The sequence below is a fragment of the Echiichthys vipera genome, assembly GCF_963691815.1.
Source record: "Echiichthys vipera genome assembly, chromosome: 12".
NCBI lineage: Eukaryota > Metazoa > Chordata > Actinopteri > Perciformes > Trachinidae > Echiichthys > Echiichthys vipera.
Genome location: NC_139837.1, coordinates 29367455 through 29511633, shown reverse-complemented (window position 1 = coordinate 29511633; position 144179 = coordinate 29367455). Strand labels below are relative to the sequence as shown.

At 42.6% G+C, this 144179-nt stretch overlaps 1 protein-coding gene across 3 annotated transcripts; it reads left to right on the top strand.

Annotated features, from left to right (window-relative positions):
• The first annotated feature begins 53370 nt into the window (after window positions 1–53370).
• On the top strand, window positions 53371–127114 carry setd3 (SET domain containing 3, actin histidine methyltransferase). Of its 3 annotated transcripts, none has more exons than XM_083924080.1 (13): window positions 53371–53423; window positions 79640–79763; window positions 79935–80027; window positions 80457–80605; window positions 80957–81029; window positions 82168–82424; window positions 95784–95842; window positions 98515–98629; window positions 98788–98862; window positions 101925–102091; window positions 108116–108201; window positions 125004–125164; window positions 125879–127114. In XM_083924080.1, exons 2-13 carry the CDS (start codon window positions 79661–79663, stop codon window positions 126359–126361), a joined length of 1821 nt encoding a protein of 606 aa, XP_083780206.1. In that variant the 5' UTR covers window positions 53371–53423; window positions 79640–79660; the 3' UTR covers window positions 126362–127114. The 3 variants fall into 3 exon arrangements, with proteins under 3 accessions (XP_083780206.1, XP_083780204.1, XP_083780205.1); XM_083924078.1 differs by having other exon boundaries at window positions 79935–80033; XM_083924079.1 differs by lacking the exon at window positions 53371–53423 and adding an exon at window positions 72068–72152 and having other exon boundaries at window positions 79935–80033.
• Window positions 127115–144179: the final 17065 nt, after the last annotated feature.

Genomic DNA, 144179 nt, shown 5'->3' with positions numbered 1-144179 from the left:
CCTGAACGCCGGCAAGATAGCTACACAGCTGAGCTAATGTTTTTAGCGGGGCACTCAGCTAAGCTGCGTCGGACGGACTGGCAGGGAGTGTGGCTAATGTTATTAGCAGCAGACGTAGCGGGACGGTCACAGGTTGCCACAATCACCACCACAAACACACGACTTACTCACCCAGGTCCAGAGCAGGCGGTCCACACAGACAGAGAGACACAGGCAGACGAAGTGAAGGCGACACAGATAAATCCAGAGGCAGAGCTAGCTAGCCGGCTAGCACAGCTGATAGTCCGGGAGCGTAGGAGCGGGTGAGGGAAACGAGCGGAGCCAGGTCCAGGGTGAGCGAGCGAGCCGCACACTCGGAGACACGGGGAGATCCAGTGGAGGAGAAGCGGATAGGTCCAGTGGTGGAGGACGTTTAGCCGGCTGGCAGTTAGCTAGCTGGCTAACACAGCTGGTAATCCGGGAGTGGGGGGAAGCAAGCAGAACTGCGGGGAGGCGAGATGAGGTGAGAGACGCGGCGGTTGGACAGCTAAACTGACACTGAGACGAGGGGATAAAAATAAAACAAAGAAAGAAGAGACAGATAGACACGAAAAACGTTGGACGGAGACAGGGATAGAAGCGGCAGTCAACAAGCCAGACGCCAGCAGTGCTCTAACCCGGACGAAACATCTCGCGAGAAGTTTGTTTTGGCTTATGGTGTGGAAATTAATGACTTAATAGTCTTTCCACAGAATCCTATTTTATCAGACCATTATTTAATAACTTTTGAATTCATATTACAGGACTACTCACCTCTGGGTTAAAGTGTCTACACTAGATGTTTATCTGATAGTGCTATAACTAAATTTAAGGAAGCGATTCCATCTGCATTTACTTTAATGCCTTATCCTAATATTCAAGAATCCTGCACTAACGTTAGTTTCTCTGAAATTGATCACATTGTTGACAGTGTTGCAGGCTCTCTAAGAACAACACTCGACTCTGTTGCTCCTTTAAAAAAGAAGATAATAAAACAGAGGAAGTTAGCTCCGTGGTATAACTCACAAACCCGTGAATTAAAACAAATATCGCGAAAGTTGGAAAGTAAATGGCGCTCCACTAAACTGAAGGAATCTCACTTAGTTTGGCAAGAAAGTCTTATAACCTATAGGAAGGACCTCCGTAATGCCAGAGCAGCCTATTACTCATCTTTAATAGAGGAGAATAAGAACAACATGTCTTTATCAGCAGGTTATGTACCACAGTCTTTTAAAGTAGCTGTAATTAAACCTCTTCTTAAAAAGCCCAGTCTTGATCCTGAGGTACTAGCCAACTATAGACCTATATCTAACCTTCCTTTTCTCTCTAAGATCCTCGAGAAATTAGTTGCCAATCAGTTGTGTGACTTTTTATATAATAATGAGATATTTGAGGATTTCCAGTCAGGATTTAGAGCAAATCATAGCACTGAGACAGCACTGGTGAAAATGACTAACAATCTCTAATAGCTTCAGACAAAGGACTTGTCTCTGTGCTTGTTTTACTAGATCTTAGTGCGGCCTTCGACACTATTGACCATCACATCCTGCTACAGAGACTGGAGCATCTAATTGGCATTAAAGGCACGGCACCGAGCTGGTTTAAGTCATATTTATCAGATAGATCTCAGTTTGTACATGTTAATGACAAATCCTCCATGCACACTAAAGTTAGTCACAGAGTCCCACAGGGTTCTGTCCTTGGACCGATTCTTTTCACCTTATATATGCTTCCCTTAGGAAATATTATAAGGAAGCACTCCATAAATTTTCATTGTTATGCTGATGATACACAATTATATTTGTCGATCAAACCAGAAGAAACCCATCAGTTAGATAAACTTTAAATGTGCATTAAGGAAATAAAAAGCTGGATGACCTGCAATTTTCTGATGTAAACTCAGACAAAACTGAAGTTATTGTACTTGGCCCCAAAGGCCTCCGAAACTCAATAGCTAAAGACATTGTTACTCTGGATGATGTTGTGTTGTCCTCCAGCCCCACAGTAAGGAATCTGGGTGTTATCTTTGCTATTCTCACATAAAACTAACAACAAGGACTGCATATTTTCACCTGCGTAATATTGCAAAAATTAGGAACATTGTGTCTCAGAAAGATGCAGAGAAACTTGTCCATGCATTTGTTACTTCTAGGCTGGACTATTGCAACTCCTTATTATCAGGCTGCTGCAATAAGTCTGTTAAGAGTATCCAGTTGGTCCAAAATGCTGCAGCTCGTGTACTAACTAAAACAAATAGAAGAGAACATATTTCTCCTGTATTAGCTTCTCTGCACTGGCTACCTGTCAAATCTAGAATATAATTTAAAATCCTTCTCCTTACGTACAAAGCTCTTATTGGTCAGGCTCTGTCGTATCTATATTAAGAAAATATAACCTGGTGAGTTGGGACAATTTGATTAAATATGTAAATACTTGTCTTATGTACAAGATTATACATGGTTCCTCCGCTCAGACAGTTCGTCAACATAAGAACAACTGCATATGGGTTCATAAGAGGTGCAGCAAGAGGAGACTGTATTATTCCACTTAGGATAAGTTATTTTAGTCAGTCCACATTCTCTGTTAGAGCTGCACTACAATGGAATTCCATCCCAGCACCTATTAGAGACCTGAATAGCTATAGTATATTCAGAGCTCATTTGAAGAGATGGTTAATTGGTGCTCAGCTCTGTCAGCATTAACACTTGATTACACCTACCTGTCCTCGGTCCGTCTGTGCTGAACCTGTAGCCCTCTTCTCTTTCTTCTCTTTTACTGCGTGCTGTCTTATTGTGGTCTTGTTTTTATCGTGTTGCATGCATTTTGTATTTGAGCTTCTGCTTTGCATGCTGTGGTGCGATGTGTCTTGCGTCTTGAATGATGTTTTCTAAATGATGTTATATATGCTATTTTGTCATGTTTGTTAACTGCTGTGCATGTTTTGTAGATTGCCCTGGCTAGTTACTTTGTAATTTTGGGGGGGGGTCAGGGGGAGGGGCTGAATGGGTGAGGAGAGCGGACGGAGGGTGGGGGGGGGGGGTTCGGGGGGAGAGGCCAGGAGTGAATGTAGTTATGGGTAGGGGAGGTTGTAGGCTTGTGAGAAAAGGAAGGTTTTTAGACGGGATTTAAATGTTGTGAGTGATGGAGAGTCGCGGATGGGCTAGGGGAGAGAGTTCCAGAGTCGGGGTGCAGTTCTAGAGAAAGCTCTGTGTCCGAAGGTTTTGAGTTTGGAAGGTGGCATGGTCAGAGTTAGGGAGGAGGAGGATCGGAGGGCTCGGGAGGGGCGGTGGGGGGTAAGGAGGTCAGAGAGGTAGGGTGGTGTCAGATGGTGGAGAGCTTTGAAGGTTAGGAGGAGTATTTTGAAGTCGATGCGTTGTTTGATCGGGAGCCAGTGGAGGGTGTAGAGAATGGGGGGGATGTGTTCACGGGAGCGGGTGTGAGTGAGGAGGCGAGCAGCAGAGTTCTGGACCATTTGGAGTCTATGGAGGGAATGGGAGGTGATGCCAGTGAGGAGGGAATTGCAGTAGTCAAGACGTGAGGAGATGAAGGCGTGGATGAGGGATTCAGCGGCAGGGGGGGAGAGGCAGTGTCTGATTTTGGCGATGCGGCGGAGGTGGAAGTAGGAGGTCTTGACAATGGAGCGGACGTGGGGATCAAAGGAGAGCGTGGGGTCCAGGATAACACCAAGGTTGCGTGCAAGGGGGGAGGGAGAAATGATTGAGCTGTCAATGGTAAGTGAGATGGGTCCGGTTTTGTTTAAAGTGGATTTGGTGCCAATGAGGAGGAGTTCTGTTTTGTCACTGTTGAGTTTGAGGAAGTTCTGGGACAGCCATGTTTTTATTGCAGAAATGCAGGTTTCAATGTGGTTGAGTGGAAGATTTTGGGTGGGTTTGGAGCGGATGTAGATCTGGGTGTCGTCAGCATAGCAGTGGAAATCGAGGTTGAGTGAGCGGATGAGGTGACCAAGGGGGGATAGGTAGCAGATGAAGAGAAGGGGGCCAAGGACTGAGCCCTGAGGGACCCCCTGCGAAACAGGAGAGAGGGTGGATGTGTGGCCGGAGAGGGAGACAAACTGTTGCCTTTCGGTGAGGTAGGAGGTGAGCCAGTCGAGGGCAGTGCCCTCAACACCCTGCTGGCGCAGCCTTTCGAGGAGGATGGAATGATTGATAGTATCGAAGGCTGCGCTGAGGTCGAGTAGTAGCAGGATGTTGAGGGCACCGGAGTCTGCAGAGGTGAGGAGGTCATTGACAACTTTGACAAGGGCAGTTTCGGTGCTGTGAAGTGGGCGGAAACCGGATTGGAGGGGTTCGTAGAGGTTGTTTGACTGGAGGTGGGTGTGAAGTTGGGCGGTGACAATGCGTTCCAGAGTTTTGGAGAAGAACGGCAGGTTGGAGATAGGACGGTAGTTGGAGAGGTTAGCTGGATCAAGGGTGGGCTTTTTAAGGATGGGGGTGATGGAGGCAAGTTTGTAGGTGGAGGGAACAAGACCAAGGGACAGAGACTGGTTGAAGAGGGTGGTGAGGTGGGGGATGAGGACGGGGAGGCAGGCCTTGGTTAGAGCTGTTAGTAGGGGGTCAAGGGAGCAGGTGGTTGTTTTGGACGCAGAGATGATGTCTAAGATGTAGGAGGGGTCGATGGGGGAGAAGGCAGTGAGAGAAGGGGGGGGTGGGTGGTCAGGGAGGGGGGAGGGGACTGGGATGGTGTTGGTGGAGGAGTTGCCAACAGTGGCAGTCAGGGAGCTGTTGATTTGGGAGATTTTATTGTTAAAGGCGAGGAGGAAAGAGTTGCAGATGTCGGGTGACGAGGCAGGGTTATGGTCTGGCGGCCGGAGCAGTTTGTTGACGGTGGAGAACAGGATGCGGGGGTTCCTGTTGGTGCTGTTGATGAGGGTGGAGAAGTGGGCGGATTTGGCAGCTTGGAGAGCATCACGGTAGGAGGAGATGTGGTGTTTGTAGGCTTCAGCGTGAACGGTGAGGTGGGTTCGTTTGAGGAGTCGTTCGATTTGTCGGCCGGTCTGTTTCATGGTGCGGAGTTCGGGGGTGTACCAGGGGGCAGAGCGGGTGAATGAGACAGAGGATGTTTTCCAGGGGGCAAGGGAGTCAAGTGAGTCAGAAAGGATGGAGTTGAGCATGGTGGCGTAGTCATCAGGGGAAGAGGGGGCAGAGTCGGGGGGGAAGGCAGAGGATATGAGCTGGGAGAGGGAGAGTGGATTGACTGATTTGATGTTACGGTAGGAGATGGCACGCTTTTTGGGATTGTGGGGGGAGGGTAGAGGGGCGGAGAAGATGATGCAAAGGTGATCAGAGAGGGGAAAGGGGAGGGGATGTGGGCTAGAGACGGGGAGGGAGGCAGAGCAGACGATGTCGAGGATGTGGCCTTTGGTATGGGTGGGGAAGTCAATATGTTGGGTTAGGTGGAAACTGTCAAGAAGAGAGAGGAAGTCAGATGTCAGTGGGGCGTTGGGCTGATCAATGTGGATGTTCAGGTCACCGGTAAGTAGGAGGCGGGGAGAGAGGGAAGACGCAATAGTGAGGAGGTCGGACAGATCAGAGAGAAAAGATGGGTGTGGCTTCGGGGGACGGTAGATTAGAACAGCAGTGATAGAGTTGGGAAGGGAGAAGGCAAGGTGTTCGAAGGATGAGATAGATGGGAGGTTGAGATTGAGTTCAGTGATGGTCAGGGATTGTTTATGGAGAACGGCAACGCCTCCCCCTCTGCCGGAAAGGCGGGGTTTGGCGATGTAGCTGTAGTTGGGAGGAGTGGCTTGGTTGAGAGCGTAGTAGTCCAGCGGCTGTTGCCAGGTTTCACAGAGGAGGAGTAGATCGAGGTTATTGTCCAGTAACAGTTCAGATATAACAGGTGATTTGTTGGAGAGGGAGCGACAGTTCAGTAGCGCAAGGGAGATGGATGGAGGAGCGGGGGAGGGGGAGCGGAGGTTGTTGAGGTTGGCAGTTCGGGAAGTGGGAGCGGGGGGGGGGGGGGGGCGAGAGTTAATCCAGAATGAGGGGATAGGTGAGCCAGCGGGGAGGTGATGGTTGCGGGGGGGGGGCCAGGGCCTCGGTGGATGAAGCGGCGATTACCGTGGATCCTGGCTGCTGGCTGCAGTGGCAGCAGCAGCAGGAAGGCGATGGTTGTTGTTGAGGCGGTGGAGATCGGCAGCAGTGTAGGTGAGAGGGGGAGGAGTTGGTGGAGTGGAGGAAAGGGTCGAGAGAGTGTGAAGTAGCAGAAGTGAAGATCCAGGGTGTAGATGGGTCAGTATTGGTGAAAGGAGGCGAGGTAGGATGTTGGCAGTGGCTAGCATCTGGGTAGCTAGAAGCTGGTAGGCAGTGAGTTGTGTGGGCGCAGCAGTGAACCAGGGGTTGAAGTCGGTGGAATGGGTGGTGTTGGTTGGCCCGGACCGTTCCCGGGCGGTAGGCAGAGCCCACATTGCCGTGTCAGCAGTTAGCCAGGCGAGCTGATGGAGAATGGGGATTCCCCCCAGGTACGCCTGCTTGGTGGTGATAAGCTAGGCACACAGCTAGGCTACCGCTGACGAGCAGGAAGGGAGTGGGGGTTCCCCCCCTGAACGCCGGCAAGATAGCTACACAGCTGAGCTAATGTTTTTAGCGGGGCACTCAGCTAAGCTGCGTCGGACGGACTGGCAGGGAGTGTGGCTAATGTTATTAGCAGCAGACGTAGCGGGACGGTCACAGGTTGCCACAATCACCACCACAAACACACGACTTACTCACCCAGGTCCAGAGCAGGCGGTCCACACAGACAGAGAGACACAGGCAGACGAAGTGAAGGCGACACAGATAAATCCAGAGGCAGAGCTAGCTAGCCGGCTAGCACAGCTGATAGTCCGGGAGCGTAGGAGCGGGTGAGGGAAACGAGCGGAGCCAGGTCCAGGGTGAGCGAGCGAGCCGCACACTCGGAGACACGGGGAGATCCAGTGGAGGAGAAGCGGATAGGTCCAGTGGTGGAGGACGTTTAGCCGGCTGGCAGTTAGCTAGCTGGCTAACACAGCTGGTAATCCGGGAGTGGGGGGAAGCAAGCAGAACTGCGGGGAGGCGAGATGAGGTGAGAGACGCGGCGGTTGGACAGCTAAACTGACACTGAGACGAGGGGATAAAAATAAAACAAAGAAAGAAGAGACAGATAGACACGAAAAACGTTGGACGGAGACAGGGATAGAAGCGGCAGTCAACAAGCCAGACGCCAGCAGTACTCTAACCCGGACGAAACATCTCGCGAGAAGTTTGTTTTGGCTTATGGTGTGGAAATTAATGACTTAATAGTCTTTCCACAGAATCCTATTTTATCAGACCATTATTTAATAACTTTTGAATTCATATTACAGGACTACTCACCTCTGGGTTAAAGTGTCTACACTAGATGTTTATCTGATAGTGCTATAACTAAATTTAAGGAAGCGATTCCATCTGCATTTACTTTAATGCCTTATCCTAATATTCAAGACTCCTGCACTAACGTTAGTTTCTCTGAAATTGATCACATTGTTGACAGTGTTGCAGGCTCTCTAAGAACAACACTCGACTCTGTTGCTCCTTTAAAAAAGAAGATAATAAAACAGAGGAAGTTAGCTCCGTGGTATAACTCACAAACCCGTGAATTAAAACAAATATCGCGAAAGTTGGAAAGTAAATGGCGCTCCACTAAACTGAAGGAATCTCACTTAGTTTGGCAAGAAAGTCTTATAACCTATAGGAAGGACCTCCGTAATGCCAGAGCAGCCTATTACTCATCTTTAATAGAGGAGAATAAGAACAATCCTAGATTTCTTTTCAGCACTGTACCCAGGCTGACAGAGAGCCACAGCTCTATTGAGCCATGTATTCATATAACCCTCAGTAGTAACGACTTCATGACCTTCTTTAATGACAAAATTATAACTATTAGAGACAAAATCAACTCGCTTGGCACCAATTTTTCATCAAACCCAGGAACCTTAGAAACTGTACGACCTGATATATTCTTGGACTGCTTTTCTACAGTCGACCTTAACAAATTAACCTCTACTATTTTAGCATCAAAACCTTCTACTTGTCTCCTAGACTCTATTCCAACTAGGCTACTTAAAGAAGTGTTACCTTTAATTAGAACTCCTGTATTAGATATGATAAACATGTCTTTATCAGCAGGTTATGTACCACAGTCTTTTAAAGTAGCTGTAATTAAACCTCTTCTTAAAAAGCCCAGTCTTGATCCTGAGGTACTAGCCAACTATAGACCTATATCTAACCTTCCTTTTCTCTCTAAGATCCTCGAGAAATTAGTTGCCAATCAGTTGTGTGACTTTTTACATAATAATGAGATATTTGAGGATTTCCAGTCAGGATTTAGAGCAAATCATAGCACTGAGACAGCACTGGTGAAAATGACTAACAATCTCTAATAGCTTCAGACAAAGGACTTGTCTCTGTGCTTGTTTTACTAGATCTTAGTGCGGCCTTCGACACTATTGACCATCACATCCTGCTACAGAGACTGGAGCATCTAATTGGCATTAAAGGCACGGCACCGAGCTGGTTTAAGTCATATTTATCAGATAGATCTCAGTTTGTACATGTTAATGACAAATCCTCCATGCACACTAAAGTTAGTCACAGAGTCCCACAGGGTTCTGTCCTTGGACCGATTCTTTTCACCTTATATATGCTTCCCTTAGGAAATATTATAAGGAAGCACTCCATAAATTTTCATTGTTATGCTGATGATACACAATTATATTTGTCGATCAAACCAGAAGAAACCCATCAGTTAGATAAACTTTAAATGTGCATTAAGGAAATAAAAAGCTGGATGACCTGCAATTTTCTGATGTAAACTCAGACAAAACTGAAGTTATTGTACTTGGCCCCAAAGGCCTCCGAAACTCAATAGCTAAAGACATTGTTACTCTGGATGATGTTGTGTTGTCCTCCAGCCCCACAGTAAGGAATCTGGGTGTTATCTTTGCTATTCTCACATAAAACTAACAACAAGGACTGCATATTTTCACCTGCGTAATATTGCAAAAATTAGGAACATTGTGTCTCAGAAAGATGCAGAGAAACTTGTCCATGCATTTGTTACTTCTAGGCTGGACTATTGCAACTCCTTATTATCAGGCTGCTGCAATAAGTCTGTTAAGAGTATCCAGTTGGTCCAAAATGCTGCAGCTCGTGTACTAACTAAAACAAATAGAAGAGAACATATTTCTCCTGTATTAGCTTCTCTGCACTGGCTACCTGTCAAATCTAGAATATAATTTAAAATCCTTCTCCTTACGTACAAAGCTCTTATTGGTCAGGCTCTGTCGTATCTATATTAAGAAAATATAACCTGGTGAGTTGGGACAATTTGATTAAATATGTAAATACTTGTCTTATGTACAAGATTATACATGGTTCCTCCGCTCAGACAGTTCGTCAACATAAGAACAACTGCATATAGGTTCATAAGAGGTGCAGCAAGAGGAGACTGTATTATTCCACTTAGGAAAAGTTATTTTAGTCAGTCCACATTCTCTGTTAGAGCTGCACTACAATGGAATTCCATCCCAGCACCTATTAGAGACCTGAATAGCTATAGTTTATTCAGAGCTCATTTGAAGAGATGGTTAATTGGTGCTCAGCTCTGTCAGCATTAACACTTGATTACACCTACCTGTCCTCGGTCCGTCTGTGCTGAACCTGTAGCCCTCTTCTCTTTCTTCTCTTTTACTGCGTGCTGTCTTATTGTGGTCTTGTTTTTATCGTGTTGCATGCATTTTGTATTTGAGCTTCTGCTTTGCATGCTGTGGTGCGATGTGTCTTGCGTCTTGAATGATGTTTTCTAAATGATGTTATATATGCTATTTTGTCATGTTTGTTAACTGCTGTGCATGTTCTGTAGATTGCCCTGGCTAGTTACTTTGTAATTTTAATCTAATTGTTTCTATATTCTACATTCTGTTCTGTTTTTACGGTGACTTTGACATCTGTCTAGGGACTACAGATGAAAATTGCCTCTTGGCTAATTCTGGCGCATTTACAGTAATGTTATTAATGTACACTGTCCCTGTTTTCAAATAAACTAAACTTAAACTACCATCAGTGAACTCGAAGTGGTTGGGATCCGTTGGCTCCCCACGGAATACGGGGAAGACTTTAATGTTTCTAATCATTATTTGTTTCACAGAAAAAGCACTGGCTGAGATACCATATTTTTCAAGTTCAGTCCCAATCGGGACATGCGTTGTGTTGATGATGCCATTTTGCCTCACTTTGTCGTATTATTTAGTGCATATGACTGGTTGATATCGCTTTATTCTTATCCCCCAAGTCCTAGTAGTCCAAGGAATAGGCATAGTTCTATTCAATCAGTACCCTCACACCAGTGGCTGCTGCTGGTCTTTCAAGGAGGGGAAGCTAATTTTTACGGCCTACATCATAAATGTCTTTGTTTTTTTATATGTAAATTCTACCCTTCGTTCCTTTTCAAGAAAATGATCTGTGACCTTGTCGTACCAAAAAGGCCTCATTTCAAGGGACTTGACCAGTATCCTCTCAATGGCCAGCAGAGCTAGGCTGCTTAAACAGCCGATGGGTGGGAAAGATTTTTTTCCTCTTTCCTCCCTGTCCAAAAGGAGGTGCCTCAAGGTTCCACATTAGGGCCACTGTTGTTCACAATTGAATAATCTTTGCGATAATTTGTCTGATGCTGTGTCCCATCTTTACGCTGATGATACAGTTATTTATTTCATCTTCTTTAGCTTTAAAATCACTTGACTTGTTTCAGTCAGCCTTTGAAACTGTTCAGTTCAGTTTGACTCAGGTTAATACTGAATGCAGATAAATCATAGATCATGCTATTTAAGTGGAAAGCAGCTTCCCTCCCACCTTCCTCGGCTGTCAACTGTTTATGGGGTTGAAATTGAATTGGTCACATCTTATACATAATTAGGCATTTTAATTGATGAGAACCCGTTCCTTCAAACTGCACATCGAGCAACTCGTTTCTAAGATGAAATTGAAATTGGGTTTCTTTTTTAGAAATAAATCATAAATCATAACTTTTCATTGCAAGTCAGAAAACATTTGATCACCACAACTTTTTTACCCTTGCTGGACTATGGAGACTCCCGATCAGTTTTTAAAGAAATTTGATACTGTATATCACTGTGCTATGTGTTTTATTACTTGTTGCAGCTATCGTGTGCATCACTGCTCCTTATATGCCGTTGCACATTGTCCATCTTTGTGTGTCCGTAGACTCTCTCACTGGCTGACTTTTATTTATGACTCTATTCTTGGAATTCTGCCTACATATTTGTGTTTACACATGTGTAGAAACCTCAGTCAATATGGCCTGCATTCCTAGGACATCATACAGATGCAGGTCCAGAGAGTCAGAACTGAACTGGGCAAAAAGAATTGTAAATTTTCTGCCCCGTCTGCCTTGAACGGTGTGCAGAAGGACTTGAAATTGATACATCTCGTAACTCTGGGGGATTTCAAGACAATTCTAAAAAACAGAATTAAGCTCAATCGGACCTTGTCATTGCACTATGTAACCTTGTAATCGCACTGGCCCTCATTTATCAATCTTGCGTGAAAACGGGCGTAGATCTGAGCACAGAATTGGTCGTAGGACAGGACACACGTGTGATTTATGGAACATTCGTATCTGACGAATCTCAGCGTACGAATCTCAGCGTACGAATGAGCGGGCCTTGATAATTGCGGCGGCTGACTTCAATCGTCATTAACATGTTACGCCCTTAAATATTCCTGGTTCGGAGGCCTCGCCCACTGAGGTCAAACATGGAGAGAAGGAACACTGGTAAGAAAAGAAACTTTTCCGACAGAGAGATCGGCATCCTGACATCCGAGATGGAGCAAAATAAAGATGTGCTTTTTGGCAGTCTTAAGAGTGGAATAAAAGGGGCCCATAAAGACGCTGTATGGAAAAGAATAACGGAGGCAGTCACCCGAAGCAGCGCTCCACTGTGACCCGTGTGCGTGTGTGCGCACTGTTGAACCTGCACTCCTGCTCTGTAGCGGGGTTTGCCAGCGGGGTTATTAGGTATTCCGTTAGAGGATATCCTTTGTCACCTAGAAGAACCATACCAAAATGTTAATCATCTGAAACCTTGTTTGATTTAATGCAATTTATCGAGGGTAGCCACTTACCGAGGAGATGACTTTGGCTCTGCAGTGCGCCTTCCTGCAGCCGCGCGCAAACACAGCTGTTTTGAAATATAAAAGAATCGTGTGTGTCCCCTGGCCACCACGTTTAAAAGCGATAGCTTGGGATCACAAATCACCTGTACATTTATCGAGTCATAGGTTTTTTGCGATTGATGAATGCGTAATCATTCATGGATGGTGCCTTCAGATGCACATGAGTACAATCTATTGCTCCAACCACAATTTCATTTTTTTTAAATTTGTTTTAAGAATCCGTTTTGAGCTGTTCTTAATATGTGACTGCTTATGCTTAATGACAGCTGAGGTTTGTTAATTATTTTCAGCCAGATTTTGCTGTGCTGCACCGCAAATCCACAGGCTCAAATTTGCGTACACGATCTCAGACCAGACGTGAGATTTGATCGTAGCTCCCGCTCACGTCCAAATTGATAAATGCCAAAGTTTGCCTGGAAATGGTCGTACGCGCGTTTTTCTGCCGTACGTTAGTTTGATAAATGAGGGCCACTGTCTTTTTTGTAATCTTGGCCAGGTCACTCTTGAAAAAGAGGTTTTTAATCTCAATGAGTTTTTTTTAATTACCTGGTTAAATAAAGGATATTGATTGATTGATTAGAGTGTTTGGCGACTGAGGGAAAGGACAGAGGGCATTTGAGCTAGGTATATAGCAGTTTTTACTTTTAGGTGGGTAAGTAGAGATTTGTCTGTTTGTAGCTGCATGAAGAGATTGGGGAGTTAAGTTAGGGGGTCTATGTGTTTAGATAGCGGCTATTTTCTCGATTTTGCATACTTTTGTAAATTCCCCTTTTAAGGGTACTTGCAGCTTAATGTATAGTGAAGCCCAGATTTATCCTAGAGCAATGTGTAAAGAAAATACAATTTCCGCTTTTTCAGATTCTTCATATTCAAACATACCTTTACTCATGTGGACGAACTGTTTTTCTGCTTGAAATGAGTTCACCAAAGTCTTCGGTTCACAAAAGTAGTGAAATATATGAATAAAATAGTAGATAAATGTAAAATGAATGTCTGAAATGGACTTTTGTCAATATAGCTTGAAATGGGACTTCACAATACATATCTAGCTTCATGGGATGTGTGCAAATGAAGAAAAATAGCATTACTAATGTTTCTCTACCAAACCAGATATTTAATACAAAAAATACACAACTTACAATATTTACATAATGTGCATGTTTCTTCATATATTCAACTGTGCCATGTGCTGGTGAGGTGGTGGCACAGGACCAGGAACAGGTAAGGATGATGTGTTCCTGGTGGCAGACAGAAAAGCAACAGGATTTCAATGTTACATTCAGTATAAAAATCACAAACAAATAAAGAAATGCAATTCTATGAAATACAGTTTCATCTGCACAGAACAGTGTGCTGAACTAGTGGCCAAAACATATCCTTTCATCTAGACTATTAGTAAGTGAAGCTTACTAATCAATAATACAAAACTAAATATCTATTAACTTTACTAATGGATAGTCAATTTTGTCAAACAGTTCATTACTATTGATACACAGACTGATTTACGCATTGCGCACATAAGCACACTTTAGCCAATCTGGTCCCAATTACGCATCGTTTTTGTGAATTAAAACACTTACTCATCTTTAAAAGGATCTCTATTGTCCCTCTCTGGCCCAGAAGCACACTTTGGCCAATCTGGTCACAATTATGCATCATTTTTGTGAAGTAAAAACACTAATTCATCTTCAAATGGATCTCTATTGTTCCTCTCTGTCGGAGGAATCAGCCCTCTGGCCTGGATGCACTGTAATCCTCGTCGTGGCCAAATCAGTTCCAGAGCGGCACTTGTGTTTCCACTGTTTTGTTCTGCTGCCAGTGTCAGGATGCAGTAAAAGGATCAGACTAACTTTCTGACAATAGTGGGTGGGTCTTAAGTGATTTTCTAATGGTCTATTGATTAGTTTCACAGAAAATGGTGACGGACACCACGGTCCACCAACCACACACCATCGTCAACCTCAGACCATTAATCATCTTACTGCCCACAAGGAAGATTTGCTGTGTCTTTCTGGTCCTGTTTGAGAGGAAAGGTTGTATAGTGTTTTGTTTGTGAGTAATCATTGTTGTTTGAGGATGAAATGGCTGACATGTAGTCTAGTTTTAGTCGACTAAAAGTCTAAGCATTTTAGTCTAGTTTAAGTCGACTAAAAGTCTGAGCATTTTAGTCTAGTTTTAGTCGACTAAAAGTCTGAGCATTTTAGTCTAGTTTTAGTTGACTAAAAGTCTGAGCATTTTAGTCTAGTTTTAGTCAAAGAAAATTGTATATTAGTCTCTTTTCTAGTAGTTAAAGTATTTGGCCAACAAGGGGAAGTTTAGTGCACTTATAGAGTGAGTCAGTCAGGTAGGAACTAAAAACACACTTTACACTCTCTCTCATACACACACACACACACACACGCGCGCGCTAGTCACACACACACGCACGCACGCACGCACGTACGTACGCACGCACGCACACACGCACGTCTCTCTCGCGTGCGCACACACACACACACACACACACACACACACACACACACTCTTGTTCTCAGCTCCAGTGGCTAACCCTAAAGCTAGCGTTAGAACCCGAAACATTAACCGTAGCCTAGAACCGGAGCTTTCTTAAACAGAAAGTATCGTTACGTTATGTCTTGACTTACCTAAATGTCATTATGGGATGCCCTGAGGTGTCTCTTAAGATCTGTGTTTTTTTTTCCTGTGATTTTGTGGTCGCATTTTCCACAACACATTCCGTTTTGCTTTCCACGTCTATGTAATGAAAGTGTTTCTTATTTTTCTCTCAAACACGACCCCCGGCTAGTGTCACACTTTGTTCTCACGTTTCTTTAGTTGTCGCTAACCCTAACTCTAACGTTAACGGTGACCCACAGCAGCGGCAGCTTCAGAATCCAAATAATGCGTGTGTGGGGATTGAGGAAGTGACGTCGCCCTGACGTGAGACTGAGAAAAAAAATAAAATAATAACGTGACTAAACGAGACGAAACAACGTTATTTCGTCTTGTTTTCGTCAACGAAAATGAAGAGACATTTCGTCTCATTTTTATTAATCAACGAAATTGCATTATATATTTCGTCTTAGTCATCGTCACATGCCCAGCATTTTCGTTTCGTCTCGTCTAGTTTTTGTCACGTGATAAAGGTTCGTTGACAAAGATATTTCGTCATCATTTTCGTTGACGAAAGCAACACTACTGACATGACGCCCCATCTGAGGAGGCTTTAGAGAAATGCATAAAAGAACAGTTGCTTAAAAGTTGCAGAGCATTATTCTGTGTAGGGCTGGGCGAGAAAAACTATAATAATATGTATTGCAATAGACACGTTATCAATATCAATAAAAAATGTGTTCAATAAAACATTCGAGATACAGATAACAGAACTGGCGTGGAGTAAGAAGAAGAAAATGAATACCGCTGGGAGCGAAGAACTCGATAAAAAAGGAAAAGTCAGCTCTCCGGGATGGCAGTTTTCTGGATTTTAATAGTCTGACCATAGTTAGACCAATGTTGTCTGCAAATTATGCAAGACCGTCATCCCCACCAAAACTGGTAAAACAACAAACTTATTTTACCACCTTAGCCACTCTCACCCTTTGGAGTATAACCGTAGGCTATTCGCCAGCAACGTCCAACAACATTGGAAACCGCTGCAACACAGCACAAGGACTAGTCAGCCATGGAGAGGTACTCATGACAAAGCATCTAAACGATACAAAAATAAAGAATTTAGAGATTTTAAAGATTTTGTAACAAATGAGCAGTTGTATTCTTTATTTTTGCACCCTAATGTTGAGAGATAACTGTTCAATGTAAATTGTGATTTTCATTTTCCTTTGTTTATATTTTAGTGTTTCAATGGTTGTATCTGCATTGACCAGGTGGGCTCTGCCAAAGTTCCAGAGAGCTGGATAAGTTCAAGGGAGTGCCCTTCAGTGGCTGCCTTATCTTTAAGATCGATAAAATGTCCCTGAATTCTTGAATATGTAGGATATATTGCTATAGATATTCCTGTTGTTTCTTTGTAATGTCTGCTGTTGCTATTGACAAGCAGGAGCAGCTGCAAAACGGATAATCGCATTTATTACCTATAATTTCTTCACAATAAAAGTCCATTGTGATAATTTTATTGAAGAACTTTTATTATGAAGCAGTGAAATCAGGAAATGTTGGGGCTTCAGCAGCAGTAACTTAACACAAAACAGCTGAAAGCAAGCATGAAAAAGTGAAATAAGTTGCACAGAGCACCGCAAGTGGACATCATTATGTTCATATAAGTCCCATGAAAATCAAAACATATTAAAAACAAACCTACCGAAGCCCTGAAAGGCGAGGTGAATTTTTTTTCAGACATTGTTGGCCAAAACCTAAATTTATCTCCTATGTAGCAGGTAGTATCTTTTGTAAACGTTGAGGCTTAATTAGTCTGTTTTGAAAGCCTTGCCTGACCCACGATACAAAGGGAAGTAAAACATGTTATTTATGCTGCATTTTGCTGCAATCAATGCTTAACTTTAACTTCCCTTTGTATCATGTGGCAGGCACGGCTTTCAATCTACGGAAGCCCTGAAAGGCAAGATGAAATTTTTTAGGGTGGGGCATTGTTGGCTAAAACCGAAATTGATCTCATTTATCTCTCGTATGTACGAGATAGTATCTATTATGTAGGAGTAAAAAAAAAAAAAATCACCCTGCCTTTCAGGGCTTCTGTACAAACCACTGTTAGTCAGAGAGAAATTGACACACAGACAAACTGAAGTAAGCACTTCTTCATTACTTATCTCATGTTTATGTAATAATGATATATGTGGAGAAATTTCAACTGAAATTTACACACAACACAAAAGTAACAAAAACGTCTGTTCATTCAAATATGCAGGCAGTCTTTATGTAAACAGAAATTATATATGTATTTATTTGTATACAGGGTAGATAAAAGGGCAGATAAGTAAATTTAAGAATATGGGCACAAATCCTCAACCCCTCAGTCATTTAACTGTTCATTGATTTCATTCCAGTTTTAGGGCAGTTTTTAAAAAATGCATTGCCTTAAGGGCAGAAGACACTGACCTGTGTGTATGGAGACTGGAGGAGAAGGAGGAGGGGGTGGAGGAGGTTCTAAATTTGTGACCTCTGGAAACTAACAGACAAGACAAAGAAGGTCTTGAAAGGCATTGAAAAATACAGTCGCAAGCAGATTCTACTCGACAAGCAATTAACATCTGCACATATAATATACAGCAATACAGGCATGACTTATCACATTGTTATATTGTTGACAAGAAAGACTATCTGTGATTCAAACCCTGGACTTTTGTATCCCGAGAAAAGGTGATTTACTGACAATGACATGTGCAAAACTGGACTATTTCTGTTTGTTTAAACTTAAAGTTGGCCTGTGAATAGTCTTATTTGTCCAGGTCATTGTTATCCCCAAAGCAATTTCAGTCAAAAGGAACTGGACTTGGTTATTTGTCTAGGAAGACGTTGCACCTCAAACAGAGAAGGAGGTCTGAGACACCGCTTATCTCCAATTTACAATGCTGCCCTTTCATCCCTTCCCAGGAGATTCAACAATCTAACCTCAAAGAACAACTGTTCACAAAAACCTCCTGTGACTCCAACGACTGTCGTTAAGACTCAGTAGAGCACCAACAAAGTTGAAACCTACTTCCCACACACGACTGCCACTCTAACGACGGTTGTTGGCACTTGGAGCACAAAGGGTTCCAGTGACATCATCAATCTTGTGAAGGGTTAAATACCTGGATCTCCATACTAGATAGTTGGACCAGTCCAAGCCTGGTCAGATGCGTACATGAACAGATGAAGCCTCTTGGATGAGAGGTGAAACATCTTCCAGGACAAATAACCAAGTCCAGTTGCTTTTGACTGAAATTGCTTTGGGGAAAACTTAAAATTGGAATTCGTAAGATTTGAGATACCTTGTTTCTAGCAGCCGCTTTGGTGGGACAGTGTCACTGCAGGCGAGTATCTGGGACCTCATCTCCCACAGTTCTTTTGGAAAGTGAACAGTGTCGACTGTGTGACGTCAGTAGATTGGCAGCACTCACCTGCACAATGCAGTGTGATGCCTTCACATGCTCCATATATCTGTTGATCCTCGTTAGTGAGTCATCAGTAAATAAATGTACCTCCACCAGTCAGACTCGAATTTCAGACTTTAACATTCCATTTCATTGCACTTTTACTTGTCTGAAGTTGGAAGTTCCCCATTTCAGAGTACAATGGAATGCAGCGCAATCAGCAGTGACGAGCTCCAGCTGGGCAGACCAACCGCTGCTGACTGACGTTAAAAGCTTCACTTATTGTGCGGCACATTTGATTTTATTTGATATCATTTCTCGGCAAAGAAGTTAACACAAGTGCTTTCATTATGAGTCAATCACCATTGTTTTAACTTACTCTTTGATGGATAGAAACTTAACAGACAATTAACTAGATGAAAATGTTACGGCTTATACATTTAAAATGCTTACAACAGTCAAAATGTCGTTGCTAAAATTCGGACAAAAAGTCACATCATTGCAACCATAGACTGTATAAAAAATGGACGTAGCCTCTCCGTCGGGTTCCATTCTCTCAACTTGATCAAATAATCCTCACCTACAGGAGTCTCCATCTTGTCAGACTTTGACCCCACCTGACTTCCTCTTACCAAAAAAGGGCATGTATGTGAGGTTGGGGGGAGGGAGATACATCCATCTGGCTGATGTTTACCTCCGAGGAGAAGTGAGGGCCAGAGGCTAGCTGTCACTCAATAGACCACGCCCCTAATTATTCATAAACCTTAACCTCCAATAAATCAAAACTAGCCTGGTACAAAAAAATTCGCCCCCCTCAGTGTTGTCATGGAGATATGACCTAAACATGCAGACTAGAATGTTTTTTTTGTACCAGGCCTTAAATAGGTTTAATTATGCTGTGAAAATGGCCTGTTTCACATGGGGATCAAGGAGAGCGTACTCACACTGTCCTCCCGGACCGCGACCCGGACTTTAGGGTACTTGTCCCCCCTCCCTCTCCCCCCCGCGCCCCAGCCCCGTTTGTACTCACACTGCCAGGGCCGGCCAATGCTTCTTGCTGTCCATACGCCATCACGCCGTAACACGTCACACACATTGATCGCGTGTGTGTGGCTTTGTTTACAAATCTTTTCATAGACCTCTGAGTTTTTGTGGGTCTTGTCGACTGTTTTTGAATATTTTCATCCGACCAAATCTGCAGTAAACACTCCACCTCCGCATCACACCAACGTGAACCTTTCACCGCCATTGTTGTTGTTGTTAAATGTCCGCGCATGGTCCGTCCTTCTATTTACATGTCCGAACAGGCGGATATAACGCTACTGCCGTAGGGCTCGTGCTCGTGCACGTGCTCGTACATGTGCAAACGGCTCCGCTAACGGCCCGCTGGCCGCAGTTGTGCGCGGAGCAGGTGCACTCTGACTGCTTAAAGGTACTACGCTTTAACTGAAAAACCGGTTTTGGCCGCGGCCAAAAGGACAGTGTGAGTAGGCTCTTAGAAACTGCTCTATTATGAAACCTGGACTCTCAGAGAACTGCAGTTTTTCACACTTCCTTATTGGATCAACCAGGAAGTCGCTTTGGTGGGGGTTTGATCTGAACACTATTTCAAACATGTGTATTTCAGCCACACTAGAAAAAACTATTTCTATCACATTGTAACATAAAAAAGGGCAAGCTGCCCGGCTCACCACCGAGTGCCTGCACACTGTCCAGCAGGATGCCTGTCAGAGAATATTTATGAATCGGAGCCTGTGTATAATTCCACCACGCCTGCCTGTCCCCCCTCTCATTCCTCAGAGGGGGTCTTCAATCAGAGTTTCAGTCATAGATGGACAATGCGTCTCCACTTCCTCCCACTGTACAAATGCACATACGGCACTGCCATCTTGTAATTTGCAACTAGAGTCTACACAGTAGTGAGACATCTAAGTCCCACCCATACACCTGACTGACCAATCACAAGTCGATCACAGATGTCAGTCATGACATTTTCACTCTGTTTTTAAAGTATCAACTTGCTAATCAAAACCAATTAGAAAAAAAAGATAAGTTATAAGAATCAGGTCGAACATTCTGTTATATTCTTTTATCATGTTATATAGGCTGAGTGAGTAAAAAAAAACCATGGCTAATTATGAAGTCTCAATATTACCACTGTAGGAAGCTAGGCTTTCCCCTTTTCGGAGTTCTGTAACGATCTACACACATACAATTGTGTTCAATATTAGTAGCGACGGGACACGATTAAAAAAACGTATCTAATTAATTGGTGCTTAGTACGGTGTATTCAAGAAAAGTGGAAACCTAACATCGCCAAATATTTAGAATAATGTCCTTGCCATAAAATAAACAGTTTAACATAGAGTGCTTTTCCCCCATGTTTTCAAAAACACAGAAACAAAAATTATCCATCAGCACAGACAACACTCCTAGGAGGGACTGTCATTAGTCAACGTTAGCAGCAGCATGTTCAGCATTATTTTTTTGTTGCGTTATTTTTCTATAATTGATTAATCAATTGTAATTAACATGTTAAAGTCACATTTTAACATCACACATTTCATGTTATGACAAAATAAGTAGTATATTGTTTAAACCAGTGGCATGGTGTGACATTCCGTTCGCTGGGGCTAGGGTTATAGGCAGCTCTGTGTACTTTGGCCATTTTTGTACTTTTAAACATCACTATTTTGGAAGCATTTCATGTCACAGAAACCACTGAGGGTGAATCTTGCGTTCTGAATGTAATTATCATACTGTTGGGGTTTCTTCATATATCTACAGATTTGAAATTACACTAAGACATGTTTTTCACCTTCCCAAATAGCCACAGAGGAAGATTGGATCCATGATTGTTTTAACAGGGACCCACAAACAAAAGGTTTCATTTGTATATGATACAATCCCAAATGTAGCTGCTTCTTCCCTTCACCATATAAAGAAATGGGAGGAAGATCTTAATCTGCAGATACCGGATGTGACCTGGCAACTGGCAATAAGTCGAGTGAATGCATCATCCATCTGTATCAGACATGGTCTAATTCAGTTTAAGGTATTTCACAGGCTTCACCTTTCCCATAGGTTGTAGTGAAACAACCTTTGGTCACATTTCAGCTGTGATTGACATGCGGGTGATTTATTTTGAGTTTTAGATATGGGAACATTAATTGTCTAGAAATGTAGATTTGTTGCAATAAGCCATGCCCATTTTAATAAATTATTACCAAACTTTATTCATGGGCGGAGACATCTTATTTGATTGGCCTCATAGATGTGAGGTGCAATGCACTTTAAAATTTTAAGCATTTTCTGCTGCACAAACACTTTTAGCAACGATAAATAATAATAATAATAATAATAATATCACTAATAACAAGAAGAAGAAGAATGTGAAAAAAAACAATAAGGCTCCAGGGCTGTTTGCAACCCTCATTACAGTATATGGATGAAAGAGCTGAAACTCACGTGAGTTTTTTAGTGTGTTTGATGTCAGCTAGTTTTACTTACTAGTGGCTTTGCTGTCATCTTTGGGAGAGGGCTAAAAAAAACAAGACAACCAGTATCAGTCAGAGTCCAATTAATGTTTCACAATTTAAGGCATACAGTGAGATCAAACACACTCCCACTCACCTGTGCTAGTCTGGGTGGTCTGGGGCTGGTCTGGGGCTGGTCTGAGGGGATGCCTTCTTGGCCAGTCGTGGGGTAGTGGGGAGCAGGATGAAAGGTGCAGGGATTTCACCAGGCTCTATCCCTCCATCAGGTATCTGCTGCTTGGCCTGAGAATACAAGTCCAGGACCTGGTGGCAGATATCTGTGTGATGGTGGACAGCAGGAGAGAAAAGGAGGAGAGCAAAGGAAACAGGAAAAGAGGGAGAAAGATTAGAAAACCATATTTATTTAAGCCAATACACGTATAGTGTGGCAATATTTCTATTACCTTCCAGCAGCTCTACAGGCACATCATGGACAAACTGCTCCCACCAGCGTCGGGACGATTGCTTGGAGGTCCAGTCCTGGATGTCGAACTTACAGAGACGTCCAGCCAGATACATGACAGCCACAGCTATGATCTGTGACTCCCACTGCAGGACCACCATGGTGCAAAGGCTTGAGAGGATATTATAATTAGTACACATCCATCAATCTGCTTACATCTTGCTTGTAATACATTCCACAGAGAATAATCAAATCAAATCAACCTTTATTTATATGGCGCTTTTCATACAGAAAAGTATCGCAAAGTGCCTTACAGAGATGTACAGAAGAGAAACATCAAATAAAATCAGGAGAAGAAAGTTAAAAGAACCCAACCCTCCCACAGTCAAGCACAGAGACACACACAAATGTATATACGTTCATTCACACGTTCACATAAACACACACAGCCATGCAGGCACACAGATACACAAACTCACACGTACACCAACTCTAGCTGTCACTACAGAGACATGGCCGGGCAGCGAGACCTGAGGTACAGAGTCTAGAGGAAGCTACCTTTTGGGGGGCCAACCACACCGGGTGAGATCCCAGTCCAAGGTCACAGGGAGCACCGCCACAGAGACCACCCCAACCCGAGCAGACAGGAGACTCCGCATCAAGGTGCAGAGCCCTCTAGCCGCCCGGACCGGAACCTTCCATGGAACAGCACCCCCCACGGCCAAGATCAGAGACAACTCCCGAACTGGCAGGCCCCTTGAGGAAACACTGGAGATTAAAAACTGTTGCCTAGAACAGTAAAGGGTTAAAATATGGAGGCTAAAAACGAGGGACTAAAACATAAAAGCATAAAAGCATAGAGGCTAAAACATGAAATAGAAAATAAAAGCATTAGAGCATAAGACAAGAGGCCATAAAAATAAATAAAAGCATGAAGGCTAAAACACAGAGATTTAAACAGTAAAAAAGTATAAAAGTGCTCTGATTAGCACTGCCTAAAAGAAATCAATTAACTAAAAGCCTGGTTAAAAAGATGGGTCTCAAGCCTTTTTTTAAAAACCTCAGCAGTCTCCGCGACCCTGAGGCTCTCCGGCAGGCTGTTCCACAGTCGGAGCCCATAATAACTGAAAGCCGCCTCCCCGTGCTTTTTTGAACTAACCTGTGGTATGGTTAAAAGGCCGGTGCCGGAGGACCTCAGGGTCCGCGTCGGCCGATAAGGTAAAAGCAAATCAGATAGGTAAGAGGGCCCAAGACCGTTAAGACACTAAAAAACTAGTAGAAAAACTTTAAAATCAACCCTGAAACGCACGGGGAGCCAATGCAGCTACTTTAAAACTGGTGTTCCACAGTCGGAGCCCATAATAACTGAAAGCCGCCTCCCCGTGCTTTTTTGAACTAACCTGTGGTATGGTTAAAAGGCCGGTGCCGGAGGACCTCAGGGTCCGCGTCGGCCGATAAGGTAAAAGCAAATCAGATAGGTAAGAGGGCCCAAGACCGTTAAGACACTAAAAAACTAGTAGAAGAACTTTAAAATCAATCCTGAAACGCACGGGGAGCCAATGCAGCGACTTTAAAACTGGTGTTATGTGCTCCTGCCCTCTGGTCCTTGTCAGCACTCGTGCAGCTGAGTTCTGTAATAATTGTAGATTCGAAATGCTCTTTTTGGGAAGGCCAGAGAGCAGGGCATTACAGTAGTCTATACGACAGGAGATAAAAGCATGCATCAGCACCTCTGTGCTGGCCTGAGAGAAACGGGCAGACTCTGGCTATGTTCTTAAGATGGTAAAAACCTATTTTTGTTATATTTTTGATGTGTGGAATAAAACTGAGCTCAGAGTCAAAAATCACACCCAGATTTTTTACAGATTGTGATAGTTTACATTTCTGTAACTTTGGTAAAAGTTTCTCTTTCTGGCCCTCAGGACCAATGAGTAAAATCTCTGTTTTGTCCTGGTTGAGCTGTAGGAAATTCCCTGCCATCCATGTCTTGATATCTAAAATGCAGTTAAAAAGGACATCAATAGGTCCTGTGTCATCGGGAGACACAGCGATATACAGTTGCGTATCATCAGCATAACTATGACAGCTGATGCCGTGCCTCCTGATGACGTCCCCAAGGGGAAGCATGTAAAGATTAAAAAGAGTTGGACCTAAAATTGACCCTTGGGGAACACCACACTTTATTTTGTGGGTTTCTGAGGAACATGTATCCGTACTTACAAAGAAGTGTCGATCTGTGAGGTAAGAAATGAACCAGTTAAGAACAGTACCAGAGAGGCCGACCAGGTTCTTCAGTCTATCTAATAAAATGTGATGGTCTACTGTATCGAAGGCGGCGGTTAGATCCAGTAGTACCAAGACTGTGAGTTCATTGTTATCCAAGTTGCACCTGATGTCGTTTAAAATCTTTAAAAGGGCTGTCTCTGTACTGTGGTTCGCCCTGAAACCAGACTGACACTTCTCAAAAATGTTGTTTGCAATTAAAAAGTAATTTACTTGATTGAAAACAAGTTTTTCCAAAATTTTACTTAAAAAAGGTAAGTTGGATACAGGCCGATAATTATTAAAGATGTTGGGATCTAAATTGCTCTTCTTCAGAAGGGGCTTCAACACCGCCATTTTATAGGAGGCGGGGAAGACCCCCGTCTGAAGAGAGCAATTCACCATGTATAAAAGCTGATCCTCAAAGAATCCACAAAGTGTTTTGAAAAACGGTGTGGAAATCGGATCTAATAGGCAGGTTGTGGACTTTAGTTGGGAGAGGACTCGACCAAGTGTCCCCGCATCAACCAGGGCAAAACTCTCCAGTGTTTCCTCAGGTAAAATCAATGATCCAGGTGTGTCAACCTGGGAAATCTGTTGGGGTAAAAGACTCGATCTGATGTCATTGATTTTATTTCTGAAGTGGTCTGCAAAGTCCTCACAAAGGGCGTCAGTTGGTGTTTTGGAGGATCTATTAAAATTTTTGATTGTTAAAAGGTCAATTGTGGTTGTTTTTATGTTTGTTGATTAGTTTATGGAAATGGGAGATTCTTGACTGTTTGATTGCGTTATTGTATGTTTTGAGATGTTCACGTAAAATTTCATAGTGAACTGTCAGTTTTGTTTTTCTCCATCTCCTCTCAGCACTCCTGCAGTCTCTCTTTAGTTTTTTAGTTTCTGCATTTCTCCACGGGGGTGTCTGTCTTGTCATATTTCTTTTTATTGAGAGTGGATCCACCAAGTCCAGCGTTGATTTTATTTTATGGTTAAAATTGTCAACAGTAAAATCACATGGTGCTGGTAAAATTTCTGCAGGAGTGCTCTGTAAAATCTGGATAAAATTTGCAGCCACTTCAGAAGTAGGGTAGCGTTTCCTCACTGTTCTCACTGGGGCCTCCTGCTGGTTAAAACTGGTGATTGTAAAAAACACACAGCCAGGTCCACAACAGAGGGCGCATAGGTTATGCCATAGGTTATGACCAGGTCCAAGGTGCGCCCCCTGCTGTGAGTCGGCTGCGTGACATGTTGATTAAAATCAAGGCAGTGGAGAAGGTTTAAAAATGATCTCGACATAGGATCTGAGTAATTATCTATGTGTAAATTAAAATCACCGGTTATTAGTTTTCTGTTATACATGCTATGTGTCATTGACAGTAGCTCTGAGAATTCACTGTTAAAAGAGGTGGAATAGCGGGGTGGTCTGTAGACTGTCATACAGAGGATGGGGGGGCTGCTTAAAACAAAGGCATGGTACTCAAATGATAAATAAAAAAGACTTCATTTGACAACATGGTGTCTTTGGTGATTGACGCAGTTCCGCCTCCTCTTTGTCCCTCTCTAGTAGAAAATAAAAAGTTAAAATTTGGTGGGGAAGCCTCAGTGAGAACAACAGGTGCATCAGTGCCAAGACATGTCTCTGTAAGGAGAATGCTGTCTAGGTTGTTATCTAAAATTACATCGTTAATAATAAAGGATTTGTTTAAAAGAGAGCGCACGTTCAGCACAGCTATTTAAATGTCTGTGTTGAACGTGCGCTCATCATGTCTTTCTAAAGGAACGTTAAAAAAACAGCGTGGTCTAAAAACAGTCCTGGGTGTATTTTGTCTGTGTGAGATTCTAGTTTTGATGGTGTGGATGTTGTACTGTGCCTCAGGTGAAACTGAACAGGGGGCGTGTGTAGTGTAGGAGGGGGAGGGTGATGGTGAGTGAGGGGCAGAGGGGGCGTGTGTAGTGTGGGAGGGGGAGGGTGAAGGTGAGTGTGGAGCAGAGGGTCCGTGTGCACGTGTATCAGTAGTGAGTCAGTGGGTCGTTTGTCCAGATTGTACAGTGTAATGTAAATTAGCCGAAAGGATGTGGCTACCCAGCGTGCTGGGGTGGAGGCCATCGCTCCTGAAGAACTCTGTACGGCCCCAAAACAGGTTAAAATTGTCGATAAAACCTGAGGGCTGTGCATGCTGATTGGAGCCAGCTGTGGAGACTGAGCAATCTGCTAAAACACCCTGCTCCACGGACTGCTGTGGGGATTGGGCCAGAAATAAAAACAGACTTACCACAGGCACTTAAAAAGGATAAAAGACCATTAAAATCCTTTTTGGTCAGCTCTGACTGCTCCCGGGCTAAGTCGTTGGTCCCAACGTGAACTATCACCCGACTGATAGTGTTAGGGAGTGAGAGCAGCAGCCCCGGGAGCTTGTCCAGGATATCAGGCACGGTGGCTCCAGGAAAACAGCGAGTGACAGCATTGAAGAAGCGAATATGCCTGACGATGGAGTCCCATTCCTGACGATGGAGTCCCCGGTTATTAACGGGGAGGTGACGGCGGAGGACTCCCGTGGTCTCGAGTTGCGCGACCCGCCTGCACGCCGGTGGTCACCGGCTGGAGGTGGTCAGTCTCGGCAGGTGTGTGATGTGACGGGGGTCCGGGGGCCTTGAACCCAGATGGAGGATCCTCTGTTGGCTCAGTGCGAGGAAGACGTCCAGACCGTCTCAGTACGGCGTCCCTTAACATCTGACAGCGAGAAGACGCCACTGTTGGTTTGGTCGGTGGCCGTTGATCCGGCCTCACGTTGGAGTGGCTGCCCGCCTGGACACTAATTCCCGTGGTGAGGTGACAGTGTCGGCTGATGTTGGAGAGACAGCCTGGTCACCTGAGTGGGCCGTGGTGTCATCGGACAGTACCGTGTAGCGGTTGGAGAGGTCCAGGTGCGGTGGCGATGCAGACCGGACCGCCCGACTGGTACCACCACGGACCACCACCTCAGCCCATGACTCCTGATGGTTAGGAGTTGAGCAGGAAGAATGTTGAAGGTTGGCGACGGGGTCCCATTTAATGGTGGTGTCCTGGATAGTTGCATTGAGGGAAGTGATGTGTTTGGACTGCTGAGATGCTACTTCCATGAAACTGATTTGTTTGGACTGCTGTGAAGCTACTTCCATGAAACCGGACAGGAGTGAGTCCTTCTTTTTCAGTTCATTGGAGAGGCGACGGATGTCTTCTTTCAGGTCAGCAATCTTTTTATTTGCCTTTTGAAGGACTGTGTAGCCCTCACATGGCGTGGTAGGCATAATAGTTAGTGTGTGTGTCTGCTTGTCCGTGTCAAATCACGCTAGTAGCTACTAGCTACTAGCTTCACACAAAACACTCCAGGCTGTGTAAGATCACTGATGCAGATGATTCAAACGGCCTCTAAAGCAGGTAGAGGTTCTTTATGCAGTACAGTGTACGTGTCAAAACACTCAATCCACAGGGAAACACTTAAGGTTGATTCTTTTTGAATTTGTCTCCCGCCACAAACCTCATGCGTAGTGTCGCTCATGCGTAATAAGTCATAGTTTAAAGTTATTCTGCCCTACAGAGCTCTTACTTGAACTAGAGTTCATATTCTTATAATCCTAACTAACTTTAAACAAAAAAAGGTGAAAAGCAAATATACTGAATTGTGGTCGCACAAAAATGTTATTACCTCGGTCATTTTCAGTCACAAATAATGCTTTCTGTGCTTACCTGTCATTCACAAATGTCCAGGCCATCTGAACCAGCTTCTGCACTTTGTTCTTGTCACCTGAAAAACAGTAGCAGGTTCAGCTTCTTTCCTCCCTCTGCAACCTCTGTTAGGTCAGACAACTATTCCTCACACACCACAGCCCAAAAAGGCCAAAGATTTAATTATGGACTAAAAGGTGCCACACATACAGTACTCTCAACTGTATCAATGGGGCGAAGTGTCCACATCTCTGAGGACCTCTCTTGGACCCTCAACACTTCCACCCTGCTCAAAAGGGCTTACCAGCGTCTCTTCTTCTTGAGGAGACCGAAGAAGGTCCATCTGACTCCTGAGAATCTGGTAAATTCTACTGCTGCACCATTGAGAGCATCTACTGTATATTTCTAGGATTTGGCACTATAAACGAAATTGAATTGTATTGAATATACTTACTTGCAAATGAGATTGTGATTGTGACTTCCTAGTTAAAGGTTGAATATGGAGAATGAGCAAGTCAAGTCAAGTCAAATTTTATTTATATAGCACATTTACAAACGGCTGAGCTGCACTTTCTTGTAGTGCATCACAAGAAAGTGCTAAGTGCAGTAGACAGGAATGACAAGAGGGTTAGAATGCAAAAGAGAGAAAATTAAGGTAACCAGGGGACACTAATCGAACACAAGGGAAAAAAGGTGGGTCTTTAAAAGGGACTTAAACATAATAAGAGACTGTGCTGCACGACTGTTGATGGGAAGGCTGTTCCAGAGTCTTGGGGCTGCTACTGCAAGTTTTCTGCCTTGCTCGATAGCTGCACTCATCTCATTTTACGGAAGCCGCCATATTGTTTACACTGAACAGTCACTTCTCGTTGCGCCACACTTCAAGCCGCCTCAAAACCAACACTAATTGGTGCGGTTCCTTGGGCAACCTTCTCCAGATTTTCTCTGCCGTAGGTTTCCAGAATGATCTGCAACTAAAATACAATGGCCTCTCGTGAGGCTAATACTTTCATTCTGTACCCCTCAACACACCCCATGGGTGTATTATTTAAAAAAAAAATTGAGCTTTGAAAAAAGATTCTACATATTCAAACTTTAATGAAAGTGATAAGGGACAAAAGGATAACTGTAAACTCAAATTTTTGGTTTAGTACTAGGATAAGATCTGGACAAAAAAGGATACATTTAAGTTTGTTTGTTTCATTTTTAAGGGTCCATATCTTTTTCATGTTGCCTATCTAAGTGAAACGTACAAAAGGCAGATTGTGTTTATTATTTGGGAATCAATTTATTCTGTCTACTTTAACAGAGCAGTATTTGTCCCCAACTTATACTCCTTAAAGGGCCTAGATTTAAGATGTTGGTGTATAACTATTTAGTTGGTGTTAAACCTATTTGACTATAACAGGTAGTTACACAGATTTAGCTAATCAATCGTGGCATCTATTTTCTCCCAATTTTTCCCAATACATTCGTTTATTCTGAATATTTGCTAAATGCTTTTGAAACGGACAAAGTGAGCAACAGAGGTACCTTTGAGTTGCTTGGCATAGCGCAGCAGGAACTGGTAGGGATGCTCCACCTGCAAGTCAAACTTGATGGTCTGCAGCAGGATACGCTCCAACACCATAACCTCCTCCTACAGGGATAATAATTCTTCCTTGAGCAAATGGTTGCAGACTTTATAAGAAAGACCTTCTAAGCAACAAAGTTACAGTCTGAAGGGTGTCAAAATTCTGAAGGTAGAGAAAGCATCGATCTGTAGTGGGACACCATGAAATACACAATTTCACTTAATGCAGAAAAGAATGTCCCAATTCCTCAAAGCATTGCATATTGTCTTAAATTATAGGGTTGGGATTTTCCACAAAGCATTTCACTTTAAGAAAGGTTTGTAGATTGATGAGCATTAAGGATGTCTCAGGAAGTCTATCAGGAGTACAGTATAAAACAGAAGTGAGTACACCCTTGTGCAATATCACTTCATTGTCAAATGACTCAAAATTGTATCACCTTACAGTAATTGCATACATTTCAAAAAGTAAATTATTTCCTCTTATGAAGAATCAAAAACAAAGACTATACTGAAAATACAGGCCTCAAAGTAGAAAGTCAATACAACAAAAGTGAAAACAACTGTGATTACTGACACAAAATTGAGTACACCTGTGATTACCAATTAGCCTAACTGCATGAACATAGTCCTGTGAACACCAGAACATTCTCAGTTTTAGACATATGGGCTGTGTCTATCTGCATGTCTGCATCATGGTAATGGTAAATGGTAAATGGAATTGTACTTTCTCGTCTTCTCACTACTCGAGGCACTTTTACTCGTCACATTCACCCATTCACACTGGCATTCACACTGATGGCAGTGGACATCTACATACCATCTGATCTAATCTAACCATTCAACCCACATTCACACACCCATGCGCAGCACAGGGAGCAATTCAGGGTTCAGTGTCTTGCCCAAGGACACTTCGACATGCGGACCGGAGGAGCCAGGATCAAACCATCTGCTCTACTGCTGACCCACAGTCGCCCCATGGCTCCACATGGAAAATAATTGCCAGAGGGATTATGCTAATTGCATGATCTAACTCTGGAAAACAGACAAGCAAGTAATTCAGATTTTGCACATCAACCTCTATGGACAGTGTTAAAAAAAACAAACACCTTGCTTGCTCTTCGGCACAAAACTGCAAGATTAAACTTTGTTAAAGAACATGAATATAAACCTGATGAATATTAGGAGCACATTCTTTGGTCAGATGAGACCAAGATAAATTTGTTCAGGTCAGATGGGGTCCAGCATGTTTAGCCTGATCCAGGCCAGGACTCAGAGAGTGATTGCATCGTCCCGACAGTGAAGCACGAAGGTGGTAGTGTGATGATGTGGGGCTGCATGAGTGCAAAAGGTGTTGACAGATATTAAATGTCAAACAGAGAGGACATTTATAGATGGCACCATGGATAAGCGGTTGAAGATGAGATGAGACCATGAATGCATGTGGATATACTAAAATACTGGCTGACAAGATAACTCCCAGTCTCCAGAAGCTTGGCACAGGAGGAATATTCCAGCCTTATAACGATCAAAAGCACGCTGCCAAAATCACACAAGACTTTCTAACGAAGGGAAAAGTGAAAACTATGACCTGGCCAAATATGTCAACTGACTTGAATCCTATAGAACCTAGCCTTTGGGGTATATTAAAGAGAAAGGTAGAGCAACACAACCCCTTCAGCAAAGAGCAGCTGAAAAAAAGTGTCTCTGAAGAATGGCTGAACATTGGTGCCCTCTGTGCCAAGGAGAATTGAGTCTATAATCAAAAATAAAGGTGGGCATACGAACTATTGACAAAATAAACGATTTGAATCTAAGTAATGAAGGGTGTACTGACTTAATTGGAGGAATCTCACTTAGTTTGGCAAGATAGTCTAAAAACATACAGGTCCTTCTCAAAAAAATAGCATATTGTGATAAAGTTCATTCTTTTCCATAATGTAATGATAAAAATGAAATTTTCATATATTTTAGATTCATTGCACACCAACTGAAATATTTCAGGTCTTTTATTGTTTTAATACTGATGATTTTGGCATACAGCTCATGAAAACCCCAAATTCCTGTCTCAAAAAATTAGCATATTTCATCCGACAAATAAAAGAAAAGTGTTTTTAATTTAAAAAAAAAAGTCAACCTTCAAATAATTATGTTCAGTTATGCACTCAATACTTGGTCGGGAATCCTTTCGCTTCAATGCGGCGTGGCATGGAGGCAATCAGCCTGTGGCACTGCTGAGGTGTTATGGAGGCCCAGGATGCTTCGATAGCGGCCTTAAGCTCATCCAGAGTGTTGGGTCTTGCGTCTCTCAACTTTCTCTTCACAATATCCCACAGATTCTCTATGGGGTTCAGGTCCGGAGAGATGGCAGGCCAATTGAGCACAGTAAGACCATGGTCAGTAAACCATTTACCAGTGGTTTTGGCACTGTGAGCAGGTGCCAGGTTGTGCTGAAAAATGAAATCTTCATCTTGTTGAGATCAACCTGCAGTTACCTCCCCGGGTCCGTTGATCGGAGGATAGAAGAAGAGATCTAGAGACGATGGCTTGAGATCACACCAATATCTTTATTGGAGCACTTTGCAAAGCGGAGACAAGTTTTGATACAACTCAAACCAGGTCATACATCAGACGAGTCTGTTGTGGTCTAGGGGTAGCGGCTTTATATACCCTTCTGTCGATGGTAACGCCTTAAAGGTAAAAAAGGCGGCAATGGGCGTTAACCTGCCTGGCAACACATTATAACAGTAAAAGCTGAGTCAAGGAAATTAGTGCATGTCCCTATATGGCTATCTAGAGAGACAGATATGTCTGTGTTTGCAACACACGAAATTGTTAGTTAATGAGTATGTGTGTGTGTGCCTAAAATGAAGAAATGAGCATTCCTCTGTTTTTTAGAATCATAACGAGGTGATGGGTGAGTGGGCACGAGATCTCTATCGTGCACATTCTACAGATCTGAACTCTCTTTTCTGTGAGGCTCTGTGATGCAAGTTATTATCTGCTCAACCAGCAAGGACTAGTCTCATTCCAGGGGTTTATGTACCACGACCCCACTGTGCACCAACTTCAGTTTAGCCATTTCAAAAGCCATATGACTTCCACAATCTCCATAAAGCTTTTCAGCAGATGGAAGCATGAAGTGCTCCAAAATCTCCTGATAGCTAGCTGCATTGACCCTGCCCCTGATAAAACACAGTGGACCAACACCAGCAGCTGACATGGCACCCCAGACCATCACTGACTGTGGGTACTTGACACTGGACTTCAGGCATTTTGGCATTTCCTTCTCCCCAGTCTTCCTCCAGACTCTGGCACCTTGATTTCCGAATGACATGCAAAATTTGCTTTCATCCTATAAAAGTACTTTGGACCACTGAGCAACAGTCCAGTGCTGCTTCTCTGAAGCCAAGGTCAGGCGCTTCTGCCGTTGTTTCTGGTTCAAAAGTGGCTTGACCTGGGGAATGCGACACCTGTAGCCCATTTCCTGCACAGGCCTGTGCATGGTGGCTCTGGATGTTTCTACTCCAGACTCAGTCCACTGCTTCCGCAGGTCCCCCAAGGTCTGGAATCGGTCCTTCTCCACAATCTCCCTCGGGGTCCGGTCACCTCTTCTCGTTGTGCGTTTTCTGCCACACTTTTCCCTTCCCACAGACTTCCCACTGAGATGCCTTGATACAGCACTCTGGGAACAGCCTATTCGTTCAGAAATTTCTTTCTGTGTCTTACCCTCTTGCTTGAGGGTGTCAATGATGGCCTTCTGGACAGCAGTCAGGTCGGCAGTCGTACCCATGATTGCAGTTTTGAGTAATGAACCAGGCTGGGAGTTTTTAAAAGCCTCAGGAATCTTTTGCAGGTGTTTAGAGTTAATTAGTTGATTCAGATGATTAGGTTAATAGCTCGTTTAGAGAACCTTTCCATGATATGCTAATTTTTTGAGACAGGAATTTTGGGTTTTCATGAGCTGTATGCCAAAATCATCAGTATTAAAACAATAAAAGACCTGAAATATTTCAGTTGGTGTGCAATGAATCTAAAATATATGAAAGTTTCATTTTTATCATTACATTATGGAAAAGAATGAACTTTATCACAATATGCTAATTTTTGGAGAGGGACCTGTATAGGAAGGCCCTCTGTAATGCCAGAGCAGCCTATTACTCTTCTTTAATAGAGGAGAATAAGAACAATCCTAGATTTCTTTTCAGCACTGTAGCCAGGATGACAGAGATCCACAGCTCTATTGAGCCATGTATTCCTATAACCCTCAGTAGTAACAACTTCATGACCTGCTTTAATGACAAACTTATAACTATTAGAGACAAAATCAACTCGCGTGGCACCAATTTCTCTTCAAACCCAGGAACTTTAGAAACTGTATGACCTGATATATTCTTGGACTGCTTTTCTACAGTTGACCGTAACAAATGAACCTCTACTATTTACGCATCAAAGCCCTCTACTTGTCTCCTAAACTCTATTCCAACTAGGTTAATTAAAGAAGTGTTACCTTTAGTTAGCACTCCTGTATTAGAAATGATTAACATGTCTTTATCAGCAGGCCATGTACCACAGTCTTTTAAAGTAGCTGTAATTAAACCTCTTCTTAAAAAGCCCAGTCTTGATCCTGAGGTACTAGCCAACTATAGACCTATATCTAACCTTCCTTTTCTCTCTAAGTTCCTCGAGAAATTAGTCGCCAATCAGCTGTGTGACTTTTTACATAATAATGAGTTATTTGAGGACTTCCAGTCAGGATTTAGACCGAATCATAGCACTGAGACAGCACTGGTAAAAATTACTAACAACCTTCTAATAGCTTCAGACAAAGGACTTGTCTCTGTGCTTGTTTTACTAGATCTTAGTGCTGCCTTCGACACTATTGACCATCACATCCTGCTACAGAGACTAGAGCATCGGCATTAAAGGAACCGCACTGAGCTGGTTTAAGTCTTATTTATCAGATAGATCTCAGTTTGTACATGTTAATGACAAATCCTCCATTCACACTAAAGTTAGTCACAGAGACCCACAGGGTTCTGTCCTTGGACCGATTCTATTCACCTTATATATGCTTCCCTTAGGAATTATTATAAAGAAGCACTCCATAAACTTTCATTGTTATGCTGATGATACACAATTATATTTATCAATCAAACCAGAAAATATTGATCAGTTAGATAAACTTCAAATGTGCATTAAGGAAATAAAAAGCTGGATGACCTGCAATTTTCTGATGTTAAACTCAGGTAAAACTGAAGTCATTGTACTTGGCCCCGAAGGCCTCCGAAACTCAGCAGCTAAAGATATTGTTACTCTGGATGATGTTGTGTTGTCCTCCAGCACCACAGTAAGGAAGCTGGGTGTTATTTTTGACCAGGATATGTCCTTCGATTCTCACTGCATATTTTTACCTGCGTAATATTGCGAAAAGTAGGAACATTGCAGAAAAAGAAAGATGCAGAAAAACTAGTCCATGCATTTGTTACTTCTAGGCTGGACTACTGCAACTCCTTATTATCAGGCTGCTCCAATAAGTCTGTTAAGAGTCTCCAGTTGGTCCAAACTGCTGCAGCTTGTGTACTAACTAAAACAAATCGAAGAGAACATATTTCTCCTGTAATAGCCTCTTTGCACTGGCTACCTTTAAAATCTAAAAAAGAATTTAAAATCCTTCTCCGTACCTATAAAGCTTCTTTGGTCGGGCTTTATTTATTTTGTGCCGGTGTTCAGTCATGGCACTGAGTGGAGTGGGTATCACGTGTATGCTGTTACCGCTGTCACTGGTCATATCAGGGAGCTGGCGGTCTGTTAGATCATGCCAATGAAACTGGGACGCGGATGCAGGTTAAGGGCACGCCCACCAACAAGAAACAGACGCAGACGCAGCCTGATGTAACGTACGTGTCGTGCACTAGTCTGCACTTCAGTGGTGTTTGCCTAGCTCCAACCGCAGATGTACAAGGAAAATAATAACCCAAAATGGAAAATAAAAAGAGCTAGGGTGGCGCAGAAAAAGCGAGGATTAAAAAGAGAAAAGCCCTGGAGACAGATGCAGCCAAATGTGCAAAAATCGGCAGCTTTTTCATTCAAACGTGCTCGCGGTCTGAAACGACCAATGAAGACGATGAAACGGGTAAGACAAGATAATGAACAAAATGCAACTTTACCTGCACCGTTCAAGTGAATTAATTAGCCAATCAAGTCAAAGAATTGCGTGGCGTTGTAACTAGGGATGCACCGAATTTTCGGCCGAAATACTTTTTATCACCGAAACAACAAAAAAAAGCGGCCAGCACACGCTTGTCTGGATAAGCGCTAATATGTCTGCGGTGTGGACGTTTTTCAATGATTCTGAGAAAGACCCACGTATAGCGATTTGTAAACATTGCAATGCCTTGATATTAATGAAGTTAGTACACAGTCATAACCATAAATGCAATGGTACTAGGGTTGCCGCGCTGTGGACATTTTCACACCGAGTAATACACTCGTGTCAACACCGGTATTACCGAGTTTAAGCTTTGAAACTAGGTCAACCACCATCTTCTCCGTCAACTCTCCTCTCACACTCGGTGACAGTGTCAGGCAGCGCGCAAATTCTCGGTGACAGCGTCTTATAACGATCATATAATATCATCATATATATCTCCTCCGGATGGCCGTAGCACGAGGAGCTCTCGTAGGGATTGGGTTTCGCGGGGTTTGTTTACCGGCGTTGCTGTGTGAAACCGGTCTTCCGCGTTCCACACAAGACCGGATTTTTTTTTTATTACTGGAAAAAAATAATACAAAATAACTAGGTGTTGGCCTCAACCACTGGTAATACCGCATACCGCGGCAACCCTGAATGTTACTAATAACTGGCATAATAATTTCTTTCGGTGTTTCGGTTTTCGGCCTTGGTTTCATCATTTTCGGTTTCGGCCAAGAATTTTCATTTCGGTGTATCCCTAGTTGTAACATATAGCCTGTCTAACCTAACGTTACATAATTTAAATAATATTATGATGCAACGCCACATAACTTGCCACAAACTTTGATTTGTAGCCCCTCAGATACAAGATGCCTCACCAAGCACCAGCCATCAGCCCACAGGTCCAGAGTGTGCAGGTAGGATTGCTCATTAAGTGAATATTATTAGAATTAATATAATGAAGAGTATGGTGTAGACCTAGCCTGGTCCTACCAGACTCGTACTTCATTTCATTTGCACAGAGAGTCTAGACCTACTCAATTGATAAACGTTAACTAACTTGGAAATTGTGGAAATTTAAAACTATTGGATATGCCCAGTGCCACTCTGGATCTGCCATAACCAATCGCTAACGTTTGGCCGGGAATCACTTTGCGCGCAGGCTGTAAACAAACCAAACACTGCATGAAGATGTAAACGAGAGCTGATTGGACCCAGATTGCAATTGATGATGATAGAGGATTCAGCACTACAATAATGAAACTGACTTGAATTTTTGACTTGAAAAAGGGGAGATTTGTGACGAGATTTATGAACATTTTTATGATTTAGAGTCAGAGGCAGAGCCAGGAGCCAGTGGTGAGGAAGAAACAGGTGAGCTAGTGTGTGAACAAGCAAGCATCAGTTCCAATAAAACCACTTTCTATGCCTAATAGTTATACTTTTGATCATTAGTAATAGTAATATGGAATAAGCCTGCTTATTTTGCCATTGAACAAAATCTTAATTGGATCAGTTAAAACGTGTTTTCCATGTCAAATATGCTAACGCCTTACATATTATTGTTTTTTATGTGATACGTGCAGGCAAGTCTATGGAAACTGGAGGAAGTGTGAAAGGGAGAGCAGAGTCTACTCAGGGACTGATTACAGAGGCAGCAGCTCAGCAGCAGAACCCTGAACCACAAGATAGGAATGAGACAGATGAAGATGAGTCTGTTGATAGTTTTGACTACTTTGCTTGCACTCAGTCACAGGATATACCTATTTTTTTTCTTATCATCCTCAACAAACCCCTAATATTGCAATACCAAAAGTTTTCAATAGCAAAGATGGCTGACTTACTGTGAAAAAAATCAGTCTCTGTACTGCTCTGTTTGTCTAGCATTTGCACCTCTGGTTACTGATGGCCCTTTCATAAAGAGAGGCATGAAAGACTGGAAACACATTCACCAAAGAATAATGGAACACGAAAAAAGCAAGACACAGAGATAGTGCAGATACTTACTTTCTGAATGTACAAAAGGCAGATGTGAAAAGCCTTTTGACTGGCAACCCAATGTCATTGCGTGCTGACCAAGTGAAACAGAAACGTCAGGTGATGGAGCGCATTGTGGATGTTATTAAAGTTATCGGTAATTGTGGCCTTAGCTACAGGGGAGATGAGGAGGCAGGTTACAGCTTAGAAAACATTGCTGTTAATCATGGCAACATCCTAGAGTTGATTCTACTCTTGAGTAGATATGACATTTGCCTACAAAAACATGTAAACACTTGCATAGAAAACAGCAGAAAACAACATGAAACTGGTGCAAAAGGCAGAGGGTCTCTAGTTACACTGCTGTCAAAAGACACATTCAATAAAGTTGTGGATGTCATCAGCCAACTGATAAAGGCCACTATAGCCGAAGAAGTAAGACAAGCTGGCATGTTTTCAGTCCAAATTGACACCACACAAGATATCAGCAGTAAAGACCAGTGCTCCATCATCCTCAGATATGTAACAGATGTCATTCATGAAAGACTGATTGCTATGGTGGAGTGTGAGTCATCTACAGGGCAGCATTTTGCAGAGCTCCTGAAAAAGGTGCTACAGGAGCTTAATATTGATATTGGCACATGTGTGGGCAACTCCACAGATGGAGCAGCTAATATGCAGGGACAGTATCGGGGGTTTTCTACATTCCTCTCTGAGCAGTCCCCCAATCAGATTCATGTATGGTGTTATGCACATATTTTGAATCTTGTACTGGCAGACACAACAGGCAGTGTTGTGGAAAGTGCATCCCTCTTCTCGCTGCTTAATGATATAGCAGTTTTCCTAAGAGATTCATACAAGCGCATGCGGAAGTGGGAAGAGATCAGTAAGGACAAGCATCACAGAAGACTGTGCCCAATAGGGCAAACTAGGTGGTGGGCTAGGGATCAGGCACTAAGTAAAGTGTTTGGGTGCTTTGGGAATCCTCAGGGAGCCTTGTTTATTGAAAGTGCTTATGACTTTGCACACCATTGTAGATGAAAGAACACAACAGCCAACTGTGAGGGCCAAGGCAAAGGGATTCATAGAAGGCCTTTCGAGGTATGAAACAGTGCTCACTGCACAAACTTTCCTTCGCATTTTTGAGCAGACATCCCCTCTCTCAAAATACTTACAGACAAGGGGAATGGATATCATCACAGCACAACGTCTGGTTGAGGGGACAGAGGAGGGTCTCAGGGAGTGTGCTAGGGACTTCGAAGGAGTTAAGTGTGCAGCTGATGAGTTTGTGAAGTGGGCTAATGAAAGGTTGCAAGAGGAGGAAGAGAGTGAGCTGGTAGTGCAGACTGCCCTTCCTGAGAGAAGGTTCAGAAAAAAGAAAAGAATGCCAGGAGAGCTTGCAAAAGATGAGATGCTAGCATCAGCTGATACTGACTTCAAGGTCAAAGTTCACAATGTCATTATGAACACAGTGACAGACAGTATCCATAGAAGGTTTTCTATCAATGCAAAACTTTGCTCAGATTTTGCCTGTCTAGACCCTAGAAATTTTGCTTATGTGAAGGAAAATGGACTCCCCAGCTCGGCTCTGGACGGAATAAGCAAATGTCTGCTTAAGTTTGACAATAGAGCTACAGTTGGCACATTATGTAGTGAACTCTACAGCCTTGCATGTCAGTGGGACAGACTAAAGATGTCCCCTCTGGAGGGTTACACTGTCAGGACAGATAGTGAAATGCCACAAGGAAGTGAGGCGGATCCTTCCATGGAACAGCAGGATGTTGAACTAGAGAGCAAAACTTGTTCGTCCTGTAAAAACTGTGTAATTTCTGTTCATCTCATGCTCTCTCAGTACAATCTGCTAACTGATGCCTACCATTTGATTGGACTGGCCTACAGGTTGCTTTTGACACTGTCCATCACACAAGTAGGCTGTAAGAGAAGTTTCTCAACAGTGAAATTCATAAAAAACAGACTCAGGAGCACTTTGACTGAGAAGAAACTTGAGGCATTCATGCTCATGTGCACTGAGAAAGAAATTCTCATGTCTTTGCACAATGATACTGAAATAAACAAAGTCGCAGAGACCATTGCACTGCTCAGGTGTTTATTAATGTTTTAGGGTTGGCCATGTTTCTTTGACACTATTCTTGTGCAGAGGAAAAACTGATAATGGCATCTTTAGAAAGTTATGTTTTACTGTGAATAACAAACTTGTGCAATACTTATTTTATTCTTTGTTCATGTTTAAATCTAAATGTTTGTGAAATCTAAGTTCTGATTATGTTATTACAGATTATTACCCTTTATTATTTTTTCAAATTTAATATGTTATATTTTATTTATTCTTTTTATAATTTGTTGAAAAGGATGTTGTGTTGCAAAGAATAATGGTGGAGATGTGCACTCATGTTGAAATAAATCCCCATTGTGAAGCAACCATTACTTCCATTGAATTGGAATTATTTTAGAAAAAATACACGGAATTACAAGGCTTTAGAGAACAGTGCGCTATTGTATGCTTAACATGTAAAGTTAAAATTACATTAATTTAATATAATAGGTCGTGATCTAAAGTGGGCCGGTCTGAGGTAGGAAACTCCAGGGCTGAAAATGACTCCCACTCCGGCCCTGGTCAGGCTCCATCGTATCTTAAAGAGCTCATAGTACCGTATCACCCGACTAGATCGCTGCACTCTGAGAATGCAGGGCTATTTGTCGTTCCTAGAGTCTCCAAAAATAGAAGGCGAGGCAGAGCCTTCAGCTACCAAGCTCCTTTCTTATGGAACCAACTCCCAAGTGTTATTCGGGAGGCAGACACTGTCCCCACATTTAAGAGCAAACTTAAAACTTTCCTTTTTGATAAAGCTTACAGCTAGGGCTTACGAGCCCTCAGCTATGTTGTTATTTTTAAAGCTGAGTTTGTTCAGCTTAATGATGCTGCTATAAGCCTAGTCTGCTGAGGGATAATACTTTTCCTAATACTCTGACCTTCTCTCCTCTCTGTCTGTGTCATTCATGTCTCATCAATGCATGTTACTAATTCAACTTCTTCCCCGGAGTTGTTTGTGCTTTGTCGTCTCGCAGGTCTCTGCCGATGGTGGTGGTGCCGGCTGCCGTGGTCCTGTGTGCAGGTCTCTGCTGATCGTGGTGGTGCCTGCTGCCGTGGTCCTGCATGACGCTTCTTCAAGCTACTTCTATAACTATTAGTCATTCATACTGTCACTAGTCTTATTAATTATAAAATTTGTAGCCATAAAAACACCATCAGTGGTATGTCTTGCTGTATCGTAGCTGCTATTGCCCCTACTCATCAATTCAATTCAATTCAATTTTATTTATAGTGTCAAATCATAACAAAAGTTATCTCAGGACACTTTACAGAGTAGGTAAAGACCACACTCAATGACTTATTTATGATTTACATAGACCCAACAATTCCTCTGTAGAGTACAGTGGCAACGAAAACCTTCCCTATAACAGGCAGGAACGTCAGACAGACCCAGCTCTATGGAGGACGGCCATCTGTCTTGACCGGTTGGGGAGGAAGAAAAGGAGAGAGAAAGAGAGAAAAGACAGACAGATGGACAGAGAGAGACAGACAGACACACTTCCAGAGATGCAAGCAAAGCCTAACAGTAACTATAATATTTATAGTAATGTGAATATGACGTATATGTTAAGGCAGTTAATACAACAGAATAGTAGAAACAAGCACAGCTAAGGTGACAGAATATGAAAATGATAATAATTATGGTGGCAAACATGATCAATGATGAGTAGTGGCAATAGCAGCTACGATACAGCTACAAATTTTATAGTTTATTAAACTAGTGATAGTATATATGAGTAACAGTGACAATAGCAGCAGGAAGCGTCATGTAGGACCACGGCAGCAAGCACCACCACGATCAGCAGAGACCTGCGAGACGACAAAACACAAACAGCTCCGGGGAAGAAGCTGAATCAGTAACATGCATTGATGGGACATGAATGATTCAGACGGAGAGGAGAGAAGCTCAGAGTATCAGGAAAAGTATTATCCCCCGGCAGACTAGGCCTATAGCAGCATCATTAAGCAGAATAAAGTCTCATCGTAAGCCCTAGCTGTAAGCTTTATCAAAAAGGAAAGTTTTAAGTTTACTTTTAAATAAGGGGACAGTGTCTGCCTCCCGAATAACATTTGGGAGTTTGTTCCACAGGAGAGGAGCTTGGTAGCTGAAGGCTCTGCCTCCCATTCTACTTTTGGAGACTCTAGGAACGACGAGTAGCCCTGCATTCTCAGAGCGCAGAGATCTAGTTGGGTGATACGGTACTATGAGCTCTTTAAGATACGACGGAGCCTGACCAATAAGAGCTTTGTACGTAAGGAGAAGGATTTTAAATTCTATTCTAGATTTTACAGGTAGCCAGTGCAGAGAAGCTAATACAGGAGAAATATGTTCTTTTCGATTTGTTTTAGTTAGTACACAAGCTGCAGCATTTTGGACCAACTGGAGACTCTTAACAGACTTATTGGAGCAGCCTGATAATAAGGAATTGCAATAGTCCAGCCTAGAAGTAACAAATGCATGAACAAGTTTCTCTGCATCTTTCTGAGACACAATGTTCCTAATTTTTGCAATATTACGCAGGTGAAAATATGCAGTCCTTGTCGTTAGTTTTATGTGAGAATCGAAGGACATATCCTGATCAAAAATAACACCCAGATTCCTTACTGTGGTGCTGGAGGACAACACAACATCATCCAAACACAATCCAGTCTACGGGGGAATTTTTGGGTCTATGTCTACTCTGTAAAGTGTCCTGAGATAACTTTTGTTATGATTTGGCACTATAAATAAAATTGACAATGACAATGAATTCCTCATCTTACAAAAGGCCTATATATTGTGTCTATATATACACTGGAGATCAAAATTACAGAGCAAATTATAATACTTGATTTATTCTGAAATATTGTTCTTTTTTCATCATTCAGAATTTGAGTATCAGCTGTTTCTATACCAATGCTGTACTAGCATGTTTTTTTTGAAATAACCAAGGCACTTCAACAAAAACCTTTAATTTGGGAAAAAAGTAGTGAGTAAAACTAGAGATCACCTCTCAGCGCCTGAACACCTTTCAGATACCTTGGTGTTAATCTGGCACCTGGTGACAATCGACTTAGGGTATGTCCACACAATCGAAAATTAGCTTTTTTCTCCTTTGATCTTAAAAAGTTCTCCGTCCACACGATGTTGGCTCAAGAAATATCTGCATCCACATGAAACCAGTGAAACCGGCTAAAACGCTGTAGTACACATGTCAGGCCTGGATGTGGTGCTGTAGCTGCCACAGAAATACACCAACAGTGGAGAAGAAGGGACGGGGAGACGTGGAGAATAGAAACACCGGAGAGTTTCTCTCCAAATCTGGAGACTTCCCAAATCCTCATCGTCCCAAAGCACTCACAGGTGGTCACTGTCTCGCTACTTTTTGCGACCTTCTTGGCAACTTTATTTATAAAAAGCTACTAGTGACCAATTTAGCAACTTATTCAGAGCATGCAGGAAAAGGGAGAAATCTGTGGTCGGCCTAATTCATTCCCATGCATGTGGCTCAGAGTCCAGTTCAGTCTATGGGTCTGTCCGTCTCCCTTTTCGCAGCAGCACTGTTGTTGTTAGGTGACACAGCGGGGGATGGAGGTCAGAGGTGGGTCGATGACAGCATTGTTTAACAAAGTATGCAATTTCAACAACGCCATGGGAGGAGTTTTCAAATCTTCCCACTCTGGGGCCCGGTTACAAAAGATCCCGTTTTCAGGCTCCAATAACACCGGCTGCGTGTGGATGGCTGGCCAAAGCGATACTAAAATTGTGCGGTTACAGGAAAACGCATCTTCGTGTGGACGGGCCCCAAATTGTTGGAACACGCGTTTACAGTCTGTGATTTCAAGAATATTGTAACTTTACAAGGACACAGATTCATTTAAGTCCCTCATAAAGGCGGGTCGTCCACGTAAAACAAGTGCACCAGAGGACAGGATTATGAGAAGACTCTCAATGGGGAATTAGTTCAACACTGCAGCTGGAGTTGGTCTCCAGTTCAGTGCTGAACAGGACAAGGATCTGTCTCCGCAGACAGTGTCTGATCGTTTAAGAAAATTTGGACTGAAAGCCAACTCTGCAGTGTCCAAACCTCTCAGATTATTTGTGTCTGATGGGAAACAATATGTTGTACGTAGGACTGGGGAAAGCCTGAACCCAAAGTGTCATGTTTGGGGGATGTTTTCTGCAGCAGGAGTTGGGCCTCTTGTACAGCTACATGGCAGGTTGAATGCAAATGTTTATGTGAACCTCCTTCAACAACATGCAATACCTTCACTGCAACTGTCACCCAATCAGCAGCAATTTTCATGCAAGAAAATGTCCCCTGTCACACTGTAAAATAGGTTGACCAGTTCCTTGAAGCTAAGAATATTGAAACAATGAAATGTCCAGCCCAGAGTGCAGATCTAAACCCCATAGAGAATCTCTGGAAAATCCTTGTCAACAAAGTAATGCCTAATAAACCCACTCCAGTTAGTGAACTGTTGAAGAGAGTGAGTCAGAATGGACTAAGATCAGACCAGAGCAGTGTGAGAATCTAGTGATGTCCTGTGGGCGCAGATGTGCTGAAGTCATTCAAAGCTGTGGCCTCTACACTACCTATTCATTTTTAAATCCTATAGAAGAAAACATTGTTAAACATCTTCCCTTCTGACACAATGGTTATTGTTCTCTAATTTTACTCAGTTTTTTCACAAAATAAAGGTTTCTGTTGAAGTGCCTTAGTTATTTAAAAAACATGCTAGTACAGCAATGGGATAGACACAGCAGAAATTCTATCAAATTCTGAACAATAACAAATAACAATATCCACCTCTGGAGTGACCATCGTTGTTCACTCGATCACTCAGGATTCCCCCGAGGGCAAGTGCTGAGGGGAAGTGAAGGAGGGCATGTTGTACCACTATTGATACGTAGCACTAGCCTCCTTCCATAGCCTTGACTTCCTCATACGTTTCCATTAAGTTTAGCTGTTAGGACTCAGAGAGGACGGCTGCATATGTCTTTTCCATGTCTGCATCAGTGAACCTGTGGTTGACCTTGCAGTTTCCCTTTGAAATCTGTGAACACGCAATCAACAGAATTACTTAAACCTTCTCATCATGGCTTGATGTACGTGCAACTAATATAGCCAAGATAATCAGACCAGATTAGATCAAGGCTGGCTTTTTAATTTATCCCAGATTTCTAAATCCTGCTTTCGTGCAACAACTCCTTGGTTAGGGTTAAACAGGGTTTGTGTCGATTGCTTCCAAAACACAGTGCAGCAGTTAATTGTCGCAACTCTGTATTTCCTCTACAAATTGTTCTCAGAAAATATTAAAAGTTCAAGGTTAAATGTATGTTTAATAGTGCAGAACTGCTGTTGTTAGTGCACTAATTGTTTTGTGAAACACTTTAGTGTTGCAATACAGCACAGCGTAGAGATTGTAATGCACCCACCAAAAGTAGACATCTCCAAGCCTGAAATGGAACAAGAACTCTGTACTTACATATCTAGGAAACTGCTTGAAAAAGTGGAACATGTAGAAGCGGTGGAAGTAAACAATGCCAGTAGCCAGTGTGTCATAGTGTCTGTAGCCATAGAGGTTAAGACAACTGGCAGAGGAATTTCAACACTTAAGAGAAAACTCCCCTATACCACACTAGTCAACTTTATTAAACCCTGTAAGCCCCACAACTTGCACTTGCTAGACTTCGTATTATATTACAACTCTTTGTCTATGGTCAGCATTTAAAATGAGGCCAATACTGCTGGTAAAGGGTAGCTGCAGTATCTTAAATAACGTTACTCATTTTGCCAAAGTATACACAAGTTAACGCTGAACATTTATTTTATTTTATTCTGTGTATAGAGGGCTACATTTGCACAGTCTAGAGCAATGGTTCTCAAACATTGTACATGATGTACCACCTCAGATATTATCAGGCTCTCTCAAGTACCACAACTAAGACCAATGTTAAAATACAGTAGCTTAGGTCTACACTATTCAGCTACAGACAGAAAAGGTTTATTCCGTATAAGAAGATCATTTATTGTTGACTGTTTTCAGCCACAGTCACGCTGTATGAAGGGGCAGCATCAGAACTGACATGTCAGTGTTTTCAAACTAATCATTTTACCTCTGCTCACTATCTTGCTATCACAGTTTAGCTCATAACTCTTGAGCATGATAAACTAACAGTCTAATATTGAAACAAAAACATGGCAGGATCTTAAAGGTTTAAGTATTTTCTTAGTATTATATTAATTTAGTTTGGTATAATTAATGTTTTTGGTAAATGGTATTGTACTAATATAGCACCTTTCTAGTCTTCTGACTACTCAAGGCACTTTCACAGTACTTGTCACATTCACCCATTCACCCAGATGGCGGTGGACATCTACATACCATCTAATCTAACCATTCACACCACATTTACACACCCATGCGCAGCACAGGGAGCACTTCGGGGTTCAGTGTCTTACCCATGGACACTTTGACATGTGGACCGGGGGATCGAACCGACAATCTCTCAAATGGAGGACGACCCACTCTATCACTGAGCCACAGCCTGTTTCTTTTTTTATTTTTGGCTTCCCTTTGAGTACCACCAGTTTGAGAACCACTGGTCTAGAGCCTGCAGCATAACAGTCACATTAACCATCCAAGGACATGTATGTTTCACGTCCTCTGATATACAGTACACTACAATAATGGACGCTTTATTAACCAGGCATTATGTAGATTAACTAGCTCTTATGTTTCAGACTAAAGGATACAACCCAAGCCGTGTGCCCACATCAAATGTTAACTGAGCCCCCTCTCTGCGGTACCGGGTCTCAGTTGCAGGGTCGAGTGTGGGCCAGGTCCTTTTTGTCCCAGTACCAGCATGGTTTGATGTGTTCCAGGTCAGCCGGGTCCTTTCTGTCCCAGAATAGCAGGGGTTTGAGGAGGTCCAGGGTGGACATGTCCTTTTAGTCCGACTCGCAGCAGGACTTAAGGCTGGGGTTGAATTTTCAGTCGTACTTTCGTGGAAGAAAACTGCATTTAACGACAGATGCTACTAGCTACTACACAATGTGTTCAACTTAATCACTATTACTTTGACATCACACCGACAGTAATCCACAGCCGGAATGTCTATGAGAGAAACCCATTGATGTTAGACGTTAAAAGGTTAAATATCGGGGGGGGGTTAGAGAGCCCGAACAAGATGGCAGCATAGCGTGACGGCTCCCTGCAACTTCGCACACAAAACTGCCCCGAACCTCTATAAACCTGGTCAACTACATAAAACAAATGATGTCTAAACCCCAAGCAGCAAAGGAGTGCGCCATATTCTCGAACGCTCGCCAAACAAACACACGAAGCAGCGCGAAGACGGCGACTCCGACTCCAACTCCGGTGGTAGCTAGCAACACTGCTAGTGGTACCAGCAACATGGCTAATATCGCCGACGTGCTACTTGAGCTCAGATCACTCCGCTCCGAGTTCAGTTCGAAGCTGGACGGAATTAACAACCAACTGGGGGAGCTGAAGCACTCTATGTCAGTGATGGAGAATAATTTAGGTGACATTAAACGAGATGTAACAGCTAATGAACAACGAATCGAGGAGGCCGAAGTCCGCATAGCTGCTACAGAGGGCGCACTGGACAAGACCGAGACGGCTCTGGCTAGAGCAACAAAGCGGCTCACATACCTGGAAGAAAAGACCGAGGACTTGGAAAACCGCGGGAGGAGGAAGAATATCCGGCTGTTTGGTCTTAAGGAGGGAGCTGAAGGTACGCGTCCTCTTTTGGACTTTATAAATGATATGCTACCCCAGTGGCTCGACACTGAAACCGACAGAGCATTTACGCTGGAAAGGGCCCACCGTACCCTGGCTCCAGCAGTTCCCAACCAGAACCGAGCCATCTTACTTCGCTTTCTCAACTACCAAGATAAAGAATACGTCCTACGCGCCACAAGACAGCGGGACATCACTCACGACGGATCCAAACTCGCATTCGTTCAGGATTTTTCAGCAGAGACGATCAGACGAAGACGGGAGTTCAACGCTGTAAAAAAACTGTTTGTTGACATGGGGACCTTCCGAGGATTTCACCTCCAACCGTGCAGGCTGAGAGTGCTACACAACGGGAGGATCCAGATGTTTTCCTCCCCACAAGAGGCCGAGGAATTCTACCGCAGAATCTCCGCCAAATAACCTATATGACCAGGTTTGAATCGCTTCATTTACATGGAGAGGGGTGAGTGCAGTGACTTTTGTGCAGAGAAATAGGCTCAGCACCGGGCTCGGCGGTGGTCACTTAAACCAATTTGCTCTACAACAGTGGGAAATATGAACAATTAACAGCAGAGACATATTGGTTATAACAAACAGAAATTTCTATTTTATTTTCATGTCATTTTATATTATTTATTTACTCTTCCACGAACACTTGCAGTCTATGATTGTCACTTTATTTTGGATATGTGAGGAGAAGAAAAAAAAAAAAAAAGCATGAGAGGAACGGCATGTGTATAGGCTTCAATCTGAAGCACACACTGCCTTTTTTTTTTTTTTTTTTTCCTCCTTCATAATATGTATATAAAAACCATGCTATATTTATTATTTACTTAAATATTTTTATTTCATTTATACCTGCATATTTGCTGTTAAGCTGAATTAAGTACCACACAAGAATAATAAGCCTAAACTATTTTCTGGCCTGCTCTCCTGCACAGAGATGCATTTTTTCTAAACAAGATGTGCGTTGTTGACGGATAATTGTTACTTGCCGGTCAACTTGACGGTGTTACCTGTTCCAGTGGGGTTGCCTTGTCGTTTGGGGACTAGGCTGGGGTTTTGGGGAGGAGGGGAGGGGGTTGGTAGAGGGGGCCCCTCATGCTCTACCTATGTTACATTCTTTTCTATTAGTTTGTTAGTCTTTTTTTGTTCTTCTCTTTACTTTTACTGTACCATGGTCACACAAAACCAATATAACATGCAAAACCCGGTATGTCTAGTACACTTAATGTTATAACTTTCAATGTCAGAGGCCTTGGCCACCCAATTAAGCGGAAGAGAGTTCTTACATTCTTAAAAAAGGAAAAAGTAGACATAGCTTTCCTTCAGGAAACTCATCTGTCTAATGAGGAGCATAAAAAACTCAAGAGAGACTGGGTAGGGCAGGTTTATTTCTCTAGCTTTACCAGCAATAAAAGGGGAACAGCAATACTCATTCATAAAAAAATACCTTTCATATTCAAGGAACAATATAGTGACAATGAGGGCAGACACATACTAATTCGGGGGATGCTATATGGACAAGAACTAACATTGCTGAATGTATACGCACCAAATGAGGACAATCCTAAATTCATGATGGATATGATCACCTTATTTAATCATTATAATACAGACTTAGGAATAGTTGCCAGAGATTTCAATTGTTGTATGGATAGTAACTTAGACAAATCCTCAACTATACTGTCTAATCCCAATGCTTCTAAAACTCTGAGGTTAGCCTCGGTTGATGTAGGCCTGGTCGATATCTGGAGAGAACTTAATCCTACAATAAAAGACTATACTTTCTACTCGGCTAGACACAAATCATACTCTCAAATAGATTTATTTTTTTTACCTCTGGATCATCTCTCATCTGTAGTTTCATGTGATATAGGCCCCATTCTTATATCGGATCACTCACCAGTTTACCTGCGTTTATCCCTTCCCCAGCAGACATATCAAGCTAAACAATGGAGGTTCAATGCCTCACTCCTTACAGACTTTGAAGCTTGTAATAATATTAGAAAATGGCTAGAACAGTACAGACAGGATAATGCGTCCTCCCCAGTTACCCCGGCAGTGATGTGGGATGCAGCTAAAGCAGTAATTAGGGGCCAGCTGATCTCTTACACATCTGCAAAGAAAAAATCTATCATTAAACAAACAGAACAACTTAAGAAAGAGTTAATAAATTTGGAACAATGCCATAAACAATCTCCTACCGAGGAAAACTTGAAAAAACTAAATGCAGTCAGAACTAGTCTCAATCTCATCCAAACAGAGCATATAAAAAAACTTCTATTCTTTACTAGACAGCAATATCATGAATATGGTAATAAACCAAGTAGACTTCTAGCCTATCAACTCAAAAAAGAACGTACAGAAAATACAATAAAGTGTACACGTAATGCAGCAGGCCAGTTGAAATATGATACACAATCAATTAAGTCCTCATTTCTTGATTTTTATACACAGCTCTACGCGTCAGAAAATCCCTCCGAAACGGATATTCAGAGTTTCTTGGAAAGAGTATCCCTACCCTCTATTTCAGAGGACAAAAAGGAACAATTGAGTGCTCCGTTCACCCCAGAAGAGGTGCTACAAGCAATTAAGTCAATGCCCTCCGGAAAAACCCCAGGTTTAGATGGGTATTCTATAGAATTCTATAAGGCTTTTTGGCCACAAATCAAGCCACTTTTTATGCCCATGGTAACAGATTATTTTGAAAATGGTGTTCTTCCTGACACTATGAAGACAGCAATAATATCATTAATACATAAGAAGGACAAAGATGCTGCTGAATGCGCATCATTTCGCCCAATTTCATTACTTTCAGTTGACTTTAAGATATTGTCAAAATTAATTGCACACAGGCTAGAAGACTTGTTGCCCCAGATTATAAACTCCGACCAGTCCGGCTTTGTGAAAGCACGCTATGCATCTGACAATATCCGGAGATTGTTAAATATAATTGACCACTCGACCCTACACAACACAACAGCCCTACTACTTTCGCTTGACGCAGAAAAAGCGTTTGATAGGGTCGAGTGGTCATATTTGTTTGCCGTTCTGGAGAAATTTAACCTTGGTGAAAAATGTATTGGGTGGGTTAGAACTATGTATAGCGATCCACAAGCCCAAATATGTATAAACGGTACCCTTACTGAAAAATTTAATCTGTTTAGAGGATGTCGCCAGGGATGCCCTTTATCTCCATTTTTATTTAATTTGGCAATTGAACCACTAGCGCAAGCTATACGGGCTGATGAAGAAATTGCTGGTATCAATATTGGGAAAACAAAGAACAAAATTTCACTATACGCTGATGATATAATTCTTTACTTAACCAGTCCAGAACAATCAATCCCAGCGGTCCTAGACCTTATTACTGAATTTGGAACAATATCAGGCTATAAAGTTAATTTGACAAAATCCAATGCTTTATTAATTAATTCATCAGTTTCCAACAGACTCAAGGCCATCTCACCGTTCACCTGGGCTCAGAACGGTTTCAAATATCTTGGTGTGAATGTGACTTCAAAACTTAAAAATCTTTACCTCATAAATTATGTTCCATTGCTTAAAAAGGTTAAGGAAGAATTAGAACATTGGAAAATGCTCCCTATCTCATTTCTCGGACGAATCAATGTAATTAAAATGAATGTCCTGCCCCGCTTTAGTTATTTATTTCAGTCACTGCCCTGTTACTTGGATAAAACATTCTTTAAATCTATAAACAAAATTTTGACCTCTTTTATCTGGAAAAAATCCTTGCCAAGAATAGCTTTTAAAACTTTAACAAAGTCCAGAGAGAAGGGGGGACTGGTATTACCAGACTTGCAGATGTACTATTGGGCCGCCCAGACAAAGGGCTTGATTAGCTGGGTGCAAAGACGTATTAATGCACACTGGATAGACATAGAAGAAGAACTTTGTACTCCCATTTCTACAACCTTGCTACCATTCATTAACAATATAAATGCACTACACCAAATAACAAAAACATATGTAGTTTACAACACTCTTCGGGCTTGGCAAGATGTAAATAAGTTTTGTGGGAATTTTGGCAAAATCTCCAGGCTCTCTCCCTTATCCTTAAACCCAGATCTACCACCATCAATTGGTGGCTCCTTGTTTACAAAGTGGAGAGACAATGGTATACATCAATTCCAACATTTGTTTGCCGAAGACACGCTCAAGTCCTTTACAGACTTAATGTCAGAATACAAAATCCCAAAACAGGATCTTTATAAATACTTACAAATTCGCCATCTAATAAATACTCTAAAAAAGGAAAAACGCCTATCCTTGGGGCTGACAAATCTTGAAGAGATTTTGGTGAAAACCACATCATTAAAAGGAAAAATCTCTGTAATTTATAGTACTTTGTTGAACCATTACAGCTCTTCCTTGACCCCACTTAGGAATATATGGCAGAAGGATACGGGATGTGCATTTGATGAAGATCAATGGGATACCATATGTCAAAATGTTTTTTCCTCACTGTCATGTAACAAAATAATCGAACAAAATTATAAATTCATGCACAGGATGTACCTTACTCCACTCCGCTTAAGTAAAATGTTTTCCAACTCATCCCCCAGATGTCATCGATGTAAAACATGTATAGGTTCAACTATGCATGTCTTTTGGGAATGCAAGAAATTAAAACATTTCTGGAAAGCGGTACATGATCTAACTGTTAAGGTTGTGGAAACCCAGTTGGACCTTACACCAACACGGTACCTCTTTGGTACGGAATTGGACAAGACACTGGACACCACACGCAAGACGAGGATTGTCATAATGTCCTATATAGCAAAGAAGTGCATCTTGCTTAACTGGAATCAACAAAGACCCCCATCGTTTAATCTGTTTAAACAAATCTTAAATGAAACTTTAAGACTGGAACAACGCACATACGCTCTAAAAAATAAGGGGGATGCCTTCCAGAGGATATGGGAACCGTTTATGGACCTCTGACACTATTATACCATAATAGGGTTTGACATGCCTACATAACATCCACAAGGATGAAAGGTGAACTGTGACCATGGACTGATTTGATTTGATTTGCTGTATTTTGTTGTTGTTATTGTTTTTCTGGCTGTTTGTTTTTCTTCCCTTACTTTTTTTGTTTGATTGTCTGTTATGTCACTTAAATGTAAAAAAATATGTAAAAAATAAATAAAAAGATAATTGAAAAAAAAAAAAAAAAAAGGTTAAATATCCTTCATTTGTTGCAGTGGTATCGTAAATAATACTTATATATTATACTAATACTTTGCTGCAAGCGAGCCACTCCATCCAAACAAAGACCACCGTATTACACCGGGGAAGTGATAATGATTGACACGTCTTTCAACCAATCATTGTAGCTCAAACGTAACCAATTATGGTCGTTTTAATAGTTCTAAAAGTAAGCATCCAATTGCAATGCGCGGTGGGAGGGGAGTAATACATTTACACAAGTCAGGAGTTTCGACCAGTCTCTGTCATGCTCCCCGAGCTGCTGCCCTACAACCAATCAGAATGCCAAAAGCAGTATTGTTTTTGTGGGCGTGTTCCACGAATACTCCAATCACATGCGCGATTCAGTCAAGGCTGGGTTCAGTGCAGGGACAGAGGAACTGCTGCTGTCACTTCAAAAAGGTAAGACTAAATCAGAGAAAATGCTTATAGTTTGGTTTAGTAGAGTTCTGACTTGGTGTTGAGTCCTATTCTGTATGGATGCGTGCATTTAGTCGAGGCAGTTGCATTCTAGCAGTCGAGGCTAGGTAGCCAGAAAATCCAGCAGATTAGCCCCTTCTGAAACTGATCCTTTAACACTTGACAGCTAACAGCTAGCCTGGTAACATTTCGTCAGTGCAACGAGTGTAAGTTGGGTGAATGAGGTCTTACGGTACCCTGCTCCGCTCTGATAACGTATCTGCTCGAATGGGCGTGATTCCTCAATGCTAGTAAGCTAGCGACTGGCCTAGCGGGGAAGGCTACAAACGACCCGAGGGGCTAACTAGTCTGTTAGTAACCCTAACTCTTGGTTGGATGATAAAACATTGGTAACACCTCACTTGTGCTCCAACTTAAGACCCAACACTAACGTTACCTTGCTAAATATATATAACGTGTGCTCTGTTTTGAAACGGATTCATTTCAGTGGTCAGTTTGCTGACAACGTTAGCTAACGCTACATGCGATGCGTGACAATCAGAGGAGCTGGAATTGGCATTCCAGCTGCATTCGTGACAAACCACGCTGCTTACTGTGTCATTGGCCTATTCCCACATTTAAACATCTTTATTCTAGTGCATTGTTATTTCCTGCAAGTTTAGCTGCCTCAATTTAAGCGAATTGGGTTAAGTTAGGGTTCGAGATGAACACTAAGTTTTGTCTGCATTTTCAAGGAATAATGACTGTACATGACTGTACACATCCGACTACAGGTTTCAGAAAAGAGTTATGACTTCGGTACAATACCTCCATACCGTTACCACGGTGGAAAACTAAAACATCATCAAAAGTTTTGCAATAAAATATAAGATGAAAGAACGATAAACCTAAAGTTATTTATTTATTTGTATTGATCAAAACACATTAATAGAGTCAAAATAAAAATACATTTTTGTAAAAGCTGCTTTATTGCTACTAAAAGTGTAATTCCGGCGCACAATCATCCCATGGTATTTTTCGGCACTTACATACATCAAATAAGCAATCAAGACAGTTTTTTTTGTGTAACAACTATTAACGGAGAATTCCGGGAGAGTCGCTAACAGCTGGACATCACTAACACTGATCAGCTCGGGCAGTAAGGTGAAGGCATTAAAACTTCTTTTTAACTTCTAATACTACTCACAATAACACCAAACCTCTGCAGCAGCACGAGAAGAGTCCCTACACAGAAAACAAAGCACCAACAACGTAGTTAGTTAACATTTTGACTAAAATGTACATGCCATGATTAGTACTGATTTACTTAAAATAGGTCATTTAGAACTGGTGTTGTTGATCATACTTGTGAACACCAGCTCATGTTGGGGTAAAGTTAATGTCTCCAGCTCATGTTCTGGTAAAGTTAATGTCTCTGGCTCATGTTCTGGTAAAGTTAATGTCTCCAGCTCATGTTCTGGTAGAGTTAATGGCCCTCATTTATCAAATGAGCGTACGGCAGAAAAACGTGCGTACGACCATTTCCTGGCAAACTTCGGCATTTATCAATTTGGACGTGAGCGGGAGCTACGATCAAATCTCACGTCTGGTCTGAGATCGTGTGCGCAAATTTCAGCCTGTGTATTTGCGGTGCAGCACAGCAAAATCTGGCTGAAAATAATTAAACCTCAGCTGTCATTAAGCATAAGCAGTCACATATTAAGAACAGATCAAAACGGATTCTTAAAACGAATAAAATCACGCATTCATCAATCGCAAAAACTACCACTCGATAAATGTACAGGTGATTTATGATGCCAAGCTATGGCTTTTAAACGGGGGGGGGGGGGGGGGGGGGGGCACACGCGATTCTTTTTATTTCAAAAAAGCTCGGCTCCAGCCCCCCGCGACCCCGACAGGGACAAACGGTTGAAGATGAATGAATTAATGAATGTGTTGGCGCGCGGCTGCAGCAAGGCGCACTGCAGAGCCAAAGTCCTCTCCTCGGTTAGTGGCTACCCTCGATAAATTGCATTAAATCAAACAAGGTATCAGATGATTATCATGTTGGTATGGTTCTTCTAGGTGACAAAGGTTATCCTCTCACGGAATACCTAATAACCCAGCTGGCAAACCCCGCTACAGAGCAGGAGCAGGAGGTTCAGCAGTGTGCACACACGCACACGGGTCACTGTGGAGCGCTGCTTCGGGTTGACTGCCAAAAAGCACATCTTTATTTTGCTCCATCTCGGATGTCAGGATGCCGATCTGTGTGTCGGAAAAGTTTCTTTTCTTACCAGTGTTTCTACTCTCCACGTTTGACCTCAGTGGGCGAGGCCTCCAAACCAGGAATATTTTAGGGCGTAACATGTTAGACGTATTGGTCAGATACGAATGTTTCATCAATCACACGTGTATCCTGTCCTACGACCAGATCTCAGATCTGCGCCCGTTTTCACGCAAGATTGATAAATGAGGGTCAATGTCTCCAGCTCATGTTCTGCTAAAGTTCATGTCTCCAGCTCATGTTCTGGTAAAGTTAATGTCTCCAGTGTTAACTGTTTGCATACAGAGATGTGTGAACCACATCGGACAGTTAAACAGTTAGCTTTAGTCCTGACTGCCTCGTGCAACTCTGATGGTGAAAAAAGTTTGCTTGCCACAAAAGAAACATTCGGACTGGAGTCGTAGCAGCGGAGGGGAAGTGTGCGTGTGGGGAAAAATGTGGGCCTGCAAAGTGCACCCTATTGGGAAGTGCTCTTAGGACCTTAGTACATACAGTAGAGTACAGTGTTTCCCGCAGGGCCGTACAGAGACCTTTTGAGGAGCAGGGGCTCTGACCTCTCCCCTGTACAGACTCTGACAACAGATGATGATAGATAGCACAGTGTTTCCCCTAGGTTTGCAGTTTGTTTTTTTTTGGCGGGGGGTGGTTCTGCTGCACGCTCCCTGTTCGCTGGTGTGCGTGCATCAGAAAGTGTGTAAACGTGCTACCATGTAGAGACAAAAATTATTGATGAGCGATTACAATTTTCTTGGCCGATCCCAATTGCCAATTATAGATAGATAGATAGATAGATAGATAGATTGATAACTTTATTTATCCCCGAGGGGAAATTAGGTCATCATAGCAGCGGTACAAAGCAATCAGAAGTACAAAAAATAAAATAAAATACAAAATATGAACTACAATAAAAGTACAGTATCGTAGATAAACACTATATTACAATATACTATGTGGATTTTAATGTGCAAGAGACAGAAAGGTGCATTTCAGTGATAGGTCACTTTGAGTAGTGTGAGTTTATTCCCTGAGCGTTGCTCAGCGTTGCTCTGCAGCGTTGTACAGTCTGATGGCAGCAGGTAGGAATTATTTCCTGTGCCATTCTTTAAGGCAGTGAGGTTGGTTGAGTCTGCTGCTGAAGCTGCTCTTAAGCTTGTCCAGGGTTTCATGGAGGGGATGGGAGACATTGTCCATGATCACCAGCAGTTTTGCCAGCATCCTGTGCTCCACAACCTCCTCCAGGGTGACAAGCTTAGAGCCGACAACAGACCCTGCCTTCTTTATGAGTTTGTTCAGTGTGTTCGCTTCTTTTGCTTTGATGCCCGCACCCCAAGACACCACAGCAAAGAAGATGGTGCCCGGGACAACGGACTGATAAAACATCTGAAGCATCCGGTTGCAGACATTGAAGGACCTGAGCCTCCTCAGGAAGTAAAGCCGGCTCAGGCCCTTCTTGTAGACTCCCTGAGTGTTTGCGGTCCACTCCAGTTTATTGTCCAGCACCACACCCAGGTACTTGTAGGAGTCCACAATGTTTATGTCCGTCCCACCAATGCAGACTGGAGAGGGCGGGGGCTTGTTCCTCCTAAAGTCCATCACCATCTCTTTCGTCTTTGCCATGTTCAGCTGCAGGTGGTTCTCCTCACACCACTTGACAAAATTGCCGACCAGGTCCCTGTACTCATCCTCCCTTCCACCCTCTCCCACGCCCCACAATGGCCGTGTCATCTGAGAATTTCTGCAGATGACACGACTCAGTGCCGGTCCAGTCCCTTGTTCACCTGTATTCCAACCATGGAGGCCTTGGCCACGGTAAGAGAGCGGCTCACACAGGACATTTCCCTTACAAAACCGAACAAATCTCAAACCAGACCACATTTGCCAACTTCTGGATTTGTGCCTGAATACCACATATTTCCAGTTTAATGGCATTTTTTACAGACAGAAACACGGCTGTGCCATGGGTTCACCAGTATCCCCTATTGTGGCAAATCTGTACATGGAGGAGGTAGAGGGCAAGGCTTTGAACCTCTTTAAAGGAGTAACCCCAAGCCATTGGTTCAGATATGTGGACGACACATGGGTTAAGATCAAATCAAAGAGGTGCAAACTTTTACTGAACATATCAACTCAGTGGACAGAAACATCAAGTTCACCAAGAGGAAGTTAAGGACAACAGCTTGCCCTTCTTGGACCTGTGACGTCCATATGGAGAATGACAGGAGCCTCCACATAGGGTATACAGAAAACCACTCACACGGATTAATATCTACTTTTTGACTCTCACCACCCTTTGGAACACAAGCTTGGCGTATCAGAACACTGCAGCATAGAGCTGATAACGTACCCACTAGCTCACAAGCTCAAGGGGAGAACGCAAGCACCTGAGAGGCGCCCTCACAACTTGTGGCTACCCCAGCTGGACCTTTGTTAAAACGGCAGCTGCCTCCAGAAAGAAAACCAAAGTGGTTGAGAAAGAAAAAGATAACAGGAGAAACAACATAGTCATCCCATATGTGGCTGGGGTATCGGAGAAACTCAGGAGGATTTTCAACAAACACTGCATCCCTGTGTATTTCAAACCCGGTAACACACAGACAGAGACCAGTACATCCGAAGGACAGAACACCACACCACCACAAAAGCAACCTGGTTTATGCTGTCCAATGCAATGAGGAATGCAAAGATCTTTACATTGGAGAAACAAAACAAGCACTGCATAAACGCATGGCCCAACACAGGAGAGCTAACTCCTCAGGCCTGGACTCGGCTGTCCACTTACACCTCAAGGAGAAAGCCCACTCCTTTGATGACAGCAATGTCCAAATCTTGGGACAGAGAGGACAGATGGTTTGAAAGAGGAGTAAAAGAAGCCATCTATGTAAAAGTGGAGAAACCATCGCTAAACAGAGGAGGGGGTCTGAGACACCACTTATCTCCAATTTACAATGCCGCCCTTTCATCCCTTCCCAGGAGATTCAACAATCTAACCTCAAAGGACAACTGTTCACACATGGCCCGGGTGACCCCAACGACTGCCGTTCAGACTCAATAGAGCACTAACGAAGTCGAAACCAACTGCCCACCAATGACTGTCACTCTAACGACGGGCGTGGGCACTTGGAGCACAAAGGGTGTCAGTGACATCATCGGCCTTGTGAGAGGTTAAATACCTGGATCTCCACACCAGTTAGTTGCACCAGTCCCAGCCTGGTCAGATGCGTACATGAACTGATGAAGCCTCTTGGATGAGAGGTGAAACGTCTTCCTAGACAAACAACCAGTCCAGTTGTTTTTGACTGAAATTACTTTGAGGATACGATGACCTGGACGAATGAGAACATTCACAGGCTTAGTGCGGTACTTAAAATCTGCAGTGTAGGTGGTGAAGAGGAAGGGCGACAGCACAGTTCCCTGGGGGGCGCCGATGTTACTGATCAGGCGGTCAGACACACAGTTTCGTAATCTCACATACTGCGGCCTGCCCGTCAGATAGTCATTTACCCATGTGATGAGAGGAGAATCCACCTGCATGTTCTCCAGTTTGGCTTTCAGCAGCTTGGGCTGGATGGTGTTAAAGTGCCGGAGAAGTCGAAGAACATGACACGGACAGCAGTGTTAGGTCTATCCGGTCCGGCAGCTTTCCTCTGACTGAGCTTCTCCAGTTCTCTCCTCACCTGGCTGGCTGTGATGTTAAGACCAGACTGGAGGGTGAGAGGTAGTAAAGAGTGGTGACTGCTACAGAAGTTTGTAGGCAGCAGTGGGGGAAGTGCGAGGGTCCTTGGGGAGGGGCGTGTGAGACGGTCTGTGGTGGGGGCCAGCAGGGAGGTGGGGGGAGGAGGTGGTGGAACCTGGTGTCTGCTGCGGGGGTTGGTGTGGGGTTATGGAGCTGTGGGGGGGTTTGTGACCAGAGGTAGTTGCTCGGAGGAGCAGCAGGGGGGCTGTTGGGGGAGCTGTGGGTCAAACCTGTTGAAAAACAGGTTAAACTCGTTCGCACGTAGTTAATTTCCCTCAGCTGTTCCTCCTCCTTTCCTCTGGAAGCCGGTGATCTCACTCATCCCCCTCCATACATCCCTGGTGTTATTGTTTTCCAGTTTGGATTCCAGTTTTCGCCTGTAGTTTTCCTTACTCTCCTTGATGCTGTGTTTAAGTTCTCTCTGAACACGCTTGAGCTCTGCACGGTCCCTGATCTGAAGGCCCTCTTTTTCTCGTTTAAGTAGGACCTTCAGGTCGCTGGTAACCAGGGTTTGTTGTTTGGGTAACAGCGGACCTCTTTGCTGGGGATGGTGTTGTCTATGCAGAACCCAATGTAATCAGAGACGCAATCAGTGATGCCATCAATGTCCTCGCCGTGTGGTTTGTAAAGTGCATCCCAGTCTGTGGCTTCTAGGGCACCCTGCAGTGACTCCATGGCCTAAGGAGACCATTTCCTCACAGTTCTTACTGTCACTGGTTGCTGCTGAACCACAGGCGTGTATGATGGGGAGAGCAGGACGAGGTTGTGGTCTGACCTTCCCAGGGGAGGGAGGGCAGTGGAGTGGGGCCCCAGGGCGATCAGCTGGTCGCGACTGTAAACAATGCCGGCGGTAGGGCAGGCATCGCTTCCAATCACCAGGAGAGACCAAAGCACGAAAAAACTAACTAAGAGATATCCAAACCGTTGGATAAACATCTTGATGTGAGGACAGTGTGTATCCACAGCGCAGGGTACAGATAATAAATAAAGAAATACGCTAAAAACACAATAAAAACTACAAAGTACCGGGAGCTGCTACGATGGGCTGCCACTAGCACGGCGCCATCTTGCTGTATTGTATTGTACTGTATTATTATGTAGAGTCTAACCTGCCTATACAGATTTTTGCCAATTCTGACCCCCCCCCCCCCCCCCCCCCCTTACAACTATAATTCACAGCATACAGAAACATTATTGGAACTTTTCTTTCTTTTATTGAACCAAAACTATAAAACAAAGTTGCATCAATATTGGTAGAACTTACTACTAACAAAAATGGGACCTTAAAAAAAATATACGTATGATCAGAGAACAAAACAGTGGATCAGGGAAATAAAAAGTTATTTTATTTATTTATTTTTTTATGAACTACAAATGCAGCTGTAGAAAGTATCTGACTGTGTGGTTGGAGCACAAGGTTGGAATAGTGGATTTTTTTACAGTGGAAAAGGAATCCGATTTGCGTGTTTGATTTGCTCAGTTACACCTGATGGAGGGCAAGAAAAGAAAGGAGAAAAGTGGGGGTTTAAAAGGCCAGAATGAAGGAGAAGCAGATGCTGGAGGAGAGTGCATCAAAATTGTCACAAATCACGGATTAATTCCGAAACAACCAGAACCAGGCGTCAACTAGTGATGCAGGTGAGGTGACAGGAAAACGGTTAGCTAACCTTGACATTGTTGAGAATTAGACTTAGACTTCTTTTTATCGATCCTTTGGGATGACTCCCGCAAGGATATTGAATTTCCAGCAGCTTACAAAACCTGAGGGAGGTATAATATACTATATATACTATATACTATATGATATATACTATCACTAGTTTAATAAACTATAAAATTTGTAGCTGTATCAGAATCAGAATCAGAATACTTTATTGATCCCCGGGGGGAAATTCTTTCGTTCCAATGCTCCGTGCACAGTAGAAACAAGCCATAAAGATGAATAAGTAGAAATAAAATAAAGTAAAGATTCAAATAAAATACAATTAAAATAAATCTAAAGTAGCTAATAAATAGCCAATAAAATACAGTACAAATAAATAATAAACAATCAAGTAAACAATAATCGTAGCTGCTATTGCCACTACTCATCATTGATCATGTTTGCTACCATAATTATTATCATTTTCATATTCTGTCACCTTAGCTGTGCTTGTTTCTACTATTTTGCTGTATTAACTGTCTTAACATATACGTTATATTCACATTACTATAAATATCATTATAGTTACTGTTAGGCTTTGCTTGCATCTCTGGAAGTGTGTCTGTCTCTCTCTGTCCATCTGTGTGTCTTTTCTCTCTTTCTCTCTCCTTTTCTTCCTCCCCAACCGGTCAAGACAGATGGCCGTCCTCTACAGAGCTGGGTCTGTCTGACGTTCCTGCCTGTTATAGGGAAGGTTTTCGTTGCCACCGTACTCTACAGAGGAATTGTTGGGTCTATGTAAATCATAAATAAGTCATTGAGTGTGGTCTTTACCTACTCTGTAAAGTGTCCTGAGATAACTTTTGTTATGATTCGACACTATAAATAAAATTGAATTGAATTGAATTGAATAATAAAAAAAAAATACAGTATAGGATAACCAATAAACTCTTAGGTAAATAAAGTATATATACAGTTAACAATAAACTATTAGTCAAATATGTCTGAGGTAGATATAAGAATATAGGTAAAATAAAATTCAGGGAAAATGAAATCAGATAGGTTAAATGTAGAGGAAATGTATAAGATATGTATGACTGTATATGACAGTAATGAGCAGTAAGATTAAATGATTGTACTTAAGTGGTAGGTAAAATTATTGCATAAAGAAATGGTGTTGATGTTGCTGGCAGCCATGGATGCATTTCTTCTTAAGCTTCGTTTCTGTCTCCTCGCAATCCTTTCCTCTTCCAGTGATTGAGTCCCATCAAAACATATCTGCCGCCAGGTGTTACGATCAGCCGCAGTGTCTTCCAGATCGTCAGGGTTCATTCTGCACCTCTTAGGGCGTACTCACACTGTCCTTCTGGCCGGGGCCAAAACCGGTTTTTCAGCTAAAGCCTAAGTCCACGGCCCGCTTGAAAGAGGTGGGCTTTAGCAGAGCGTGCGCACGTGTACGACCACGAGCACGAGCCCTACGGCAGTAGCGTTATGTTCGCCTGTTCGGACATAGAAAATAGAAGGACGGACCATGCGCGGACATTTAACAACAACAACAATGGCGGTGAAAGGTTCACGTTGATGTGATGCGGAGGTGGAGTGTTTACTGCAGATTTGGTCGGATGAAAATATTCAAAAACAGTCGACAAGACGCACAAAAACTCCGAGGTCTGTGGAGAGATTTGTAAACAAAGCCACACACGCGATCAATGCGTGTGACGTGTTACGCCGTGATGGCGTATGGACAGCAAGAAGCATTGGCCGAGGCCCAGGGAGTGTGAGTACAAACGGGTAGAGGTGGGGGGGACAAGTACCCTAAAGCCCGGGTCGCGGTGCGGAAGGACAGTGTGAGTATGCTCTTAAGCGTTGTTTTAAGTTGGTCTTTAAAACGCTTCTTCTGGCCTCCTGCAGAGCGCTGGCCTTGGTGTAACTGTCCCTAAAACACTTTGCGGGGCAGACGGGTGCTGGGGATTCTGATGACATGCCCAACCCAACTCAGTTGGTGCCGGGCGATTGTGGCCGCAATACTTGAGCAGCCGGTTCTCCTGAGGATCTCAGTGTGAGCCACTCGGTCACACCAAGTGATTCCCAAGATACGCTGGAGACAGCGGATGTGAAACTGTTCCAGGGACTTGATGTGACGGCTGTAAGTAACCCAGGTTTCAGAGCTGTAAAGGAGGGTGGTGATGCAGACCGCTTGGTAGACATCATCATCATCATGGTCAGCCCCATTCTACTGTATGCCTTCACTGCTGCATCTAAGACAGATTGGAGGTCTTGTGGAGAGTGGGATACAAGAGCACAGTCATCCGCATACTGGAGTTCAAGTATTTTCACTCTTTGGCAGTTTGGTGGTTGCCTGCAACCTCCTGATATTAAAGAGATTACCATCCAGCCTTTTGCCTTCAATCTCTTGGTGGAGGAGCTGGGTGACACATATGAGGAAGATGTTAAAAAGTACAGGTGCTAGTACACAGCCTTGCCTTACTCCTGTGGTCACAGGGAAAGCCATGGAATCTTGCCCTCCAATTGCCACGGTAGCTGTCATTCCATCCAAGGTGGACATCCCATAAGAGGTCTTACTTCACAGTGTCAAAGGCTTTGGAGAGGTTGACAAAGGCCATATACAAGTCTTGGTGTTGTTCCTTGCACTTTTCTTGGAGTTGCCGAGTTGTGAAAACCATGTCGACTGTCCTCCTGTTCTTTCTAAAACCACACTGTGATTCAGGCAGAACTGACTCCGCAATGTGGCTTATCAGCCTCTGAAGCATCACTTTGGCCAGGACCTTTCCAGCTACAGCAAGAAGGGAAATTCCCCTGTGATTAGCACAATTGGCCTTGTCACCTTTTTTTTTTTGTAATTTGTGACAATTTTGGCATCTAGCCATTGCTGTGGGATGTTTTCTCGGCCCAAACATTAGTAATGCAGCGATGTAGTGCTTTAGTGCAGAGGTACCCTCCCTGCTTAAACAGTTCTGCCTGAATATTGTCACAGCCAGGAGACTTGTTGTTCTTTAGGATCCGAACTGCTGACAGGACTTCCAGGAAAGTTGGAGGCTGGTCAAGGCTTTGAATAGGGGAAATTCAGGCAGTTCATCCAGGATGGTCAAGTCCACATCACAATCCTGATTTAGAAGGGTGCTAAAATGTTCAGCCCACTGCTCAAGGATGCTATCCTGGTCTTTTAGGACATTCAGCCCATCTGCTGTTTTTATGGGGGTGATGCAGTGACTTGTTGGGCCATAGATAGATTTGACTGCATTGTAAAAGTCATGCATGTCATTTCTATCAGCAAAAGTCTGAATCTCGAGTGCCTTCTCCTTCCACCACCTGTTCTGAATGGTCCTTAGCGTTCTCTGCACATTTTGGCGTTCTTTCTGCCATTGTCGTCTGGCGGTGATAGATGAGGGTTTTCTTAGGCTTTCCTGGTGTGCTTTGTGCATGTTATTGAGCAGGTTCTTGATTGACTCTGAGTTGTTATCAAACCAGTCTTGGTGATGCCTGGTCTTATAGCCGATTGTTTGGGCTGCTGCCTCGTGAAGGGCTGTAGTAAAGGAGGCTACCTGCTGTTCAGTGGCATCGTCACTGCTTGGAAGGGGCTCCAGCTCTTCTAGCTTCCCAGCCAAGGTGCAACGGAACTCGTCCCGAGCAGTGGTGTCCTCCAGACGGACACAGTCCAGACGCCTCCTGCCGGATCCATTCTTTCGGATGGGGGGACGCTCCTTCAATAAGACCTTGGCCATGATCATGCAGTGGTCTGTCCAGCACTCTGCCCCTCTCATGGCCCTGGTTAAACGGATGTCACTGATGTCACAACGTCTCACGATGACGTAATCAATCAGGTGCCAATGCCTTGGGGAACGAGGGTGCATCCATGATGTTTTATGTTAGATCTTCTGTTGAAATATGGTGTTGGTTATGGTAAGGTTGTGCTCTTAGCATAGGGTAAGTAACCTCATCCCATTTGAGTTTACCTGACCAACTCCATGCCTGCCAAGTGCCCCGTTCCATATGTCACTGTTCTGCCCAACACAAGCGTTGAAATCCCCAAGCAGAAAGATCTTATCGCTCTTGGGAATCCGGTGCAAAGTCTCAACCAGTAGTTGGTAAAAACAGTCTTTAACCCCATTGTCAGATGGCAGGGTTGTTGCATATACACTGAGAAGTGTGGCATAGCGGTTCTTTGCCAGAGGGATTCGGAGTGTCAACAGTCTTTCACTGACTCCCACAGGTGTTTCAGTGAGTCGTGACAATAGTGTCTTCTTAATGGCCAGTCCGACCCAGTGTAGATGTTGTCCACCTTGAGGATAGCCTTTCCAGTAGAAGGTGTATCCCAGGCCTACCTCTGTTAGAGATCCTTCATCAAGAAGCCTGGTTTCAATGTCAATGTCATAGCGGTTCAGTTCGGCTGCAATGAGGGCTGTTCTTCTCTAGGGGTCTGTCAGATCTATAGGAGTTCGAAAGGGTTCTTATGTTCCATGTTGCCAGTTTTAGGTTAAATGATTTCTTTGTTTTTTTTCGACCGCAGAGATGGAATGACCTGACAGGCGCGGTGACCTGTCCAGGTTTCGGTTGAGTGGACGTTTTTTAGGCCACCTTTTCTAGGCCCTTCCTCAACTTGAGGTGAGCAGTGCGGTCCCTAAATAGGGCTGCTCAGTCGCACAAGGGTCTGCCGAGAACAGCTGCCACTCAGCCCCAGCTGTTAGCGACCGGTACCCTGTGCCGCTGACGTGCAGGGCTCTGACTAAGAGCTCCCAGTCTATTCAAACCTGCTCCCGTTGCCAGACACCCCATTGCCGTCAGACTTCAACCAGGTGTAGGTCCAGGTAATATTCACCGTGGTCAGAGGTGGATACCTGCGCATAGATGTTTTTCCCCAGTAGCACTATCTTCACCATGATGAGGAGTACCTGATGGCATGGGAGGGCCCAGGACGACCAGTTCCCCAACCTGGTTGCAGGAGGCTGCTTGGACCTATTTCTATTTAGGCCCGCCTACTGTGCACCGCCAGCACCTTGCTTTTCTGTTGGGGTGTGCTCCCTTAGCCTTTGCCTCAAGAGGCTGGCCCACAAGGCAGTGGGGCTATTCCCCCATAGCTGGGCCTATGGTTGATGGGCGCCAGGACATATCCATTATCTGTTGGGCCTGAACACCGCTTCTCCGGGGCCCACTGCTACTCCGAGATCCTCTACAGTTTAGCCGGGGACTGCAAGGCACCCAGTCACCGCGTGTGGCCATGAGGAGGCACTGCAAAAGTCTTGGTGAGGGAGAGGCTATATACTGGCAGAGGAGACTTACGCACTCGGCTCCTCTTTTCACTCCCATTATGGGAGCTAGCCAGCGGCGGTAGCTGAAAGCAAAAGGTTACAAGCAGAAAGCAGCATGCACTAACTGCTAGCACCTCTGAGTTGTCATTTCACTTGTGTCAGATGTATATTTCAGCATCTGTTTATTTGTAGCACACACATAAAAGCTTTAAACCTACACTTCATTGTCAATTGTGTGATTTTGCCATCTAGTGGTCATATCTCCGTTAAGTCCTGGTGGAGGGGATAGGTTGGGCCCGTTGTTGGCAGGTGGTGGGCTGGTGCAGTCAGAATTGTCCCGTGGATTTTTGTGTCCCCCCCTGTGCATAAAATATCAACGTTAATGTTACTGCGTTATTAGCTTTAACCATTACACTGCGTTTGATAGGCTGGACTATTTTTTATTTATTTCACAGATAGAGCTCGCTGACATTAAACATCTTTTTTCAGAGTGTCCTGAGACTTACAGCAGCACGACTGACAACGTTTCTGACAAACATAATGAGCAGCTAATACAAAATACATGACTATAATACAATAAAAAATATATCAAATAACAAGTCAAAACAGCAAATATACATCAAAATCGACCATAATCATGAATATATAATGCAGAATATCTACAGCCAGATGTGTCTGCCTCCAAGTTATTATCAAATGTCTTAAAATCCTCCAAATGAGAGCAGGACCTGGAGTTTCAGGTGTGTCTGTAATTAGTTCAGGTAAAGGGAGCAGCAGACTTTCTTTATTTACACTAGATTATGAACTGTTTTAGTTGGGACTTTGTGTAATTATACAATACGGTGCACTTCAACTCTATATTAATATTTATTAAAACCATAAGATACTTGATTAGGACTTGCTGCTTCCCTCAGAGACTTGAGACTTGACTCGGACTTCCCCTCAGAGACTTGGACTTGCAAAAAGTGACTTGTTACCATCCCTGCTGTCAAGTCAGAGCCATGTATTGTGTAATTGATTCTTTCAGTTTTTATTAATTCAATCCCAGTCAATGGAAGACTCACAAGATGTCACCAAAATCACACTGTCCCTTTAAAATCTCTCAGAAAATGATGTTTCGGATCGAATCGTATCAAATCGAATTGTATTGTTGGCTGAATGTTGTGATGTATATCGTATCATGAGCTGTTTATCATGTATCTTAGCGTGAGATTAGTGTATCGCTACAGCCCTAGTTCTCATGTGTCTGCGCTTTCGAGTATAACAAGTGTGCTGAAATGCGTCAAATTATAATATCAAATCAAGAACATAATTTGTTTGAACGTGTGTCCACAGCTTCGTGCATTTTTGTGCATTAAAGGCCTCAAACGTGTTCGTAAAATGAAAATTAGTGCACAAAATCCAAAAACGCAGACTTTCTGTCAGGCGAAAAAAAAATGAAAAAATGTCAATAGGTGGGTTTCCACTATGGTCGACTACCCTGAATGAGGCAGGTCTAAGGGTCTGCTCACACTGTCCTCCCGGACCACGACCCGGACTTTAGGGTACTTGTCCACCCTCCCTCTCCCCCCCGCGCCCCAGCCCCGTTTGTACTCACACTACCTGGGCCTCGGCCAATGCTTCTTGCTGTCCATACGCCATCACGCCGTAACACGTCACACGCATTGATCGCGTGTGTGTGTGGCTTTGTTTACAAATCTTTCCACAGACCTCGGAGTTTTTGTGCGTCTTGTCGACTGTTTTTGAATATTTATATCCGACCAAATCTGCAGTAAACACTCCACCTCCGCATCACACCAACGTGAACCTTTCACCGCCATTGTTGTTGTTGTTAAATGTCCGCGCATGGTCCGTCCTTCTATTTACATGTCCGAACAGGCGGACATAACGCTACTGCCGTAGGGCTCGTGCTCGTGCTCGTACACGTGCGCACGCTCGTGCTCGTACATGTGCAAAAGGCTCCGCTAAAGCCCACCTCTTTCAAGCGGGCCGTGGACGGTCCGCTGGCCGCAGTTGAGCGCGGAGCGGGTGCACTCACATGGCTTAAAGGTACTAGGCTTTAGCTGAAAAACCGGTTTTGGCCGCGGCCAAACGGACAGTGTGAGCACGCTGTCACTCACCAAAAATGCCCCTAATTTGCATGTGAGTCGCTCAGGAGTACAAGGCCCTGTGGGAGAACAGGGCAGCGGGGTGACAGCCTGTCTGTCAACAAACACTTTTAAAGCGCCTCGAATATTTAAGGTAGAGTGTTTTATTTCATGTATCTTGTACATAGGTGACATTGTGAATAATACGGACCACCTTAAATTACATCTATTCTATTTCTCTGGAGGAAGAATGCACCGCTGTATCACTGATCAGCTGATCACCGGCGATCCAAACCCATTCAGAGTGATACGTCACCTCCGGAGTCTCCTAAATCCCTCTCAGCCCTTTTTTTTGTAATGGAAACACAGCGAGTGAAAGGCCATTTGAGAGGGCGTGCCCTGAAACTTTCCAGGAGGCCACTGTACAGGGCTAATGGAAACATGCCTAATATGCTCTTCAAGAGGAGAGCAATGATCCCATCAAATTTCGTGAACATCAAAATATAACTTTTTCCCAAACATGGCGATTTTTTTAGGGCTGCTATGGAGCCCACTGGCCGCAGACAAGCCCAATTACTGCAGAACTTTGAAAATGTCTCCCCTTCTGACCTGTGCCAGTTTTGGTGAGTTTTTGAGAATCCCAAGCCCCTCAAAATGTGATGAAATTTGACACATAAAGCTGAATTCCTGTTGTCAGTAGGTGGCGCTGTGACTATGACTCAATTTCAGCATGTAAATGTCTTCAGGTGAAATTTGGGGCATATTGGAAAAAGTAAAGTTGAGCTATGACAACTTCCCTTTTTCAAATTTTGGGCAAAATTTACCACCACGCCACATTAAGGGCTTTCCATGAATCCTCAAAAGCTTCACAATTTAGCATCACAAAGGTCTTTAGATGCAATATACCAGATTTGAAGTCACTCCGGTTAATTCACTAGGAGGAGTTTGTTACAGTACAAACGGTAGTGGGAATCCTGTGTCTCTAGAGGAGATTACCGTCTCAGGGAGTAAAGTTCAGGCAGCCAGCATTTATGATCTATGATTTAAACTGATATTCAACACAGTCCATTCTCATAGACACTGACCCTCACGGCCCGAATCCTCCCGTTGCTCCAGATTAGCATCTAGTGTGATAGATAGATAGATAGATAGATAGATAGATAGATAGATAGATAGATAATTACTTTATTTATCCCTGAAGGTAAATTATTTTGTTTAAGCAAGCTGGTACAACTGAATATGATACAATACAATAGAATAAAAATAAGATAAAATAAAAATATCTGGGTATAAGAAATAAGTAGAAACACATAAACACGAGATAAAGCAAGATCAATGAATAGGAAGGTGCAGGATGATGGTAAAATAACATACTAATGTATATGCGATATATTATATGAATGTATGGGATATGAAGTATGGGTATAATATACATACTGATACTAAAAAATACCATACTATGAATATGTGCACAGAGAATGTGCAAGAATGCAATGTGCGAGAATTTACAGATCTGTTTTAGTCCAAGTGGGTGATTGAGGCTCTGACGGAGGTATATGAATTGAAAAGTCTTATTGCCGTGGGTAGGAAAGATTTCCTGTAACGTTCCTGTAGCAGCGGGGTTGGATCAGTCTGTTGTTGAAGCTGCTCTTCAGCATGTCCAGTTTCTTGTGGAGGGGGTGAGAGGGATTGTCCATGATTGCTAGCAGTTTTGCCAGCATCCTGTCTTCCACCACCTCCTCCAGGGTGACAAGCTTGGAGCCAACAACAGACTCCGCCTTCCTAATGAGTTTGTTCAGTCTGTCTGCGTCCTTTGCCTTGATGCAAGATCCAAGGACACCGCAGCAAAGAAGATGGTGCTTGCAACCACAAACTGATAGGACATCTGCAGCATCTTGTTGCAGACATTAAAGGACCTGAGCCTCCTCAGGAAGTAAAGCCCTTCTTGTAGATGGCCTTTGTGTTGGTGGACCAGTCAAGTTTATTGTTCAGTGTGACACACAGGTACTTATAAGAGTCCACTAAGGGCGCACTCAGACAGTCCTTCCGCACCGGGCCAAAACCGTTTTTTCAGCTAAAGCCTAGTGCGTTTGAGCAGTGTGAGTGCACCCACTCCGCGCATAACTGCGGACAGCTGGCCGTCCACCGCCCGCCTGAGAGAGGTGGGCTTTTGTAGAGTCGTTTGCACATGTACGAGCACGAGCATGCGCATGTGTACGAGCATGAGCACGAGGTCTACGGCGGTTCTGTCGTCCTTTATGTGCGCCTGTTCGGACATAGAAAATAGAAAAGATGTAAAGATTTGTAAACAAAGCGACGCATCGCGATGACGTCAATCAATGCGTGTGACGTGTTACGGCGTGATGACGTATGGACAGCAAGAAGAATTTGCGCGAGGCCCAGGCAGTGTGAGTACAAACGGGCCTGGGGCACGGGGGGAGAGGGAGGGGGGACAAGTACCCTAAAGCCCGGGGCGCGGTGCGGAAGGACAGTGTGAGGTCGCCTAAGTCCACATCCTTCCCACTGATGCTGACTGGAGAGGGCAGGGGCTTGCTCCTCCTAAAGTTCACCACCATCTCCCTCGTCTTCTCCACGTTCAGCTGCAGGTGGTTCTCCCCACACCACTTTACAAAATGGTCAACCACGACCCTGTACTCTGCCTCCCCACTGCCCTCAAAACACCCCACAATAGCTGTCATCAGAGAATTTGTGCAGGTGACACGACTCCGTGCAGTACTGAAAGTCAGATGTGTATGTGGTGAAGAGGAAGGGGGACAGTACAGTTCCCTGGGGGGCCCCCAATGTTACTGATCAGACGACCAGACACACAGTTCCGTAATCTCACAAACTGCGGTCTGCCTGTCAAGTGATGAGGGGTGCACCAACCTGCAAGTTCTCCAGTTGGCCTTCAGCAGTCTGGGCTGGATCATGTTGAAGGCGCTGGAGAAGTTGAAGAACACGACTGAGGAGTTGGGTCTGTCCAGGGAGCAATACGCCTTCTGCAGCAAGTAGATGATTACATTGTCAACCCCAACATTGGGCTGATATGCAAACTGCAGGGGGTCTTGCGATGGGCAAACCAGCAGTCTGTGGTGTGCCATGACCAGTCCCTCCATGACCTTCATAATGTTTGAGGCCTGTAATCCTTCAGTGCAGCATCCTTTGTTTTGTTTTGTTTTGTTTTTGTGTTGGTTGTAGGAGCAGTAGAGGGCCCACCGGTCGTGGAGGTGCTGGAGTTGAACCTATTGAAAAACATGTTCAACTGCATTCCCACCTCTCTGCTGGAAGCTGGTGATCTCTCTCATCCCACTCCAGACGTCCCTGGTGTTGTTCTCCTCCAGTTTGTGTTCCAGTTTTCTTCGGAAGTTGTCCTTGCTCTCCCTGATGCTGCGTTTCAATTGAATTAAATTTTATATACAGTGCCAAATCATAACAAAAGTTATGTCAGGACACTTTACAGAGTAGCTATAAACCAAACTCTATGACTTATTTATGATTTACATAGACCCAACAATTCCCCCGTAGAGTAAGGGGGCAACGGAAACCTTCCCTTTAACAGACAGGAACGCCAGACAGACCCAGCTCTATGGAGGACGGACATCTGTCTGCACCAGTTGGGGAGGAAGAAAAGGAGAGAGAAAGAGAGAAAAGACAGACAGATAGACAGAGAGACAAAGACAGACAGAGACACTTCCAGAGATGCAAGCAACCAAAAAGTAACAGTAACTATAATTATATCTCTAGTAATGTGAATATGACTTATATGTTATGGCAGTTAAAACAGTAGAATAGTAAGGTGATAGAATATGAAAATGATAATAATTATGGTGGAAAGAATGATCAGTGATGAGCAGCGGCAATAACAGCTGCCATACAGCGAGACATACACACACTGATGGGGTGTTTATGGCTACAAGTTGTATAGTTTATAAGACTAATGATAGTATATATGAGTAATAGTTATAATAGCAGCAGGAAGCACCATGCAGGACCACGGCAGCAGGCACCACCACGATCAGCAGAGACCTGCGAGATGACAAAGCACAAACAACTCTGGGGAAGAAGTTGAATTAGTAACATGCATTAATGAGACGAGAAAGATACAGACAGAGAGGAGAGAAGCTCAGAGTATCAGGAAAAGTATTATCCCCCGGAAGACTAGGCCTATAGCAGCATCATTAAGCAGAACAAAATCAGCTTAAAAATAACAACACAGCTAATGGCTCGTAAGCCCTAGCTGTAAGCTTCATCAAAAAGGAAAGTTTTAAGTTTGCTCTTAAATATGGGGACATTTGCCCTCATTTATCAATCTTGCATGAAAACGGGCGCAGAATTGGTCGTATGACAGGACACACGTGTGATTTATGAAACATTCGTATCTGACCAATCTCAGCGTACAAATGACCGAATGCCTTGATAAATGCGGCGGCTGAATTCGATTGTCATTAATATGTTACGCCCTTAAATATTCCTGATTCGGAGGCCTCGCCCACTGAGGTCAAACATGGAGAGGAGAACCTGGTACGAAAAGAAACTTTTCTGACACATGAGACAAGCTTGATGGCCCGGCTGCAGACTCGCTCTTTAACGGTGACATGCTTGGGGTGACCACCTGTTGTTAACGAGCACGGCGAGTCCCCCTCCTTTCTTCTTGCTGGTCGCGGTGGTGTCTCTGTTAGCACGAACCACCTGGAAGCTGGGAATGGTGACGTTAGTGTTCGGTATCTGCTGGTGCAGCCACGTCTTCGCGAAGCACATAAAACTGGACTCTCTGTACTCCCTCTGTGTCCTGACAAGCGCTTCCAGTTTGTCCACTTTATTTGCTAGAGAGTGTACGTTTCATGTGATGACTGCAGGGATGTAGGGTTCTTCTTCATCCTTCCTTTAAGCCCCGCTCTGCAGTCTCACCGTCTTAGCTCCTCCGGTACGGACGGTCTCTCTCCGGCCAAGAGGGTTGAGTGCCTGAGGGCCATCAGCTGGTCGCGGCTGTAAACAGTGCAGGCGGTGCTACAGAAAGTCTGAAGAGACTCAAGTGCAATTAAAGTGCAAGTCATTGTGCGAGTGCGAGTGCGGCTATTTAATTAGCTAGAATTTTTTTTTGTACCAAGCCCTAAATACTGTATTTTCCGCACTATAAGGCGCACCACATTTTAAGGCGCACTTCCAATGAATGGCTTATTTTGAAACTTTTTTCACATATAAGGCGCACCGCATTATAAGGCGCATAGAATAGACGCTACAGTCGAGGCTGGGGTTACGTTAAGGACCGTCTCTAAATTAAGATTAATTAAGATGTTAAGTTTGCATGCTAGCGCGAGTAGCATCCAGCTGCAGACCCGGAGCACAAGCCCCTCACTTGACACAAGTCCCTCACTTGAAAAAAAGAAACTTTTGCGTCACTTCCGTCAAGCAAGGGGCTTGTGTCAAGTGAGGGGCTTGTGTCAAGTGAGGGGCTTGTGTCAAGTGAGGGGCTTGTGCTCCGTGTCTGCAGCTGGATAGTATTGGCTAGCGCTGTTGCTTTCAGTCGAATAGTGATTGTACGGTCACTTCTTCTTGCTGCTCTCTGTTCAACAACCCACTGTTCGAGTTTGTCCTCCAACTGCAGCCATCTCGCTCTGTTCCCTCGGAAACTCTGTTTAGTTTTCTTTACTTGGCGCAGGTCATCTTGTTGCTTCCTCCACTTCCGCACCATTGATTCGTTAATGTTAACTCTCTCGCTGCTGCTCTATTCCCGTGTTCTACTGCGTGACTAATCGCCTTGAGTTTAAACTCTGCGTCGTAAGCGTGTATCTTAATAAGAGCCATTTGGGGCTCTTTACACAAACACACAAATGGAAATGAAACGGCACGCTTCGCGCAGTCATATATCTCAACATGCACCGCACGTTACTTCTTCTACGGGGGAAAATAGAGTCGGCGGCTGCTTACCGTAGTTGCGAGACCTGCTCAGACTCAATATTGGTCCATATATAAGGCGCACCGGATTATAAGGCGCACTGTCGGCTTTTGAGAAATTTGAAGGTTTTTAGGTGCGCCTTATTGTGCGGAAAATACGGTAGGTTTAATAATGCTGTGTGCCCGTTTAACCTGGGGAAATTGCTCTATTGTGGAAACCCACTCCTACTGGCCACTCAGAGAACTTCAGGTTTCGGCACCTCCGTAATGGATCAACCAGGAAGTTGCTGTGGTCGGGGCTTTGGGTGGGGGGGTGATTAAGACGATTCTCAGGGCTTGTGACTGACAGGGGCCCTAAAATATTAGAACATGAGGACATTTTATTAAATGAACCTGTCATCATTAATCAACAATTTCCATTAATAAAATGGTTCATATCGAGTAAAATAAATACAATTTACGGTTAATTTGACTGTTTTCTGACAAAAAGTAACAATTTCAAACCACTGTACACCCCCCTGTATTTACAAGTAATGGTTAGGTCCTGTGCTCTAACTAGAGCGACCCTCAAAACCGTTTTTATGAGCGCGAGAGACTATACTGAGAGTTATTATGGATATAAGAGGGTTTTACAAAAACAAAGTATTGAAACGAGGTGCAGGTGAGGTGAGACATGACATGAGTCTTTTCTTATGGCTCAGGATGTGTTAAGCTACTGCTAATTAAAACACTTCCTTTGCAGTCACATTCACATTGAGAGCGTGTAACTGCTCAATGTGAGTTGACATATTTTATTTTTTTTATCTGTAGAGGTCTCCCTATCCAAAATGCAATGGACCAGGTAATTTAAACCACTAAAAACTGAATAATGCATTTTTGAAAGAAAGCATTTTTTTTCTTTCTTGTTACTTCTTTTTACCCTCTAATTTTTACGGCAAACCGAGCTCAGGCTGAGCATTCTCACCTTAGTTTGCTTGAGCGGTCCTGTGATCTGAGCCGCCAGTTACCTCTCAGGCCTCTACTGACTGTCTTCCGGCATTCTTGCAGCTCTCTTTTTTTATTTATTTATTTTTTGTTATTAAGTAATTAGCTTTTTTTTTTATTACATATGTGGGGATACTGTAACCAGGGTTTCTGTTTTGGTGCCGGTCTACGTGTCCTTGAAGATTTCAGTGTCCCGGACAAATGGGAGAAAATTCGGATTTTATCGGTTTTTATTAAGCTTAAAAAAAACTGATAGACAGGCTACATTAAATGAATTAAATCATCAAGGTGTGTATGTTTGTAACATTATTTTTGACTGAAAAGTAGGCTACTTTTGCATTAGGTCCCAGAGACTAGCATGCATAATAATCCTATTTTAAAAATAATTAAATAAATATTTACTAGCTTACAATTGTTGGGGTAATAGTACTACATGTCCCATAATACTGGGGGCAGCAAAACAAACTATTGTTGTTTAACTACAGAAGTCAGACAATAATTGGCCTTTTCCATCCTTCTGTGATCTGATTTGATGCTGTACACTGCAGCAAAAAATGAAAGTAGTTGTAACCTGGCTGTGCATCCTGTCACCTGCAGCTCTTCACACAGCTCACAATGTCACAAAAAATGACCCTTGTCTTGTTTTGCAGACGCATTCTTTATGAAAGACAGTGTCAAATAGGGCTGCAACTAACGACTATTTTAATAGTCGACTAGTCACTGACTATTGAAACGATTAGTCGACTAATCAGATAAAAAAAATGTTTTTCTTAAATTTAGCATGAGGTTGCTTTAATTATGTGGCAAATGATAATAAACACAAGAAAGGTGGGTACTTCAATGAAAAATGCATCTTTTATTCAACTTTGCTGCTGATAGGCCATAAATCCATGAATAAATAAATCTCTGTCCAAGGACAGGCAAATGTGTTTTATAAAAAATAATTAATAAATTAAAATCAAGTAAACATTTCTTTCCTGTAAACCAAGGGCACATTAGCAGCAGTAAAACAATAAATAAAAAAAATATAAAGTGTATTTTGTGAAGTGCATTCAGTTGTAAAATAACTTTACAATTCTCAACAGTCTGAAATCTAATGGTTTTAACAACTGACATTTGTAGATACACAGCTGAAAAAGCATTCAGAGTTGTCCAAATTCAAGTTGAAAACATGGACTGTGTGATACAATCTGGACACAAACCTGTCATGGTGGACAGACCAGGTTTAAAATCAACATGAGGCTCAGGCTTTGTCGTTCAGTTTATTCATACTAAGAAAAGTCAGCATATCCACATGGTCTCGTGTGAGGCTTGCTCTCTTCTGGGAGCAGATATTTCCTGCTGTTGAGAAGATTCGCTCTGCCGGAGTGGTGGTTGCAGGAATGCACAGAAGAGATCTTGCTAGGTTTGACAGTGTGGGAAAACGCCCCTCATTTTCTCTCCACCAGCTGAGAGGGTCATTGTTTTTGGCTATTGGTGCCTCTGTGAAAAACATCTGAACTTCCCTCCTCGCCATTTGGATTGTTTTGTCCTCCAGGGTTTCCTCCTCTTCCTCACTCAGACTGTCAGTGTCAGACTGAAGCAGGTTATCCAGCGCTGACTTTCCCCCTGGGACATGACCCCTCCTCTTCTGCTGTAGCTCAGGGTCATCATGTATCCCAGTCTTGGCCTTTGCTTCTTTTATGGCGAGAACTTCAACTGTACTTTGCACCCTTGTGCCATCTTCAGGTGAGATAAACTTCATCTTTCTGAATCTTGGGTCGATGGCAGCTGCAAGAACAACTGGGTTGTCTCTCTCTGCAGACGCAGTGTTAAGATTCTCCCATCTCTCAGTTATTCCTTTTCCTGCAATGGCTCAAAAGGCTTTTCCTGAGCTCGTCTCATACTGGGTTTGGTGTATGGACTGTTGCAGCCCTTTGACCAGCTGTGGAAGACATGAAGCGGTAGCATACTCCTGTCCACTGAGAAACGGTCGCACATTCAAAAGGCCCCAACCCTTGCACCAGCTCTTCAAGTAGCACCCACTGCTCTGGTTTCAGGTCAAAGTAGTGCTTGCCTCTTGGTGTTACCTCAGGGTCAGAGAGAGTTGCAGTGACTGGCCAGCGCTGCTCCAGGAGTCTCTCCACCATGTAATAAGTACTATTCCATCGCGTACTGACATCCTGGATCAGCTTGTGCTCTGCGGTGTTCATTTGCTGCTGCTTCTTCTTTAGTTTTGAATTTGCCAGCTCACTTCTCCTAAAGTGCTCCACTAAGTTTCTTGCAGCAGCAGTAGCTTTGTTGATGCTGGGCTCTTTGAGGGCACTGTTGACGATAAGTTGGAGGGTGTGGCCAGCACAGCGGACTGAAGACCAATTGTGTTTTTCTTCCAGGAGTCGAGCTGCCGCCACCATGTTAGACCCGTTGTCATGTACTATTGCTTTAATTTTGCTAGGCAAGATGTCAAATTTCTCCATCACCTCTTCCATTCACATCATGATATTCGCAGCTGTATGCCTCTCCTCCAGAGGTAGAGTGGCGAGGTTCAAAGTTTTCATTTGCCAGTCTTTGGTGATGAAGTGACATGAAACTCCAAGATATGCCTCTGTGGCACGGCTGGTCCAAACATCACACGTCAGTGCGAGGGAGCTGTTGACCTCTTTTAGTATCTCCTTTACCTTTAAACACAAAAGTTGATTTTTGTAAATATTTAACGTGCAAAAACCTACATGTCAACAGAAACAATTCAACATACAAGTTTTACAGTTTTAATAATTGCAGCAACTCTATGATTTTACCAAAATTAAGTTATGTATTTAATCTATTTTAATATATATGTATATATATATATATATATATATATATATAATTGCTTTTATGAATGAATATATAATTGCTTTTAAATGAAATTTGTGATTGCTTGTATGAAATATATGTGTTGGTATATATGAATTATGATATGTCGGTGTGTGTGTTTGTGTGTGATTGCTAATATGAAATATATAATTGCTCTTAAGTGAAATGTGTGATTGCTTATATGAACCGTGTGTGTTTTAAACAATTACCTTCAGAAACGTTTTACTGTATTTCTGCTCCATCAAGTGGGTGAAATGGGTTCTGGATGGCAGGACATATTCTGGGTTGAACTGGGCAATCACCTGTTGAAACCCGGCACCCTCAACCATGGAGAGCGGCCTCATATCATAGATGAGCATCTGCAACACTGACTCAGTGAGGGAAGTCGCCTGTTGCGGGGTGCACGTCTGCTTCTTTTTCAGAAAGGGGTCCAAGGTGGCTCTCCTCTTCGGACCGCATGCATTTAATTTAAAATACGTTCGTCAGGCACAGTCAGGCATAACGTTAAAGCTCTCTTTTAAAGCGAAAATACGCTTATAAAATGTACAATGTACATCAAAACTTGAATCTTACCGAGAAGACTCGGACTCCGTTTCGTTCAACTGCCGGACGTGCTTTCTCTTTAAATGTTCGTGCATCACCGAGGTGCTGCCATGATACGCAAGGTCTGCTTTGCAAACCTGGCAAGTAATCTTTTTATCCGCCGTATCCAGGCTAAAATGCTCCCAAACTTTGGAAGTTTTCGTGCGCGCAGCTGCTGTGTTGGACGCCGCCATTTCTGTGTGCGTTACCGCTCGTAAGAGACGCTATTGCGCATGTGCGACTCGGCAGAGATTGTAATGAAGTGAGATGCCTCACTCTGTTGGAAAAACACGTCTAGCGACGAATGTCGACAATGGAATTCATTGTCGACAATTTCTATTATCGATTTTTGTCGACAACGTCGACGAATCGTTGCAGCCCTAGTGTCAAACTAACTTTGCTTAATGCACATTGCTTAAATTAACTTATTTGAGTCTCAAAGGTTGATATGGTTTCTGTCAGTATTAAATATACTCCAACATTGCTCTAGCCTGTGGGCTTACAATCATAGCCAGCTACATGTTAGCTTTAACAGGCTAACCTGCAAAATAAACTGTAAAAAAAACCCCATAAAAATGACAAAACATGAGGCCTTTTTTTAGTTGGTATTGTGTTTTGTTTCTGGAACAACAGAACAAATAACCTGCTTTAGTTGTTCTGTGTTACCCAGTCAGCGATGGCAAGGAAATACCAAATATAAACAGCGAGGTATAGGATTCAGGTCCTCAATGGGCAGGGATGGTCACCTAGCTGGAGGTGGTACCATCTACATTTTTTCTGATAAAGGAGAAAAATAAAGGGTATGGTCAGTTATCACACTTTGGGGGTCTCTAGAGCAACCAGAAACGCATAATATGTCACCTTTGTCCACTGCACAGCTAACAGTAACAACAGTGTGTCTTCTCAGCCCAGTTGTCCATCCAGCACCATGGGAAAGAAGAGTCGTGTTAAGACTCAGAAGTCGGGCTCAGGAGCCTGCGCTGTGGTTTCCCCCAAGGAGATGATGAACCTGATCTCTGAACTGCTGCAGAGTACGTTTATCTTCCATTTTCACACCCAGTCCTATATCATTTAGTATGTTTTAGTCCCTATAGTGTCAGGGTTTAGATATGTTCTGTATGTTAATTTCAGGTTAACGTGTCATTGTTAGGGTGTGTGTTGGCTGTACTGTTAATTTAATGTGTCAGCATGTGCTTCCCCAGAATGCAGCAGTGCAGCACCCTCTGCTGGTAAAGAGTGGGAGGAGTACATCCAGATCAGAGGCTTGGTGGAGAAGATCCGCAAGAAACAGAAGGGTGAGTGTGAGTACATGTGCATGGAGCCATGCACACAGTATTTTGACCTTTTACAGATGAATAATTGTTAACATTTTATTCAACAGTACACAATAAATTTTATTTCATGTAATTAAAGCAGAAGTTGGTAGCATGGTAACAGTTTCACTATATCCTGACAAGACAGATAATCTAATTTGCACACTATTTCACAAAATAAAGGTTTTTGTTGAAGTGCCTTGGTTATTTAAAAAAACATGCTAGTACAGCAGTGGTATAGACGAAGCTGATATTCTGTAAAATTATGAACAATAAAGAAATAACAATATTTCAGAATAAATCCAGAATTAATAATTTGTTCTCTAAATTTGATCTCCAGTGTAGACAATATTTGTTTGCTGCTACATTAATGTTCTGAATATCGAGTACCGTGTGTGTGTGTGTTTGCAGGTATGTCGATAGTGTTTGAGGGCAGCAGAGAGGACTACTTCCCAGAACTGATGTCCTGGGCTCAGGAAAATGGGGCATCCTGTGCCGGCTTCACAGTGGCAAACTTTGGAATAGAGAGCTATGGCCTGCGGGCCACTAGAGACATCAAGGTGAGCTCAACACAGTGGTTGTCAATTGTACTGTTGGAGTTTCTGCAGAACTTCAACCACTTCATTGACTTCTAGTGCAATACAGAATCAACCTCAAAATCTTAGTTGAAGCAATTAATGCCAAGCTAATTAGTTACATTGTGTTGAGTCAAGATTACTGTGTGTGTGTGTGTGTGTGTGTGTGTGTGTGTGTGTGTGTGTGTGTGTGTGTGTGTGTGTGTGTGTGTGTGTGTGTGTGTGTGTGTGTGTGTGTGTGTGTGTGTGTGTGTGTGTGTGTGTGTGTGTGTGTGTGTGTGTGTGTGTGTGTGTGTGTGTGTGTGTGTGTGTGTGTGTGTGTGTGTGTGTGTGTAGGCAGATGAACTATTCCTGTGGATTCCCAGGAAGATGCTAATGACTGTGGAGTCAGCCCAGAACTCTGAACTGGGTAAGGACTTCAGATGATTACTCTGTAAAGTGTCCTGAGATAACTTTTGTTATGATTCGACACTATAAATAAAATTGAATTGAATAACATTGAACTATTTAGGAGGATGTGGTGCTATTCATTACTTATCATTTATAGGAAAAATAGCATCCATAGGAGAAAAGGAGGAACAACCAAATAAAGTTTGATTCAAGTGTGTGGCATATTGTAACATACTGTTTTAGATGTATATAACCATCGTTTCAACAGCTTTTCTAACCACGTGCAAATATACTGTAGCAAGTTTAAAGGCGTTTCTCACCAGGGTGAAGGGTAAATGCAGTGCGGATAATGGGGGAAAATCACATGCACATTTTCTTCATGTCAACTATGCACACCGGGATTGGTGCGCATTTTCTGCATTGCCGTATTCCATTTCACATGGAAAATAATATGAATGATACTGAGCCTGAAGCAGGTTTAATTAAGCTCCATATCCTATAATTATCATTTATATTGTCAGTGAGGCTAGAATAAAGGAAATGTCTTACTGGTTCTGATTTCAAACTGCGCTCCAGTCTGTTACCTAGAACAACCTCTCTTTTCAAGTGACCGTAAACATGGGTGTCCTTAGGTCACATGGACCGACACGCACAATTGTAACTGATTCGTTTATAGTCTCTGAATAGCAGCCACCAGACTCTTTCCTCTTTTTTCTTAACTCTTCACTCTCCGCTCTCAAGTGTGCCCTCTCCATCCAGGTGTCCAGGGTATTCAGCCCTTTGTAATATATATACTTATTTATTTGTTGGTTGATTGCATGATTCAAACATGTATTTCCGCAGTTGGAAATCCACTGAGGTCAGACAAATGTTTTTTTTCACTGCAAAAATGTTCTGTAGTGGTGTGCAAGCTTTCAAAAGAAGCTGTTACATCACTTTAATGAAATGGCTTAATCCATACATATAATGCAGAAAACATCAAATCAATACCCAGGAGGCTGTCTGATCTAATCCTTTCCACCACAGATGTTCTGTGAGATTGGTAGAACATATTTTTTGGCTTTCACTTTTTTCAAATTTCAACCTGTATGACAGCAGTAACACAAGATTCTCAGCATTCTGCTGAACTGTAACTGGTTGCAACCTCTATGTCTCAGGTCCTCTGTACAGTCAGGACAGGATCCTACAGGCCATGGGCAACGTGACGCTGGCCTTCCACCTACTGTGTGAGCGGGCCAACCCTGCTTCATCCTGGCTGCCATACATACGCAGTCTTCCTCAGGAGTACGACACACCACTTTACTACCAGCAGGACGAGGTGGAGTTGCTGCTGGGCACACAGGCAGTGCAGGACATCCTGAGCCAGTATAAAAACACTGCACGCCAATACGCTTACTTCTACAAACTGGTACAGGTGGGCAGATGCACTGAACACACTAGGGATGTCACAATAACAGAATTTCAAAGTCAATACTGATACCATTTTCGATACTGATACTACAGGGAGAAAAATTACAAATAAAGAAGGTAGAATTTTTATAATAAAGATTAGAACAATACAAACATCAATAACAACACTTTAAAAAAGTTGTCTGATGTAGTGAAAATAAGAAAGAAAACATTACTGTACAAATATGACAAATCTGTTCAAACTCTCTTGTTTGTTTTCTTGTGTTGTAGAGCTCAGGGATTTGTGTGGACATTAAATGATTCCATGAAGGAGGTTAAACCTTGGATTCAGTTGGTGAATCAGTTGTTTTTAGTCAGGTTTCTCCACAGTGTAAACAGGGAACAGGTCCATGCTATTGTATTCAGCTCCAGTCCTGTTTATCTTCTGTGTTTCTGCTGACTTGGCTCCATATTATTGTTGCTGATTAAATAGTGTTGGTATAGCAACTGCCCCTGTTTCTGCCTTGTTGCTGGTTGACTTTACGGAAACACATAATTGTGTCATCGTGTTAAATTAACGTTGGACATGAAGGACAGATGATGTTAGCTGCTTAGCTCCACCGTTAGCTTTACTGTTTAGCATTAGATGCTACCCACTTGCGGCTTGTTTACATCCTTAGCCTTTCCCTGGTTGTTAGCCTCATATGCTAAATACTTCCAAATGGCACTTTTGCTTTTTTTTTTTTTGCTTTTTGCAGATCATAGCACAGAAACAGGTAGAACACATGTAAAGTATGTCTGCTTTAAGGTGAAAAAAAAAGAAAAACACAGACAAAAACAGAAAAACCCCAACATGAATCCTGCTATCCCTCCCACCAACCCACGTCAGGCACGGTCACAATAAAATAAAAAGTAACCTAATAACATGTAACATAAGTAAATAATGTAAGATAAAGTAAAAAAAAAAAAAAAAGAAGAAAACGAAAAACACACTTAAACTAATAGCAAAAATAATTAACGTAATTCAAGAGAGAGAAATGCAACAAAAAATAAATAAAAATAAAGGGGGGGGGGGTCTCTCTCCTTACAGCACTAGGAAGTGTCAGCATCGTCAGGAAAAACAGTAATAACACTGCTAATAAAAGCCAGCAGTGGGTCCCAGGTTTTGTGGAATGACTCCAAAGATCCCCTCTGTGAAAACCTTAACCTCTCCAACCGAGACATTGCAAAATTTCACGTATCCAACTATTACGAGTTGGTGGAGAAACATGTTTCCATTTAAGGAGAATATTACGTCTGGCGAGCAGGGTGGTAAAGGCCACGACACATTGTGTAGTAATGGGCAGAGTTTTAGACAGAGGGAGCCCAAAAAGAGCAGTCAGGGGGGTTCCAAATTTGTGTTAAAAGCCTGTTTTAGGGTTAGGAATATATCGGACCAAAATTCAGCAAGCTTCAGGCACGTCCAGAACATGTGTGCGTTGCCGGCTGGGTACTGCTTACAGTTATAAACATCACTGTGACTAGGGTATATCTTTGTCAATTTAGCGTTGGTGAAATGGGCTCTATGAAGCACATCCCACTGTAATAGGCCGTGCCTGGCACAAATCGAGGATGAGTAGACCAGTTTCAGAATGTCCCTCCACTGGTCATCAATGATGTCTACCCCCAAATCCTTTTCCCAGGTGAGGCAGTGGGGACTGGGCTCAGAAGAGCAATCTTATCATAAATGACAGATATCAGTCGTTTGTGTTGTACGTTGAGAGAATTGGTCCATCTCAGCTTCAGGGGGGCGGTTCGGAAAATGTGGGAATTACTTTTGGATAAAATGTCTCATTTGAAGGTACCGAAAAAAGCTGGCTATTAGGCAGGCTGTATTTGTCCGACATAGATGCAATGGACACAAAAACCCCTTCGTCATACTGGTCCTTAAGAGTTTGAGGCCCTTATCTGACCATATGCGGAATGCAGGGTCGGTGCAGGAAGGGAGAAATGCATGGTTATTGACCGAAGCCCAGGAGTCTCCCTGTTTTTGTTTGGATTGTTGTAGCTGTCTCTCCACTACGCATGTCATTAAGAGGCTGTGTTCTGAATGTAGTAGTAGCCGTTTATTATATAGAGGGGGGGGGGGGGGGGGTTGGAGAGCTGTTCCATCAAGTTTTACCAGCTCCACCGCAATGTCCACTAGCCTAGCTTGTTTAGCCCTTCTCATTTGAGAAATAAATCTGTAAATTTGGAATGTTATAAGTGGCTCATCCACGCCCTCTTAATATGTGGGGTGTCGGCTGTTTTAAGATGTGTTTCCTGCAGGAAGGTGCTGTAACTGTGTAAGGACCTTACCGATTTTGATCGCTTTGTTCATTCCCTTAGTATTTCAGGAGATCAGACGCACTCCAGTACCTGTCTTTACAGCATTAGCCATAGGAAAAATAATAATAAGTAAGAATGACACTGCATGACCTGAAGTAATCTGTAGTAGTGGAGGAAGAGAGTGGGGAGGGTAAACACCCCCCCCCCCCCGCCCCAGAAAAAAAAACCCAAACAGACAACATAAAACAAGGCAGTAACAGTGTGACCAATCTGAGGGCTACTCCCATAGAAAAAACCCATTCTGAGCACTCCAGCTCGAACTAACCATTAAACTGAACTTCTGGGGTCTCCTCCCTAAACAAACACCCCTTTGACCCCTTAAAATCACATGAGAATAATAGTAAAGATAAAACATAAAAATAGTATTAATAATTATTCCAGAACAAACATTAAATTAGTCAGCATTTTTCTACCTCAGCTCATATGAATAGAATGCATTTATAAAACCCTCCACCCTGCGTTAAAATGCACGTTGTATCATTACAGGTCACCTCTGCACATCAGACTATAAAGTTTCAGGCCTCAGTAAAGCCCTTTGACCAAACGGATAACAAGAATACTTCAGATAACACTGTGGCGGTGGGTGATAAAAAGTATAAATATAATAAAATAAAGCTGTGAAAGAAATATATAATAACTATCTGAAATCCACATGCAGATGAGCTTCCAGTGCTTGGCACGAAGGCCGACCAAAGACAAACTGAATTCACATAACAGTGTGAGCAGGCACAGGAACAGGATGAAGAAACGGGAATTTAAAAAGCATCAGAAAACACCAGACCTTGAGTCAACATGTCCAGAGTGCGTTAAAATGGCTACTTAGTTCAAAACTCTAACAGACAGAAAGTCGGTAGCCTGTCAACTGTTAACGAGGTGGTCTAAAGATTATATAAAATATATAAACTCCGGTCAGTCCGGGGCTGTCATAGCACAGCGACGCAGTCAGCACCACTCACGGTTATCCAGACAACATGACAGCAGCTTGTCTTCGGTGAAATCAACAGCTCTCCCGCGGTCATCAGGGCACCTCTGTGAGGGTATATGTTATGAAGCCTTTTCCTGCCTCCGTCCTTCATCGTGATGACCAGCCTCGCGGGAAACAGCAGCGTGGGTCTGAAGCCCCGGTTGTAAAACTCCGACATCACTTCTCTGTATTTCTGGCGCGGGCTTCACGTATGATTTTCTCCTTCACCTGGTACCTGTGCAGCCTGATGATGACAGCCCATGGTCTCTGCCCCCGGCCTCGGTCTCTCAGCTAAAAACTTCCATGAGCAGCTCTGCGAAGAAGGCTGTAGGCTGCGGACCTTCAACAGATTCTGGTAATCCAATCACTGATGTTATTTCGCCGGCTCCGGGACTCCAGGTTGCTGACTTTAGCCAGCACCTTAGTGTTGCTCTCCATTAGCGCGGCACAGGAGGCCTCCAATGTTAGCAGACGCTCGTCCTGTAAATTTGAATTTACCTCAAGGGAGCCTAACCTTTGAGCGTGGTTGGACACTGTGGCATGGATGTGGTCCAGCTTTGCTTCGAGTGTTGAAATAAAGGCTTTGAACTCTGCAGAGAGGGCTTTGATCTGGACGGAGAGGGCTTCACAGTGATGCTCAGAGAGGTTAGTAATGGCCGCCATGCTAATCTCGCCACCTGCCTCCTCTGCGGGGCTAGCCTTTGCCCCCTGGTCTTTCACAGTCTGTCTGGTTGGATGTGTCGGCATATTTAGGTGGTGTATCCGTTAAACGATACGAATTTTATTTGCCTGAAACATAAAAATTATCAAAAGTTGCGGGAACAAGACTTGACCCATGTCTACTCCATCTCAGCCAAACTGGAAGTCCCACTTTTGCTTTTTAAATGTTGCAGTAAATTTAATTAAGCCATTATGAATTCCCCTGATTTCCCCTTTTGACAAGTTAAAAGTTGTTATGTATAAAAGGTCTATTTCTGTACATACGTTTAGATTTGAGATTTTATATTTCCATTAAGTGTCGTCCACATCGAGAACTATAACTATCACGATAACTATAAATAGATAATTTAAAAAAATCTTGTCGAGTGCATGATAAACAGCACAATGGTTAATTGGTGTTCAAACTCTATAATATATTAAATTAAAAAAAATTGTTCATACTAATATATAATTCTAATTAAAATGAAACAATGTGTTCAAACTATATAATAATGGATGAAGTTTTCAAATCATAAAATAAAAAATAAAGTGTAATAGTAGTCAAACTATATAATAAATAAAGTGTTAAAACTATATAATATCAAATAGTTTACTAAAGTGTTTAAACTTTATGTAATAAAGTGTTTAAACTATATATTATAAGAAATGAAGTGTAATAGTGTTTAAACTATATAATTAATAACATGTAAAGTGTTCAAACTATCATAATTTATCAAGTGTAATACAGTGTTTAACTCTATTACACTTCATTTAATATTATATAAAGTGTTTAAACTGTATAATAATAATTTAAATGTAATAAAGTGTTCAAACTCTATATAATAATAAACAAAGGGACAAAGCTGGCGCATGCAACAAATGCTTGGTGTATGTTGAGTGTTGTCATTTTTATTGGGTTATTTCAGTTAATATGAGATGACATTATCCAATGTGAGGCTCTAGTTGAATTGTAGTGGTTTAAATGACATAAGAGTACCCAATGTAGTTAAGACTTGGTGCCACCAGGACAAATTACAGCAAAAAATAATACTAATAAATGGCACTTGACTTAGAAACTTAACACACTTAAATTTATGTTACACACCCATCATTCACTCATACAGTACAAGCGTTTTCACTTCTTTTTAGCTTATTTTGCCTAATTTCTCTCCAATATTTTGTACCTGTCTGGGTGGGAGAAGTTATACTGTACCTTTGTAATGCTTATTGGTTCATGAAGTTTGGTGACCTCATTTAAATCCAGCACAGCTCCACCCAACTTGAACCCACATGTAGACCTGTTCTTTTTTTTCATTAAGACATGTCTGAATGTCTTCCGTGAAAAGACCTATTAAATCCCATCTTCTTTCTGGCTGACATTTGAAGTGTTTTGTGAGGACTTTGACTTGACTTTCCCATATTTCTGTGGTGAGCAGTAGTGATGGAGAATAGTTCAGTTTTATGCCTGAAATACTCAGCCATGACCAGGAGGGGGAAGCCTTGGGCCAGAATAGTGCAGGCAGAGTTGAACTAACAGATGGTGTGATTTTCTGTCATTGTTGAACTAAGCGTAATTGTAACTGGTAGAGTTCTGGTTGGTATACATATGCAAATGATCATTTTATTATTATAACATTATATTTTAACCTTTCTCTTACCAGGAAAAATTCCCATTGAGATTCAGAATCTCTTTTCACTGCAGTCCTGGCCAACACAGCAGCACAAAAAGTTTCACATAAAAGAACAAACAACAAATTACCTCAAACAGTGAATTTGCAGCGTTCAGTAACAGGACACATGCATAAAGGGGTCATGTAGTCCTTAATCCTGTTTTTAAAATCTTTCCTGCTCATAAAATACTGTACTTCAAGGCAACTCTGTAGCTCACATCAAGATGAAGGTGCAAAAACTTTAAAGCATTTTGACTAGGGGTTTGCATATTTCCCTTTATAAGACGATCTGATACGTATTTAGACAAATTGGCTACGATAAGATGCAGGGAATAATACATTTTAATATACAGTATAACGATTCTGTTAAATTTGGTGCAGTTCGATGCCATGCAATGCAATTTGATAAAGTTCTCAACGTGTTTAACAAAGACATTCATTTTTCACAACAAATTAAAATAAGCTAATTCTATAAAAGTTTCACTGCTGCTTACCTTCAAATGGATATACCTGTATGTCATAAAAGTGTTTTTGTGCCTTTATTATGGCATGGAAAGAAAATGGAAGACAAATGTCACCTTTCAGAATAACATGTCATTGTGTTTATGACTTTTCCAAATAGACACAGGTAGATTGAAAAAACAAAACAACAAACTCTTACATATAGACCTTTTTAATGGAATTCAATTCCATTACTAGTGTTGAAACTCTATAGACCTTTTCAATGGAATTCCATTGCTAGCAGCCTTTGTCCTTGTTAACTTCCTGTCAGCTGGTGTCATTTTCACTCACTGCAACAGGAAATAAACTTTAGAATGTTTATGTTTACATCTTTGAAAAGGTCTATAGAGGTGTGACAAGATTATATGACAATATTAAAACTTTACTATATTTCTTGTTGAGGTGAAAAATTGTCTTGCACAGTGGCGGCTGCTGGTCTTTAAAGGAGGGGAAGCTCATTTTTCCGGCATACATCATAAATGTGTTTGTTAATTTATATGTAAATTCTACCCTTTGTTCCTTTTCAAGAAAATGATCTGTGACCTTGTCGTACCAACTAGCCGTCTTTTCCAGGGACTTGACCAGTGTCCTCTCAATGGCAGCAGAGCTAGGTTGCCTAAACGGCCTTGGCCCAGCTGGATGGGCTGCGCCAGGCTACTGTGAAGTGTGACCGCCTGTGAGTGTGAGTGATGGTGATGGGGGGAGAAGCTCCAAAGCTGCCGCTGCTCGTTGGGGAAAGAAACCGCAGAGTGACAGAACAGAGTCACCAAACACAACGCTAGTCGTTTTTAACAAAGACAAAGTCTCTGGGGATCGGCAAAGTCTCCAGGTCAGTTCAGAACAACGGAATGAAAAACTTGGAAAATGCTCCGCTGGATGTTTATTCTTCAAGATCGCTGATTCGCTTGACAGCTAAGTCAATCAAAAAAGGATTCCGTCTCAGATGGCTCATCCAGTCATCATGCAGAAGCCGAGCGTCCAGGCCAGCCCACTGTCACATAGACCCCCAGAGACGCTGAGCGTCCGATGGGCGGGACAAAGCCCAGCATTTATCCAATTAGCGTCTAGTTTGGCTGCAGTGTAACAACCCGCTCTATACTTCCCCATTGAAGTCAGTAGAAGCTGAGCGTCTGACTGTGTAAAGCGCTGTGGTGCTGGAGCCAACCAATCCCAATTTAAATCACCCATAAAAACATCATCTCATTGTAGTTTACTGTAGACAAGGATTCAGACTATGAAGACAACATATCTTTTAGTGCAGACAGAGGTCTGTAACAGCACACAATTGTCATAACGCAGCCTTTAGTAAATTCAGTGAGTAACAAACAATGCAGACCACATGTAGTCCAAAAGTGTCAGAGAATCAGGGATAGGTTCCAAAAACATAATCAGTAGTCCATCCCTAATCTCTGTCAATATAGAATGTTTTGCAAAAGTATGAGAGTCTTGAATAAAAATGAAATTTATGGCAAACGCTGAACAAAGACACAGGAAACAACAGTGTTGCTGCCATCTTGGAAGAGATACACGTGATGTATGATAAAGCAATTTACGTATCAAGATCAGCAGTACCCTTTTTAAAACTGATTCAGTTTGTGAACTTTTCAAATGATCACACAAAGACTTTCAGCCCAGCATAATGTGCCAACAAATGGAATATGATATAAAGACAGTGATTAGGTTTTATATGATGAAATATTGAGTACCAGGCCCAGACAACAGATAGTAGGATAGTATTCTCATAGTATGCTAATGTCCCATTATTAATCTGAAGCATGGGGAAATGACGGCTCGGCTTTGATCAGAACTCACCACAGTCCTTCTCTTTGAGGTCCTCTTATATCAAAGAAGCACTGAAGAAATATTTTTTCAAAGAATGAATTCTATTTGTAAGGTGTTTGTTTTAATTAGATAATGAACAGGCAGGGAAATTAATGGATGTTAATTCAGATCATGTTAAGAAAACAGATATGATATCCTTGTTTGGCTGAATCTTTTATTTTTGACACAAATATAAAGGTGTGTAATTTTCAGAAAATTCTTGTTATTAATGACACCAGTGGCCGTAAGCATCCTGTTGCTTGCGCTCACACTCCATAGGTAAGCATAAAACAGTGATGTAGCATACACAAGACTGAAAAGGATTGCCTGGCATCATGTTGGTAAGAGTGCTGGGGCCGACAGTGCGTTGTCTCGCTCTGTTCACTCTGTCTTTATCATACCGAGTGTTTCACTCTGCCTTTATCATACAGAGTGTTTCACTCTGCCTTTATCATACCGAGTGTTTCACTCTGCCTTTATCATACTGAGTGTTTCACTCTGTCTTTATCATACCGAGTGTTTCACTGTCTTTATCATACCGAGTGTTTCACTGTCTTTATCATACCGAGTGTTTCACTGTCTTTATCATACCGAGTGTTTCACTGTCTTTATCATACCGAGTGTTTCACTGTCTTTATCATACAGAGTGTTTCACTGTCTTTATCATACCGAGTGTTTCCCTGTCTTTATCATACAGTGTTTCACTCTGTCGTTATCATACCGAGTGTTTCACTCTGTCGTTATCATACCGAGTGTTTCACTCTGTCGTTATCATACCGAGTGTTTCACTCTGTCGTTATCATACCGAGTGTTTCACTCTGTCTTTATCATACCCAGTGTTTCACTCTGTCTTCATGTTTCACTCTGTCTTCATCATACCGAGTGTTTCACTCTGTCTTCATGTTTCACTCTGTCTTTATCATACCGAGTGTTTCACTCTGTCTTCATGTTTCACTCTGTCTTTATCATACCGAGTGTTTCACTGTCTTTATCATACCGAGTGTTTCACTCTGTCTTTATCATACTGAGTGTTTCACTCTGTCTTCATGTTTCACTCTGTCTTCATGTTTCACTCTGTCTTCATGTTTCACTCTGTCTTTATCATACCGAGTGTTTCACTGTCTTTATCATACCGAGTGTTTCACTCTGTCTTTATCATCCCGATTGTTTCACTGTCTTTATCAGAGCACTGAGATCAGGGTTCGCAATTCAAACTGGGATTCTTACACTCCGTTGTTCAGTATGTTGTGAACAAATGCAGTGTGTCCTGTGTTGTTGGTAACTTAGCTCTGAGAAAAGAGATCCCTATTTGGTTGTCTTTGCTACAGCAGCACCAACAATGACACATGGGAACGCCATCAAGGGTTTCATCATATGAAAATGAGCGTGGTTTCATGTAAAGTAGGTTGGAAAAAACGAGAGACGCGTCCTGTCTCCTCTTCTTTGATACATCACCTTTCTACACACACACACACACACACACACACACACACACACACACACACACACACACACACACACACACACACACACACACACAATCTCCACCCCCCCCCCCCCCCCCCACCACCCCTCTTCAGATGACCGGGCTGGAAAATTAGCTTGTCACATTGGCTTTGAATTGAATTGACCTGAATGTACCTTTTTCAAAAACCCCTCTCGCTCTCTCTTTTTGCCCCCTCCCCCCTCCCTGCCTCCCTGCCTCCCTGTCCTCTGTCTGTCGGGTGTGTTGGATACATGATCAGCCACACAGACTGATATTTGCTGATATATACAGACAGCCATAACCACTACTGGCATTGTTAAATACCTATTTCACATCTTTAGTTTTACCACTTCACTTTTCTACCAGAAAATCCTTAGCCTGGCTTCTTTGTAACTTTATCACGGCATTTTTCCTATCGTGATTATTTCCTAATCCTTTTTGACATATTAAATTGAAAACAGTACAAAGACAAGATATTTAATGTTCAGCGTTGTAAACTTTTAATTAATGGATACTTTTCAAATGTGCAAGTTACCCATGATGCCATGGGCACTAACACACCCCCATACCATCACAGATGCTGGCTTTTGAACTTTGTGCTGATAACAATCTGGATGCTCCTTTTCCTCTTTGGCCTGGAGGACACAACGTCCATGATTTCCAAAAACAATTGTACATGTGGACTCGTCACACACTTTTCAACTTTGCGTCAGTCCATCTCAGATGAACTCAGGACCAGAGATGTTTGTGGTATTTCTGGATGTTGTTTATATATGGCTTTCGCTTTGCATGGTCGAGTTTTAATATGCATTTTTAGATGCAGTGACAAACCGCGTTTACCGCCGTGCCCAAGTTGTAATATATTTTAAGACGAGGGGGGGGCTTTTTTCATCTGTTGTTCTGTTTTGTTTGTGTTGTTTTTCTTGAAACATGAAAATGGAGATAAGTTACCTTTCACTATCTCCAGTAATATAAACACTTTAGAAAAGTAATATCCTTTGTACAATCGTGTCAGTTTGGAATTTTGTGTTGTCTGAAGGTCACAGACATTCAATGTTGAATGTTGGTTTTTAGCCTTGTCCTTGTGTACAGAGCTTTCTCCAGATTTGTGCTTTCCGCAGTAAAAGTTAAGTCACTCTTTTGTTGAGTTTCCTTTTAGCAAAATGCCCTGAGTTGAATTTGAGTTACCTCGGGTAACCAGTTAGTTATGTACGTGTTTGCCTTTTTATTGTGAAAGGTAAGAATGAGTGGAGGGGATCTGGTATGTGCTACCCAGTGGAGGCTGCTGGTCTTTCAAGGAGGGGAAGCTAATTTTTCCGGCCTACATCATAAATGTGTTTGTTTATTTATATGTAAATTCTACCCATTGTTCCTTTTCAAGAAAATGATCTGTGACCTTGTCGTACCAACTAGGCTAGTCTTTTCCAGGGACTTGACCAGTGTCCTCTCAATGGCAGCAGAGCTAGGCTGCTTAAACGGCCTTGGCCAAGCTGGAGCTGCTGCACCAGGCCACTGTGAAGTGTGACCGCCTGTGAGTGATCGTGACAGGGGGAGAAGCTCCACGGCTGCCGCTGCTTGTTGGGGAAAGAAACCGCAGAGTGACAGAACAGAGTCGCCAAACACCATGCTAGTCGTTTTTGAACAAAGACAAAGTCTCTGGGGATCGGTAAAGCCTCCGGATCAGTTCAGAACAACGGAATGAAAAACTTGAAAATGCTCCACTGGATGTTTATTCTTCAAGGTCGCTGATTTTCGCATTTAGCTTTGTAGATGTAGAAGCTGAGCGTCCGACTGTGTAAAGCGCTGTGGTGCTGTATGAGAAGGAAGTTGCTCCGGTTACCTGTGATAAGTGGCTGATTCTGAACAGAAGATGAAGGCTTTCTAGTGCATATTTAGTCAATGAATTGTACACACAGCAGTACATATTTCACCACTTTTTTTGTTTTTTTGGAGACATTTTAGGCGAAGCTGAGCTTCCCTAGCAATCTTGGAGCAATTGCCACTGGTGCTGCCTTTGGCAATGTTGAAGGGGTAATAGCATTTGCTGACTGGTATGGTAATGTATGAGTTCTAGTAGCAGAGCAGAGATCTTTTCATCAGTAAACAACACACCGTGATAGATTTATGTCTTTATTTATGGAGCGAAAGCTCCAAAAAACAACATTGATCTGAAAGGAAATGGACTTTTCTTTATTGCAGTGTAATTTAACAGCTGGAAAAAAGTATATTGACAGTGTTCACATTGCACCAAAAAAACAGCCCCGGATGTAAAGGCTATACTCTGGTGGACATCTTCAGCATTTCTCTACTTAAACTTCTTGCCATTTATCAGCTGACATATATGCTGTAATGTAATGTAATGCAATATATTTGCAATGAGCTAATATCAGCAGATACGTTGGCCCAGCCTATTAGATTAGATTAGTCATCTGTCATTACAAACAGATAAGAAAAGTGGGACAATATCCATGAAACTCTCATTATTCTGTATTGAGGAACAAGAGACAAGAAAATGTTCCCTCCAACTTTGCAATGCTATAACTGTTTGGCCAACTTTGGTAAGGCTTTGACTGGTCAGGAATTACCATAATAGTTGAGCTGTGGGAAACAGGATGCCAGATGCATGGTAATCTGGACTTCAACCTCGAACTCCCAGCTCCTACCTCTCCTCTTCCTCTGGTAGGAAAGACTCAAATGAAGAAATGCCTCTGGTTGTCTGTGTGGTGTGTGAGATGGTAGCCTGGTCACTTTGTTTAAAGTGACAGGCATGATCCTCCGCACTCACCTGTTGGGATGAATTAGTATCACTGCTGGATTCTATGTACACACACACGCACACAGTGCCCTCTCGCATGTTCAAAACTGTCTGCATATTCAAAACATATCCCACATGTCTGTGTTCTCTCAGATTTTGCAAATAAAGTTGTAGTTTGAGATAATACAGTCAGGATAAATCTACCTGCCCTAGTCTGTAGATTATATCATTGCTGTGCACTCTGCTGATATATGGTATATATGATATATATACCATGTAAGTGCAAAAATTCTAATTAAAATACTGTTTTAATATAATATATTGCCTAGCCCTATGTCAAACTCCCCACAAGAAAAGAAATGAGCATAAATCCCAAAACGTCAAACTATTCATTCTACAAACTTACCTTTTTGATATCAGGATATTAAAATCAAATGTTTGCAGTATATCACTTCCTTTCATGTATTTACTCCTTCTCATAAAGGACACTGGTTCTGTCTCCACTGCCACTTATCTTTCTTGACTTGACTTTTCTCTTTCTTTACTTAGTTCTCACTCTTCCCCTCCTTCCACCTAATTTCCCTTAGTCTTCTCCTCTTCTTTATTATGCATTCCACTGAACTCCTCTCTTTCTTTCCCCTCTCTCCTTCTTAAGCTCAGGACAGTTTGCAACTGACTCTGGTAGGTAGTGGCTGTGTCTTTAAATGAAGAAACCAGTGGCACACACACACACACACACACACACACATACACACACACACACACACACACACACAGACACACACACACACACACACACACACACACACACGAACACACACACACACACACACACACACACACACTGTTTCAAGCCCAAATTGATGAGGCAGATTTATGACGGCCACTGGCCACAACAAATTAAGTTGTCAGTGATGTATGTGAGGGGGGCGAGTGTCACACTGCACTTACGGACACACTTGCCCAAGAGGTGGCCCCCTACTCCCAGTCCTTCTTGTTAGGAGCCCTGTCAGCCAGCCCCCCTGCAGCATACCTTCATAATGAAATTCCTTATTCTGATTTGTGATTTTTCCTTCTCTCTCCCTTTTTGTTCGTGTCCACCTTCTTCCTCCCATCCCCAGACTCATCCCGCCGCCAGCAAACTGCCCCTGAAGGACAGCTTCACATTTGATGACTACAGGTGTGTGTAGAATGGGCCTGTTTTCAGATTGTCATATCATCTTCTACATGTTTGTGAAGAATATGTTCCTAAAAATAATTCTGGGTTTATTATTATTATTATTATTATTATTATTATTAACAACCTAGGTTTTGCCATCATTCCTTGCATTTAAAGTGAAATTCCAGCGAAAAATTATTCCATGGTCTTTTTTGACACTCTCATACATCAAATAGGCTCCTCGGGCAGCACGGTGAAGGTATTCAAAAGTCTTTTTTAACCACTAATACTGCTCAAAATAACACCAAACCTCTGCAGTAGCATGAGAAGAGTCCTAACATAGAAAACAAAGCACCAATGGGCTTCTTCCTTTGGGATTGACTTTGGTAATCCACTTGAATGGACTTTGCTATGAGAGGAGCTGGTACAGGGGCCAGTAGGTAAGTCTTTAAAACACTCTTTTAATAAAATCCAGGTTCTCTAACTATTTTGTTGCTGCTTTGTTTTCTGTGTAGGGACTCTTCTCATGCTACTGCAGAGGTTTGGTGTTATTTTCAGCAGTATTAGGGGTTAAAAAAGACTTTTTAATGCCTTCACTGAACTGCCCTTAGCTAATCAGTGTTAGCCTCGTCTGGCTGTTGGTGACTCTCCCGGATTTCTCCGTTAATTTTTGTTACACACAAAAAGAACTGTCTCAGTGGCTTATTTGATGTATATAAGTGCTGAAAAAGACCATGGAATGATTTTGCGCCGGAATTTCACTTTAATGACAAAAACGTGATAAGTCAGAACATGTTAAAAAAATAAAAACATGTAAGTCAAACTTATTTGGAAGAGAAACTGAAGGCAACATTTTACCCAAAATGTCTGTTATAAACATCCATCACAATTTACATTACAGCTTATTGATACAACCTCGACTAACCTGATGTATTTATGTGCACTCAGTTTTCCCATGTACTGGAAAAGAGTGCAGACAAATACAATTGCAGGTGCCCTGTCCATATTCCAACAGAAGGAACACAGAGAAAAAGATTGCTGTGCTCATCTCATCCGCGGAAGCCTCCATGTTGTTTACACTGAATAGTCTCTTCTTGTTGCGTCACACTTTGACCCGCCTTAAAACCAACGCTGATTGGTTCGGTTGCTTGGCAAACGTCTCCAAATTTTCTCTGCCGCATGTTACCAGACTGATCTGTGAGTAAAATACAATAAGGCTCACGAGATCAGGATGGACTCACGGGGCTACTAAACCGCATGGGATTTTTATAACGTGGACAAATCTTTAAAGGGGAGACTTGTGGGTACCCATAAAATCCATTTTCATTCAGATATCCTGAGGCATATTTCGTCCCTCTGAGATTATCAAATCCAAAATAGCCCCAAATTCTTTTATTCTTTTAAGATGAATTCTAGATGACTGTATGATTCGCATGCAGTGAAACATCAGGTCTTGCACTTTGTATTTGCGACACGTTTCCAGTTATCAAATTTTATTTTTATTGTGTGATTCAATTCATAATTGTAATTCTTAAGTGAGTTGTTTCCCCCCACCTCTGGATGTGATAATAGGTAATATGTCTAAACTTTTCACTTGTTAACATGTCAGAAATTTCTTAGAAGCCAACAACTAAGTTAGTCAGTGTGTTTACATGTAGTGTAAAACTCGATTATATTCAGGTTAAGGGAATACCCTGGTTTCTTAAACACAATGTAAACACCGTACCCTGGGTAAAATCTGAGTTCTCATACCCCAGTTAACAGACCTAGAGAACTCTCTCAGTACCCCGATTATTCATGCATGTAAACAGCTTAACCAGAGTATTATCGGGTTTTGGGCCAGTGCATGCTCTGTGGGTTATAACTCCCCCTCCTCACTCCGTGGCACAGGCTTTTGACCTGGAGATTAGACCAGGAAGCAACGGCACAGAAAACAACGGGAAAAACATTAAAGTAACAATAGAGCGTTACCTTTAATCCAAGGGAGGATTTCGCAACAGCAAGAAACATCACTACCAAGACGACCCGTTACTTTCGTAATTCTGTCCAAAAGTCGTCCATTTCCCCCCCAGCTTGTGATTTTGACAAAGGTGAAGGTGAAAATAAAGCTGTAGTCAGAGCAGCTGTCGGTTGGTCGCACTTACTGTACCGGAGGAAGAGTTACTCCGTCATTTTCCCATTCAACCCCTTTCATGGATACGAGGGGAACCTCAATAATCCCATTATTCCCTTAACCGGGGAAAGGCCATTTTTGGTTACTAATGTGCATGGAAACGCACTGAATGGGTGCAATGTTACCATAACTGATGGAGATAATGGCCAATACTATAAAACACAACACCCAAGTACAGTATTAATAACCAATAGTTCTCTATTAAATTCAGTTCATGTACACTGATTAAGGGGAGAAATTCGGCTCATGAGGAATAATGCCTTCAACCACTCCTCCTCTCTTCCTCTTTGTCTATCATCCTTCCTCTTCTTTTCCTCCTTTGCTGCTCTGTTGGCCCTCCACTCGCCTTTTCATCCTTTTCTCAATCCTGCTTCCTACTCTCTCCATCCTCATCTGATGCAAGGCTTCTCTCTGTTTGGCAATACCAGTGTTGGAGTGGATGAACTTCCTTGTCCTTTATGAAGCTACTGTAGTCTAGCATGTCAGTGGAGTAAATTAATTGGCTGATGGTATGTGACAGGTGGGCAGTGTCCTCCGTGATGACCCGCCAGAACCAGATCCCTACTGAGGACGGCAGCCGGATCACTCTGGCCCTCATCCCCCTCTGGGACATGTGTAACCACACAAATGGACTGGTAAAGTCTTTATCTCACACACACACACACACACACACACACACACACACACACACACACACACTTGCGTACATATTGTTGTTTTGATTAACATGTACAGATGTATTTGTTGAGTGCTGGTAAAGGTTGAATCAATAAAATGTGTTGTTGATCTGTAGATCACAACCGGCTACAACCTGGAGGACGATCGCTGTGAATGTGTGGCACTGCAGGACTACAAGGAGAACGAACAGGTGAAAACACTATTCCTGCTCACACTTTATTATGATCATTACTGTCAGGTGTTAAAAGGTAGGGAGGTGAGAGAAACAACAGGAATGAATAAGATATGATTCAGCGAGACATTGAGGTGATCCTGTTTCTGTTCTTATCCCTTCTCTCCAAGGACACACTACAGAGGACAGAGGGCTGTTTATGCTTTAATGGGAGATTCATTTATTCCTTTATTTTACAATGAATGTCTTATTTGACAGATTTACATAGTTTACATAGTCGTCTGCAGCAACCTTTTGCATTATGTTATATTTTGCTGTTATAGTTTGGCAGGAAGTTTACAATGTCCCATGATTATGGTCCTAATATAGCTGGAACCATAACTGTAGCTAGAATTGTGGACATGACTCAGAGTCCTTGACCCCAAAATGAAGTTTCTCTATTTTCCTTTTATTTGTAGATCTTTCCTGTAGAGTTTCTAGGAAATTGAGGGTCAGGGTTAGGGTTAATCCTTCCATCTCAGTCAGTGCGTTTACATGCAGTTTAAACCTGGTTATTTTTGGGTTAAGGGCATACTCCCTTCTCTCACCATGTAAACAACGGACCCCGAGTAAAATCAGTTCTCATACCCCGGTTAAAAGACCTAGATAACTCCTTTAGTAACCGGGGTATTCATGCATGTAAACATCTTACCCAGAGTAATATCGGATTTACCGTCTGCACATGCTCCTGGGATTATAACTCCCCCTCCCCACTCTGCGGCAGTGGTTTCTGAACCAGAAATAGAATATAGCAGGAAGCAACGGCGCGAAAATCATGAAAAAAACAGCAACAATAGAGCGACCTTTAAACCAGGGAAGGACTTCACAACGGAAAGTAACATCACTACCAAGAAGACCCGTTTCTGTCGTAATTCTGTCCAAAAGTCGGCCATTTTTCCCCCACTTATGATTTTGATAAAGGTGAACGGGGGAAAAAAGCTGTATTCAGAGCAGCTGTATGTTGGTGGAGCGCCACCAACTGTACCGGAGGAAGAGTTACTCTGTCATTTTCCCATTCAACCCCCTCTCATGGATACGAGGGGAACTAATCAGATTATTCCCTTAACTGGGGTAAGGCCCTTTTCAGGTTACTGACGTGCATGTGTGTGGCTTCAGGTTTTGGGGAGTACTACTGCATTTGTGAACAAAAGTGACTGCAGAGAAAGCTACTGTATGTGAAGTCCGATAAATATCTTCAAAGAGATGTCACTTGAGTCAGCATAGGTTAGGGCTGAAGAGAAATCTGGGAGTGTGGAGTTAGAAAGAAGTGATCTCATCAGACCTCTGTAGCCATCTGCTCATCTCTGCTGTAGAGTACATGTTGAAGATGATACCTCTGGTTCTGTTCAATTCATTTAGATCATTTTATTTTCAAATTGTGCATCACAAGTCTGACCGCGTTATGGAGTGACGTGATAAATCAGTAGGGCTGTGAGGAGACCCTCAGCTCACGACACGATATCGAGTCCACGAGATGAGATTTTTCAACACTATTTTTAACTTTCAGTATTTTCTTAATTTTGAATTGAGCAGAGAGCTGTGGTGCTGCTGCAAGTGTCTTTGCATAGTGCTTGTGTTAGCCGCAGTGTTGCCTTGAGTACTCACAACGGTAGAGTGTGCATGCCCTCCCCCCAGGCCACTGTGAGGCGGGGGGGCCTCACTGACCGAAAGGGCTGTGCTCGCACCCGTTCACCGCACAGTCACTGTCTGCTCCACACAGTGTGTTCAGATGCACAGACTTCATACACGCACCCGACAGTCCCTGTCTGAGGCAATCGCCAACTCGCCAAAGCTTTGTTTTTTACGTTATCCTCCATAATGTCTGAGTCACAGGTAATAAAATCCTTTTTTTTTAACACAAATGATAGTAAATCTTATTTATATAACAGTGCTGAATGAGTTCATTAGACGGCCGGGGTGACTGAAATGGAGATCTAACTTTGCTCACATGTATCCGTGTGCTTACGTCGTCCAGATCATTATTGTGATTGTCAAAATGATAGAAGGGAATTTACTGTCCCTCTTGTCGAACTTGTAGGTATGTGAAGACGTTTGAGGTGGAATTGTTTGATTCAGGACGTAGCAATATAAACCTGAGCTTGTATTAGCAGCAGCCGTATGCCTTTGGCTATGGTTAGCAGGAGGCTAAAGTATTAGCAACCTCGGACAATGCGTTATGGTTAGCCGCTGTGACCAGGCGTTTTCCATGGTAACTCAGGCCATACAACCTAACCCACATCACAGCAACTGGAGTAATTTAGCAGTTTACCTGTCCAAGAAAATAACAGCGAGCTCCGAGTCCAAGTTAAAACCAATGTTACCCCAACTTCTCTCCATCTTCGAAACGCAACGCTAATATTGATACACGTTTTATTATTGCGTTTGTTGTCAGACTCTCTTTTAGACTCGCATTTTGACTAATTCGTCTTCATCGTCTTAGATTGTTTTGCACTGAACGCGGCTGTTTCCAACCGTGAAACCGCATTCTTTCCCGTCCGGTCATCCGCCATTGCTGCAGAATGGGTTTCCACCGAAGAGACCTGAACATCTGCTTTAGTAGAACAGCCAGTCACAGGGCTCGCTCTCTCAGCTGTTCAGTGATTGGTCAAAGTCTTCCATCACAGGGTAGATTCTTTGCAGGCTGAGGGCACAGAGCCTAGGAGAGACGCAGAGGTCTGATCTTCTCTCACATCACTTCATTTACATTATCCCCAAAGTTATTATGGAAGGTTTTTGACTAATACTGTTAAAAAATAAACTGCCTACTGAGCCTTTAAATACTCTTAATACAAACTAAAACGCTTGATTGAACATGTCCCACAACATGTTAAGTGCTGCATTTTGAGTAGCCAATTGTTTTGTGAAAATAACAATAGTACACTTAGCTGACACACGTAGCTGCAGTGTAAGCCTGTAAATAAAATGAATGAGATCCGAGTGAAGGCAGTTTATGGTTCAAAGAGTTAAAATACTGTGTATCAGTTGTATCTTTCTTAAAAGATGATAACGGTGTTGATGCTGATGACTTACTCTTCTTGTAGATCTATATATTTTATGGTACGAGATCCAATGCTGAGTTTGTCATCCACAACGGCTTCTTCTTCCAAGACAACGCCCACGACCGAGTGAAGATCAAGCTGGGCGTCAGTAAGAGCGAACGACTCTACGCCATGAAGGCAGAAGTGCTTGCACGAGCAGGCATCCCAGCGTACGTCCAACTCCTGTTTTTCTTTCTACTCAGTCACTTGAGAGCAGACGCTCTATTTGTAGATGAGTCTGCAAACTCTTCTTAAAGCGTTTTACTTTAAAGCTTTAAATATGGGTCAAGGAGAGCTCTAGGCACATGACCAACTCCATGCACCTTTGAAATAGTCATGGTGCACTTTTGTCTTCCAACAGTAGATGTTTAAATCAATTAGGCCCCCTTTGGTGTAATTGAAACACAAATAAATGTTGCAGCAGGTTTTTTTCTCCCCTTCCCGACCAAGTATCTATTTACCATCCACCCCAACACTTTCATCACAAAGAAGCTTAATCATTTTATCATTAGCCCCTTAATTGTATGCAGCGTTCTCTGCTCTGCATTTTTAATCAGAAGCTTTAAATCTCTTATTTATGACAGTCTAAATCTCAACAGTGGAAATTAAATGAAACAAACCCTGTTTTTGCCGCGGCGCTCTATTAAACTGACAGATATGCTTGTAGATAACTTTCTAAACCAGATTCTGTGCGAGCCTATCATCAGACTCTTTACAATTTTGAAATCACGCCTTTTGCGTCTACTTCATTTCTGTCTGATAAGTGGAATTACAGTGGTATGCAAAAGTTTGGGCACCCCTCTAAGACTCCATGATAATTTGTTCTAACTTTATAAGAGAAGATCACAGCAACAAGATTTGATTTCCTACAGAGATGTTGACATTTCAGTATTTTCCAGACCAAAATTCTTAAAGTAGCACTACATAGTTTTATTATGATAAAATAAAATATAAAAAATGGCATGTGCAAAAGTTTGGGCACCCTTTTAATCACATTCATCTCAAGACCTGTAGAGATTCATAGCTGACAGGTTGCAGCACAAAATTGCTTGGATTAGCTGATGAGACCTTCAATTACAAAGACAGGTGGAACCAATCATAAATAAGGCTATTTAACAGAAGTAATTGCTGGCTGTGCTTGTCCTAGGTTCTTTCTTAGAGTGTGGCAACATGGGGGCATCTAAACAACTCTCCACAGACCTAAAAACTAAGATAATTCATTATCATGAATTAGGAGAAGGGTACAAGAAATTATCAAGAAGGTTTGGACTGTTTGTCTCCACAGTCAGAAATGTTGTGCAGAAATGGAAGGCCACAGGAACAGTCCTTGTGAAGGAAAGATGTGGTAGGCCAAGAAAAATACATGAAAGGCACAGGCGAAGGATGGTTAGAATGGTCACAGACAAGCCACAGACCACCTCCAGAGAACTACAAGAACACCTGGCTACTGATGGTGTAGTTGTTCATCGTTCCACAATCCAGCGTACTTTGCACCAGGAAAAGCTCATTGGAAGGGTGATGCGCAAAAAGCCTTTCCTGAGTGTTCGTCACAAGAAGATTCGCATGGGTTATGCTAAAGCACATCTGGACAAGCCAGAAGCATTTTGGAAAAAAAATATTGTGGTCAGATGAGACTAAGATGGAGTTATTTGGTCAGAACAGGAGGAGATATGCATGGCGAAAAAAACACTGCATTCCATGAGAAGAACTTGCCTACTGTGAAATTTGGCGGAGGGTCCATCCTGTTATGGGGCTGTGTGGCTAGCACAGGGACTGGAAACCTTGTTAAAGTTGAGGGCCACGTGAATTCCTCTCAGTATCAGCAGATTCTTGACAAGAATGTTCAAGACAAAGTTAAAGCCCCATCCCCATCCCCAAGAAGAGCGCCGTTAAATGTCTGAATGACCTACGGCCGGTGGCCCTCACCTTGTGATGAAGGCCATGGAGAGGATCATAAAACAACGCATCATCAGGGAAACCCACTCCCAGATGGACCCGCTCCAATTCGCTTATCGAGCTGGCAGGGGCGTCGATGATGCAAAAACATTCATAATAGACACTGTTCACAAACACCTGGAGCGCCCCAACACAGCAGCCAGACTCCTGTTTGCAGACTTCTCCTCTGCATTTAACACCATGCAGCCCCACATCCTGGCTGACAAACTCTCAGCCCTCTTTCATCTGGACCAACTGCTAATCCTGTGGATACTGGACTTCCTGACCAACCGTTCACAGAGAGTCCTGGTCAACAGCACCTTCTCCGACCTCCAACACACCTCAACCGGCTCCCCTCAGGGCTGTGTGCTCTCACCTCTGCTCTTAATCCTCTACACCGATGACTGCAGAACCACACAGCCTAACTGTCATCTAGTGAAGTACGCTGACGACACCGTCCTCCTGTCCCTGCTGTCAGGCCCATCTCTGCACCACGGACCAGCTCTTCAGGAGTTTGTGGAGTGGTGTGACAGCTCCTGCCTGGAACTGAATGTCAACAAAACCAAAGACATGGTGGTGACCTTCTCCAACAAGCAGAGGGAACTGGCTGCATCAGCAAACACCGTGATCCACAGGAAGCCTGTTGAAGCAGTTGAGGAGTACAGGTACCTGGGCACCATCTTCGACAGCCTGCTGAAATTCTCCTCCAACACAGAGGAGATTCTCAGAAAATGTCAGCAGCGGAAATACCTCCTTAGGAAGCTCAATTCCTTTGGAGTCAGCAAGAACATCCTTCTGACCTTTTACTACTCCTTCATCGAGAGCATCATCACGTTCTCCATCACATGCTGGTTCTACTCCACCAGCCTCCAGAACAGAAACCGCCTGCAGAGCGTCGCCACGGTCTGCTCTAAGATCATTGGACTTCCTGTTAGAACTTTGTCGACCATCCACGAGCAGCAGACACTCAGGTTAGCTGGTCGGATCATGCAGGACCCCTCTCACGCTCTCTTCTCAGCGTTTGAGTGCCTCCCCTCAGGACGCCGTCTTCGCTGTCCCTGCTGCAGGACACAGAGGAGAAGAGCAACCTTCATCCCCAGGGCTGTCCAGCTCCTCAACTCCCGACCCCTCTGACCATCCCCCTCCCCACTCTTGACACCCTCCCCTGGACACTTCACCCCCCCCCCCCCCCACTCCAGACACCCTCCCTGGACACCGCACCCCCCTCTCCCCCCCGGACACCCCTCCCTTCACCCCTCCTCCTCCCCTCTCCAGACATCCTCCCTGGACACCATCACCATCACCCCCCCTTCCCACCCCTGACACCTTCCCTGGACACCTTCACCCCCTGGACACCACCCCCCCTGGACACTCACCGGACACGTGAACTGGCTATCTACCTCCACTCCTGTCCTCAAAGCTGTGAACTACTGGTTTGATGCACAATTCCACTTATTCTGTTCACTCGGTTTATAATGTTACTGGACTGTTGCACTACGCCACTTATTTATTCTGTTTATAATGTTACTCCGGTCTCTTGCACTACGCCACTTATTTACTTCGTTTATAATGTTACTCCGGTCTGTTGCACTACTCCACTTACTTATTTACTCTGTTATTATGTTCACACCGGACTTATTCTGCTACTATGTTCTTACTGGTCCACTTGATTCTGTTAGTTATGTTAATTTATGGTATTAATGCACTACTCCACTTTATTGTGTCTATCAGGTCTTATATTGTATCCATCACAGCACTATGGTCACTTTATTTTTCAGTATTCATCTGTTACACAGAGCTAGCATATACTCAGACTGCTGTTTTCCTGCCATGCAGCACCACTATCACTTTATTATCTAGCTTATAGTTATATATTATATTTATACTCTATTACTGCACTATAGTTCTGTTACGTCTGCTCATTACACACATGTATCATGTCTGACCTCATCTGAATCCGATCACTGTCCACTTATATCTTCTCTGCACTACAGTTCTGTTTATACCTGTTTCAACAGTCTACTGCATGTTTACATTGTTTACATCATACACACCCGCTCACATGTCTGCTTACATCTGATACACACATGTCTTTCTACATCTCACGCCGACGATGTTCTCTGTATCTAACCTGTACTAACACACTAACATCCTGACAGTTATTCTAACCTGTACTAACACACTAACATCCTGACACTAACTCTTCTTTTACACTTTATTCTTGTGTTAGGTTAAAATGTTTTTGTATAATTGCACTGTCGTTATTTGCTGCTCTGTGTGCCCTGAATTGCCCCCTGGGGACAAATAAAGTTTTTTGAATTGAATTGAATTGAATTGAATTGAAAGCTACGCCGGGTTGGATTTTTCAGCAGGACAATGATCCTAAGCACTGTTCAAAATCCACCAAGGAATTCATGCAGAAGCACAAGTACAATCTTCTGGAATGGCCATCCCAGTCCCCAGACCTTAATATCATTGAAAATGTATGAATTGATTTAAAGCAGGCTGTGTACGCACGGAAGCCAAGAAACCTGACTGAACTGGAGGCCTTTTGTAAGGAGGAATGGGCCAAAATACCACCTGCCAGACTTCAGGGACTTGTCTGTGGCTATAGGAGGCGTCTACAGGCTGTTCTAGCAGCAAAAGGAGGCTCGACTAAATATTAATGGAATTATTTCTTTGGGGTGTCCAAATTTATGCACATAAAAAATATTCTGTTGGACCAATAAAAATGGTTTCACTACTGAGATGTTTCTGTTTCCATGAGGTATAACATATGTTAAAATGAAGTTGACATGAAGTGACAAACGGATGTAATGATTTTCCTAAGGGGTGCCCAAACTTTTGCATACCACTGTAACTGAGCACATCTGGCTATTCATGTGCAAATTTGTAATTCGCTCTTCTTGCTCAGTCTACAAATAGGGTCATTGTAGGAAGAGTTCCCTTTCCTGAGCTTGATGCAGTATTGCTGGAGCAGTGGACAGAGGGTAATTTAATAGGAGTTGGGAGGCAGCTCTAATGTCTCTTTGCAGTGTAATAATGTCGACCCTGTGCTAGCGATCACCACATCGATCACTTTGCTGAATTACGGGGAAAATATTGTCCTCTTCCAAATTTCCTTAGTGCGTAATGTTATGATGGGGATGGATTTTGCTGAGTCCTGGCTGACACTTGTTTCATATATATTCTGTCACACTGATGATTTTCACAAACCTGAGAAATACTTCAAACAGCAAGATTAATATTATTTTTAGAGACACAAGAAATACTTGATATGATAGAATCAGTGGATGTGCAGGCAGAGGTGGTGTTCTTAATATTACACCCAAGGGGTGTTTTGAGGGGTACAGAATGAAACTATTGCTTTTCCATAAAAACATATTTAGTCTGAATTGATATTTAAAAAATTTTTTAACAGGTTTGACAATGACTTTCTGTTACATTCTGATATATTGTACCAGCCAATAGCGTTGGGCATTGCTGGTTGCCAGGGTTGTCTGTTGTTAAGCTACAAGACATCATTTTGATCTGAGAGCTAGCTAACTGATTACACACCACTCAAATAAAGACTTTCAGTTGAAGACTGGCTAACGTTAAATACTGTTGTAAATTAATAGATTAGTCCAAATGAGTGGTTACCCTGAATGATTTATCACTTGATATGGAGCAGGCTGATCACTTGACACACTCTGCAACTAACCTGGCAACCCGACTGCTTACTTTTTGTTGTTGCGACTACGATCTTGAGACACTAGATGGTGGTGTTCTGCTCATTCTCCATATTAAACCTTTAAGTGTATAGTTGTTTTTCATATCTTCATCCAACACAGAACATTTCCTTTTTGAGAATGTGCTTATTTGCTGTCTTTCTGAGAGCTGAACCGAGCCAGGTTAGCTGTTTCCCACTGTGCCCAGTCTTTATGCTAAGCTAGGCTAAGCACGTCCTGACTCCAGCTCTGTACTAAACACAGAGGTGATTGATGTCAATCTTCTTATCTAACTCTCAAGAAGAAAGCAAGTACGCCCATTTCCCAAAAATGTTGAACTATTCCTTCAAGGTTTGCCTGCAGTTTTGTGCTGCTGTCAATTCAGAATGTCAGAATGCTTGTTACAGACTTATTGTGTTATATGAGGAGTCTCTTATTACACAATTAGACATATTTTATAGGAAAACAATGCATATATTTTCTTTTGCATTAGGATTCTTGGATGCTTACTGAGTTACTAATATGTTGGTTTGTATTTTTTGTTTTCAGGTCCTGTATCTTTGCACTGCACTGTAATGAACCCCCCATTTCAGCCCAGCTCCTAGCCTTCCTCAGAGTCTTCTGCATGACAGAGGGTAAGACAGTGACTGGTGTCTTGACACTTGACTTTTTTTTTTAATCCCAAGATGGTAGCACACGGTACACACTCCTTGTCTGTTTGTCCTGTGAGGTGTGTTGTTTATTACTGTTTGTATCTGATCGTTTGGCTCCAAAGCTTGAAAACTGCCTCTCCTCATCCTAACTTCGCTCCACTGACCGCACTTCACATACACTCAATAGCCACTCAATAACACCTCAAGAGACAAACAATTTTTACCACCTCATAAACCGAATTGTATCAGCATTATTTGTTGCACTCTTTCTCCGGAACTGTGGATAAACCGACTATCATGCCGGGGAAGGAGCCCTCTCTGCTGGTTGTGCATAAACAAGTACAAAATGACATTGAAGACATATGATAAATAAAAGGATCCCTTTATTAAAATCTACAAAATATATTTTCTCTTTAGGGCTGCCACTAATCAAATTTTCTATTGATTAATCTATTGACTTTAATCGATTAATCTAAATGTGAATGTTCATGTCCAGGTCATCGTTATCTAGTCCAGTTGCTTTTGACTGAAATTGCTCTGGGGATTAATCTAAACAATATATTTTCCTCCAAAAAATCTTATTGATTCTTTAATTTAGGCTATGTTCATTTTATTTTGACAGACTGTATGTCACTGTATAAAGCAACAAAAGCAAAATGTAATTGGCAAACAACAACATGATAAAAAAAGAAAATAAATGAGCTCCACAGCACGTATTTATGAAGAAAAGACAACACTGTTACAGATGCTACCTGTTATTAACTTCTTCTAAAACAATCTATCGGCAGTCTTGTGATTCACTACCGAGCCTGTTAACCAGTACCGACAACATTATGTTCACTTCACCTGTCTCTCCTCTGCTCTGCTCTCTGTGTGTGTGTGTGTGAGAATGAGAGAGAGAGAGAGAGAGAATATGACAATGATACAGATAGAGTATAATCCCCCAGCAGACTAGAACTATAGCAGCATAACTAAGGGCTAGTAAGCCCTATCTATAAGCTTTATCAAAGATTAAAGTTTTAAGTTTACTTTTAAATATGAGGACGGTGTCTGCCTCCAGAACAACACTTGGGAGATGGAGGAGCTTGCCTTTCATTCAACTTTTGGAGACTCTAGGAACGACAAGTAGCCCTGCATTCTCAGAGCGCAGCGATCTAGTCGAGTAATACAGTACTATGAGATCTTTAAGATACGACAGAGCCTGACCAATAACAGCTTTGTAGATTTTACAAGTAGCCAATGCAGAGAAGCTAATACAGGAGAAATATGTTCTCTTTGGTTTGTTTTAATCAGTACACAAGCTGCAGCATTTTGGACCAAATCGAGACTCTTAACAGACTTATTGGAGCAGCCTGATAATAAGGAGTTGCAAATCTCAAACCAGACCACATTGGCCAACTTCTGGATTTATGCCTGAACACCACATATTTCCAGTTTTATAGCAAATTTTACAGACCACCAGTGTCACCTATTGTGGTACCTTTACATGGAGGAGGTAGGGGCATTGGTTCAGATATGTGGAGGAAATATGGGTTAGAAATCCAAATCCAAAGAGGTGCAAACTTTTACCAAGCATATAAACTTCTACCAGAGTAGAAGTAGGACAATAGTTTGCCTTTCTTTGACTGTGACGTCCATATGGAGAATGACAGGAGCCTCCACATTGGGGTACACAGAAAACCGTCTTACACAGATCAATATCTACTGTTTGACTCCCACCACCCCCTGGAACATAAGCTTGAAGTTATCAAAACCTTGCAACACAGAGCTGATAACGTACCCACCAGCTCACAGGCCCAAGGGGAAGAAGGCAAGCAGCTGAGAGGCGCCCTCACAACTTGTGGTTATCCTAGCTGGACCTTTGTAAAAACGGCATCTACTTCCAGAAAGAAAACCAAAGTTGTTGAAAAAGAAATATGAAACAAGAGAAACAACATAGTCATTCTGTATGTGGCTGGGGTATCTTCAACAAACACTGCATCCCTATTTCCTCAGACCTGGACTGTGCTGTCCACTTACATCTCAAGGAGAAAGCCCACTCCTTTGATGAAAACAATGTCCAGCACCTGGACAGAGAGGACAGATGGTTTGAAAGAGGAGTAAAAAAAGCCATCTATGTAAAAGTAGAGAAACCATCACTAAACAGAGGAGGTCGGAGACACCACTTATCTCCAATTTACAATGCAGCCCTTTCATCCCTTCAGGAGATTCAACAATCTAACTTAAAAGAACAATTGTTCACAAATGGCCTCCTGTGACTCCAACGACTGTCGTTACAACCCAGTAGTCCAGTTGCTTTGACTTAAATTTCTTTGGGGATAACGATAACCTAGACAAATGAGAATATTCATAGGCAAACATGTACAGCCTGAGATCGATCTGATTAAGAATTAAACCAGCTTAATGTGGTTCCTTTTATGGCAATTAGATGCTCCAGTCTCTGTATCAGGATGTGATGGTCAATAGTGCCGAAGGCAGCACTAAGATGTAGTAAAAAAAGTATTGAGACAAGACCTTTGTCTGAAGCTATTAGGTCATTAGTATTTTTTTTTTACCGGTGCTGTCTCAGTGCTCTGAGTCATTCAAAATCCTGACTAAATGTACTCAAAAAACTCATTATTATGTAAAATGTAACACAGCTGATTGGCAACTAATTTCTCGATGATCTTAGAGTGTAAAGAAAGGTTAGATATATCTCTATAGTTGGCTAGAACCTCTGGAGCAAGAATGGGCTTTTTAAGAAGAGGTTTAATTACAACTACTTTTAAAGACTGTGGTACATAACCTGCTGATAAAGACATATTAATCAACACTTCTTTAAGTCGCTACAAAGAGACGCATTTTGCTGTAACCTCACAACTTAAGTATCGTTTTGGCCGACCATCCACACGCATCCGGTGTAATCGGAGCCTGAAAATGGTTTCTTTTGGAACCGGGTCTGAGAGTAGGAAGATTTGTCACCTGGATGGCGAAACCTCATACTTTGTTACACGATGCTGTCATCGCCCCCACCTCGGACCGCCTTGGACCACTATCCACATAACAACAACTGTGCTGCTGTCTGAGAGGAGACAGATGGACTCATAGACTGTATACTACGGATGGGCGTTAACAGTGATTTTAATATTTGAATACTTGCATTAACTGGCGAACGAGTACACGATAACTCTTAGTAAACAAACAAGACAAAAACAAAATAAAAACTTTTTTTTTACTTGCGCGGCTCACAGCAAAGTCATGACATGGTCACTAAATAGGGTCATTGTAATTATATATTCATATTCTTAATATTACTTTTATTAAACTAACACAATTCTTTAAAGCAAGTCATTTTGCCTTTAATGACCAAATCTAAATGTAAGACAGGTTCCTGTTGATATGAGTCACCTGCAGATACAAGCACCTCAAGCTCTCTCTCTTCCCCTCTCTTTTCCTCCTTCTCCGTTTAGCGGTTATTATACTGTATCTCACATCTTCCCACTGAATACTTGGATGGGCTCGGTGTTTCCAGTTATGCATCGGTTCTTTCAAGAGTGTTGCGGGGAGCAAGCGGAGAGAAGCAACAAAGCCGTCGGTGCGAGGAGTTGAGAGAGAGGACACTGTCTGCCTCTGCGGCCATGAATTAACCTCCTGTTTTTTGCTGCCGTCAAGTTTTGTGGAAGGCGAAGGCTTTGGCGAGCGGATTACTTTCATCAAGTCTCAGTATAAGCCACTGTCATGGCAAACAACGGCAACAAGGGTGGAGAAAATGTGTTATGACAGAGCGCCAACATTGAGGGCTAATTTAAAACATGTCGGAAAAGAAAACAGCAGCGCCTCACCGCTGTGTAGAGAATGTATTCAAACAATGTAAAGGAGTTTTTCCCTTGTATGAGATATAGAGGCCTCACTCTATTATAGCCTACGCAGCACGAATAGTGAACTGTTAGCCAAATAGTGACGTCAACAACAGGGGTATTCGGGTAATCGAATAATCGTGCCCATCCCTACTGTATACTGAACTGTACTCTGAGCCACATGCATGGGAATGAATTAGGCCGACCAGATATTTCTCCCTTTTCCCTAATGGTTTTGAATAAGTCGCCAAATTGGTCACTGGTAGCTATTTATAAATAAAGTTGCCAAGAAGGTGGGAAAAGAAGCGAGACAGTGACTGCCTGTAAGTGCGTTGGGACGGGGAAGGGGCTCACAGCAGCACCAGCTGCTCGTTGTGGACACTAACTACAGAGTGATTTGTGCATCAGGTTCCAAAACACCACAAAAGTTTCCACTAACACCAGAAACAGTCGCTAGATTTTTCTCTTGGATGGATGAGGATGTGGGAAGTTGCCAGATATGGCAAGAAAGTCTCCGCTGTTTCTATTATGATTAGACACAAGAGCGTCTCCCGGTTTCTTCTTCTCCAATGTTGGTGTATTTCTGTGGCAGTTACAGCGCCACATCCAGGCCTGGCATGTGTAGTACAGCGTTTTAGCTGGTTTTACTGGTTTCGTGTGGACACAGATATTTCCTGAGCTGAGGCTGTGTGGATGGAAAACTTTTTAAGAATGAAAAAACAGGTTAATTTCGATCGTGTGGGCGTATCGTAGGAGACAAGTAGAAGATGCTGAAATAGTAGAGGTTAATTTGTTAAGGTCAGTTGTAGAAAAGCAGTTCAAGTATACATCAGGTCGTACAGTTGTTTCTACGGTTCCTGATTTTTAAGAAGAGTTTGTGCCGGACGAGTTGATTTTGTCTCTAATAGTTATAATTTTATCATTAAAGAAGGTCATGAGGTTGTTACTACTGAGGGTTATAGGAATACAAGGCTCAATAGTGCTGTGGCTCTCTGTCAGCCTGGCTACAGTGCTGAAAATAAATCTAGGGTTGTTCTTATTCTCCTCTATTAAAGATGAGTAATAGGTTGCTCTGGCATTACAGATACAGATCCTATACGTTTTAAGACTTTCTTGCCAAACTAAGCGAGATTCTTCCAGTTTAGTGGAACACCATCTACTTTCCAGTTTTCACGATACTGAGTTTTAATTCACGGGTTTGTGCGTTATACCATGGAGCTAACTTCCTCTGTTTCAGTAACTTCTTTTTTAAAGGAGCAATAGAGTCGAGTGTTAATAAGGTAATCCTTGGTGGATCCTTTACCTTGGTATGCATACTGGTAAGGGTCCTGGGTGGAGTGGAGGGTGGATTTAATGTGAGCCATGACTAACCTTTCAAAGCACTTCTTTATGATGGTGTCAGTGTAATGGGGCGATAGTCATTGAAAGTGGGTGGAGAGGGCTTCTTTAGCACAGGTATAATGGTAGTGGTTTTGAAGCACGACCGGCCAGCAAAGTAATTGAGTTCTTGCGGCTGGTGTCTGTTAACCTTTCTGCCAATGTCCATTAAGAACCGACTGCTGTACTTGAGTTCAGTTATAGAAAAACACAAAGAAAAGTCAAAAGAGTTAGAAGAAAACACTGTGTTATCGGGACAGAGAGGGGCTGCTGCATCCCCTACGGCCGCCATCTTGTACTGGTGTATTTAAAGGGTCTGATATAGGACAGCCCAGCTGACCTCCTGCCAGAAATGGTAAAGATAATGGACACTGTGTTCAATGGTGCTAGCTCTCAGCGGGTGAGCGAGTTGAGCGCTCTCTCTGTGAATGCGGCATGTCGTAGGTTTGGGGTCAGGGACAAAATGGTCCACCAGATCCTAGCTAGATCCTGATACTGTGTATCTTGATTTATGTGTTTTTAATAGGGGTCTTCCAATGTTATTTTTTTCAGGGCCGATAACGATTATTAGCAGTTGATGAGACCGATAACTGATATTTTGGGGTGCAGTGTGGGGTGTACGGCATAAACGGTAAAGACGGTAGGAATTTGCACTATGGTTTGAATTTTCACTCTACTGTTTTACAGGAAGAGCAGCTCTGACGTAATGACACAATGCGTGCAGGCAAAAGAAAAATGGATCCGGCCCGGTGGATAGCCTACAGTTACCTTGGCAACAGGATGTTCAGCTTCCAGAGTTTTAATGGTTATTCTGGATAACTAAATCTTCAACTTTAAGCAATATAAAGAGTCTTTCGGGATTCCTTAGCAGGGACAGCTTGAGTCAGGTGGATGAGAGTTCTTAAGCTTTTGGTATATACTGGCTTTTGATATAAACTTTAAAGGGTAACTTAGCACTGTTGACTAACGCTTAATTTAACAGGTCAAGATAAAACAAGCTTGTCTCAAAAATGCAAGCACTAACTTAAAACAATGGTTGACGGAGTCATAAAGTATTATTACTCAAATAAAATACTAAACTTCTTTGAAACAAAGTCAGGCACGTTACTTGGAAGGTTACAAAAGTATACTTTACAAAGAATATGCACAAGTTAAAAAGAATGAAGAATAGACTGTACAATGGACAAGACAAGACATAGACCGAACTGGACAGCTTGGGTCTGCTATCTTTAAGTCCAGCTTTCAAAGTGTGGCTTGGAGGAGGAGATGCATTAATTTTCCCGCCCAGACTTGGGGGAACACCCTCTTCCTTTGTTCTCCAAAAAACAGATCAGTTTTCACTACTTTTAACTGAGTCTTAGGGCGTACTCACACTGTCCATCCGTACCGTGCCCCGTGCTTTAGGGTACTTAGGGCTACACGGTGGTGTAGTGGTTAGCACTGTCTGTGTGGAGTTTGCATGTTCTCTCCATGTTTGCGTGGGTTTTCTCCGGTTTTCTCCCACCATCCAAAAACATGCACGTGTTAGGTTATTTGATGACTCTAAAAATTGCCCGTAGGTGTGAATGGTTGTCTGTCTCTGTTCGTCTCTATGTGCCCTGCGATAGACTGGCGTCCTGTCCAGGGTGTACTCCGCCTCACGCCCGATGTCAGCTGGGATCGGCTCCAGCCCCCCGCGACCCCGACAGGGACAAGCGGTTGAAGATGAATGAATGAATGAAATCTGCAGTAAACACTCAACCTCCGCATCACACCAACGTGAACCTTTCGCTGGCATTGTTTTAAATGTCCGCGCATGGTCCTTCCTTTTTTTCTATGTCCGAACAGGCGCACGTAAAATGACGTCAGAACCGACGTAGGCCTCGTGCTCGTGCTTGTACATGTGCAAACGTGCTTTACAAAAGCCAACTTCTCCCTAACGGGCCGTGGCGGGCAAGCATGCGAAGCACTCACACTGGTCAAACGAACTAGACTTAAACCGTGAAACGTGCTTGGCCACGGTACGGATGGACAGTCTAAATGCGCACATAGTGTTTAAAACCAAATTAAACTTGGGAATTTCTTTGTCATGGCTCATTAATAAGCATTCAAACAAAGGTTACCGTACGCTATTCACGAATAAAATACTAAGAATTAAGCACAAAATGTGAACTTCCTCTTAGTTAATAGTCTGTGGGAGTTAGTTGTCAATGACACAATAGCAATAACATTCATATTTTAATATAATCATTCTTTGATAGTAAGCTAAAATTTCAGAATCAGAAATACTTCGGAATCAGATATACTTTATTAATCCCCGAAGGGGAAATTATTGAATTTTTTTTTAAATGTGATCCTTCTAATGATAATATACAGTATGATGGCAAGACACATTCTTATAGACTGGGACAAGCCTAAAATAGTCATTATTTTAGAATTGACCTTCTTTATGACAATATTATAGTATTACGTTTAAAGCTCTCTTTAGATTTTGTATGAAGAGTACAAATATTATTATATAGTATTTATGTAATTTGGCGATATTTCATGTCAGAAGGTTCAGAGTTGTTTCAAACAACATATTTCGTTACAAATTAATAAAATTCACATTATTACAGAGTTTACACTTCCTTTGGTAGTTGTTTTAGAACATGGTTGGTTGATTTCACTTTTTGACAACGTTTGTTTATTCAACAACGTAAATCTTGCTCTTTTGGTAAGAGAGTCTCACAAACTCCATTTCTTCTTCACTCTGTAAACAACTACAGCAGATTGTGTTTCAATTTCACATTTAACAGCCTGTTCATTGTGAAAGGGTCAAGGGAGTTCCGAAGCAGAGGAGGCCAGATCAGAACTGGGCCAAAGACTGAGAGAGAGAGGGGCCCAAAACACATGCTCAGTTTCCTGGTTAGCATGAGAGGTTTCTGATACATCAGACTGACACATTCACTGTGAATTACCAGCAGCAAGCCATTGCCTGTGGAACGTCGAAGCCACAAACGTGGTAGCATCCTCTTAAGAAAAGCATGCAACCATTTCTGACACTGCTCCGAGACCATTATCAAGTGACTGCTTTCTCCACACATCAGCTAAGGTGAAGAGCATGGCCTGTCCATCCCTGAGCTGTTTAGTTGATCAAGGCAGGCCACCAGATGTGTGGAGGGAGCAATCCACAAGGGGATTTACAATATTAATCGACATGTATGCAGAATGGCACATGTGAATGTCAAGGAGACGGACGGGAAACAGGAACACGGGAAACTATGGAGAAACAGAAAACAAACACGATTAGAATATACTTAACGACGGGGAGCGTGATAACCACAACGAGAAACGGGATGTCAAGCCGGGGGGAATAGTTTTACCAGTGAAGGATCTACAACGGTCCGGCGCTGCATGCCTGTCAGCACAGGGTATATGTAGTGGTTCAGGTAATCAGCGTAACAGGCTGTAGCTTGGGGGAAACGCCTACCGGACCTAGGTGACAGAGACAAGAGGAAAGAACACATGCAGGGAAACACAAACAGAGGGAGACAAACTCACACAAAAGGAAGAGAGGAGGATACTGACAGAACAGAGTCTTGACAACCTCTTTCAATAAAGTAAGATGGACTGGTGGGTTTTTCTTCTTCCTATTCAGTAATATTAACCTCCATGCCAACAGTGTCACAAAACACATCATATTATATCGACTATTTGATAAAACTCTAGGGCACTGGGCAGCTCTCGCACCATACAAAGCCAAAACTTGGTCTGGTTTGAGCTGTATTTTAAGAACTTCAGACAGAGTTTTGAAAATATTGACCCAATAATTACAGAGTCTTGGGCAGTTCCAGAACATATGTGCTATAGAGGGCAGAGCTTGTCCACATTGGCTGCATAGGGGGTTGACTGTAGGAATCTTCTTGGACAGCCTTGGCTTTGATAAATAAAGTCTGTGTAGAATTTTGAATTGTATCAGTCCATGTCTGGCACAAAGCGGAGTGGACAAGTTCTTGAGCTTTTTTCCATTGACTTTCTGTCATTTCAACTTGCATATCCTCCATCCAGGCCTCTCTTAAATGATCCAGTGTGTTTGTGCAGTCAATTTGTGTCGATACGTCATAGATCTTAGAAATTGCTCTTTTAGTCAGCGGGTCAAACAAAAACAGTGTGGCCAGAGGTTTGTTGGGAAGGATTGAAATTTCTTTTTTAATTAAATTTCAGATTTGTAAATATCTAAAGGAGTCCATGTTGGGAATATTATATTTCTCTTCTAATTGCTGAAATGTAGGAAAAATGTTGTCAATAAATACATTTTTAATTACTTGTATTCCTTGTAAATGCCTTTTGTGAAAAATTGGAAAGTGACTGAGGAAATTAGCGATTATTTATTATTGGTAATATTGCTGAACAGTACTACCAGCCAAAATGCCACCTTATTTGGGACCAAAAGGTGTGAAATTATTTGTTATTGATTTTCAACTGGCATTGGTAGAGCAGAAAAAAGACATAGATCATTACAAGACCAGTAATAGAACCGAGAGCAAGGAACCCCATACCCCCAAGTGTTTAAGGTCTTTGCAGAAACACTTTCTTCTCTCTGAGGTTTTTTATTCCAGATAATTTGAGATATGGATGCATCTACTTTGTAAAAAAAGGATTTGTTAATAAGAATATGGATGCACTGAAAGAGAAATAAATAGTTTGGTAGGATATAATATTTCCACAATAACAATTAGACCGGAAAGGGAGATTGGAAGATTTGCCCATTTGTCAAAGTTATGCATTGTTTGGTCACACAGTTTCAAGAAATTACAAATGACAGAGAGTTGAGAGTATGTATGCTCTGTGTGGCTTTTGGATTAATTGGGAGGAATGCACTTTTTGAAAGGTTCAGTTTGTATCCAGATGCTATGCCAAAGTTTCCTTAGGTTGACTCTATGGCAGGCATTGATTTTGAAGTTTGAGATGAACAACAATAAATCACCTGAGTATAAAGTCACCTCATGTACTGGCCCTCCCCTTTCAATACCATCATGTTCTTTTGCCTTACGCAGCAAAATAGTGAGAGGTTCAATGGCTAGTAGTTCGACCAATGAGAAAGTAGCTGGAATTGATGTTATTCGCTTTCACTGATCCCTAAAGCTGAGCGTAAAATAATTTTACAAGGGAGATCAATTCAGAGCCAATTCCAAACTTTGATAGGATGGAGAAGAGATAATTCCACTGAATCCTGTTATTTACTGTGCTAAAGCCACGAAAAACCAACCTTGATCCAAAAACACACCCTTTTTGCGCCCTTTATGAATTATTATTATAATTGTATAATTATATTGTTATAAAGAAAAAAACAGTTTGAAAAACTATATTGACATGCAAATGAATCTCATGAAAAACATGCCCCTGGTGGGTAAAGGCGCTCTGTTTCTCCCTGCCTCTCCTCAGTGCGCATCACCCAGTTTCTAGAGCGCTGCACTGGTAGGTCGTCACTTTCCTGTCAAATTAAAAAGCCTTGCAGACCCGTGTAATTGGGGATGGGGACTCTGGTATGAGGCCTGGACTCGAGTGGCACTTAAGTCGCACACAAATGTGACTTGAGACTTGAGTTGAACTCGCCCTCCAAAGACTTGAGACTCGACTCGGACTCAAGATTTGAGACTTGTGCACAATCTTTTTATTTATGTCCTTTTAGGAGCATTAATATTATGAGCAGAAAGTCATTCTCTCCCACAGAGATGAGTGAGAGGCCAAACTCCACAGATGACACATATGAGCACGTCACTTGCTGCCCGGTCTGCTGCTGGGGTGAAGTTAGTTCTAAGTTGGATATTCAACGGACCCATTTCGGTTCCAGCCTATCTGAATATCCAACTTCATCCCGGTCTGCTAATGCAGTTCCATTACCGTTTGTCATATTGTTTGGCTTATTTAACTTCAGGCACAGCCGAAACTAAATAATCACAGAATGCAACATCTGTGTTAAACTCAGCTGCATAAACTATCAACGTTAGCTTGGTTCTAATGTTAGCTTTGTGAGACGTTAACTTTTAGATTGGTGCTCATTAAATTACATATTTTTGAAAAGTGTTTTCTTGCCGGTGCTGCCACCATGTGCTAGCTAACACTGTTAAACCGGGAAAAATATTTGTTAATTATTAATGTCAGTTAAAGGCAAGTTTACCATACAGGTTTATTGTTGAACCACATAACGTTAATGTTACTGCGTTATTAGCTTTAACCATTACACTGCATTTGAGAGGCTGGATAATTTTTATTTATTTCACAGAAAGAGCTCACTGACATTAAAAATCTCTTAAAATCCTCCAATGAGAGCAGGACCTGGAGTTTCAGGTAGGTCTGTAATTAGTTCAGGTAAAGGGAGCAGCAGACTTTCTTTATTTACACTAGATTATAAGCTGTCAGTAATTGGGACTTTGTGTAATTATATAATACGGTTGCACTTCAACTATTTTATTATTTATTAAAACCATACGAAACTTGATTAAGACTTGCTACTTCCCTCAGAGGCTTGACTCAGACTTCCCCTCAAAGACTTGAGACTGAACTTGCAAAAAAGGGACTTGTGACCATCTCTGCTTCATGACAATTCTGAAGTGGCGCATAGAATTTTGCAGCCGCAGGCTGCCGCCCAGGGATTGTAGAGTAAACCCTGTATCAGGGTTGGGGTCTAAAACTAAATTAAAATCTCACATATTTCTAGTCAATGAGAGTTCATACAGTTTTAAAGAGTTTTTATTATTATCACAGTGCCTCTACTTTTAAAATGAAATGAAAAATGTAAAATACGTCCTGTCCAATTGCAGCGTGATCTACAATGATCGATTTCTTAGGTTTCTTGCAATAATGCGATATCTGTTATTAGCTTTTTTAGATGAGCCAGTACATTGCCTCACTTTTCAGGTCCATTAAATCCTTTACAGTTCCATGTAACAAACTGTACCAGGTTTTTTGGCATAGCTTCATCAGAGTGATTGAACGTATCCACCATTATTGTGTTTTACGTTAAAGAAAATGCTAAAAAAATTAAATAATGCATTGATTATGAGGAAATACATCTCCATATCCCTTTTTAAGTGTTAGTATCTCCCCTTTTTTGTGGGAAAGTGTGTAGGAATGAGCCAATCGGAAACAAACTGAAATAAAGCTTAGAATTATCAATAGTATTACTGTTATCAGCCCTTAAGAGAGCCAGGTTAAAGTGAGAGGGAAAGACTCACTGTTAGTTGTAATTTTGACTTGTCCCTCGTTTTTCTTTAAAGATCAAACTAAAATCAGAAAGCTAGAAATTGTATTATCCATTACCATTTTTACCTTACTCTCTTTTGGGGTTAGATTATAAAAAGGGGGATTTAAGATTTAAGGCGGCCCGTATGATTCACGATGTACAAGTAAAATCAAAGAAAACACTCCACCTTAAAAAATCTGACTGCTGTAAAAGTGTGTGTTGACAGACTGGCAGAGAGAGAGAGAGAGAGAGACACAGGTCAGAATCCAAATCAGCCGCTGCAGCACTCACCTACTATACCACCACTGGATAAAAGTGTCTACTCTACTTCACCGTGTTGTTGCGTCTGTACTACCACACGTCAAATCTTGCTGAGAGCTACATCCAATCAGAAACCAGGCTTCTCTCAGGGTAGAAAAACAGCCCTGCTCTCCCACAGGGCCAACAAATGGCCGTTTGATCTGCTCCTGTCTGGAGCGAGCTGTAAGGCCGGCATGTCTTCCTCCTCCGCCAGCAGCTTGTTGATAATTTCAATGTGAAATTCACACTAGGGTGAAAGTGGTCTCTGGCAAAAAAAAGTCTCCATGGAGAAATTCCACGTTGGTAAGAATAGGTGGCGGAAAACATATCTCCAGGTTCACTATGACATCTAAAAAGAAAGACTTCAAATATATAACTTGAAACTGAAAATTTCAAGGCAATCCTTTTCCATCATTGCCAAAAACGATAATAATGCACTTGCTTTGTTTTGTCCTGTCGACAGGCTAACAAACCCGCCTGTGTCAGTAGCCTCTGGACTGCTTTCCACCAAGGCCTGCAATGAATTTGCCTCCTTTTTCAATGACAAAATTAAAAAAATTATGTTAACAGCCAGTGCCTCCATGTGCCCACCTAACACTAACTCAAATACCATGGCACAATTTCATGTGATGAACCGTCAAACTGCATGGCCTAAGATCTTCTACAGATTGTAAACACGTCTCTTCTTTCAGGTGTCTTCCCACAGGCCCTGAAAACTGCTGTTATCAAGCCTTTCTTAAAGAACAAATCAGACACTTCACTAGCAGCTGAACAACTTCATGTTAATGAACAGCTGTTGTGATGTCTTCCAGTCAGGTTTTAGACCACACCACAACACCGAGATGGCTCTTGTTAAGGTCTTCAATGACATCCATTCAAACACGGACAATGGCAAAATTTCAGTCTTAGTATCATTTGATTTCAGTGCTGCATTTGACACAGTCGATCAAAAGATATTACTAGACAGTCTGGAAAACTGGGTGGGACTTTCTGGCACAGCATTCAAATGGTTTGAATCCTACTTGAAGGACAGGGACTACTTTGTGTCTATAGATAAATACACATCTGAGCGGGCAAAAATTACATGTGGAGTTCCGTGGGACCTTATATAGACAGGTGTGTGCCTTTCCAAATCATGTCCAATCAACTGGATTTACCACAGGTGGACTCCATTTAAACTGTAGAAACATCTCAAGGATGATCAGTGGAAACAGGATGCACCTGAGCTCAATTTTGAGCTTCATGGTAAAGGCTGTGAATACTTGCGTAAATGTGATTTCTTTGTTTTTTAATTTTAATAAATTTTCAAAACTCTCTAGAAAACTTTTTTCATGCGGTCATAATGGGGCATTATGTGTAGAATTTTGGGGACAGAGATTAATTTAATACAATATGTAATAAAATTTGGAAAAAGTGAAACGCTGTGAATACTTTCCGGATGCACTGTATATGCTTCCACTGGCTCAGATCATGTTACCACAGCTATGCAGATGACACACAAATCTACATAACTATATCACCAGGTGACTATAATCCAATACAAGCACTGAGCAGATGCATGGAGAGATTTTGGATTTTGGAGCCAAGGAAGAACGATCAAAAGTCAGCACCCAACTTCAAACAGTAAGGCTAAAAACCACAAACCAAACCAGAATCTTAGGTGTAATTATGGACTCAGACCTAAACTTCAACAGCCACATTAAAACAGTTACAAAGTCAGCCTACTATCACCTAAAGAATATATCGAGGATGAAAGGTCTTATGTGTCAGCAGAATTTGGAAAAACTTGTCCATGCATCTATCTTCAGCAGGCTCGACTACTGTAACGATGTCTTTACAGGTCTCCCTAAAAAGTCCATCACACAGCTGCAGTTAATTCAGAACGCTGCTGCTCGAGTCCTCACTAAGACCAAAAAAGTTGATCATATCACTCCAGTCCTCAGATCTTTACACTGGCTTCCTGTCTGTCAAAGAATTGATTTTAATATTCTTCTGTTGGTTTACAAAGCACTGAATGCTCAAAGCAATTTCTGTCAAAAGCAACTGGACTTGGACGATGACCTGGACAAATGAGAACATTCATAGGCTTAAAGCACTGAATGGTTTAGGACCAAAATACATTTAAGATCGTCTGCTTCGCTACAAACCATCCAGACCTCTCAGATCCTCTGGGACAGGTCTGCTCTGTGTCCCCAAAGTCAGGACTAAATATGGGACAGGTCTGCTCTGTGTCCCCAGAGTCAGGACTAAATATGGGACAGGTCTGCTCTGTGTCCCCAGAGTCAGGACTAAACATGGGACAGGTCTGTTCTGTGTCCCCAAAGTCAGAACTAAACATGGGACAGGTCTGCTCTGTGTCCCCAGAGTCAGAACTAAAAATTGAGAGACAGCGTTCAGTTTTTATGCTCCTCAAATCTGGAACAAACTTCCAGAAAACTGCAGGTCTGCCAAACTTGCCTTGCCTTCCTTGGTTCCGAGGATGTCAACACTGAATCTAATACACCGCATTCTATACACTGCATTTTATACACTGAATTTCGCATCTGAATTTGGCCTGTTTCACTTTTTAACTTTGAATTTATAACACTGCATTTTATACTTTGTATTTGGCTTCTGAATTCGATATATTGAAAGTGTTTTTTAACACTGAATTTTTTAACATTTAATTTTTTTAACATTTAATTTTTGAACCTTGAATTTATGAACATTGAAAAATAAAGAGTTAAATTGAGGCAAAACATTTAGATATATAATTTCAATGCATAAATATTCAGCGCTAGAATTTCATTTTTAATTTCAAAATCTGATGACACAGATTTACTTCCATATATAACCACACAGTGTTGAAAGGTCAAGACTGGCTGGCATTGCAAATGTTTGAAGGGATTTGATAAAGTCAGAATTAAAGGTTTAAAGTGTGATTCATGCACAAAATCACCCCAGGGACATTTTCTCAACATACACTCATCAAATAAGCCATTGAGACTTTTTTTTTTTGTAACAACTATTAACGGAGAAATCCTGGAGAGTCGCTAACAGCTAAATGCGGCTAACACTGATTAGCTTAGGGCAGTACGGTGAAGGCATTAAAACAGCTTTTAAAACCACTAATATTGCTCAAAATAACACCAAACCTCTGCAGTAGCATGATCAGAGTTCCTACACATAAAACAAAGCACCAACAACGTAGTTAGTGAACCCGGAGTTTATTAAGAGTGTTTTACTGGTAGTGACTTACCAACTGGCCCATGTACCAGCTCCTTTCATAACTCATAACTCTCAGAACATATACGGTATACGCATACAGATACGGACGGAGCCTTCTGTCCGTACTCTGTGTACATGTAGTATGTATTTCTGTCCATATCCTGAAAGCTTACGGATGTGTACAGATACGGACCAAACATTGCAGTAGCACCTGAAATCGCTGTGTCAGGCATTGGACACAAAAAAGTGCTGTGAATATCAGGAGCGAGTCATCAAAGCCCAGACGGACATCCTGAAATACTGAAAGAGACGTTAGTTGTCAGTTTCTCTCATCTGTCAAAGCAATGAATTCTCCATCCAAACTGTTTATTGTCTCACAGACCACCGCCGTCTACAACGCTGCCCACCACTTTGACTCCTTCTCTTCAAACGCAGGATCGTTATCTCCTCCATCGTCGCCATGTTTCTTGTTGTCATGAACTTTTTTTTTCAAACTTTATTGGAGTAACTTTTGAATCTGAACGAAGCCCTCTAGAAGATGTTTTACTCATCGTCCATTCCAACGTAAAGAACGCATGAAAGCGTGAGGACAGTGGCGATAAGAACACGTCTCTGTTTACACACGAAATTGAAGCAGAAATGAGCCTTCAGTCCACACATATGTATGTTTTCAATGCCAAATTAGAAGATTAGTGTTGTCTCTGGGTGTCTTAAAACTAAGACGGTTATGTGTTCTTTGAGGAGAGGGGCTTAGAGAGACAATAAACAGTTTTTATTTTAGCCATTATAGAATTGACACTTCCGCTTAAGCTGATCTGATCTGCTGCTGGTGATGCTAACATTTAGTTTGATTTCAGAGGAGCTGAAAGACTACCTAATGGGAGATTGTGCCATCAATAAGATCTTCACCTTGGGCAACACAGAGTTCCCTGTCAGCTGGGAGAACGAGATCAAGTTGTGGACTTTCCTGGAGACCCGAGCAGCTCTGCTGCTCAAGACCTACAAGACGACCTCACAGGTCAGTCGGCTGGAATTTAAGTTATGTTCAAAGTTATCATAGACAGGGTGTTAAGGGGTTCAGTTTGGATCAAAACAAATGTATCGTATGAAGAGTCGCCAAACAAGTCCTAAAGAGATATTTTGCTGATTTAAATCCAGCTCGGTGTCATGGCAGTGTGTGCAGATAAATGTTGTTTGGATTCCCTCTGTGGCTTTAGCGCACAGAGCTACGTGCATCGGAGGTCCACTGAGAGTGAGTACTGCGGAGATCCGCCGGATGAGGTTTTGCATTATCACAATCCACTGAAATCTATTACAGTGGCCCCCGAACTGCTACACTCTGCAAGGATTTCCACCACAGAGGGAAGCCTAACACTGTTCATCTGCACACAAGTCCACATTGCCGGGATTCAGAGCTGGATTCAAATTGGGAAAGTATCCCTTTAAGTCAAGTGTTAATACCTCTTCTGAAAGGCCACAATCAAACCCATGATTGTAGGTGTGACGATTCCGCAATATTACAAAAATTGTAGAATGCGGCCAACCCAATTCCAGAATCAAAAAGGTGTTGGGGGAGCGTTTTGAAGATCTGACAAGCTCTTGGGTATTGAATTGAAGTTGAATTTTTTTTTAAATTTTCTTTTTTTACCTTCTTATGTGATTTTTTTAATCTTTCCCATCTCCTTTAATCCATTTTTCTTAACCTATTAACTCCTGCCCTGGTCTCTTCTAGGAGGACCGCTCCATTCTTGACAAACCTGGTCTATCTCTCCATTCTCACGTGGCGATCCAGCTACGGCTGGCCGAGAAGCAGATCCTAGAGAAGGCGTCGGCTAGTGGACGGGCCAAACGTCTGCACTTCAAGAAGAAACTGGAGGAGGGCTCTCTGTTGCCTCGGTACGAGGAAAGCGATATCGCTTTGTTGGAGAATACTGATGCAGATAAAAAGCTTCCTATCATCCTACGCAAGCTGGAGGGGGTTGAAGAAGGCCAGGAGATCCAGGTGGAGGAGCATAGTCACCTCCTGAATGGGGAGGAGGCTGTGTATGGTTTAGATATGGAGGCTAATGGAGAGCCAGTGCAGCAGGCGATTCAGGAGGTCAGCAATGATGTTAATTCAGCTTTGGACTTGATTGGAAGTTCAATCCAGGGCCAAAGGGAAGTGGCCAACCTAAGTGCCAGTCGAACTGAAGATAATCCCAAAGAGAAACAGTGAATAAATGTATTTCACTTACTGCCACAGCCCATGCTATTTATTTTTTTTGTGTCTCTTAAATGACTCAGAAATTTAGAAGCTGAAAAAATTTGAATTCAAAGTCGCTGGAATTTTCTGACTGTACGGTCATCAAGCGGGGCTTTTCTTAGTTATCTACTGCTGAACTTGTTTTAAAATGCTGCCAGTGTGTCCCTCAGCCTTCTGTGCAGAAGAACTTGTAACTAAAAGTAGCTAATTTAATTTAAGTTCGGAACTTTAGGTTGACATTGAAACAGTTGGCCTTCAGTATAGGAAGAAAGCCAAGGAGGGACACCACAATCACAAACTGGGTCCAGCTAATTGTTAGGTGAAGATTAAAAAAAAAACAAAGGGAGTTTGGTGAATGTTATTTCAAGTCAAAATGTACCTAATCTTGTGAATTGATTGGATTATTACTGCAGTTTGTCTCCGTATATAGTATTTGAGTTGACAATCATATTCTCTAGTGTATTTTGGAGTGTGCTACTGAGTTAAGACCATCACTGCCCTCTATTCCCTTTTTTACTGGTTACTTATTTCAAGCAAAACATACATTATTGGCCTATGAGAACACTTGATTTAAATTTATGGTCAATGTTATTGTTCAGTATGACAATTTGACAATTTGCTTTATTGTGTGTTTTTTAAAAAGTATCTTTTTGAATGTACTTAGTTTACGTTGCAATTATTATCTGCAGATGTCATCAAAAGGGATTTCTGAGCGACCCAGTAATCACTGAGAAAGCCATATGCAGCACTGAGGACTCAATGAGACAGATGACGAATTATGTTAGTTCTCCTGTTGGAAAATTTTGGTTCAACTGCCTTAAAATTAAAAATTTTAATTTCAACATGACACTTTTTGTCTGAAAAACATGGAAGTACTGTCAGTATTAGGTTAGGTAGGTTTTTACTCATTAGTTTGTGTTAACTGTAGGGTTGACCCCAAGAACTTTGTGCACTGATACAAAAAGCCACTTCTGACTGAATCCCTAACACTCGTGGAGGGGACTTTGGTAATTTTGGCCATGATTCTTATCAGTTAACACAATTTACCTCATTGTATAAAAGGGGGTTTTGAGTATTTCCAGTTTAACCCATTTCCCTAAATCACATTATTTGGTAGTGAATAAGTAGCGTAAAATTTAAGCATCATAACCTGAAATGTCCATTAACTCACGTATTACTTTGTGAAGCTACTTTGTGCTTCAAATCCACTACAGTCATGCAGGAACACAGTTTTGTATGGTGGCACTGTATGTGTCTCAGTAGCAATACATGTTTGATATAGTTTGTTAAAGTGAAATTCTGACACAAAATCATCAGGGTCTTTTTCGGCAAAGACACTCATCAAATAAGCCATTGAGACAGTTCTTTTTCGTGTAACAACTATTAATGGAGAAATCTGGGAGAGTCGCTAACAGCCGGACATGTCTAACAGTGATTAGCTCGGGGCACTACGGTGAAGACATTAAAACATCTTTTTTCCCCACTAATACTGCTCAAAATAACACCAAACCTGTGAGAAGAGTCCCTACACATAAAAAAAATGCACCAACAACGTAGTTAGAGAACCCGGAGTTTATTAACGGAGTGTTAAATCAAGTCAAAATGAAATCAACCATAATTTATATATTATATCGCAAAGTGCCTTACAGAGATGTACAGAAAAAGAGAAACATCAAATAAAATCAGGAGAAGAAAGTTAAAAGAACCCAACCCTCCCACCCCCAAAGTCATGCACAGAGACATACACAAATATGTATACGTTCATACACACATTCACACATACACACACAGCCACGATGACACACAGACACACAGACTCACACCTACACAAACACTAGCTGTCACTACAGAGACATGGCCGGGCAGCGAGACCTGAGGTACAGAGGAGGCTAGAGGAAGCTACCTTTGGGGGGCCAACCACACTGGGAGAGATCCCATTCCAAAGTCGAAGGGAGCACCGCCACAGAGACCACCCCAACTCAGGCAGACAGGAGTCTCCGCACTAAGTTGCAGAGCCCTCTAGTCCGCCGGGCTGCAACTGTCCACGGGACAGCACCCCCTGCGGCCAGACCAGAGACAACTCCCAATCTGGCAGGCCCCCTGAGGAAACACTGATGATTAAAAACTGTTGCCTAAAACAGTAAAGGGTTAAAATATGGAGGCTAAAAACATGAGGGACTCAAACATATAGGCATAAAAGCCCAGAGGCTAAAAACATGAACTAGAACATAAAAGCATAAGAGCATAAGACATTAGAGGCCATAAAAAAAATAAAAGCATGAAGGCTAAAACACAGAGATTAAAACAGTAAAAAAGGATTAAAAGTGCTCTGATTAGCACTGCCTAAAAGGAATCAAAAAGAGTTAAGATTTCAGTTAAAAGCCTGGTTAAAAAGATGGGTCTTAAGCCTCTTTTTAAAAACCTCAGCAGTCTCCGCAACCCTGAGGCTCTCCGGCAGGCTGTTCAACAGTCGGGGCCCATAACAACTGAAAGATTGTGATAGTTTAAAATTCTTTAACTTTTGTAAAAGTTTCTCTTTCTGGCAGTCAGGACCAATGAGTAAAATCTCTGTTTTGTCCTGGTTGAGCTGTAGGAAATTCCCTGCCATCCATGTCTTGATATCTAAAATGCAGTTAAAAAGGACATCAATAGGCCCTGTGTCATCAGGAGACACGCCGATATACAGTTGCGTATCGTCAGTATAACTATGAAAGCTGATGCCGTGCCTCCTGATGACGTCCCCAAGGGGAAGCATGTAAAGATTAAAAAGAGTTGGACCTAAAATTGACCCTTGGGGAACACCACACTTCATTTTGTGAGTTTCTGAGGAACAAGTATCCATACTTACAAAGAGGTGTCGATCTGTGAGGTAAGAAATGAACCAGTTAAGAACAGTACCAGAGAGGCTGACCAGGTTCTTCAGTCTATCTAATAAAATATGATGGTCTACTCACTGTATCGAAGGTGGCGGTTAGATCCAGTAGTACCAAGACTGTAAGTTCATTGTTATCCAAGTTGCACCTGATGTCGTTAAAATCTTTAAACGGGCTGTCTCTGTACTGTGGTTTGTCCTGAAACCAGACTGACACTTCTCAAAAATGTTGTTTGCAATTAAAAAGTAATTTACTTGATTGAAAACAAGTTTTCCCCAAATTTTACTTTAAAGATTTACTAAGATTTCATAGTGAACTGTCAGTTTTGTTTTTTTCCATCTCCTCTCAGCAGTCCTGCAGTTTCTCTTTAATTTTTTAGTTTCTGCATTTCTCCATGGGGGTGTCAGTCTTGTAAAACTTTTTTTTATTGAGAGTGGAGCCACCAAGTACAGCGTTGATTTTATTTTAGGGTTAAAATTGTCAACAATAAAATCACATGGTGCTGGTAAAATTTTATGCAGGAGTGCTCTGTAAAATCTGGATAAAATTTGCAGCCACTTCAGAAGGTAGGTAGCGTTTCCTCACTGTTCTCACTGGGGCCTCCTGCTGGTTAAAACTGGTGATTGTAAAAAACACAAAGTGGTCAGACACAGCCAGGTCCACAACAGAGGGCGCTTTTTAAAACATACGATTCTTTTATATCTCAAAACAGCTCGGCTCCAGCCCCCCGCGACCCAGACAGGGACAAGTGGTTGAAGATGAATTATGTGTTGACGCGCGGCTGCAGCAAGACGCACTGCAGAGCCAAAGTCATCTCCTCGATTAGTGGCTACCCTCGATAAATTGTATTAAATCAAACAAGGTATCAGATGATTAACATCTTGGTATGGTTCTTCTAGGTGACAAAGGTATCCTCTAACGGAATACCTAATAACCCCGCTGGTAAACCCCGCTACAGAGCAAGAGCGCCGGTGTTGTGCCGTATTCAGCACCCCTGCCGTGAAATGCACCCCCTCGCATTATAGGTGATATGGCAAAATGGATCAGAAGGCTGTTGTTTCGACCTATAGGAGTAGTTTATATACAGGTAACCCACAACGGTCAAAACATTGGTTACTTACAGTCTTTAAACTATTTTAAAGAGTTTAAAATCACAACCTTGGATAATAGCGAACACAAAACAACACCTTTTTGTATGTTCTGTGGAAATATACTGCAGCCATAATTACAAGATGAATTAAATGGATCTTTTGAGCAAGTTGAATGTATTTGACTTAGCGTTTCCTAAATATAATCCCAGTTTTTCTTGCAATTAATAGGTTCAAAAGTGTGTGCATTTAATTTGGTTACCTGTAAATAAGCTACTCCTATAGGTCGAAACAACAGCCTTCTAATCCAGAATATCACCTATAATGCGAGGGGGTGCATTTCTCGGCAGGGGTGCTGAATACGGCACAACACCTGTCCAACAGTGCGCACACATGCACACGGGTCTCAGTGGAGCGCTGCTTCGGGTTGACTGCCTCCGTTATTCTTTTCCATATAGCGTTTTTATGGGCCCCTTTTATTCCACTCTTAAGACTGCCAAAAACCACATCTTTATTTTGCTCCATGTCGGATGTCAGGATGCCGATCTGTGTGTCGGAAAAGTTTCTTTTCTTACAAGTGTTTCGTCTCTCCGTGTTTGACCTCAGTGGGCGAGGCCTCCGAACCAGAAATATTTCAGGGCGTAACATGTTAATGACGATCGAAATTCAGCCACCGCATTTATCAAGGCCCACTCATTCGTACGCTGAGATTGGTCAGATACGAATGTTTCATAAATCACACGTGGGTCCTTTCCTACAACCAATTCTGCGCTCAGATCTGCGCCCGTTTTCACGCAAGATTGATAAATGAGGGCCCTTGAGTCTACGCAAATTTTGTCGAACCACTGCACTTTTTTGTAGCTGTAGCATTGTTCACATAGGGCAAGACAGGATAACAGCATTGCAGGCTGTAAACTTTTACAGACTCTCAAAATGACCTTAAGAAATATGTGACGGAAACACGTGCAGCACGGCTTGTTTCTGTACACTGTTTTGAAGATCTTAGCTCCTGAGCTGGATTCAGCCAAGTTGGTTAAACTACTTCGGACGCTGGTTCAAACTCCACTACTGCCATCCAGTGGGACTGAGTGTTTTGCTGACTGAGCGGTCTGCAGTTATCCAGGAGCAAGGATTTTGCAACTGAACTATGAGCAGGACGCACACATTTTATTCCTGTGTGAAAATTTGATGTTTTCACATTACAGGTAATCAACAAAGGCATAGTACTGGTAAATCATGAGACTCATGTAGGAGTGTGTGGGACTGTAGCTTAAAAAGAGAAGCCAATGGTGAAGTGCCTTTAAGCTGCATACTTTCTAATGTCCAGCAGGGGGAGACTCCACTGGCTCCAAGTGTGATTTTATAGAAGTCAATGGCAAAGTGACTCTACTTCTCACTTGATTTAAACATTTTCCTAACAGTAAACATTTTCCCCAGCCCCAGAACACTAGTGAGTGTACCTTTGCGCTGCTTTTTCACTGGCATGGCTGAACTCGACTCGCTCTATTTGGATCTTGTATTAGCAAAAGTTGTGTATACCACCTGGGACACTTGTTTTTGTTTTACTGCCTAAAAAAGATATTACATAACAAAAAGAAATTCCAGCGTGATTTACACATTTTGCCTTACAACATTCAAGTGAAATAGTTTTTTTTTCATTATTTCTGAATATTGATAAAAAAATGAATAACCAGAATAGCAGTGTTGGAAAGGTGATGAGTCCCCAGATGTAATCCTTTGTGGAGGCATCTTTTGCTTGAATTACAGTCATCAGTCTGTTTGGATTTGTCTCTACCAGCTTTGTGTACCTAGATTGGGAAATATTTCCCCATTCTTCCTGCAGAACTGTTGGAGTTGAGTCAAATTCTGTGGTGAGCGGTGATGGACTGCACTCTTCAAGTCCATCCACAGATGTTCTGTAGGATTCAGGTCAGGGCTCTGAGTGGGCCACTCTAGGACCTTCACCTTCCTGTCCTTTAGCCACTGTGTTGTTTTTACGGAGGTGTGTTTTGGGTGGTTGTCGTGCTGGAAATTGAACCACCTGCTCATTTTCAAGTGTCTAACAGAGGGCTGCAGGTTTTCCTCAAGAATTTGGGTGGACTTGGCAGCATCCATTTTCCCTTCAATCCTGACCAACTGCCCAGTCCCTGCTGAAGAGAAACAAGCCCACAACATGATGCTGCCACCACCACCAGGCTTCACTGTAGGGATGGTGTGTTTTGGGTGGTGTGCTGTGTTTGGTTTCTGACAAACATAGAGCTTAGAGTTCCGCCCAAAAAGTTCAGTTTTGGTGTCATCTGACCATATAATCTTTAACACATGGCATCAGAACCTTCAGTATGTTTATTGCTGACTGTAAACGAGACTCGGTGTGACATTTTTTCAGAAGAGGCTTCTTTCTCTCCACCCTGTCATACATGTAGATCTTGTGAAATTGTTGTCACATGCACAGATCGACCAACCTCTGCCATTAAGACTTGTAACTCCTCCAAGGTCACCATGGGCCTCTTGGTAGCTTCCCTGATCAATATTTTCCTGGCTCGTTCATCCAGTTAGGAGATGCGGCCCGATCTAGGCAAGGTCTGGGTGGAGCCATATGCCTTCCACTTCTGGACAATACTCTGAACGGTCCTCAGAGGGATAATTAAAGACTTTGAAATATTTTTAGATCCTTCTTCTAACGTGTGCCTATCCACAACTTTATCCCAGATCTCTTTTGAAAGCATCTTTCCAACCATGGTGAATTCTTTGTGTTACCTTGCACTACTAGGAGTGGAATTCTCAAGGAACAGCTGATCTTATTCTAAAGTAATCAAAAACACCACAGGTTATGTCAGGTGGAAGCCATTTAACTTGGTCTGTAATTTGGAAGGTGATGGGTTATACCTGAGAATGTTTATAATGGTTATTCTAAAGGGACTCATCCCTTTTCCAACCCTGCTATTCTAGTTTAAAAAGATAAAAACCTATCGTAGAAAACTTATAAAGTCGCGCGATGAAAATAGATAAATAAACGCAAATACTTCAGTAAGGAAACAAAATTTACACTAACGTTTCTTGTGAACTCTTGAGCAACGAAGTTGAACAAAGGAAACAAAAGAAAAAAAACAGCGGAAGAAGGCGCTGAATAGAGAGGTGAGAAGACGCACTGGCGAGTTGAGAAGAAAGAGAAGTAAGAGAGTTGACACCTCTCTCTGTGATCCTTTATTCCCCCGGGGGCGCAGGAAGGGGGTTCTTGGGCTGACCCAACCCTCTAGTTCGGAGCGAATTAGCTGCTTTATATTTCAGCATTCTAACAGGGAAGGTGATTTTCCGTTATTTATCTTTCTGATATCCCATTTAACCAAAATCATTAGACAGGCAGTTTAAAAGATAACCTTACTGAGTGAATGGAAGCATTATTAAAACACAGAATATTCAGGAATTAAACAGAGACTTTGCACTTCTGAAACCACATAAACATAATCACAAACAAGATACAAATAAAGCATACACAGTTACAAATTTAAAAGAATGTCTTTGAACAGCCAGTTGCGATGAAACAGCAAACTTTAACTGTTTTTCCAACTTTTTAACAGGAGTTTAAGAAGAAGTTCTGTTTCTTGTCTTTACCACGCCCTACCACTGGATACCACTCTGTCTCCTGGGGGAAAGACCGACCCTTCAGTTCAACTCGCGGTCAGATTTGACGTTGATTTAAGGGAAAGGGTTCTCCATCCTGGGAGGAGATGTCCTTGAGTGCTGGGTTTTCATTACCCTCTTATCTCACACTCCCCTCCTGTGAAGCTTAGCAACTGGTCAAGAAGGGAATCAGGAATGTGTGTCCCAAAAGGAGCAGTTCATATCAAGGGAAGTTCATATCCTATGTTCCTACATATATAAGTGAATTACTTATGTAAACATTAATGTGCCTTGTTGTCCATTATCTCTCTATCAGTGGAGCAGGTGGGTAAAATCTTAGATCTTAAAGAAATGAAAGCCAAAACTATAAAAATATCTGACTGTTTGGTGGTTCTACGACTAAAGTTTTTGTAGTATAGTATAGAGTTTAAATGTGGTTGAACACAGTGAACCTGCTGTTCATAAAATAATCAAATGCAATGGAAGGACTCATTCATGGGTTGTTTAAAGAACAACAACAAGATGAACAAGTGTTTTGTAGCTTTGAGCTGCAAATAGTCACTTTAAAAGCTATGCCTCTCCTAATTCCTCACTTATGTATTGGGGGAGAAAAGGGACAGTTTTCCTCCAATACGAAACAAGCTGTGATGACACTGACTCTGCATACATATGCCCTGTTAAGTTGTTTTTCTGCTTTCAAAATTCAGTATAAGGCTGCAGAAATGGATTTGTTGCAGTCCATTTGCATTTCTCATTCATCTTGCTTGTGCAATTCTCTCAACAAATATCAAATAGTGAAAGAAGCTTGTTTGCAAATATGATTGACAACTTGTTCTCAGCAATCAATTGCCTTTATCAGCTCAAGCAGTAGTTTTCTGCATTTAAAATACTAATTGAATAAGCCTGACAGATTAAGCCAAATCCATGTAAATGTCTTTATTACAGCAAAATTATCATTTAAAGGAAATTTAAAAACATATTTTTAAAAAAGCAGTACAGTCATTCTTTGCATCATGCTGGGAGTGGGTCACAAACTTATAGTGTGAAGAGATTTATCTTGTTTTCTATTTTTGGTTATTATTCATAACAGTAATCTAAAGTGGTTGAAATAATTTTATTCTAAAATTAGTTTTGTTCAAAAGTTATCATTTAGGTTTTACCTCTGCCCCCACCAGTTATGCTACTTTTGACACAATATGGTAGGGCTGTGGGATATGACAATATGTGTTGTATGATGATAGGAAAACATCTATCGTGTGTGTGTGTGTGTGTGTGTGTGTGTGTGTGTGTGTGTGTGTGTGTGTCTGTATGTCTGTGTGTGTCTGTGTGTGTGTGTGTGTGTGTGTGTGTGTGTGTGTGTGTGTGAGAAGTTGCAACACATCCACACAATCAAATGTAGGTGATGAAGCTGTTGTGTCCTGGTTGGCTCAGTGTGTGTGTACTTCTAGCCTTAACCATAGGCTCAACAAGTACATTGCTATCCCGCTATCCCCACTCCTCACCATTTCGTGGTATACAGTAGTTCTGGGTTTCTGTCAGCGAAAAAGAGCTGATAAGGATACTTGTCCTAAAGCTGTCAGATTAACATTAAACTTTATGTCATTTCTCACCTCTTGTGTGTAGTGTTGTTTTTAAACCTTCTATCTTTGGATCAAACCTTCTCCTCCTTCAGAGACACAAGGGCTCTACTTTTCATTATTCCTTTCATTGCTCCTTTTGTTGGGGGGTAAAAGGTTTATTTTTAATGTATTTTTACCTTCTTCGCCCCCTGGCCCTATTACCAATTTATAAAAGAAACATTATCTTGAATCATTTAATTCGGGCCAATTAAATTTTGAAATGCCCCATTCATAATTCACTAGTCTCTAAGATAAAAACCCCTTTAATCCTTGAATATATTATTATAATGGGCATTGGGGTGGGCAGCAGAGAGAGAGGCATGTCCAGTATTGTTAGTACTCGCTGTGTCAGTGCTGGGAGCAGGACTGGGACCAGCACTCACAAGTAACCCTGCCCTATGAATAATAAACTGCCATCTGTATTAATATAAGATGGCAGCAACCACGGCTGGGTCCGCTCATTGTGGGACAGCACCATTGTCATGTAAGTGTTTACTGGTGTCACGTTGGTGATGCTGGTGATGCAGATGATGGAGGGGATCAGGTTAAAGCCATTCGTATTTTGTGTGGAACTGAAGGTGATGGACAGACAAGTGCATTGTTATCTCACCCTCTACCATCTGCTAATTTACTGTATTAAGATTGATGCTTATTTCCTACAAAATGACCTCAACATTAAGCATTGTCTCAGGATTGTTTAGGTTAGTTACTCCAGTACTTTGCAAAAGCAAATGTATATAGTCATGCATGTATTTTCAAAAACACAGGTTCGATCTACTCAGGGGCAAGGCACATGGTTCCCAGTTTACAAAAATACTTTATTATTAAAATCTATATATGTTAATAAATGTACCATTCATACCAAATAATGACACAAAAGATGCCTAATCGGGCTGAGGCCTACTGGTGGGGAAGAGCAAGTGAAGGGGAACGGGACTCCGGTTCCAGCGCTGTGTCGAGCGGCAGCCAGCCACAGTTGCTCTCTCTCTCTTTTCCGCACTTTTAGCTATTTTATGTACTTATTTACTGTCTTTTTTATTAGTGCTTTTTCCTGTAAGTCGTCGTGCTAACCTTAGCTAACTATGTTTGTGAACTTTCTTACATGTTTTTTGTCCGTTTGTCTCATTCTTGGGACTAATTTTGCCGACCACGTCTCCGTCTGGACGCAACAATGCGGCGGCTCCATTGTTTACACCCGAGAACAGCCGTTGTTGCTAACACCAACAGCGCTGATGCGGGAGAGGCTTGAAATCCCCACAGTACTGAGGAGAAAGTGCAGGGGATGTAAGGCTGGACGTAAACACCGGGAAAAGAAGAGGAGATATAAACCATCTTTCCCTTCCATCACCATGGGGAACGTAAGGTCGCTGGCTAATAAGATAGACAAGCTGGCGGGCCTGGGGAGGACATAGTGGATGTATCGTGTGAGCAGTGTGCTGTGTTTCACGGAGACGTGGCTCCATGAGGACATCCCGGACTCTAACGTAACTGTGGACGGCTTTCAGACTGTTCGGGCGGACAGGAGTCACTGTGAGAGTGGCAAGAGGAAAGGTGGGGGACTTGCTGTTCTTATTAACACCAAGTGGTGTCATCCTGGACACGTTACTGTAAAGGAGCGTGTGTGCAACCCGGATATTGAGCTGCTTGCCGTGAGTCTGCGGCCATACTATCTGCCGAGGGAGTTTTCACACGTGATCGTACTGGTTGTTTACGTTCCTCCGACTGCAAACGCGGCGTGCGAGTGACGTCATCCACACCATCGTTGCGGGCCTTCAGACACGGCACCCAGATGCATTCATTGTAATATCTGGCGACTTCAACCACATCACTCTGGCTGCAACACTGCCCACTTTCAAGCAGTTTGTGGACTGTCCCACCAGGGAAAACAAGACACTGGACCTGCTGTATGCCAATGTTAAGGAGGCTTACAGCTCCACTGCCCCTCCTCCTCTTGGAAGATAGGACCACAACCTCATCCACCTGCAGCCCCTGTATAAGCCCCAAGTCCAGCGGAGACCGATGAAGCTTTACAGGGCTGCTTCGAACTTACAGACTGGGATTTGCTCTGTGATTCATATGGAGAGGACCTTGATGTTCTCACGGACTGCATAACAGGGTACATCAATTTCTGTGTGGACAGTGTTAGTCCTACAGTGACTGTACGCTGTTTGCCCAATAACAAGCTGTGGGTCACCAGAGAAATCAAGGTCCTGCTGAATGAGAAGAAGAGGGCCTTCAGAGATGGGGACAGAGAGCAGATGAGGCAGGTCTAGAGGGAGCTTAAGGAGAGGATTCAACAGGGCAAAGACAGCTACAGGAGGAAGCTGGAGCACAAACTCCAGCAGAACAATTTAAAGGACGTGTGGAGTGGCATGAGGAGCATCACTGGCTACAAACCATCTGGTAGCCAGACAGTAGGAGGTGATACTGAACGTGCCAATGAGATGAATCTGTTCTCCAACAGATTTGATGAAAGTGCTCTGGAGCACCCCCCCACGGCTCCTCCACAACTATCCACCTCCAAACCTCCAGCCCTGCTGACACCCCCCCTCCCCCTCAATTCCTTCCTGACTTTGCCCTACCTGTCCCCCCCGCCATCACCTCTCTCCACCCCCACCAATGCACGCAGCAGACAGACCTTCTGAGCTGTGCAGACTCCGCCCAGGCAAGGCAGCAGGTCCCGACGGTGTCAGCCCGAGAGTCCTCAAAGCATGTGCGTCCCAGCTGAGTGGAGTCCTGCAGTACATCTTCAACCTCAGTCTGAGTCTTGAGAAGGTCCCTGTGCTGTGGAAGACATCCTGCCTGGTACAAGTACTGAAGAAGATGCGTTCCAGCACCTCCGAAGACTACAGACCGGTGGCGCTGACGTCACACCTGATGAAGTCCCTGAAGAGGCTGGTCCTGTCACTTCTTCGGCCCCTGGTCAGCTCATCACTGGACCCTCTACAGTTTGCCTACCAGCCGAGACTAGGTGTGGAGGACGCTATCATCTTCCTGCTCCAACATAACAACTTCAACAACATAACAATAAAAACAATAATAAGTGAAGAAAACAAAATAAAAGCAAAAAGAAGGGGTTAACTAATCAGTCATCAGTCATTAAAATTAAGGGATCCAGTTTTAAAAATGTAGCGTTGGCAGTCCACTATACACTCCGGCTGTAGCCAAGCACGAGCCTAGCAGCGCCAACAAGCAGCGATGAAAAATTACAGCCGGGGACGAAGCAGGGGGCAACATCGCATACAGCAGCAGAGACAGAGCTGTGTTTAACAGCAGAGACACACAGCAGACGAAGCCGCCGTGCATTTAGCAGTGGAGACAAAGCAGCAGAGGCCCAAGCAGGCGGTGGTAGAGTCACGTGACTCACCACCTTGGATTTCGGCTAGTTGATGAGCCTTCCCTAACAACAAACATAGAATTAGTATGGCCATGCTACATTTAACAAGGCTGTTGAACACCAGCTTTAAGGTAGCAAACCTGTTTCCAGAATCAAACCCGCACAGGGAGAGGGAGGGAGAAAGAGACCCAAACAGCAGCGTACATCTATCTGTGACCACACTAGCATTAGCTCCAGTATAAAAATTCGGCATAACGAAGAGAGAGCGAGGAAACTTACCACCGCTCAAGAGAACCAGACTGGAAGCACTGAGTACGGAGTACGGAGCATGGAGTACGGAGCAAAGGAGTCGCTGCTCTGCTGTAAAAACACACAGGCTTTAAGCATGAGGACAGTATTACATGAGATGAAACAGTAGCCGCAGCAGCGCGGAGCATTACCTACACGGGCACACACCGGACCCGGAAGTGCTGCGTCAGTGAGAGCGTGCACAAAGGAGGGCCATATACTGCCGTCCGAGTGGTCAGAGGGCGCAATTGACTGCAGCAAGACAACCCTTTTCTACCCCGCTACATCCACATGGCATCAGAATCACAATGTGTTTTTTACATACCGTAAACGAGAGTCAGTGTGACATGTACACACCAAGCCTATGTTTGCAACATAAGTGCTACAGGTAGTGATAGTGTTCTGGTCATATTTAGCCTTTCCGTTAACAACTGCCTGATCCCCAAATTCAGCAATCTCACTAATGTTCCCACGGTATACATAACTTACAAAACCTTTCAATAAAAGGTATCTGGATTGTCCCATGTCCCATGCATGGGTATTTATGCTAGTGACAATTGCATGTCAGCTTGACTTCTCTGCAGAAATGCCCCAATGCCATTCCCTAGCTGTCCCCCCTCCAGAGTATGACTGACTATGATTCAATGCTCTAAGAAGGTCATAATGGAAGCCTCCATTTATTTTTCAAGAGGTGGATGGATGGGAGAGAGATGGAAGAGTCTCTGGTCTGGCATGAGAGGTCTTCATCACAGAGGAAACGAGGAATGAAGGGACAAAGATGTAGAAGAGGACTGGGGGAGGTATAACTCAGCCCCCCCCCCCCCCCCCCTCTCCCTGAACCAACTCCTCAAGCGGGTGCAATTGCTATGAAGTGAGCAGCTGGCATCGGTTGCTCTTTAACATTTAAACAGGAGAAATTATATGTACAACAGCAGCAGCAGCAGCACTCAGAGGAAGGTAAAAGCAAGGTTACTGGGGAAAGCACTGGGAGAGCACTGGTAAAAATTACTAACGACCTTCTAATAGCTTCAGACAAAGGACTTGTCTCTGTGCTTGTTTTACTAGATCTTAGTGCTGCATTGGACACTATTGACCATCACATCCTGCTACAGAGACTAGAGCATCTGATCGGCATTAAAGGAAATGCACTGAGCTGGTTTAAATCTTATTTATCAGCTGGATCTCAGTTTGTTCATGTTAATGACAAATCCTCCATTCACATTAAAGTTCGTCACAGAGTCCCACAGGGTTCTGTCCTTGGACCGATTCTATTCACCTGATATATGATGATACACAATTATATTTATCGATCAAACCAGAAGATGAGATGAGATCAAACCAGAAGACACTGATCAGTTAGATAAACTTCAAATGTGCATTAAGGAAATAAAAAGATGGATGACCTGCAATTTTCTGATGTTAAACTCAGAAAAAACTCAAGTCATTGTGCTTGGCCCCAAAGGCCTCCGAAACTCAATAGCTAAAGATATTGTTACTCTGGATGATGTTGTGTTGTCCTCCAGCACCACAGTAAGGAATCTGGGTGTTATTTTTGACCAGGATATGTCCTTCGATTCTCACTGCATATTTTTACCTGCGTAATATTGCGAAAATGAGGAACATTGTGTCTCAGAAAGATGCAGAAAAACTAGTCCATGCATTTGTTACTTCTAGGCTGGACTACTGCAACTCCTTATTATCAGGCTGCGCCAATAAGTCTGTTAAGAGTCTCCAGTTGGTCCAAAATGCTGCAGCTCATGTACTAACTAAAACAAACCGAAGAGAACACATTTCTCCTGTAATAGCCTCTTTGCACTGGCTACTGGTAAAATCTAGAATAGAATTTAAAATCCTTCTCCTTATCTATAAAGCTCTTATTGGTCTGGCGCCTGCTGCCGTGGTCCTGTGTGCAGGTCTCTGCTGATGGTGGTGGTGCCTGCTGCCGTGGTCCTGTGTGTAGTTTTTTAAAAACATGGAACAAAGCCTTTAACCATTGGGCATGTGGTTGATCGGAGAAGTAAAATATTGAAGCGAGGCGCCACTTTTAAAATAACTTTTTAACTCAGTGGGCTCTAAAAGAAAGTGGCGAAGTAAGCTTTCCTGCCCAGGAGTGAAGAAGGTCTCCCTGTACATTTCGGCTCCAGGGCCGGAATCAAACTTACCTCCCTGTGATGGTTCTGTGTCCCTGGGTGACGGATCCCCAGCACAGGCTGCAGGTATGATGGCGGTGTGCGAGTACTGTCTCCCCACCCTCTCAAAACGAAGGGAGAGCATCTCTGGTCTGAAGGCTGACCTCAAGAAGAGGGAGAAAATCTGGCTCCAACACCACCGGATCTCCGGCACCAGCACTCTTCGAGTCCCGCTGGCACCAACAACGAGTCAAGCCCAACCTCCTGTCTTCACCCCGCAGAGTGGCAGTGCTCAGGGAGGACGGAGCGGTGGTTCCGTTTCTTTTGAGCTCAACTCCACTCAAGCCAAGGGAACCCTGGTCTGTGGTGAACAGGGACATGAGGGCTCGTCTATCTCTCCCTCCTCTGTCTCCGGATCTACCACTGGATAACAGGTATGACATCCCAAGCCTGCAGGATTTCCCTCCACTGGGCGAGTGTGCCAGGGTCCGTCCCCCAGCTAGTCGTGGCTCTCGCCGGCCCAGGAGCCGGGCTCAGCTCGTACAACCTGATCTCTCCTCTCCACTTCGGTTAGGAGCAGCCGCAGGCTGGCGCACCTCCAGGCAGCCCGTGGAACAGCGCATTCCCTCCGTGCTAGTTGTCGGGACCTTGATGGTCAGTCACGTGAGGGTGCGCAGCGACTAGACCTTCTGCCGCCCTGGAGCCCGCATGAAGGAGGTTGGGTCCTCTGCCCTCCAGCTGTGTTCACAGCACAGCTTGGCTTCCACGCTGGTCCTGCAGGCTGGTACCAACGAATTAAAGAACCACCAGTCTGAGGTCCTCAAGCAGGACTTCAGGGGCACGGTGGACCGCCTGCTAGACACGTGGAAACGACTGATTATTATCGGCCTGCTTCCCCTGCCGCGTTTTGGAGATGTCATGACCAGTTGCCTCCGCCAGCTGCACCTGTGGCTTAAAGGATACTGCCTGGGGCAAAGTATTCCATTTTTGGACAACTTTACAGCTTTTTTTTAACAGACCCAGGCTTTTTAAACACGACGACCTGCACCCTAACCAGGAAGGGTCAAGACTTTTATGTGTCAACATTGACCTGACTGTCCGGTCATGCACCACTACCAACTCCTGACTATAACCCAGTGTTGGGATCAGGATGCAGAGTTGCAGTTTAATACAATGCTGCCCTTACCACAGAAATCCAAGAAGCAGATTCTTGATACAATTTAACACCAAAGCTGCGATAATGCAACAAAGTTGTAAAATAAAATGTGGGATTTTAAACATCAGATTTCTGTCATCTAAAGCTGTATTTGTCAATGATCTGATGTCAGATAATCATATTGATTTACTCTGTCTTACTGAAACTTGGCTGTGTCATGAAGAATATGTTAAATGAATCCACTCCTCCCAGTCATATTAATACTCATAGTACTCGAGGCAGTGGTCAAGGAGGAGGCGTTGCAGCTATTCATGACTCAGGCCTATTAATCAACACTAAACCTAAACTAAATTATAATTAATTTGAAAGTCTTGTTCTTAGTCTTTCACATTCAACCTGGAAAACAGTGCAGCCAATTCCATTAGTTATAGTGTGTTCTCCTGGTCCATACTCTGAATTTCAAATTTAGTCCTTAAATCTGATAAAGTAATCATTGTAGAAGACTTTAATATCGACGTGGATGTTGATAATAATAGCCTTAGTACTGTGTTTATCTCTCTATTGGATTCAATTGGTTTTAGTTAGGGTGTACATGAACCTACTCACTGTTTTAATCACATCCTCAACCTTGTTTTGGCTTATGGTGTAGAAATTAAGGACATAATAGTCTAAAAATGTCTACACCAGATGTTTATCTGATAGTGCTGCAACTAATTTTAAGGAAGCAATTCCATTTAATGCCTTATCCTAATATTCAAGATTCCTGTACTAACGTCAGTTTCTTTGAAATTGATCAGCTTCTCAAAAGTGTTGAGGGCTCACTACGAACAACTCGACTCTGTCGCCATGTATTCCTATAACCATCAGAAGTAATGACTTCATGCCCTTCTTCAATGACAAAATTATAACTATTAGAGACAAAATCATCTGGTCTGGCAAAAAAATGTCTTCAAACCCAGGAACCTTAGAAACAACTGTATCACCTGATATATTCTTGAACTGCTTTTCTACAACTGCCCTTAACAACTACTTGTCTCTGTGTCTTTATCAGCAAGTTATGTACCACAGTCTTTTAAAGTAGCTGTAATTAAACCTCTTATTAAAAAGCCCAGTCTTGATCCAGAGGTACTAGCCAACTATAGACCTATATCTAACCTTCCCTTTCTCTCTAATATCCTTGAGAAAACAGTCTCCAATCAGCTGTGTGACTTTTTACATAATATTGAGTTATTTGAGGACTTCCAGTCAGGATTTAGAATGAATCATAGCACTGAGACAGCACTGGTAAAAATGACAAATGACCTTCTCATAGCTTACGACAAAGGACTTGACTTTTTACTTGTTCTACTAGATCTAAGTGCTGCCTTCGACACTATTGACCATCACATGCTGTTACAGAATCAGAATCAGGTTTATTGCCAAGTAATTTTCATTACAAGGAATTTGCCTTGATTTGACGGTGCTTACATGGAAACAGCCTGATGGCAGAGGGGTAGAAACTGTCCTTGTGGCGGGAGGTCTTGGTCCTGATAGAACGCAGGGGATAGGTTCAAACAACCTGTGAAGGGATGGTTACAGCCAATCACCCTTTCTGCAGAGCGGATGATACGCTACAGTCTGCACCTGTCCTTGGCAGAGACAGCAGCGTACCAGACAGTGATGGAGCAGGTGAGGATGGAC

Bases quoted from the DNA above. Each gene is read 5' to 3' on its own strand.
- setd3 (XM_083924078.1), top strand. From the start codon at position 79,661: ATGGGAAAGAAGAGTCGTGTTAAGACTCAGAAGTCGGGCTCAGGAGCC. The intron at 81,030-82,167 runs GTAAGGACTTCA...TCTATGTCTCAG, and splicing joins AGCCCAGAACTCTGAACTGG to GTCCTCTGTACAGTCAGGAC. The intron at 108,202-125,003 runs GTAAGACAGTGA...GTTTGATTTCAG, and splicing joins AGTCTTCTGCATGACAGAGG to AGGAGCTGAAAGACTACCTA.